At 46.8% G+C, this 144179-nt stretch overlaps 1 protein-coding gene across 1 annotated transcript; it reads left to right on the top strand.

The window, feature by feature from the left end:
- Positions 1-26738: 26738 nt before the first annotated feature.
- On the top strand, positions 26739-27628 carry LOC138844233 (large ribosomal subunit protein eL29-like). Its single transcript, XM_070051486.1, has one exon. It carries the CDS (start codon positions 26788-26790, stop codon positions 27523-27525), a length of 738 nt encoding a protein of 245 aa, XP_069907587.1. The 5' UTR covers positions 26739-26787; the 3' UTR covers positions 27526-27628.
- Positions 27629-144179: the final 116551 nt, after the last annotated feature.

Here is a 144179-nt window from a genome sequence, read left to right as displayed (position 1 = left end):
CAGTGCAGCTGGGGCAAAAGTTAAGCTGCAATAAGTCAAGGAAATGTCTTCTTTAAGTAGACATAGCAAGGGTGAGCTAATTATTTGGAAGACTGGCCATGATAATAAGGTGGGAGTATAAATTCATGACTGACTGGGGGAGGTGTTTTTGTTTGTAAGAGGGGAAGGCCTCGTGTGGATTTAAATACTGCTGGGAACTAGCGGGCTGGGACGGAGACAGTGAAGCTACAAGAGAGGAGGGGAGAGTGACTGAACAGAAGTCTTACAGTATCACATTGGTGTCTAAAGGAGAAAGGCGTGAGGATTTATTAAACAACTACCGTGTTGCATTTTTATGTGTCTTAATTCCTTAATGGCCAATCTACAATGGTTCCTTAGGCACAGCAAGTACGTATTCCAGTCTCAGAAAGTGGTACGTGTTGATCGTTGTCCTCAGCCTCTTTCCTCCCTATATCTCCATGAAAGCTCCCTCACTCTCTCACTTGCTTGGATCTATACACAAATATCACTTTCTTAGGCGTTCCCTGGCCAACTGCATGAAGTGACAGCTACACCTGCATTCCCTTCTTTTAGTTCCATTCTACTTTTCTCCATAGTACATATTAGCACTGGCTTATTGATTGAATATTTACTGTTTTCTCCCACACGCCCCTACTACCACCTTGTCATTTCAGCCCCGACTGTGAGGTCCAGCAGGAAACTGGTGCTGTTAGTTTTGCAGTTGTATCCCTAGTGCCTGCAGAAGATCCTAGCTTGTGGTATGAGGCTCACAGAGTTATGTGACATTCCCAAGTCACACAGCAATGGCGTAGTGGGATCCAGAACTTAGAATCAGTTCTCTTTGAACTTTCACTTTGACTATGGCCTTGTCTAAATAAGATCGGAGATGGCGAACTCCAGTGGCTTCCATAGCCTTGGCAGCTCATGACAATGGCCTCGGGTGATTACTGATGCCATAAGCAAGAGTGTCAATAGTGAAATCAACAACAGGAGTCACTGTGCACTTACTCCCCATGTGGGATCTCTGTCCTTAATGTGTTGTACAATGTGAATTAACAACATAACTAGTACTCAAACAGTACTTTCTACTTTGTGTTTCTGTGTGGGTGCAAACTGTTGAAATCTTTACTTAGTATATACTAAATTGATCTTCTGTATAGAAAGATAATTGAAAATGAATCTTGACGTGAATGGGATGGGAGAGGGAGCGGGAGATGGGATGGTAGCGGGTGGGAGGGAGGTTATGGGGGGAAAAGCCGCTATAATCCAAAAGTTGTATTTTGGAAATTTATAATTATTAAATAAAAGGTAAAAAAAAAAAAGAATCAGTTCTCTTTGATTCCAAAGTCCCCACTTGCACTAAAGCGAATCAGTCTCAAATTACGTTTCTCAAATTGGTAGATAGGACTTCTCAACAGCTGACATTTTCCAAACAGGAAGCTTGAGCTGTTTTCTCCCTTAACCTGCTTATCTGGGACATATCTGATTTTACACTATTTAATTGCACTTAAGGTTGCATTAATAACAGCCTTAAAAGTCATTTCTTCTTGATGCAAAAATACCAGATTCTGTAAAACAGATCTAGACTAAGAGAAAGTCTATCAAACTTTAGGATTATTTTTCTATTTCTATAAAAAAAGATATTGGAATTTTAATAGAAAATGCACTGCATCTGTAGATTGCTTTCAGCAGTACAAATATTCAAACAACATTAATTATTCTTGCAGCCGGCGCTGTGGTGAAGTGAGTGAGGCCACCGCCTGCAGTGCCGGCATCCCATATGAGCACCAGTTCCGTGCTGCTCCACTTCCAATCCAGCTCTCTGCCGTGGCCTGGGAAGATGTCCCAAGTCCTTGGGTCCCTGTACCCGTGTGGGAGACCCAGAGGAGGCTCCTGGCTCCTGGTTTTGGATTAGTAAAGCTCCAGCCGTTTTGGCCAACTGCAGAGTGAACCAGCGGATGTAGGAGGTCTTTCTTTCTGCGACTCTGACTTTCAAATAAACAAATAAATTTAAAAAAAGATTTTAAAATATTATTCTAATCCATGAAATGGGATCTTTTCATTTACTTGTAACTTTCTCATTTTTTTTTTTTTTTGACAGGCAGAGTTAATGAGAGAGAGACAGAGAGAAAGGTCTTCCTTTTCCATTGGTTCACCCTCTAAATGGCCACTACGGCTGGCACTGCGTTGATCTGAAGCCAGGAGCCAGATGTTTCCTCCTGGTCTCCCATGCGGGTGCAGGGCCCAAGTACTTGGGCAATCCTCCACTGCACTCCCTGGCCACAGCAGAGAGCTGGACTGGAAGAGGAGCAACCAGGACAGAATCCAGTGCCACAACCAGGACTAGAACCAGGGGTGCCGGCACTGCAGGGGGAGGATTAGCCAAGTGAGCCGTGGCACTGGCCATTTCTCAATTTCTTTCACCAATGTTTTATAGCTCTCAGTATACAGATCTTTCCTTTCCATGACTACATTTACACCTACATATCTTCTAGGCTATTGTAAATGGAATTGTTTTCTTCCTTTTTGTTTGCATGGCTAACCGTGGGTGCACATTGATTTTTCCATGTTAATTGTGTAACCTGCAACTTCACTGAATTTGTTTAACAGTTCTAACAGTTGCTTTGGCAAAGTCTTTACAGTTTTGTATATGTAAGAGCATGTTGTTTACAAACAAGGATGATTTCACTTCTTCCTTCCCTTAATAGATGACTTTTCTCCTTGTTCTTGCCCTACTGCTCTGGATATGACATCCAGCACTGTGTTAAATAGAAGTGGTCAAAGTGGGCATCCTTGTATTATCCTGATCTCAGAGGAAAAGCTGTTAACTTTGCACCACTGAGTATGATGTTAGCTGTGAGCTTCTAATATGTGGCCTTAATTGTATTTCCCTTTTCATACCTATTTTTTAGTCTTTTTATTGTGGACAGATGTTGAATTATATCAAATGCTTTTCCTGCGTCTATTCACATGATCATGCTATTTATGTACTACATTTGGTTACTGTGGTATATCACATTTACTAGTGACATACATTGAAATGTCTGCATCCCTGGGATAAATCCTACTTGATCATGGCAAATGATCATTTAATGTGCTGTTGGGTTCATTTTGCTAGCATTTTGTTGAGGATTTTTGTTTATTAGGTAGATTAGCTTGTAGTTTCCTTGTAGTATCTTGGTCTGGAAATTTACTAAGAAAGTATGTTAAGAAATTATTTCTTTGTTTACCAAAAGGAAATCAATGTGTATGGAGTCACATTTGTGTCAGAATGCACTAATGTGCACATCTATAAATAATGACTTTCTAGATAAAAACTGAGCCCCATGTCTAAGATATCACACATCAGAACACTAGGAGCAATGGGATAGATAACTGATATATATTCATGGAATTATACATTTTAATTCTCTGAAGTTTTTCCAATATGCATTATCTCATTTGCTCATCCAACACTTTTGAGGTGTGTGATATCAATCATTATCATTATTACATTAATCTTTAAAAGATAAAAATCTTGAGGATGTTTTTACTAATAAGTGCGGAGAGGTAAGATGTGCATATTTTAAACCTAAATTCTGTTCCCTTAGAGTCTGCAAAGTTCTTAAAGCAGTTACACACACACAGATAATGTAAAATATTTACTCTAAGACTAGAATGAGTAATTGAGCATCAGATGGGGGTAGGCAATACTATTGAATGTACATGTTTACATAAGGTAAGAGTGGATTAACCACACATGCAAACGTTGAGTGTGCATTTCATACACACATACTTATACATATTTTATATGTACACATACACAGATAAACATATGTGTGTATTATACTTGGGGATATACATGTGTGTGTACTTGGGGAAATCTTAAAATAATCATAAAAGAACCTAAGCTGATTGAATAGAGAAGAGTTGAGTATGAGGATCTGGGGAGAAGAATCAGACCAAGAAGCAAAGGTTAGAAGTAAGAAATGAGAGTGGTCCAACCAGTCCTCACCAGGGATGCAAATAACTTATCACCATACCCACGAAGCTCTCACTTGTGGATCCTAGCACGCCCCAACATTCTGGACACAGCCACAGTAGCCTTCTCAAAACTACTGCAAGCAGTCATTACTGATCAGAGACAGCCACAGAAAAGCCTGCCCTACACTGCCTCAGAATGAATGCACCCACTGACTTTCCTTTCGGTAGTATTTCCAACTGAAGTCAGTGGCCCACAGGCCCTCCAATTTGGATTTATTTAATCAACCATTAAGTGGGTAACATGGTCTTTCCTAAAGGTAACTCTTTCTCCTTCAAATCTCAGCTGCCACTTCAAGGAAACCTCACAACCTTATTTATGATATGTGAGCAGTAGCACTCCCTTTTATTTATTCTACACCTTGTTTTCTTCTGTTGTAGCAGTTATTTATTTATTATTGGTTATTATTTTTTCTGTTTCCCTTACTAGACTGTCACTGTCCCGCTGTCTCTTTAGTACACTGCCAGCTCTTAGCAATGTGTTAAGTACTGATTCAACAAATGAATGAGCAAATGCACAAAAGATTGAATGTTGAGTGCCTGACCTCCAATGGCTTACACTCTAAGGCAAGTGGCCCTCATGCAGACAGCTAAGCAACCCTACCCACACTGTCAACAAGCTCAGAGGGCACCCCAACCACAGTGCTAGGAGAGAACAATCAGAAAGCAGGTGGCTGCTTTCAAAAAAATATGATGCTGTATAGGTCCTTGACAAGAGTTACAAAAGAGATTCAAGTTCAAAGACAAATTTAAAATGATAGGATTGGGCCAGCGCCGCGGCTCAATAGGCTAATCCTCCACCTGCGGCGCCAGCACACCGGGTTCTAGTCCCGGTCGGGGCACCGGATTCTGTCCCGCTAGCCGCTCTTCCAGTCCAACTCTCTGCTGTGGCCCAGGAGGGCAGTGGAGGATGGCCCAAGTACTTGGGCCCTGCACCCCATGGGAGACCAGGAGAAGCACCTGGCTCCTGGCTTCAGATCAGCGCGGCGCGCCAGCCGAGGCGGCCATTGGAGGGTGAACCAACGGCAAAGGAAGATCTTTCTCTCTGTCTCTCTCTCTCACTGTCCACTCTGTCAAAAAAATAAAAATAAAATAAAATAAAATGATAGCATTGGGGTGGCACTGTCACACAGTCAATTAAGCAACCACGTGTGATGCTGACATCCCACATCAGATGACAGTTTGAGTCTTGGCTTCTTCACTTCTTTTTTTTTTTTTAAGATTTTATTTATTTATTTGAGAGGTAGAGTTACAGACAGAGGTAGAGACAGAGCGAAAGGTCTTCCTTCCATTGGTTCACTCCCCAAATGGCCACAATGGCCGGAGCTGCACCTATCCGAAGCCAGGAGCCAGGTGCTTCTTCCCGGTCTCCCACGTGGATGCAGGGGCCCAAGCATTTGGGCCATCCTCCACTGCTTTCCCAGGCCACAGCAGAGAGCTGGAATGGAAGAGGAACATCCAGGACTAGAACCGGAGCCCATATGGAATGCCAGCGCCACAGGTGGAGGATTAACCTACTGTGCCATGGCGCCAGCCCCACTTGGCTTCTTCACTTCTGATCTGGCTTCCTGCTGATGCACGTGGGAAAGTGATGGATGATGGGCGCCTGCCACCCATGTGGGAGACCAGGATGGAGTTCCTGGCTCTTGGCTTCGGCCATTTGGAGAGTGAACCAGCAGCCTCTTTCCCTCTTTCCCTCTCTCCCTCTCTCCCTCTCTCCCTCTCTCCCTCTCTCCCTCTCTCCCTCTCTCCCTCCCTCCTTCCCTCCTTCCCTCTTTCCCCACCCCCATCCCCCATTTCTCTCTGTCACTCTTTCAAATAAATGAGTAAATGAATACATCTTTTAAAAATAAAACAAACTGATGAGACTGGCCTGTCTCCGGGCCTGATTCAGTGGGGTGGGGCTGGATGAGCAGCCAGTGGGGGAGGGGCTACGGAGGTACAGGAAGGACCACCAGCTGCTTCCTCCGAACCCTCTTGCAAGTCCCCCCCCCCCCGAATGTCTGGCCAGAAATCCTATTCATTTTCACAATGAACTTGCTCCTCTTGGGTAGACAGTCTAAGCCCAGAAATGGACTAAGATTATCTGTGTTTATTTTAGTCTCACTTGAAGGATCTTATCTCTAACAAACCCCCATTATAGTTCACCATAGCAAGACATGCTACGAAGAGCCACTTTATAAAAAAAAGAGAGAGAGAGAGAGAGAGAGAGAGAGAGAGAGGAGGGGATTATTTTCCCCAACCCCATTAAACTGTCATGAAGTTATTCTTTATTTACAAATGCAGATTCATTGCCTATGAGCTGCGGGCCCCTGCGAGGGAGAGCAGAGATGAAATCCTGAGTTGCATGATCATTTTGGTGTCTGGACTTTGGGAAAAATTTTTCAGGGTTTTATGAAGAATTAGCTTTCATACTAAACTTTATTAAATTCTATCACTGAATTCTTTCCCCCTTCAGAAAGGACCTTACAGCCATTAAAGCTGGAGAACAGCCCACGTCGGATTAATTCCAAATGAAATGTAGTGGAGGGGCTGGAACGCTCGCTCGGAGCACAGACACATCCGTCTCATTAAATGCGCATAGACACTCAGAACAAAACCCAGCTCAATTATACCCCAGGAATGGCACTCGGAGCGACTGACAGGGCTGAGGGCTGCCCGGGGGTCTCCTGGGCACACACAAAGAAGGCTGCCCAGAGCCAGCCCGAGCCATTCTCACCCAGGAACTTTGCTTTGGCCAACTGTGAAGGGAAGACCGCTTGAAAATGCCTATTGGCCTCCTTTCTCTTGTCCGTTTTAATTTCTCTCTCCTTATCGAATCAGATCTGGGATGCCTTCACCCGAACTCAAACTTTGAACTGAGGCTGAAAGTGGTGAAAAAAAAGGAAACCCTAGCCGGGGACCCGTGCTGAGGATTGATTTATCATGGTGAAATAATTGCCGTGGTCATAATTTCAAAGAAAGAAAATTACTTTCTTGCATAGAAAGAATTGAAGCCTGGCAGAAATACTCACCACTGCCAGTGATACCGAACAAATATTCGGGGGTTCTTTTTGTTTGACAGGCTGTTTGTTCGTGGTCCCATTCTTGATAGCAATTTGTTCTTAAAACATATCAAAAATTACACATCTAATAGTATAATCACTTGCTCTCTTTGTGGGCCCAACAAGCCTGGATGAAGTATATTCCTGAGGCCCATGCAGTTTAATTTTGGCACAGGACAGCAATCCAGAAAGTCACATGGAGAGAGACAGGACTACAGGGTTAAGAGTTCCTTAGGGGCAGAATGAAGCAACAAAGATGCTTCAGTTAAATCATTAGTGGACCCTTTGTTGACACTTAACAAATGGTACCCATTAGCAAAGGTCTTTAATGCCCAGGCCTAGGATTTCTCCACATTTTAATGTTTGTGGCGTGACAGTGTGTCTGCTACTTAAAGTGTTCATTTACTTAGGGTATTCGTGTTTCTTTTTCTTTCCCTGAAAGGCTGTTATTAAACTGAGAGTGAATCTTGTAATAGATGACACATGAGCATTTTAAAAATCATGATTATTATTATTTAAAGGGAAGAAATGACACAGGGAGACATCCCGTGGGAAGGGGCTTTGACAGATTAACTATTACACAGACAATTAAATGACCAGACCAGAAGGACCCTTGAGTGTAATGTTTTGGAATTTGTAAATCTGTGGTCTGCAATGGTGGATGTTGGCTGAGCGAGAGAGTGGTATACTTAGAGACGTTTATAATAGTGATATGGTGGGCAGAAAAGAAGAATGATATGTTACAGGAAAGGAGAATAAGGCTATTGAAAATGGCCTCATGAACACTAAGAGATCTTGTGCTAAAATAATATCAGTGCCCAGAAGAAGAGAAGAGGCCAGATTGAAGGGATTTTAAGAGTCAGATGGTCACACTGGGATGACCCCCGGAAGTTCACAGCCTACCTGGATTTCCCATTGCACACAGATGTGGATGCTAAGCTTCCTCGAACAGCATGAAGACTAAATTCTCAACTCCAGCTATGTCTCCAGGCCATGGGTCTAGTACATACTTTGAAGCTTCTTGCTCTACAACTCACACTGAATCTCTCAACCATCCAACATGGGACCCAGAGGACACAGCAGATAAACCAACACAGGGGGCATCCTGGGAAACAGAGAAAAATGACTGCTTAATGGTAGCATTACAAGTGTCACAAGGAGGAGATGCACAGAACAGGGTCTAGGAACCACGACCAAAGCAAGGGCAAGATCATACCTGAAACTGAGGGAGACTTCCTGTTCTTGAGGAACTGATGATAGGAGAGGTCTTCAAAAAGTTCATGGAAATGCATATTATTGAAAAAAAACTATGCGTGCATCTCAGAATATATTTAACTTACCCTTTAATTCCATTTCATCACAAACTTTCTGAAGTAACCTCTTTCAGATCTAAACCATAGTAGAAAAAAAACTCCTCATGGGGTATGATTCATTTAAAGTAAAAATCTAATTTGTATTAACCCTATATCCAACCCACCTTTCTGTCTTTCACTATTTCATTCACATGCATCAATGATTATTAATAACAACTATCATTTACTGAGCATTCACCATGTGATCAGGCATTTCGGGAAGCACGTCACATTATCTCACTGAATCCTCGCTAGATAATCATGTAATCCAGTGTAACTTTATGTGATTCATCTCATGACTATCATGTCTACTTCATAGATGAGAATATGGAGGCTCTCAAAGATAGAGGAACTTGTCTAAGGTCAAGATGCTACAAAGGGGCAGACCTGAGAGTCAAGTCCAAGTCTAGCCTACTCTACCCAATTTGTTCTCATAGAAACAACCCTGAAAGAATGCAACTAAGTTTTAAAATACATATTGCTAGCCGGCGCCGCGCCTCACTAGGCTAATCCTCCGCCTTGCAGCGCCGGCACACTGGGTTCTACTCCCGATTGGGGCACCGGATTCTGTCCTGGTTGCCCCTCTTCCAGGCCAGCTCTCTGCTGTGGCCCGGGAGTGCAGTGGAGGATGGCCCAAGTGCTTGGGCCCTGCACCCCATGGGAGACCAGGAGAAGAACCTGGCTCCTGCCATCAGATCAGCACGGTGCACCGGCTACAGTGCGCTGGCCGCGGCAGCCACTGGAGGGTGAACCAACGGCAAAAGGAAGACCTTTCTCTCTGTCTCTCTCTCTCACTGTCCACTCTGTCTGTCAAAAAAAAAAAATACATATTGCTAGGAACTACAGAACAATTAGAGGCAAAAAGATCCTTGTAAGGTAGGGGAGATGACATTGAGTGCAAGCTAAAATTTCAACAGAAAACTCAATTTACTGGCTTAAAGAACTAAGTCAGAGAATATGAGAAAGCTGCAGCCACTGGAAACTGCAGATGACAATCCCAGGAGAAGAGACCCAGAAAGTGAGAGCCCTACATTCTGTGCAGGAGTTAGTCAAGCAAAGAGCAAAGGATTATTATATTCTGGAGTAGAGCAGGGAGGGTCCTGGGCCAGCGCTCGAAGGTTGAGGTTGCTGAAGGAAGCTCTGTGAGGCTGGGGCAGAGGGTGCTCTCGAGGGGGGACGAGAGACGCAGCTGGGGAGGCGGACAGCAGCCCAACCACGAGGGCCTTGGGAGCCACGTCCCCTTTGGGAAAACTGAGCTCTAAGGTGTCCCAGAGAAACTTGCCCAAGGTCACAGAGCGAAGTGAAGCAGGGAGCTGGCCTGCATTCTCACCTCTCCAGGCTCTAAGCCAAATTTTGCCCATTGATTTGCCACAGATAGGACTGAAGGTGGCTGTTCCCACGGAATGAGGATGACAGGCAGGAACCAGAGCCCCAGCCTATGTCACTGACTAAGCACAAACAGTAGGTGAGAACGCTGGGCCTTATTACCCACCTGGGACTGTCAGAGCTAATTCATCATAGTGACAGCTCCCTGGACACAGGTCAGAAGGATTCTAGTTTTCCCCCGAACGCTGCTCCTTGAACCTGCTTGCAGCAAAACTTCACTTCAGAACTCCAGGACAAAGCCTTGCTGAAAATGATGAATGCCTTTTGGAAAAGAATAACATTTTGATAAAGGCCCTACCAATCAGCCTTCAGGTTAAAAGAATGTGGTTTCGCTCGTGTGTTTTCACAGTCATCTTACGAAAATGCCAGCTCTATCTCCAGACTCCAAGTCAGCTAACCTAGAGAGGCCTTTCAGGATCACAAATCAAATAAATATCCTGCAATGTCTCAGCCCCTCCTGGGGAGGTAAGGCTGGGGCTGCCGCTTGGATGTCAACTTCCTCCCGAAACCGTGTGCGTATCTCACTGTTTGATTCTGCCTCCCCACAGCCCCTGAAGATCGTGGTGTGAGTTTAGGCAGTAATCGGGGCCTACCCAAGCCCAGAAAACATCTTAGGAGAGCTTTCGGTGGATGCTGTTATTTTACCTTCATTTTTGTCTTTTTGGTGTGGTATCTGACTTTTTTTTATTTAATTCACATAATTCTCCATTTTCTTATTTGGAAAATACTTCTGCATGAAGAGGAGGAAAACTAGAAAAAAAGGCAAAGATGGAGGGAAGAAGAAAGAAAAGAAGAAAAATGACCTCTGGAAGGCACTGGAAAGAATTTTCCCTTCTTTTCTAACAGGCAGGGGTGCTCCCCTCCCCAGATTTGTCATTTTCCAGTGACCCCTCCCCCAAGCATCCTAACTGGGGGTAGAATGAGAAGAGGGACCAGAAAGAAACCCTACTGGAAAGCTGCTTTTTGGTTAACTGATTCATCTCTTAATTTTCATTTCATTTGAGAGGTTGAGAGGGAGACAGATAGTGAGAGAGCTCCCGTCTGCTCATTCCCTCCCCAAATGCCTGTAGTAATTAGGGGTGGGCCAGGCAGAAAGCCGGAGCCTGGAACATACTCTGAGTCTTCCATGTGGGTGCCAGGCACCCCACTACTGGATTCATCACCTGTTGCCTCCCAAGGCACACATTAGCCAGAACTGGAATCAGAAGCAAAGCCATGACTTGAATCCAAGCAGCCTCATATGGGATGCAGGCAGCCCAAGCAGCATGTTGACGACTGCACCGAATGCCCGACCCTAGGCAGGTCCTTTGAGAGCCAAGACAGGCAGAGGGTGAGCCTCACCTCATCAGCTGTGAGTGGCCCCAACTTCAGGCATCCCCGTGGCTTCTACCTCCACTGTCTACCACTAGAAATACAGAGCCAAAAGCAGACATCAGAAGCCAGGATTTGGGTTAAGATTCTGCTAATCAGCCAGGAAAACGAAGGCAGCTTGGTACACTGAAACTAGGAAAGGAGCAAACTTCAAAGCAAGAACTGCTAGCTTCTGCCACAATGAGTGAATCAGCGGGATACATACATACAAGTTCATGTGCAGACACACATGCTACATATAACATGCATTCACATAGGCACGTGAATACACGCATAGTGCCTACAAACACAACCAGCTAATAGGTACATACCATTGTTAACTAGGGATTGGACTGAATTTGCTTTCTTTTTTTTACTTTTTAATTTAAGGTACACACATTTCATGTACTTCCTATATACAGATGTAGGAACACAGTGATTCTTGCCACCCTACCCTTCCTCCCACCCACACTCCCACTCTTCTTCCTCCTCCCCCTCCTATTCCCACTCTTAATTTTTACAGTGATCTCTTTTCAGTTTACTGTATACTCATAAGATTAACCCTACACTAAGTAAAGAGTTCAACAAACAGTATGAAGAAAAAAAAAAAAAAAAGCACTGTCCCTCTGTATCTGCCTCTGCTCCAGTTTGGACGCTGTTTGAGTTTCCCACCCCCTCAGAGGCTTCTGTGCTAGGAGTGTGGTGCCCTGCGCGGTGATGTTTAAAGGTGGTGGAATCATTCAGAGGAGGGACCTAGCGGGAAGTGGCTGGGTAACTGGGAACTCCACCTTAGAGACAAATGGGGTTCCTGCAGGGCCCCAGTTAGTACCCCCAAGAGTGAGCTGTTCTAGAAAGGGCAAGCCCGGACCTGAACCTCTCTGGCTTCCTGCTTTGCTTTGTGATCACTTCTGTGTGTGCTCCTTCCAATGTTATCTGTGTGTGCTCCTTCCAATGTTATCGCACCTACCACGAGGCTGAAGAGACGGAGCCGCAGTATCCCAGACTTTCAGCTTCCAAAACTTAGGTAAATAAACTTCTTTATTATGTACTAAGAATCAAGTATTATTATAACAACTGAAAATGGACAATATGGCTTCCTTTGCCACACCTGTTTACAAACAACTTGTTTCCAATACAGCCTATCACTCTTAGTTACTACTGTCACTACAAGATGTATTTTTAAAAAAATTTTTGAGGGGCCAGAGCTATGGTATAGTAGGTCAATCCTCTACTTGCAGTGCCAGCATCCCTTATGGGTACCAGTTCTAGTCCCGGCTGCTCCTCTTCCAATCTAGCTCTCTGCCATGGCCTGGGAAAGCAGTAGAAGATGGCCCAAGTGCTTGGGCCCCTGCACCCACATGGGAGACCCAGGAGAAGGCTCCTGGCTCCTGGCTTCAGATTGGTGCAGCTCTGGCCATTGTAGCCATCCGGGGAGTGAACCAGCAGTTGGAATACCACTCTCTCTCCCTCCCTCCCTCCCTCCCTCCCTCTCACTGTTTATAACTAACTCTGCCTCTCAAATAAATATTAAAAAATTTTTTTGAAATCAAGAAAGGAAATAAAGTCCTATAAAAGTCCATGTTCTTTATCCCAACAATTTCAATTTGAAGAACTGATATTAAGGATGGAATCAAGTATACCTACAAGAATGTGAATTACAAAGTGATTTATAATAGAAATATCCAAAATATCCAACCACACAGAATTGTTAAATCACAACATAACACAAAAATCAGATCTCATTGGGCTACCACAAATTATATTGCTGGAGAACATTCATTTAAGCAGTCAAAAAACATTAATTTGGTGTCAATGATGCATGAAATATGATAGGCAGAGTGGGAAGAAGTAATTTATAAAATTTCAGTCATAATATACTTGCACTTTTCTTATAAGTATGTATTAACATATTGACACCAAAATATTAGCCTGTGTTATATTTGTGGGGTTATAGGTCATTTTAGTATTTTATTTATAATGTACATATATAAATTATATGACCAGGCAACATAATATTTTTGTAATACAAAGTCAATTGCTTTGTTTACCCATACACAATGGACCTGATTTTTTTTTAAGATTTATTTATTTGAAAGTCGGAGTTGAGAGAGAGCGGGCAAGACAGAAAGGTCTATCTGTTTTACACCCCAAGTAGCCACAACAGCCAGGGCTGAGCCAGGCCAAAGTCAGAAGTCAGGAGCTTCTTCCGGGTCTCCCATACAGGTGGCAGGGGCCCAAGTACTTGCGCTATCTTCCACTGCTTTTCCTAGGCCACTAGCAGGGGGCTGGATTGGAAGCGGAGCAGACAGGACATAAATCAGTGCCCATATGAGATTCCAGCACTGCAGGCAATGGCTTTACCCACTACGCCACAATGCCAGCCCCAGTGGATCTGATTTTACCATAGAGGTAACCCTAATATTAGCATTCACTTTTAAATAACAAATGACTGAATTTAAAAGTTTTCATTAACCCCAAGGAAAAGCTAACAACTAATATTCCAACCACTGGCCAGCTAATGGATTTTGCTGAATGCCACATAACCACCAAACCTTCCCCAAATCTTCTATCAATAAGGCTCCAGTCAAGATCAAATACAAATTCAGGGAGCTCTTTGTTTTCTCCAGGCAGCAACTCAACATTTGGCAACCCAGGCTTAGGAACCTTGCAGGGAAAGCCCTGCTACATGATGTTACTAATGTCCCGGACAGTCCTGCCTCAGCTGATTCGGGTCAATAGAATCTCTGCCAGGTGTGGAATGCACCAGGTAAGGGCTTAGCTATTCTTGGAAATGGTTTGAATCCTCTACAATAGGAAATGCTCAGATAACTCATAGCCTGTAGATTCCATGGTCTTTTTCCTTAAACAAGAAATAATGTGGATCATTTGTCCCAGAGAAAAGAGAAGGAGAAATTTGCTAACACTAGGTATCTCACATGCTCCTAAGATCTGAAGGTATTAGGAAGTATATCAGATGTGACACCCTGAAACTCCCTAGCTGATGTTGAGTATGGATTGGATTCAAGTTCTTATCTCCCATACAAGAAGGAATTTAAGGACAAAACAGAGGTGAAGGTCAGCAGAGAAACCAGATTCATTTGCATGTAAAGCAAAGGATATGTTCAGGAAGCAGTATTTTTCACTCAAGAGAAAGCTGGCAGCTGGCACTATGGTGTATGGGTTAAGTCAGCATCCCATATGGTGCCAGCTGCTCCATTTCTGATCCAGCTCCCTGCTAATGCTCCTGGGGAAAGCAACAGAACTGCCCAAGTGTTTGGGCCCATGCCATCCAAAAGGAAGACCCAGATGAAGTCCTAGCTCCTGACTTTGGCCTGGCACAGTTCAAGCCATTGTGGACATCTGGGGAGTAAACCAGTGAACTGAAGATGTCTCTCTCCCTCTCTCTAATTCTTTCTAAATAAATAAATCTTTAAAACAAACAAAAAAGAACCTCACTCAACAAGATGCAAGGCATCCCTTCATATGATCTGGAAGCACTGGAGTGATTTAACCAGATACTCATAAACGGCAGGGTTGGGGGAAGGACTTGAGTACTGCCCACATTCTTGCCCTTTTTTGGCAATCTCACAAAATGTCACGGCATCAGGTGCATGATGGGAGTGGGAGTGTCAGTCATGGTGCTTTTATTATAATGACCTTGTAATGATCTAAAGGTCACCATGAGGATGCTGTGCTTGTTATTTGGGGCTGGCACAGGTTCTACACAGTGAATTCACAGAAGCTGTCATTTCCCACTGCACAGAAAAGGGGAGGGGACTTGGGAAGTGCAGGTAGGGCTGCAGTGCAAAGAGCTGGCAGCCTCAACTCCTCCTTGCTAGCTACCTCCTTAACTATTAGAATCACCCCTGCAACGTTGTATACATTTCAAACTCTCGCCTAGCCTAGAGGGTGAGGATAGGAGATGACTGCTTAACTGTTTGCAAAACTCTCCCAAAGCCATGAAGGTATGTTAATGACATAGTGCAGTGATTACAAGCCAGGCCTCTGAGGCTGAAATGCCATGCCTTTGAATCCGAGTTCTTCTACTAACCCACCCTGGGTAAATTCCTGGCCACACTGAGTTGCTTTGTTCCAGGAGTAAGTCCTATTTGTGTGTTAACCAGCAAACACAGAGCACAACCTCACTGAACTGCAATACACCTACCATAAACCCTCAGCTACTATGCTTATGTGCAATCCTCTAGGCAGAGGTGGGAAACCTTTATTCTGCCAAGGACTATTTGGATATATATAACGTCATTCATGGACCATACAAAAATCATCAACCTAAAAATGAGCCTGCTATACATTTATTGAATTTTGAGTCCCACCTGTGGCTGCCTTGGCAGAACCAGACCAAATGATTTTGTGGGCCAAACGTTCCCCACCCATACTCTAGGTGAAGCAGAAAAGGCAAAGCCTTTATGAAACAATCATCACTATTAAGGATTTCACCAAGACAACAAACAACTGAGCTAAAGGTACAACAAGGAGTCAAAGACAGCTGAGCTAAAAGACACTAGAAGTTGTTCTTGTCCAACTCCATTGTTTGAGGCAAAGAATTGCAGCACTGGGAAAGGAGGGGACTCGGCCAAGGTCACATGACTTCTTACTGGTCCAATCTGACTCAGTGCTGGTATATTCTGTGCACCACTCTACTCCAAATACGCATTTGACCAACAGTCCTAAAAATTAGCAAAAATATCTACTCCCCTATAAGTCCCAGAGGCACAAAATATGCTCACCATTGACTTTCTAAACTCTCCTAAGAGGTAGGAAGGTCAACAGAACAAGAGTGTACCCTCACTGTGTCATGACGGTGTTCACATGAGTTTGAGCCTAATGGATAGTGGTGGAATTAATAAAAACATCTCCCCCTTGCCCATTGCTGACTCTGTGCCGAGCCCTGGCAGCTGAGGGTGTGGCATGTGCTTTTTTTTCTCATCACTCTTCCCTCTGTGCCTTTGAGGTGGGCCTGTTGTCACCATCCTCTCCCAACTGTTGAAGCTGAGACTTGGAAACATTCTGAGACCAGCTAGGATAATAGTTCACACAAGCGCCAGGATTTAAGCTCAGAAGTTGGACTCCAGAACCTGCTTTCTTAATACAACTTGAGCATCCCTATTCCAAAAATTTAAAGTCCAAAATGTGAAACTTTTTGGGTGCTGCCATGACAGTAATTTGAAAATCCCACACCTGCTCTCATATGATGGGTTGTCAAAACACAGGTGCACTAACAATACTGTGTAAAGTTACCTTCAGGTTGTGTGTATGAAATTTAAATAAATTTTGTATTCAGCTTTGAAGCCTGTTCCCAAGATACCTCATTATAAATATGCAAATATTCCAAAATCAAAAATTCCAAAATTTGAAATGCATCTAGTCCCAAGTATTTCAGATAAGGGATCCTCAATCTGTACTCTTACCGTATAACTTCCCCCTACCCCTAGCTTTGGGCAAGCATACAAATGTCCGTTTCACAAATGAGAACCAGAGAATTGAAGACACTTGCCCACAGTCACACAGCAGTACAACCTGGAGCCAATCCTGTTCCAAGTCTAGTGTCACTCCTTCCACCTCTGGAAGTCTGCACGATGGCAGGTTCTCAGTGCAAAACTTGAATTATATATTGTAAAGGCGTCATGGCTTCTATAGATCATTCTATGATTCTATAGAAACACAGAATTACCTACTTCAGAAAGGGACATGCTAGGTACAGTGCAAAGAGCTCAGGGCCAAGACATGCCTAACTAATGCCTCAAACTAGGATGCCTGACTTTGAGACTTGAAACCTTCTTGCATTCGCCATTTGACCAGTGAAATAGGGACAGTATTATGTCTCTCAGACAATGTTGGCAGAATTTAGCATTTGTGGGACGCAGTGTATTAGGGTAGCTGATACCTGTGCTTCTCCACACACACCGAGTTAACTGACAGCACGTACCACGGTGTCTCCAGGCAGCCATGGAGTGCAGTGTTTATCAGCAAACACGGCACTCTGCTTCCTAGCTGGAGGACTTCCATCTTTCTGCCTTGGCTTGCTTTGTCTACAAATAGAGATCACAACAAGACCTGCGTCCCGGCGTTGTAGTGAAGACTGAATGAGTTGTTACAGGAGAAACAGGTAGGGCGATGGATGGCACGTGCGATGGACTCCTGTGCGTTAGCCATTGGGTACCCTCCATTCATACGGCGGAAGCTTTCATTTATAAAGGCGTAATGTTTCACATCATCGGTTTCACAAACACCCAGGGAAGGAATGAGGTGCCTGCCGGAAGTGGGGAGGGGACAGTGGCAAAGCCTGAAGCCTCCCTTCACTCTCCTGCTCCATTTGTCTGGCTGGGCACCCAGTGGAGAAAAACTAAGGTGTGGAAGCTGCTGGGGACTTAGAGCTGCTTTGGGGACCCAGAGCAAAGGGGGTGTAGAGTTGGCAAGGATGTCCTTCTCTTTGACTCCTTCTGGGGACAGCTAGAAACAGCCCTGATACAAACCAGGCTGATGCTAGCAAGGGGAGAAGGAGGAGACTATTTCTAAGAGCTGAGCAGGCCCTGGCTAAGGCAGAGTGTAGCTGAGTCAGGAGGCAGGTAGCAGAGCAGTGCCTTCTGTCTTGGGAGCTCCCAACGGCGACATCACACTCAAGGATGGAGCTCTGGGTTTCGGCCCCGCTGGTAGATGGGGGGTTGGAGGTGGGAGACAGACACTGAGATGCTACACTGATCATCCGCATGCCTGTCACAGCATAAGTGTCCCAATAAATAAGAGGAAGACCAAGAAAGCTTTCCACAAGCAGGACCAGAAGTATTTCTGATTAATCCTGAATCATGGACGTGGGGAAAGATGAAGATCATGGATTCTGGTTAACTGGGATTGTGCCATATACAAAATAGAGAGATGGTCTTGCATTCAGGGAAACCAAGGAAGCTATAACACTCTGTTTCCAAGGCCCAAGTCAAGACACTGATTATTTTCAGGCATGAGAAAAGTTGGAATTCAGCAAGGGCATTTTGACAGCGCTGAAATTTATGTCTGGCTGGAAGGAGATAGTACCCCACATTTTTAAACAGTTTTGGTCAGAGGAGAAAAATGTAGAATTGGTCCCTGGCTGATGAGGCCCTGATCCTCCTTTTATGGTGTTCTACTATGCAATTAAGCTTGGCTTCATGTAAACTGCCAGCACGCTCAGACTTTTAACAGCCTTATGCATGTCAGGAAGGAAAATAAATAGTGCCCTGTTTGTGCTTTCTACCGGGAAATTATTGAGATAAACAGCTCGGGCCTGGCAGGTGTGACTTCTTTCGGCTTAACATGATGGATTTGCCGATGGCAGCCGGAGCTGATAGCACCAAACTGTTGATGGAAGAAAAACATGGTGGGGATTTTGACAGTTATACAAGCGCCAGAGCCAGGCAGGGTCTGACTTTTGACTGTGAGGCCCTCAGACCTTCAATGATTGGGAGGATGGAAGAAGACAGAGACCGGGGAGGTTCATTCTTTAGAGCAGGTGGATTCTGTGAGCTCCAGAAGAACTTAGATGTAAGACAGTGAGACCAAGGAAGGTCTAATGGCCACCCAGCCACTCAGAATTGGACCCTAGGTTTCCAGGCTTCTAAGTTGCTTCTATGCATGCTACAAAGTCATTAGCAGGTAGATTCAGACTTGAACTCCAGTGTTTGGTCCAGGTTTGGCCACTGTGGTCACTGCCTTCTGTCACCACCACTATAATCTGTGTTCTTCATAGCTGAGCTTGTCTCACATCCTCTCTCTTGCTTAAAGTCATTCGATGAACCCCTCTGCTCCCAGGATAAATATCTTAACATGGCTTTGAAAGGACACTGCCCATGGTCCATGCTTACTGCTCTAGGCCCCACCCACCCAAACTCTACACCCCAGTCATTCTGAGCCATGGAATGCACTAAGATAAAATCCTGGATGCAGGCATACTGTAAATTTCAGACAGACAATGCATAATTTTTAATGCTAGTATATTCCATAGGGTATTTGAATTACACTTAGCCTAAAATGTTACTTACTGCTCTTCTGAAATTCCAATGGACTAGGAGGTATATATATATTTTGCTAAATATGGCATAAATCTGGCAAAGCTACTCAAAGCAGGCCCTGCTTCTGTCCACTTCTGGGCCTTTTTGAATGTGCCGTCCTTTAACTAAATTGCTGAGCTTCTCTCCCATTGCTTGGCTAGAAATTGAGTCAGGGACGCCAAGGCTTCATGTTCCACAGGGTTCAGTTGCAGCGGATGTGTGGCTACCAAGCCGGCAGCTCCATGGCTAAGCCCTCTGCATCTTGGTGGGACCGTGCAACTAGATGGTGCCTGTGCAGTGTGGGTATGAGTGTGCACACTGCTCCTGGATCAAAGCAGTTAAGAAGCAGGTGAGTCTTCTCTGTTTCCTCACATGCCAATGGAAGTAAAGACTCCACGGTCAGAGGACAGGATACAACTGCAAGGCCAATGGCCTTTGAGTCCCAAAATCACTGCAAAGAAGCCTACCCACTGACCAGTCACACATCAGTTACATGAATGAGAGGCACACTTGGATGGCATCACTCAGTGTGAGGCTCTGTTACAGCAGCTAGCACTACCTTAGCTAATCTACCCATTCTTTGGCTCTTAGCTTTGATATCTCTTCTTCATAGAGGGTCTCCAAATTGGGTGAGTTGTCCCTCATACTGCTCCCAAACACCTCATTTTATTCCTTCAGTAACACCTACCCATACTGTTGTAATTAATTCTTCTTCTCTATATCTCTTTCTTACTTGGGCAAAGTATCTCTCTGAGGTTGGGACTAGGACCATCTTGGCCACATTTAGAACTACAAAGTGTGAGGCCAGCGCCGCGGCTCAATAGGCTAATCCTCTGCCTAGCGGCGCCGACACACGGGGTTCTAGTCCCGGTCGGGGCGCTGGATTCTGTCCCGCTTGCCCCTCTTCCAGGTCAGCTCTCTGCTGTGGCCAGGGAGTGCAGTGGAGGATGGCCCAAGTGCTTGGGCCCTGCACCCCATGGGAGACCAGGAGAAGCACCTGGCTCCTGGCTTCGGATCAGTGCGGTGCACCAGCCACGGCGGCCATTGGAGGGTGAACCAATGGCAAAGGAAGACCCTTCTCTCTGTCTCTCTCACTGTCCACTCTGCCTGTCAAAAAAATTTTTAAAAATTTTTTTAAATTTTAAAAAAAGAACTACAAAGTGTGGCATTGTTGAATGAGTGGGTGAGTGGGAGTTTCTTTAGTGCTCTGGGTCTATTTCCTTGTCTTTAAAATGGAGAACACGAATGATCTCCAAGATCCATCACAAATCTGTGAATCAGGAGTATATAGGACATAAGAGGAACTGTAGTAGAATCGTGTAGGTTTGGTCTCCCCATAACCTCCTTTTTCTTGGGGGAATGATACTCCTTCCATTCCATGTGATTCTGATGACCTGAGAATCATTGTGGTTCATGCCATCTACCACCCTTAGCCCTAACCTTTCATCACCAGACAAGTGGGCAGGTGACCTAGGCTAGATTATAGGGTTCCACCCTTTCACAACAGTGATTGGTCAGGGACAGAAACAAGAGCAAATGCAAAATTTTTCCTAAAGTTTTTTTTTTTATATCTATATATGACTGACCGACAGACAGACAAAGAAAAACAGAAATCTTTGTCCACTAGGGTTCTTATGATAGAATGTTTAGTATATGGGTCTCTTGGTGGCAATCCGTTCATTAATAGAGACAGTATGTCTACAAAATAAAGATTACAAAGAAAATCAGAGCCAGGAGACAAAGAGAAAAAAATCCTAATGATATTTTCTGAGTTTCTAGATCTAGCTGTGCCTGCAGCCAGCTACTTCTCGGTTATAGATTTCTCAGTTATCTGAGTCAATAAACTTTAATTGGGACATATGCCAAATCTGTGTCCTGTCATTTATATTTATCAAAAACCCCACCTACTGTAAAAGCAAAAGTCTTTGTTGAGGGTAAAATAAGGACAGCCAGAACTATCCACTGTTCTTCACATACTCATGGTAGGTAGAAAATGGACTTTGTTGTACTGATATTGATGAGAAAATAGTAGATAAAATGGGTATCTTAGCCTTTAACACAAAACAAAGCCATGTGTATGCCTCACTGCCTACACACGCAAAGGAATCTAGAAATATTTTTTTAAATTTGGTTTGGCATTGCAAGAGCAAACCTAGAGACTAATTAAAAAACAAAACTACAAAGATTTGGAGAGCCCCTGTGAGTAGGCACTGTCCCCTTTCCCCATCTTCACAGAGCACAGAGCAAAGACAGTTTTGAGCATACTTCCGCCGATAACTTGCTGTTGAAAAACTAAGTTGGGGCAGCGGCCAGGTTCACAGAATCGCCCCACAGCCAGGCCTGTGACTCCCTCTGAACCACATAGCCAAGGGCAGGAGAAGAGCCTCGGCAAACCAAATCTGTCCTCCTGGAATTCGAGAGCTTAACAGACACTGGAAACCAGGGGCCACGTTAACAGCCTGTCCCAGGGAAGACAGAAAATGTCTCCGTGCCACTCCCTGGGCTTCTCTATTTCTGACTCTTAATGGTCCATTTATTCCTCCAATCCTGTGGGCCCTCCCTCCATAGTTTTCTACAATGTTTTTCTTCTGCTAGCCAGCACTGAGTTTTGTTGCTGACAAAGAAATTTCACTAATTCATGTAGGGAGAAAGAGGGCCTTTTAGAGGAGATATCAGATCACATGGCCCCCAGTGTCCATCAGCCATACCCACCTCTTTGTGTTCCCCCTCCTTTACCCTCCACCAACAGAGAGCCAGACCACCTCCCACCACCAGCAACTTCTTAAATCCAAGCCCCCAGCTCCTTCAGACTAGAATACTCCCTGGAATTGCAACTATTTGCATTTTTATGTAGACTAGCCCAGTTATTATGTGGAACTCCCTTCTTCCTCCAATTTATCCACTTCAGAATTTAATTCACTTCAGAGTGAATTAAGATGGCAGAATAGGGAGGGAGTTTACTACTCTAGGAGAAGATAGCTTTAAAAAAGTGGATAGAGTGCTGTGTCAGGGAAGAGTTAGGGAAAAAAAAAAACAGCAGAAAAAAATCCACACAAATTGCAGGGACACTGTGGAACTACATGGAAGGTGTGGACATGTACAACTTGACCCCAGCAGCCGAGAACCTTAGCACCAGCCCTGGAATGAGTTGAGACCAGTCTGTAGCAGCTCAAGCCACTGGCAATAAAGCTATAGGAAGAGCCTGGAGGAAATACAGCTTGGAGCCCAGTGTGGGATAGTGTACCTGCCAAACTAGAGGAGAAAAAAAGGTTGGGCGGGAGGGGGACATTTCTCTCTCCCTGATCACCCTGCAACAGCATCCTCTAACAAGCTGATAGAGGGTGGGCGCCATTTTGGACATATGTAACAGCTATACCAACTCATGTCCACACACCCAAAAACTAGCAGAGCAGAGACACCTGAGTCTGGCAGGGAAAACTGACAGGGGGCTGGGTGCTTGTGACTGTGGGGGGCTTGTGTGCCTGGACTGTGAAAATACTGGGGCTGCATGGGAGGGCTCAGGATGTGGCCAGGACTCTGAGCAGCCACTGTGGGAGGTTCCACACTCTCAGGTCTCCCTGATTCCCTGGTGGGGGTCATTGCTGTGGAATCTGTGCTTACACAGAGAACCACACAGATATTTTATGTGGTTTTTGTGGCAGCGTGGATAAATATTATACCTACTGGAGCTAGCGCCCAGGCACTAGTCTCCTTTGAGGAGAGGAAGTGAACTGACTATGCCAACAAAGCGGGACAAACCTCCCCTCTGATTAAAAAAGAGAGAGAGAGGATTTACCACGCCCAACCTGAGTGTCACCTTGGACACTCCCTTCACCCTGGAGCACTGAACAGAGCTCCCTGGCCACACTCACCCCACACCTCTAGGTATTCACTGACAAAGTAGACACTCCACTAATCCACAGAGGAATAGTCCAAAGATAAAAGCCACCACAGGGGAAAAACAAAGAAGAAACCAACAAGTATTTCCACAAATGCCAAATAATAAACACAGCAATTCAAGAACCAAGACTAAGGAAAACAACATGACACCCTCAAAAGAACACAATACCTCAATACTAAAATGTAAAGATGAAGACATGGTAGAAATGCCAGAAATGGAATGCAAAAAATTGATCATAGGATTACTTAGAAGTAATTAGAAGCAAATGCACAAACTATGAAATCTAAACATGACATGAAAGAAAATTTCACCCATGAAATTGAGATCTTAAAGAGAAATCAAAATTAAATCTTGGAAAAGAAATATTCAATAGAACAAATAAAAAATGCAGTGGAGAGCCTTAACAACAGAATCAGTGAAGCAGAAGAAAGAATATCCCACGTAGAAGACAAAGCATAGGAAATTATATAGTCAGACCAAAAACAACAAGAAGAAATTAGAAAACTACAAAACACTGTTGGGAATCTACAGGATACTATCAAACAACCCAACATACAGGTCCTAGGAGTTCCTGAAGGCATTGAAAGAAAGGATTAGAAGGTATTTTTAGTGAAATAGTAAAAGAAAATTTCTCTAATTTGGAGAAAGAAGAGAGCATCCAAGTACAGGAAGCACATAGAACTCCTAATAGACATGACCAGAAAAGATCTTCACCACGGCACATTGCAGTCAAATTCTCCACATAAAACATAAAGAAAAGATTCTAAAATGTGCACAAGAGAAACACCAGATTGCCTTCAGAGGATCTCCAATTAGACTCTCAGCCTACTTCTCATCAGAAACCCTACAGGTTAGGAGAGAATGGCGAGATACATTCCAAGTCTTGAGAAAAAAACTGTCAACTGGAATAATGTACCATGCAGAGCTCTCATTAATGAATGAAGGTGAAATAAAGACCTTCCATAACAAATAGAAATGGAAAGAATTTGTCACTACCCATCCAGCCTTACAAAAAATGCTTAAGGATGTGCTTCACACAGAAACATGGTAATCACTATAAAAGAAGGTAAATGCAGAAAATATCCAAGTAAAAGTACAAAGGAAATTCAAAGTAAAAAATAGGAATATTTATGGGAAAATGGCAGGGCAAAGTCGTTACTTATCAATGTCACCTTGAATGTAAATGGCCATAAATCTCCAGTTAAAAGACAAAGACTGGCTGACTGGATTAAAAAACAAAAACCACCATTAGCTGCCTACAAGAAACACAACTCACCAACAAAGATATATGCAGACTGAAAGTGAAAGGATAGAAAAAGATCCATGATAACAGAAACAAAAAAATAGCTGCTTTAGCCATCCTAATATCAGACAAAATAGACTTTAACACAAAAAATGTTAAGAGAGACAAAGAAGGGCACTCTATAAAGATTAAGGGATCAATTCAACAGGAAGATGTAACTACTATCAACATATATGCGCCTAATTACAGGGCACCTCTCTATTTAAAAGAAACATTAGGGGATCTAAAAGGAGACACAGACTCAAATAGAATAGTGACAGGGGATTTCAATACCCTACTTTCATCAATGGACAGATCAAACAGAAAATCAGCAAGGAAACAACAGACCAAATGGACCTAACAGATAGCTACAGAACTTTCCACCCTACAGCCACAGAATACACATTCTTCTTTCCAGTGCATGGAACTTTCTCTAGGATTGACCATATGCTAGGCCATAAAACAAGTCTCAGCAAATTTTAAAAATCAAAATCATACCAAGCATCTTCTTGGAAGACAATGCAATAAAGCTAGAAATAAGCAGCTCAGGAATCTCTAGAACATATGCAAGCACATGGAGACTGAATAACATGCTCCTGAATGAACAGTTGGCCACTGAAGAAACCAAAAGAGAAATAAAAAAAATTTCTGGAAACAAATGAAAACAATAACACAACATATCAAAACTTATGGGATACAGCAAAAGCAGTGTTAAGAAGAAAGTTTATAGCAACTGGTGCCCACATCAAGAAATTGGAAAGACACCAAATAAATGACTTATCTATGTACCTCAAGGAAAACAACAGGAAACCAAACGCAAAACTAGGAGAAAATAAATAATCAAATTAGTAAATAAACAAAATTGAAACAAAGGGAGCTGACACTATGGTGTAGCAGGTAAAGCTGCTGCCTGCAGTGCCAGCATCCCATATGAGTGCTGGTTCGAGTCCCAGCTGCTCCACTTCTGATCCAGCTCTCTGCTATTGCCTGGGAAAGCAGCAGAAGATGGCCCAAGTCCTTGGGCCCCTCCACCCACATGGGAGACCTAGAAGAAGCTCCTGGTTCCTGGCTTTGGATTGGCACAGCTCTGGCCATTGCAGCCAATTGGGGAGTGAACTAGCAGATGGAAGACCTTTCTCTCTCTCTCTCTCTCTCTCTCTCTCTCTCTGCCTCTCCTTCTCTCTCTGTGTAACTCTGACTTTCAAATAAATAAATACATCTTTTAAAATAATTGAAACAAAAAATATAAAAGATCAGCAAAACAAAAAGCTAGTTTTTTCAAAAAATAAACAAAATTGACACACCATTGTCCCAACTAACCAAAAAAAGGAGAAGACCCAAATCAATACAGTTAGAGATGAAAAAGGAAAAATAACAACAGACACCACAGAAATAAAAAATCATCAGAAATTACTACAAAGAGTTGTATGCCAACAAACCAGGAAACCCAGAAGAAATGGACAGATTACTGGACACATACAACCTATCTAAATTCAGTCAAGAAGACATAGAATACCTAAACAGACCCATAACCAAGATGGAAACTGAATCAGTAATAAAGAGCCTCCCAACAAAGAAAAGCCCAGGACCAGATGACTTCACTTCTAGATTCTACCAGACACTTAAAGAATTAACTGCATTTCTTCTCAAGCTATTCAAAACAACTGAAAAGGAGGGAATCCTCCCAAATTTTTTCTATGAAGTCAGCATCACCTTAATTCCTAAACCTGAAAAAGGCACAACAGAGAAAGAGAACTACAGACTAATCTCCCTAATGAACATAGATGCAAAAATCCTCAATAAGATTCTGGCCAATCAAATCCAACAACACATCAGAAAGATCATTCACCCAGACCAAGTGGGTGATAAATCCCTGGTATGCAGGGATGGTTCAAAATTTACAAATCAATCAATGTGATACATCACATTAACAAATTGAAGAACAAAAACCATCTAATTATCTCAATAGATGCAGAGAAGCATTTGATAAAATATAACACCCTTTCATGATGAAAACTCTAAGCAAATTGGATATAGAAGGAACATTCCTCAACACAATCAAGGCAATTTATGACAAACCCATGGCCAGTATCCTACTGAATAGAGAAAAGTTGGAAGCATTCTTGCTGAGATCTGGAACCAGACAGGGATGCCCACTCTCACCACTGCTATTCAATATAGTCCTGTAAGTTTTAGCCAGAGCCATTAGGCAAAAAAAAAGAATCAAAGGTATACAAATTGAGAAAGAGGAAGTCAAACTATCCCTATTTCTAGATGACATGCTGCTATATATTGGGAATCCAAAAGACTCCCCTAAGAGACTACTGGAACTCATAGAGAAGAGTTTATTAAAGTAGCAGGGTATAGCTTTCCGGTCCCAGGCGCTTCGGCAGCCGCGGGTTACGGTGCAGACATGGCCAAGTCCAAGAACCACACCACGCACAACCAGTCCCGAAAATGGCACAGAAATGGCATCAAGAAACCGCGATCACAAAGATACGAGTCTCTGAAAGGGGTGGACCCCAAGTTCCTGAGGAACATGCGTTTTGCCAAGAAGCACAACAAGAAGGGCCTGAAGAAGATGCAGGCCAACAACGCCAAGGCTATGGCTGCGCGTGCTGAAGCTATCAAGGCCCTGGTCAAGCCTAAGGAAGTAAAGCCCACGATCCCGAAGGGTGTCAGCCGGAAGCTCGATCGGCTTGCCTACATTGCCCACCCCAAGCTTGGAAGGCGTGCCCGTGCCCGCATTGCTAGGGGTCTCAGGCTGTCCCGGCCACAGACCAAGGCAAAGGCCAAGACTGAGCCCCAAATCAAGGGCAAGGTCAAGGCTCAAATCAAGGCCCAAGCTCAAGCTCAAATCAAGAGCAAGGGCAAAGGCAAGGCCCAGGCTGAAACCAAGCCCAAAGCCCAGGCCGAAACCAAGCCCAAGGCCCAGGCCCAAGCCAAACCCAAAGCTCAGGCCCAAGGCAAGCCCAAGGCCCAGGCCCAAGGCAAGCCCAAGGCTCAGGCCCAAGGCAAGCCCAAGGCCCAGGCCCAAGCCAAACCCAAGGCTCAGGCCCAAACCAAGCCCAAGGCCCAGGCCACACCTGCAGCCCCAGTTCCGGCTCAGGCTCCTCCCAAAGGTGCCCAGCCCCCCGCAAAGGCTCCCTAGTAACAGCCTTTGCCTGCCAATGCAAAGGCAGAAGGACTGGTGTGACCCCTGGGCTGCTGTCTGCGTGGGGCTAGCGTCCTCCTGTGCTGTTTGTACAAATAAACCCGAGACAGGGTCTCAAAAAAAAAAAAAAAAAAAGTAGCAGGGTATAAAATCAACACACAAAAATCAACAGCCTTTGTATACACAGATAATGCATGGCTGAGAAAGAACTTCTAAGATCAATCCCATTCACAATATCTATGAAAAAAATCAAATACTTTGGAATAAATTTAACCAAGATGTCAAAGATCTCTATGATGAGAATTACAAAACATTAAGGAACATTAAAGAAATAGACAAATACACAAAAAATGAAAAAATCTCCCATGTTCATGTATTGAAATAATCAATATCATCAAAATGTCCATTCTACTGAAAGTAATTTACAGATTCAATACAATACCAATCAAAATGCCAAAGGCATTCTTCTCAGATCTAGAAAAAATGATGCTGAAGTTAATATGGAAACACAGGAGGCCCTGAGTAGCTAACACAATCTTATATAACAGAAGCAAAGCTGGGGGCATCACAACACCAGATTTCAAGACATACAACAAGGCAGTTATAATCAAAACAGCCTGGTACTGGTACAAAAACAGATGGATAGACCAATGGAACAGAATAGAAACACCAGAAATCAATCCAAACATCTACAACCAATTTATCTTTGACAAAGGAGCTAAAATCAATCCCTGGAGCAAGGACAGTCTCTTCAACAAACGATGCTGGGAAAACCAGATTTCCACATGCAGAAGCATGAAGCAAGACCTCTACCTTACTCTTTACACAAAAATCCACTCAAAATGGATTAAAAATCTAAATCTACAATCTGATACCTTCAAATTATTAGAGAACCTTGGAGAAATCCGGCAAGACATTGGCCTAGGCAAGGAATTCTTTGAAAAGATCTAAGAGGCACAATCAAAGCATAGACAAATGGGATTACATCAAATCGAGACACTCCTGTACTGCAAAAGAACACTCAGCAAAGTGAAGAGGCAACCAATATAATGGAAGAGATTATTGCAAACTATGCAACTTTTCAAAAGAGGAAATTCAAATGGCCAAGAGACACATGAAAGAATGCTCAGGATCACTAGCCGTCAGGGAAATGCATATCAAAACCACAATGAAGTTTCACCTCACCCCAGTTGCAATTGTAATCTGTAGATGTGAAATTGACACTTCGAGAGCAATGACTTTGAACAGTCCTTGTCTTGACTATTGAAGAACAGTGTTTTTTTTTTTTCATACTATTTGTTAAACTCTTTACTTAACATAGAGATAATCATATGTGTATGAAGTTAATTGTAGATAGATCTTGGTAAAAAAAAATAAAAGCAGGAATAAAAGAAGGAGGAAGAGGAAGGGTGGGAGGGTGGGCACAGTGGGAAAAATCATCAAGTTCCTAAAGTTGAAATCAAGACATGCATGAAGTTTGTAACTGTAAAGATATATAGTTCTGCATACAGTCCTACAGACTTACTTCTAAGGGTACAGTTTAAAAACTTGCCAAGGAACCCCAAATCCACTAAAGCTGGGTGGTAAAAATATCATCTTATGTGTTAAAGTGATCATATAAATGGGATTAAGTGTCTGCAGCAGACTCACAGAATGACAATTGCTTTAAGTAGCATTCTGACCTCAAAATCAGCCCTTAAGGCATTCTGGTCTGACTGAAAAGCCCACAAGAGCATTTCAGGCATGGAAAACCAAGATACTGTGGTTAAAAAAAACGCTCTACATGAAAGACCTCTGTGGGTGAGTCCCAGTGGAAAGAAATGGCCATCAGAGAAGGAAGTACTTTTCTCTGAAGGGAGTAGAGAACTTCTACTTTGCTTATGGCCTTGTCTAAATATTAAAGGAATTTGTGGATTCAAAAAGCTTCCATAGCCTAGGAAGCTCATGTCAAGAGCCTCAGGTGATCACTGATCACTAATATGAGTGTTAATTGTTAAATTAACAAGAGTCACTGTGCACTAACTTCCCATGCAAGATCTCTGTCCTCAAAGAGTTGTATTATGAAAGTTAACAGTAAAGTTTGCTCTCAAAGATTGATTTCATTTGAGTGTATTAAGTGAAGGATATTCTATGTTTACAAGTTTTAGTTATGCCTTAGAGTCCAACTCTATTGCTTGTTAAGTGCTTCCTTAATTAATGATAAAACTTGTTCTCGGCCAGCGCCGTGGCTCACTAGGCTAATCCTCCGCCTAGCGGCGCCGGCACACCGGGTTCTAGTCCCGGTCGGGGCGCCGGATACTGTCCCAGTTGCCCCTCTTCCAGGCCACCCCTCTGCTGTGGCCAGGGAGTGCAGTGGAGGATGGCCCAGGTGCTTGGGCCCTGCACCCCATGGGAGACCAGGAAAAGCACCTGGCTCCTGGCTCCTGCCACCGGATCAGCGCGGTGCGCCGGTCGCAGCGCGCTGGCCGCGGCGGCCATTGGAGGGTGAACCAACGGCAAAAGGAAGACCTTTCTTTTAATGTATTAAATGGAGGCTATTCTTATGTCTCATAAGTTATAGTTATGTCTAAGTGCTCGCAAAAGATGTATCATTCTTGAGTGCTTCTTTAAAGTTAATTAAGTTTCTAAAAAAAAGTGAAATTAACTGAGAGATGCAATGACTTTGGAAAAAAAAGGAAAGAAAGAAAGGAATTTTTCACTTGGCTTTTGCACATGTTATCATTTTGTGTTTCTCCCAAAATACAGGACCAACTATACTCCAGGGATGAATTCTGCTTCTACTCTGACATGAAGACTGACCCTTGGCAGCTTTCAAATGTCAGTTTGTTCCTGCTTCTAGCCCTAAGGGCTCCAGACATAATGGTAATCAGACTCCCAGCATCGCCAGGCATAGAAGAACCCATTTGTGTTGCTTTCTGGGAACACTGTTTTGCACCAAGAATGGCACCTCCAGGATTCTAGCTTCTTCATTCTCTTCTTAAGTTGTTTCCTTCCCTTGAGAATTTGGAAGTGCCTTCAATGCTTCCGGCTTCTCCCCAAAGTCACAGGACACCATATGTTACCGTGGACTTCTGCTTCTGAGTGCTACAGAAATTCAGAACCCAGGGGAACAATACAGAGAAGACAGGCTTCTGTCTCCAGACTCCTTCCAGGCATCTGGTGTTGCTCAAGCAGCCGAGGTGGACAGGCCTCATGGCGACAGGCAAATGGGAACCAGGCCTGCATTTGGGTGGTCTGCTGCTTGCTGTCCATCATAGGCCAAGGAGCAAAACCGTTGGCAGAAGCAGCTGTGTCACCAAGGCCAAGACATCTCCAGGGAGGACAGTGGTGACACAGGCCTCCCCAGAGGGTTGCTGGCACAAAACGCCCCTCGGACAACACTGCCCCACACCATAGGAACTCTTTCATCACTGAGTCAGCCTCATTGAGTTGTCCAACAAAAGCCAATGGAAGGCAGTGTCACCACTTGTTGAATGATCATCACGGCTGAGGGTCCAACCAATCCACAAATGGGAAATCTCACTCGGGAATTCTGGGACTGGAGAAGAAGAGGAACCAAAGATGGTGAGTTGGCTGGCACAGGGTAGCCCAGAGCTCAAGGCAGCTGCTCCTCTATTGCACCAAATTGGAAATTACTTCATATTTTGGGACACTTTTCTGACAGTAAATTGAGATGGTTGGACTGGGTCTTAGAATCCTAGAATATTAGAGGTAAGTGGTCATATAAAGAAACTCCCTGATGCCACAGATGGGTAAACTGAGGTTGACTCATATCTTCAATGTGAGTTTACTGAGCTCTACTGTGTGTCAAGTACTAAGTGCTAGGGATAAAATGGTGGGTAAAAGTTTATACAATACCTCACCTCCAGGAGCTTGTAGTGCAGAAGAGAAGAGAAGGAGACGTTGATTGGATCATCACATACATGTATGCTTAACACAAACTCCAGGTCTATGAAGAGGGAACCAACATACTAAGAACATATTTCAGGCAGACCCACCCTGGAGACCGTCCTACAGGGAAGCCCTTTCAGAGCTAAGACCTGAACAATATAGGTTGTAAGCAGATGAAGGAAGTGGTGCCTGGGAACAGAGTATGTATACAAAGGCCCCAAGGCAGGAGAGGACAGAGGACCTTCAAGAAAGTGACAGCAGCCAAAGGGTAAGGGACCTGGAAAAGACAGAGATGGGCAGAGAGTGGAACAAGATGAGACCAGAGAGGGAGGCAAAGGCCCTGTGGGCTGCCCTGAAGGGTCAGTTTGGTAGGCAGAATTCTAAGATGGCAACAAGGATCCTACACTCTGCAGTCCTCCCTTTGAGCGTGGGTAGCTGGGAGCATGAATACAGCGGGTATCTCTCCCATGAGTAGACTTCATTTTAATGGCAGAAGGGTCTTGCAGATGTAATTAAGATACTAATCAGTGTCACTGACTTAATGAAAAGGAAGAATGTGCTAGCCAGGACTGAGCTGATCAGTTGAGCCCTAAAGGGATGCAAGAAGTAGCAGCTGACTCTTCCCTGCTGGACAGGAAGAAAGGAAGTGGCCACACGGCAGGCTGTCCATGGAGGGGCCCCTGTGGGCAGGTCCTGAGGGCAAGCCTATAGGAGCTGAGACAAACCCCCAGGTGGCAACCAGCCAGACAGCAGGATCCCTGCACTGCAGTCATGAGCCAAATGAATCCTGCCATCTGCCTGAATGGGTTGGAAGAGGCTCACAAGGCCCAGGTGAGACCACAGCTCCAGCCAACACCTTGTCTCCAGCCCTGTGACATGGTAAACAGAGAATCCAGCCACCTCACACATAGACTTCCAACCAGAAGAAACACTGGCATAGCAAACAGGTGCTGACCTACGTCCAGGACTCTGTGGTGATTGTTTTTGTGAGCACAAAATTATACAGCTTCTTAAAGATTTTCATCATTATTTGAGGGGGGGAGCATTAGACAATCACTGGAGAATTTTAGAGGGGGCCAGGAGGGAATCACATAATCACATTGGCTTTCTGAAGACATTCCTTGTGCTGCTGTACAGAGAACGAACTGGAAAAGTGCAAGGGAGGACGGCAGTGTCAGTAAGCAGCTAATAGATGATGGTGGTTCTGAAAGCAGGGCTTGACTTGACAATAGGGAGGCAGACAGAAAAGATATGTATACAGTAACCAAAGAAACCCTCTGCTTTAATCCTTTAGTAATATATATGAAAACATTGGCTTCAAAATAATACAGAGGGCTGGTGCCGCGGCTCAATAGGCTAATCCTCTGCCTGTGGCGCCGGCACACCAGGTTCTAGTCCCAGTCGGGGTGCTGGATTCTGTCCCTGTTGCCCCTCTTCCAGGCCAGCTCTCTGCTGTGGCCAGGGAGTGCAGTGGAGGATGGCCCAAGTGCTTGGGCCCTGCACCCCATGGGAGACCAGGAGAAGCACCTGGCTCCTGGCTTCAGATCAGTGCAGTGCGCCGGCCGCGGTGGCCATTGGAGGGTGAACCAACAGCAAAGGAAGACCTTTCTCTCTGTCTCTCTCTCTCTCTCACTGTCCACTCTGCCTGTCAAAATAATAATACTAATAATAAGAGTAGTTGGGAGTGCAGATGGAACAGAATGTCATTTTTTGAAAGTTATTTATTTATTTGAAAGAGCGAGAGAGAGAAATCTTCCATCTGTTGGTTCACTCCCCAAATGGTCACACCCCATGCACTTGGGCTCTTCTATTGCTTTCCCATGTGCATTAGCAGGGAACTGGATTGAAAGGAGAACAGCCAGGACTGAATCAGCACCCAAACTGGCATTGCAGGTGGTGGCTTAACCCACTCTGCCACAACACTAGCCCCAGAATTTGTCAAGTTTTAACAATCATTCAGATTGGGAAAAGGTACATCAGATTCATTATACTATTTTCTCTATTTTATTTATGTACAAGCACAATGACTATGAGGTAAAATGTATACACAGATCTTAAGAATATGGTTTTATGAATTTTGTCAAAAGCATATACGTACATTACCAACACCTCCTATCAAGGCAGATCAATGGAAAAGTCCCCTAGAAAGCTTCCTCCACTCCCCGCCCAGCTACTTCCAGAGTTGTTCAGCGAGGAAATTACAGAGATAAAAGGTTGTGATCACAGTTGAATTATTAACCTGTAAATTATAGATGATTCATGTAGCAACTAGATCAAGAATGTGAATGAGAGGTGACAGAATGGCAATAGGGTGGAAGGGAAAGTCAATGGCTTCCAGGAAGCTTAGACTTAAAACCAAGACTCCAATTGACCTCAGTTCTTGAAATGATTATTTCTCACCTAAGTAATTTCAAGCATCTCTTAATTAAAAGCAGTCCTAGGTTATATGAGTTTTAGCACTATCAGTCACACTTCAAATTCCTTTTAATAATAAATAAGACAAATTTCAAGAAATGATTAAGAATATACGAAGAGGTCTTAGAAATCAATCAGAATATATTGAACAAGAAAAATATGGCAAAGATAGTAATAGGCAATTCAAAAAGAAGAAAAACAAATGGCAGACATAAAAATATTCAACTTCAACAATAATAAAGGCTTAGAAGTTTAAAAATCATAGATAGCTTCATACATCCCACGGATCATAAAAGATTTACAGTATTGAGAAAACCCGATTTTAGTTAAGATGTTGGGAAAGGGCTATGTTTGTGAACAGAGGAACGGAGCGTGCACTGGAAGCACTTCCTGGAGAGTAGGTGTCAAGTATCAAAATCTTAAATGTACTTTTTCACATGAATTTCTCCATTTTAGAATTTTATCCTCTGGCGATCATTGCACCAGCATGGAAGGATGCCTCCTCATTACAGAATGTCTTGAAACAAGGAGAGTTATACACATTCTAAGCTCCATTCCCATAGCACAGTGGAAGAGCACGTGGTCATTGAAGTGTTCATGAAGTTCTGTGTTCACATACTAAAATACTCACATACTGTTGAATGAAGCAATAGCAATTACAGAGCACAATGTATAGTATGCCTCCACTTACATAAATTTATAGATCTCTATGTAGGAATATTTGCATTTTCAACAAACTTCTGAAATTCTAGGTAATAGGATTTGCGATTTCTTTTTATAATTTTCCATGACTTTTGTTTTTTAAAATAATGAGCAAGAATACAATCAGATGAAATCAGATGGAAAAATAAAGTGATTTTATCTTGGAGTGAGCCTGCACATCAGCGAACAAGAGGAATGGCCCATGCAGGAAACACAGCTGGAATGTGGTTCTCAGCCAGAATAACCCTACTGGGTAAGGCACGTGGGCTTTGTCATGCATGCCGATGAGAGACTGGCCAGATCTTGAACTTGCCTGCTCTTCACCTCTACTCACCTCTACTCCAGTTCAGCCTCTGACTCCTGATTTGCAAAACAGGATTTTTAGTAGCTGATCCCCTCTACAACCTTGACTGCCCAGGAAAGCCAACCATTCCACCTTGATTCTCTTGTTGAACCCCTTCTTCAGCTCTGAACTCTTTCTTGCAGTCTTTCTTTAGGATTAGCCATTCAATTTAGATCTGTGCTGTCCAGTATTGTCATTGATCACAAATGGCTATTAACACTGAAAACAACTAAAAATTAAGTAGAATGCATAAAGTGGTACAAGCCACTACTTAAAAGCACTTGGTAGCCACATGTAGATAGTATCTTCTGGATGAGACAACAGGGACAAAAAATACTAAATATTTTCATCATCACAGAAAGCTCAGAGCTCTTAGTGGCCAGGAATGGTCCCCAGCTCACCACTGAGATCTCAGCAGCACATTGAGTATCTGACACCCAACATGCCTTCATTGAATGAGTGAAGAATTAATGATCTAATCCAGCAAATTCAAACACTTTGGTGCGAGGTGGGAAAGGCATTCAGCAGAAGCTAACTTTTCAGCCAAGTCCGAGCTGGTAATTATACACATTGGGTGGGTCAAGAGGAGGGTAGAACATTCCGGATGGGGAAAAGACATTGATTTAGTGAGCAGTGAGAAGGGAGTTGGCACCATCAAGCTATTGTTCTCAAGCTCTTTGCTTGCTGCCAATTAGGAATCATCCCAGGGGTGCTTGCTTATCAGGCTTCCTCCAGTATGCACACAACCCGATTCGGTATTGTGAAGTCTGCCCTGACTAATTAGGTTCTTGGCAGTTCAACAGTCAGGCAATTTATTTATTTATTTTTTAATTCTGTCTCATTATTAATTTTGATTGGAGCTCAAAGTATCCACCCAGAGAATTTCATGAATTTTTTTTCCAAGACTTTCAATCCAAATGCCCACTTGTTCAAATGTTCATATAACCATTATCAAAATGAATGTGTCCTAAATGGCTCTGGGTATGGGAGAGACAGCTGAATTCTTAACAGGAGTTTCATTCCATCCCCAGGCAAGAGACTCGCAGCCAATTACCAATGGAGAGATGAAAATAGGTTGGTAGGTTGATCATGAACCAGTTTTAGGAATCTTTTCTTCTTTCTAGTTTGATAGTAACCCAGACTACATGGAACTGAAACATAGCTCCATCACCTCCCAGCTGTGTGATATTTCTGACCCTCAGTTTTCTTTTCCATAAAGTGGGATAAGAGAAGTATTAGGAGTATTAAATAAGCTAATAATAGTAGAGTGCTATGATCAAGAATTTCAAATGTCTACTTGACTGAATATTGGAGTGCCCAGATACTTGGTTACATATTTTTCTGGATGCCCTTATAAGGGAATTTCTGAATCAGATTAACATTTGATTAGGATATTGAGTAAAGCAGAGTTGTCTTACCAGCGTGAGTGGGCCTCACCCAATCCACTGAAGGTCTGAACAGAACCAAAAGGCTGAGTAATGGTGAAGTCAGAGAAGTCACTCTCTAGATTGTCTTTACACCATTATTTCTCTTGTTCTCAGGCCTTCATCCTTAGAGTGGAACAATACCATTGGCTCTCCTTGGGCTCCAGCTCGCTGACTGTAGCTTTTGGGATGTAGCCTCCATTATCATTTGAGCTGATTCATATATTTTCATTCATTATACATGGTATCAGGGAGGGGAAACTGCTTCCAGGATCCCCACAGATACCAAAACCTGGGGATGCTCAAGTCCTTTATATAAAATGGTGTAGTATCACCTTAAGTAGAACTCTGACCGCAGAATCAGCCCTTAAGGCACTCTGATCTGGCTGGAAACCCAGGGGGAGAATTTCAGACTTAGAAAGCCAAGACACTCTGGCAAAAAATGTCCTACATAAAGGACCCCTGTGGGTGAGACCCCAGTGAAAAGAAGGGGCCACCAAAGAAGGAAGTACTTTTCTCTGAAGGGAGGAGAGAACTTCCACTTTGCTTATGGCCTTGTCAAGCTAGTGGATCCAAAAGGCTTCCATAGCCAAGGCAGATCATGTCAAGAGTCTTGGGTGATCACTGATGTCATACATAAGAGTATTATTTGTCACATAAACAACAAGAGTCACTGTGCACTAACTTCCCATGCAGGACCTCTGTCCCCAAAGAGTGGTACCATGAAACTTAATAGTAAAACTTGTCCTCAAGAATCACTTCCTTTTAGTGTATTTAACAGAGGATATTACTATGACTCATAAGTTATAGTTATGTCTAAGAGCTCATAAAATATGTATCATCCATGGGTTCTTCTTGAAAGACAACAAAGTTTCTAAAAGGAAGGAGGAGGAGGAAGGAAGGGAAATAAGGAAGGTGAAAAAAGAAAAACCACCTTGGAGAAGCAATGACATAGGACAGCCCTTGTCTAGATGGCTGAGGAACAGTCCTCTGAGTTTCTTTATTCCATTCGTTCTTTTCTTTTCTTTTTTCTTTCTTGGATAAAACAGGACAAAGGAGCAGGAAGGAGGGGGAGAATGGGTAGAAGAACAGGTTCAGAGGGAACAATTACTGTGTTCATAATGTTGTATTTATGAGATACATACAAATTTTAAAAATAAAAATAAAATGGTGTAGTATTTGCAAAGAATCTATACACAATCCTCTTTTTTGAGCTGCAGATGGTTGAATCCAGATGTAGAACACACAGATATGAAGTACCAAGTGTATGTTGTTGTATAGACAGATACATACATAGATAAGTACTTCCTATTTGTTCCATTTCTCTGAAAAACTCTGGCAGATACAAATGCTTAATAGTGTCCCAAGTCATAGTAAACCTGATGTAGTAGTTTATTAAATACATAAACATGTAAGTAAAGTGTATATGTGTTTGCCAGGTTTCCCAAATGCCTTCCTATGAGTCACATCTACAGTGATAATTATTAAATTATCTATTACTTATTAAATTACTACTAAAACCAGGTTTTTTTCTTTAAAGATTTGTTTGCTTGAAGGACAGTGTTACAGAGAGAGGGGAAGAATTAGGGAAATATTCTATCCACTGATTCACTCCACAATGACTGCAACCACCAGGGTGGGCCAAACCACAGCCAGGAACTGGGGGCTTCTTCCAGGTCTCCCACGTGGGTGCAGGAGACCAAGCACTTGGGTCATCGGCTGCTGCTTTCCCAGATACACTAACCGGGAGCAGGGTCAGAAATGGAGCAGCCAGAATTCGAATCAGTGCCCATAAGGGATGCTAGCATCGCAGGCACTGGCGTAACCCCCTGTGCCATAACACCGTTCCCCCCTTTTATTTAAAGAGCAATTTTTACAACAACAGAGACAGCCCTCCATCACTCAACCCAACCTCCACCTCACTTCTACCTTGATCTAAACCATTACACTCCATGCCTGGCCTAGTGCAATAGTCACTTACGTGGTCTTCTGTGACCCACTCTGGCCCCCCATATGACATCAGGGCTATGTTTTCAAATAGCAAATAAGATCCCATAGCCTCCATATGTCAAAACTGCCAGTGCCTAATGGCCAACAGAGTGTCAGAGCTGGACTCGATAAGAAGTTGCAGATGTCACTACATTCAAAGCACCCCACGTCTTATACCGTCTGTCCTTCCTGCAGCATAGGACACTGAACTTCAGGGAGCATAAGAAACCCACCTAAGGATGTCTGGCAAGTCAGGGGTAGACCTGGGGTTTGATTCCCACTCACAACTCTTTTTGTTAATCACAGTGATGGATCACAACCTATGATCGCTGTATGGAGTACAAGGGCCTCATAACCACCTGCCCCATCCCCTTCCTAGCCGGCAAGACTTGGGAAGCATTCATGTGCATCTCCTGTGAAAACACTCTCACAGACATCAGGAGCGTTACGGAATGTTCTCTCTGCTCACGCTCTCCTGCTCATTGAGGCAGCAACGAGACGTAGTCCACACAGGGATCTCCTAAGGCTTCTCAACCTACTTCCCGCCGTCTCAACCGCACTTCCCCACTGGCCTGCCTTCGTGCTCCGTCCTCAGGGTGTTCTCAGTCTCGACATAAAGGAAACGCCCATGCCACTGTTAGATCTCATTGGAGAGATCTGACAGTCCACGTCCAGGGCTCCGCAGGAGGAACTGACACACAGGCGTGCTGCTGCCAATCTGTCTTGAGAATATCCTTGAGGACAAACCAATTTGGGAAGCAACCTCGTCCAAGCTCTAGATACTTTCTGCCATGTTGGTGTCAACTGAACAGTAATCATCAATCAGTGTTTCAGGCCAATATTACACCCTCCTCATTCCTAAATATCCTCAGTAACTTGGTCTTATACGCATGGTTATGCACATAGGTAGTTTTTTATCTAAGTATTTTAGGTTCATATATAGTACTGTGTATTGCATAGATCATATGCTTCAATGCCTCTGCCTGCAACTTCAGTTACCAGCTAAATGCTGACAACGCCCAAATTTATATCCCCATTCCAGACATCGCTCCTAAGTCCAGACTCATATATCCAGCGGCCCACTCAACATCGCCACGTCCATGTCTCTCTCAGATACACAAACTCATCAAGTCCAGAGCTAAACTCATGATCTTCCTTCCAGAGCACACTGGTCTTCCCACACTCAGGAAGCAGCGGCCACCCTCCAACCAGGCATGGAAGCCAAAAATCCAGAGGCCATCTCAACACCACCTCTCACTGCCTTCCCTACCAGACCCATTCATCCCCAAGTCCTGACAACTTTCTGTCTTAAACTCAAGCACATCTCAATCCACTCATTCATTTGTCAATTGCTTATTTTGCAGGACTGCATTAAAAGTGGATGTTAGGACATTAAAAAGGATAGATCAGCTCCTTGCCTCTCTGAGCACACAGTCATAAGCCACAGTAGTGCATTTTGCTGAATGAATGAATGAATGAATGATAAGCATAAATGAAGACAGTTTTATACATATTATAGACTTCATATAATTTCATTAATGTGTACTTACTACATATTGTGTGCTAGATCTTGTCAAGGACCACCTATACAAAGAGTGTACTGGCTATGGGCATGAACTTTAAAATCAGATCAAATCATCTGGTAAATTAGAGATAATATTATTGCACACCTACTATGTGCTAGGCAGTGTTCTATACATTGGAATTCAGCAGAAAACAAGCAGAACCTCTACCTCCCGACACCTTGGAGCACTTCCCCGTAACTGGAAGATTCCCACCTGGGTGGGAGAACAGAATCTCTTCCTTCACTAGAACCCAGACACTCACTTTCCTGAGCTCCTTGCAGCCGAGAGGCAGGCATGTCACCTTGCCCAGGCAGAGGCTTCTGGAAGCTAGTTGGTACCGGCAAGGTGGCACCAGACATTCTGTAACCCAGAGTCGTGGCAACTATACCAACTCCAAGAAACAGCAGTGAAAGAGGAGTCAGCAGGCAGAACCAAGCAGGACTGTTAGCAGTACAAGCACCTCAACAAATTCAGGGGTGGGATTCAGGATCTCATGCCTGCATGGTTCCCAGAGTCCCTCAGCATCTTTTACGAAACTGCATCTTTGTTTTGACTAACCAATACTGAGCTCTGTTGTTTGTAGGTAACACTCCGAGATGACAGGCTGGAGTTGAATCTCAAGCCCTGAAGGCATTGCTGGATGTCTCTGGGCAGTGATTTAACTTCATCAGCATCAGTCCCGGCCTACAACAGGAAAACCATGCGGGAAAGTTGGTTTCAACCTTGCTGGCTTCATCAGGATCCTCCTGCTGTGACGTCTCCTATGCTTATATGGAATAAGTATTTTAAGAATTCAAGGAATGGGTTTCCATCTTTTCCCATTCAACAGGTTTTTTTCTACCTCTTTTCTGGGCAAAAGCCTCTTTCCCATGCTCCTGGTCAATTTATCCAACTTCGAGAAAGAGAAGTAAGCCTGTTATAAAGAAAATACAGTTCAGAGCCCAACAGTCTGGGTAAATCCCATTACTGTCACCTAGCACTGTACGGCCTCGGGTGATTCACTTAGCATTACCTGTTCCTGTCAAACACCTTAGTTGCAGAATGAGACTTTTCCTGTCCCTACACACACCACCAAACTCCAGGAAATGAATAACCCATATTGTACATGCTAATTTTTTTTGCCTGTTTATCAGAAAATACAGGGAAGTATTCAGACCCCCTGGTCCTCAGATGCAGCACTTAGCGGACTTCTGTTTCTATATTATGACATTTGATCTTCACAACAACATTGAGAGAAGTGCACAGGAGAGTTACCTTAATTCACAGCAGAAGAAACTGAGGGTCAGAGTAGCTGAGTCCAAGCCAGTACTTTCTCAGCCATAGCTAACCTCTAGGGATGAGCAGGCATTTCAGTATCTATCGCTGGTCTGTGGGACTAAAAGTTGTTTTAAAAGGACAAGAAATCAAAGCTGCTCGTTCCCTAGCATGCAAGACATTGGTATTTTGATCACTTTCCTGCTTTTGGAGGAGTTCCCTATTACGTGACTTTACCATAAAAAACAAAAAAGGATTCTCTCTGTAATCTGGTACCTGGAACCCAGGAATATGACCTAAGAAAAAGCGATGGGATATTCCAGTTCAGACCTATGACTATTGAGCAAGCCACAGACCAATGAAACAGAAAAAGGCAAGGCTTTGCATCAAGTAGCAGCAAGAGTGGTGCACTGGCAGCAGGCTAGCAAACACATCCTGCTGATGGACTTGACCGACGGCCTACTTGCTCCCTGGAGTACACTCATTTCCCCAGTTTAATTCTCCAGTCTTCTGTGAGTTTTGAGAGCTACCCATTATCTTTTCAATACATGAATGTTCAGGTTTAAAAATCTGTGGCTTACACCCAGTAACCCCAAGTGTCATTCACATGACATCCTGAGGTGCTCTTCCTAACAGAGGTGGCCTCTGAGCCAGATTGATGGGTAGACGAGCCTGGCTCGGGCTCCATCCAAGCTCCACAGTCAGGAAGGACCAAGGTGCTTTGGGTCCCCTGCAGAGTAGGCTCCTAACAGAGGTCATCAGGACCACAGCCCCGCCAGCATCTTGTCTCCTGTGGATTTTGTGCACACTGTAAATTCTTTTGTGATGCACATGTAACCTTGATACGCAAACAGTTCGTCACAAGCCAGGACCAGCAAACGTCTGATAGGGCACCATGAGAGACTATTTGCAAACAATCCTTTATGAATAACTAACATGAAGAAGGAAAGAGACAGAGGCTCAGGGCTTAAAAAAAAAAAAAAAAAGACGAATTCATTAGACTGTTTAATTCATGAGGACTGCTTAAGGACTTCTTTATGCCGAGCAAACCCTTCATGACTTCTTTAACTTCAGGGTCTCTGGCTTAGACCTGCCATTTATCAAAAGGAAGAGGCTCATAAAACTCAGCAAACTAGACTACGATGGCATCTGGCCAAATGATCCAAGCCCACTCCCATGAGTCAGACAGGCACGTCTCATGTACCAGCTGGCTTCCTGTGCACTGGAGGTTCCCTAAGGCGGCTCCGATCATCTTGTGTTGTTTGTTTTGTAGATGAGGGAGACAAAACTCAAAGAGGTTAAGTGACTTGCCCAGGGTCACACAGGTATTAAGTGGCAGAACTGGGAGCTGAGCCCAGGTCTGTCTGGCTTCAGAAGCCACATTCTTTCCAAGAGCCCATGCTGCTGTTTTCCTTCCCAAAGCAATCGTCCAGACACTTTGCCAAGAAGTGCTAACGACTAATGTCTCTGACAGCAGCGTGAACAGGAAGTCTCTCAGTGGACCGGGTGACATGTGGGGGTGGCTGCCAGTGAGATATGGGTGTGCAGGGATGGGCTGGGCTGTCACAGAGGCGGCATGATTTCTGACTTGGTTGTTTGTCTCAGGAAGTCCTGGTGGGGTCATTAATCCAGGAAGGGCGAGGAAAAGAGAAAGGAGCAGGGGGTGGGGGTGGGAAGCAGAGGAGAGGGAAAGAGAAAGGAGGCTTCTCCCTCACTTGTGTCCTGACTCCTGGCCTGAATGGCGTTTGCAGGCCTCACATCCAGGGCGGCTCCTCACCGTGGCAGTCATGCCCCTCCAGCACTGCCCTCCCCACGCCAGCTCCCTCCTGGGCTGGCAGGTTCCCTTCCATGCCCACATCTATCCCTTCCTTGGAGAAGAACCTCTTCGAGATGTGTCAGGCAGCGTGGCTAGACATCATTCGCAGTAGGCAGCAGGAAATGGACTACGTTCCCGCCTTGAGCACGGTCATCAACATGTGACTGCTTCGGGTCAGAGCCTTCTGCGGGCAGTCTGCCCTGCAGCCCCCGCGGCCCCAGGAGAACACGCGGAAGAGCAGACGTTGTCCAGGAAGGGCCGCCCCTTGCAGAGGTCGGAACTTGTCCTGACAAAAGCCTGATTTCCCTATAGGGACTGTGGGTTGACTCCGACAAGAACACAGGCAAAATTCAGGCAACACAAGCCACAAGCTTGCCCATTCTAGATGTTCCCTACTAGAGGGGAGAGAGAGGCTGGAGCCGTGGCTCACTTGGTTAATCCTCCGCCTGCTGCGCCGGCATCCCATATGGGTGCCGGGTTCTAGTCCCGGTTGCTCCTCTTCCAGTCCAGCTCTTAGCTGTGGCCCAAGTGCTTGGGCACCTGCACCGGCATGGGAAACCAGGAGGAAGCACCTGGCTCCTGGCTTTGGATCGGCGTAGCTCCAGCCATAGCAGCCATTTCGGGGGTGAACCAACGGAAGGAAGGAAGACCTTTCTCTCTGTCTCTCTCTCTTACTATCCAACTCTATCTGTCAATTAAAAAAAATTAAAATGTTAAAGAGGGGAGGGAGATTTCCCCTAAACACACCTGGCCTCCTCTCCCACTTTCTACAGCTCCTAAAGAGAGAGAGGGAAGGGGTGACCTGGTCGGGAAGCATGAGTGAGCTGCCACGTTCCTCTAAGGGAGTGCCCATTCACCGAAGGTCCCAAGGAAGGGACCCGGCCTCTTCTTGTCCACCCTTTTCTATGGGGGATGTGTGTGGCTCTGCAGATTCGAAGCTGACCTCTGCTTAGTTGCTCTAAGGGCCAGTCTAGGGGCTGGGAAGTCAACAAGCCCCGGGGACTCCCATTCCAACTACTTGCTCCAGTCATCAAGATGACAACTGGGCTTATTGGCTTCCCTCCTCTGACTCAGTTCAGAATCAGAAGAGAAAGAGGAGACGGTGATGGAATCCCCCTCCAGAACCCCAGTTGTCAAATATGAGAGCTATTACTAATACCACCCCCATGACATTCTGAAGTAAATCTACTCATGGTGGAAACTTGGGATCTCTGTTCCCATCGGCTTAGTCAGAGATACTCCAATACCAAGGCAGAAGGCCCCTCGATCAACACCTTTTGGGGCTGATGCTGTGGCATAGCCGATAAAGCTGTAGCTTACAGCACCAGAATCCCATTTGGGCACCAATTTGAGTCCCAGCTGCTCCACTTCTGATCCAGCTCCCAGAAAATGGGCCTGGGAAAGCAGTGGAAGATGGCCCAAGTGCTTGGACCCCTGCACACATGTAGGAGACCCAGAAGAAGCTCCTGGCTTCAGACTGGCCCAGCCCTGGCTGTTGTGGTCATTTAGGGAGTGAACCAGCAGATGGAAGACCTCTATCCCTCTCCCTCTCCCTCTCTATAGCTCTTTCAAATGAATACATAAATATTTTAAAAAGATCATCTTTCCCTTCACCCTAACCCTTCCCCCACCCTCATCCCCCCCCCCCCAATATTCCCTCCAACATACTACATCCATGTGCCTTCCCTATCTCTTAGAATATAAACCTTCCCTTTGGAAGCATAGGCCAAGGTCACTTACAAAGAGAGGTGGTCATAAATAATGTTGAAATCTTCATTGTCTCACTGCCGGGTCAGGACCTTGTTAGCTCAGCTTTGCCAAAGCCTGCCAAGCATCTAGCAGGAGGAAGGGGCTTACCCCAGGCTTGCTCAATCCCTGGGGTATTTGCAGGCATTCTTATCCATTGAAGTAAGAACTGAGTGACAACACGGTGTCACGGGGTAGGCTACTATGCATCTGGGTGTGCACAGAAGAGTGTGTGTCTGCCTAAGTCCATGCATCTGCATGTCTGTGCCCAAGTCTGACAATCTCGTGTGGCACAGTTTCCAACTAAGGACCCACTGTCAGGATTTTATGAGTTAGCTGGGAACAAGTGACTATCACAGAATGCCATCAGCAACAAACGTGGGAGACAATCTCATGACAGAGATGGAGGCACCTGAGGTGTTTGCACAACACTTTACAAAGAATCAGGGGAGAGATTATTATACAATGAAATAACTATTACACAGTGAAGTAACTCCCTGCCCCCTAGTAGGGAACATCTGCAATGGGCAAACTAAAACTTGCCAATGCCACACTGACTGTGGCACTGCCCCAGAAGTGCCATGCTGTCACTCAGAACACCTGCCTGCATAAATGTAAACTCCTGTGCACCTGGCCTCTCACCCCACCTCTTATTACTCCCTGGGGGACAGAATCAGTCACCGCTGAGTGTGGTGTTGCTGTCTCTATCTATTCTCCCGTCTCTCAACTTCCAACATATCATTCATGTCATTCCTGTAGAACTTAAGGAGAGGTAAGATTGTCAATGGCAGCGTCGGGCTTTAAACAAGCTCTGTACCCCAGTATCTGCACAGCTGAGCACAAGGCAGCTGCTTGGGAAATGCATGGGGCTCTCCAGAGTGTGCAGATCCTCTCCTAGTGGGTGACACGTCATTTTGGACTCTCCCCATGGGGCTCCACAGTGAAGTAGGTGGCACACAATTCCCACTGAAAGCCTGGTTGATCTAGTGATGAGCCAGAGAGGGGAAAAACTTTGAACAAGGCTTCTCCAACATTCCCAGACTAACTAAAAGGAGAGGGGGGTGAAATTGTGTCCCATACAGGACTTTCCAGACATAGCCTAAAAGCAGTCCTTACCCCAGTACCCCATAGAACTACCACTTACAAAGCTGACATCTCATTTCACCCTTGGCTTTGCTGAGAGCCAGGAAAACAACCAGTTGTAAATGCATGGAATGTCTTTGTATTGAACGAAATTAGCGCTATTGTGGACCTCATCCATTATGGTGTCCAATGTCCCCTTTCTTTTGCTTGAGGCAAACTCATAAAGACATGAAGTGAATCCGCATGGCCTGGAAAGGATGGAACAGCTACGAGCTTAGCCTAGAAGAATCACTGAGGCTCCCGTGATGAACAAAGTCACTGTAGAAGCCAGGGAGAAGAGCAGGAAACAGGCCATGATGGGACACCTGTTAGAGGACCAGAGACCCAGACAAGGAAGCACGGCTCCCTAGAGAAAGTGACACGGAGTCCGTGGCACAGAGTCCATGGCAGGAAGCAGGTGGGGAGGGGGTGTTAAAAGTCCCCAGTAGAGGAAACTCCATGGGAAAAGGCAACAAAGAGCAAGATCAGTTTGGGGAGAAAAGAAAGGCATTCGTTAAGTCTGAAGTGTAATGTGTAAGGGGGTGGGGGAGGGTGAAAGATGAGACATACGTTTAGAAATTTGATCCAAGGGCAAAGGGGTGCCAGGGAAGGGCTTCAACTGGGAACTACTTACCCAGAGAGGCATCTCAACATAGTTCCCTGGCACCAACGTGGGTGATGGGGAACACGGGTTTCGGGGAGACCTAGAAAGACGCAGTTGCTGTTCTGCAGGTGAGGTTGTAATGGCTTGGACTTGGGGGCTTGGATGGAGGCAGAAAGACAGAGTGACAATGCCTGCAACACAGAAGCCAGAAACCAGGAAGTCCACCTGGGTCTCCCACATGGGTAGCAGGGACTCGAATACTTGAGCCAGCATCAGCTGTCTCCTAGGGTGCACATTAGCAAGAAGCTATATCAGAAGCAGAGGGAAGACTTAATCCCAGACACTGTGATATGGCTCATAGGCATCCCAAGCAGCAGAGACATCTCAGTGTGCCACAATGCCCACCGCAAAAGATATTTTAGGGGTGATGCTGATAATGTGTGGCAAACAGCTGGCCTTGGAATTGAAAGAGAGGAAGGAGTCAAGGCCAACATCCAGCTTGTGATCCTGGGTACAAGATACTCCCTGGGCCATGTTCTACCATGGGCCTGGGTTCTACCACCATGTTCTACCCTGTGCATGTTCAAGGGCAGGAATTACCCTTGGCATCTTCCTAGAAAGTAGGTTGAGCCTAATGCATTTCAGCTCTGTTCTAGCTCTGCCATAACTGCTGCAGGGTGGATAAACATGGGCACTTAAAAAAATATATCTATCTTAGCATTGAGGGGAAGAAATAGGAAACAAGCTTCCAGAACTGTCCAGTCTCCAGAAAGCTGTGCCGCAGTGACAGGGATGGGAGCGAGATGGAGAGAGAGGGGGAGGAGGATCCTTTCCTAATGATCCTGACAGCAGCTTTTGTTTCTTTTCAGTACTTGTCCCCGGGGACTTGTGATCGCCCCTTGAATTCAGGAGGCATCATCATTTATCTTTGTGACCTTAACACCGGCACACGGTCAACCTTAACACTAGCATAACCGCTGGAAGCCGCAGTGAAGACATCATGGAGTCACAGCCTCCCCCGATGGCCCACTCGGTCCTAGGAAGGCTCCTGCCCGGGGCTGCTTTGAGCAGAGCCCCTCCTGCAGGGTCGCAGAGAATTCCTGCAGCTGCAGTTCCCTGGCATCCGTCTCCAGGGCAGAATTCCTGATGAAACCCTGGGAGCACATTCCTTGGGCTCAACCCAAGCTGTTAGGGAGGCTGGCATTGGGTCCAACCACCGAAAACCAGGAAAGCAGAGAGGGAAGGGGTATGCCAAGAAGGAGCCCTGCTTAGGGAGCCGACCACCGTGCTGTACAACCCGCACTGTCTCCACTGTAGCAGAGCCATTTGGAGTTGTGCAGTCCTAGCAGCCCAGCTTGGGAGTCAAGAAACCTGTTCCCATTCTGGAACACTGGACTTGTCTACACCCTCCCCAAGCACTCCCACCCGCTCCCCCCAACACACCACAAAAGCCTGAGCCTTGAATGAGTGAGTCCAGGTCATTGGATTCCTTTCACAAGTCCCATACACCACCACTGTCCCATGCCTGAAACCAAGTGTTTCCCAAGGTTTGAATTGGCGGCACTTACTGGGAATGAGGGAAAGGGCCAAGAAGAAACAAAGAAGCAAACAAAACAAAACGAATGTCAGGACTAAAGAGCCCAGGCTGGACAAAGGAGCCAGAAAACCCAGCTCATTGGCCAAGGGGAAGGCATCCTGAGACACAAACGCTCCACCCCCTAGCATGTGGTGGTAAACTCTGCCAGACCCAGGACATGGATAGCTCACCCAACTCCTCCCATGGCTTAATGACTGCCCTGTGCCCAGCATGCCAGCCCCGACCCGCCCCCCCCCCCCACTCTCACCACCACCCTTAATGACAGGCCCAAGCATCCCAGGCCCCTTTCCAGCCGAGGGGGCGCTTTGTTGACATTTCTCTTTGGGCCACTCGATGACATGATTATAAGAGAAACAAAGGAAGCATATTTGTAATAAATCTGGAGCCAAAAAAAAGAGACATCGTTAAAAAGCTGGGTTTCTCCCCAGTAGCCTTGGCAGAAAGAAGCAATGAGAAGGAGCTGCTTGCTTACTGGTTTTAGCATCCCCCCCCCCTCCTCATTGCTGCAAACTGAGTCGTTTTTATGCCCTAGGCCCTGAAAAACTGAGTCCTTATGTTGAAGCCCTACCATCCGGTGTGATAGTATCTGTAGGTGGGGCCTTCAGTTGGTAATTAGGTCATGAAGGCAGAGCTCCATGAATGGGATTTGCATCCTCACAATAAGAGATGATAGCGAGATGATCTCTTTCTCCACTAATGCAGGACATGACCAGAAGACAGCATCTATCAACCAGGAAGAGGGCCTTCATCGGACAGCAAATCTTTGAGCACCTTTATCTTGGGCCACCCAGCCTCTAGAACTGTGGGAAATAAATGTCTGTTCTTGAAACCACCCCAACCACGATGTTCTGTTATAACAGTGTGACCTGACCAGGACACTCCGCAACTCAGCCTGCTGGCCCACGGGCCCAGGGACTGCCCCCCTCCCTGAGGTTCCCAGGAGTTGCCTCCAGTAGCCTCCATCTGAAGAACTCTAAGACAATGGAACTTTGAGATGAGTTTTAGTGAACCTGAATAATGAAGACAGTTCAAGAGGCAAGGCTGGAACAAAGACCTTGCATAGCCTCTAGGTGCCAGTTCACAAGGCTGAGCATCAGCAGACGTTATCATCTCAGGGCAGTGTCCAGCATGGACTCGTTGTCTCTTGAACAAAAGAGTGAATGAATCTCTTTCAGTCTGTATTGCAACCTGCTGGAGGCGTGTCACACAGATTTGACAGATGAGAAAACTGAGACTCTAGGAGGTCAAATAACCTACCCCAGGCAGAAGGCTGCAGATCCTGAACACAGATCTGACCCTGTAGACACGTGAAGAAGACACAGAGAGCTTTCAATTATAGAGACCTGAATGATCAGAGGTCTTTTTCAAAAAACTCTCTGAAGGACAATTAGAGTTTGTGTTGCTTAAACTTCAAATATCTACTCCATTATGTTTGTAGCAATGCAGATCTCTCACCTCTTCTTTGTCCCACCTTTACATATGGATGTCGCTTATTGGTTGCAATGGTTTTCTAGCATCCTATTAGATCCTGCATTCCTTGAAGTCATCTTATTTATCTCAGTACTTCTAGTACCCAGTAACGTCTTCACGAATGTTCACTGCATGAATGAACAGATGGTTAGACGAATTTGTACCCTACCCTGCACTTCAAGTCCACGTGGATATACATCATCTCGTCATCTTCATGTGACTTCACTTATTCAGTCTAAAAATTCCACTTGGAGGGGAAGTGATCTTTTGCTGAAAAATGCTCGAGATTCTTGAGATGGATGAGAACCATGTGGGCAGGAACAGTGACACAGAAAACAGAAGCGGAAGCATCACTACCTGGTGCAAGAGGCAAAGGCATGCATTGTCTGAGACTGGTTTAGAAAAGAGTCGAGGAGAGGGTGAGAGCACCCTCAGAGCAGGGCTTGAATTGGGGAAGGCGAGGAGGCAGGGAAGCCCTACAATGAGTGTTATGGATGGCAAAACACCTCTCACCCTCCTAATGCCGATCAGATGGCGCCACGTAAACCCTCCAAGTCTCTCCTGACAAAGCCAAAGCCAAAACAAAAAAAACAATAAACCAAGGCCCTCCAGTCAGTGCTACTCATTTTCACCTTGCTACGTTGTATGTGGCTCTTCTAGAAATCTCAGAAGGGACCATGCATCACACTGGGTGGACAGAGAGACTGCGTACGAGGAAGTTGGAGCCCAGATTCAGACATTTGGGAGATTTGCATGGGCTGTGAAAGAAGATGGGAAGAGATTTAAGCCTTCCTTTCTGTTGTCAGTGATAGGGATGCCCTACTGTCCACCTGTGCTGTGCTCTGTCACGTGACATCCAGAGAGGCTCTATGCACCTTGTCCAGGGCCACTCAGTTATCAACACATAGAAACAGAACCCAAGAAGAGCCTATGTTACGGTGCAGTGGGTGAAGCTGCTGCCTGCAACACCAGAATCCCATACTGGAGTGCGGATCTGAGTCCCACCTGCTGGGTTTCTGATTCACCTTCCTACCCTGTGACATAGCAGATGGCCCTCGTGCTTGGCCATTTGTGAAGTAAATCAATGGATGGAAGAGACCTCTGACTTTCAAATAAATAAATAAAACTTTAAAAACATAAGCAAACAAATAGAATCCAACTGAATCCAGCGTACTTGACCTTAAATCCCTTGCTTTTCTTGTACTTGAGGCTACTTTGCATGCATACGGTCACCATCACGTGGGTAGATGAAGCTGCAGCCCTTTGGGGGAGCTTAGGAGCCTGTGCTTTGGCTGGCATGAGCCAGGGCCCGGGATCTGTTCCCAGTCCTCTGAGTAGACACAGTCCCAGCTTGCATGGCTGTTGTTACCGCCTGACCCTGGAGCAGAGAATAAAATTCCAGACCCACAGTCCCCTGAAGCCAGGGATGCGTGTGTCCCCAGAGCCTTCTAATGCTAGCTCTAACCTGGAACAGACTGGAAGAAAGGGAAGCTAGAGGGTTTGTCCTGTGGCTTTGCAGAGGGCTCCCCCCGTGGGCCCAGAGCACAGCCAGATGAGCAGACTTGGCAAGCAGAGGCCCCTGACATCTGTCAGAGGCCCTCACACACGTGGGCTTTATTAGGAACAGGCCCAGGCGTGAGCAGGCCAGGACAGTGTGGTGGAGTGTTTACCCGCCTGTCTGCCCGTCCTCTCAACACCCGGAGCTCACACCAGGCAGGGCACAGGCCATGCTCCCGGAGCGGTCGGCCATGGCACGTCATCTACCTGCCATAGTGACAGACAGGCTGGCCAGGCCTTGGGAGGTGTGCACGGCCCGGCCCAAGCTCTGTTCAGGTTCCAGTGGGGCTTTCCCAAGGGTCCTCGGCTCCGACAGCACACACAGTAGGTGCAGTGCTCTTTGAAAGACTGCTGAATGAATGAGCCCCCCCAGTTCCCTTGTGGGGTGATTTGAAGAATTCTCCTCCATCTAATCCTATTTCCCCAGCAAATGTCAGAAATGCTGGGAGTCCTTGTGAAAATGTAAATACAGGGGCTGGCGTTGTGGTGCAGCAGGTTAGACCACTGCTTATGATGCCTGTATCACACATCCACGAGCTGGTTAGAGTCCCGGCTGCTCCACTTCTGAACCAGCTCCCAGCTAATGCGCTTGGGAAGGCAGCAGATAATGGACCCGAGTGCTTGGGTTCCTGCCACCCACACAGGAGTCCCAGATGGAGTTCTGAAATCCTGGTTTCAGCCTGGCCCAGATCATCACTAGAGGAGCAAACCAGCAGATCAAAGATCTTTCCCTCTGTTACTTTGCCTTTCAAATAAATAAATATTTTTTAAAAAGTAGGTATCTCTTAACTGGAGAAACTCTGAACAAAAACTTGCAGCAATAACTTACAGCTTGGAATAAATGGTATTTAGTCTATATAAAGCACCTACTGTGTGCCAGGCACTTTATATATGCCCTCTCTAATCCTCACTATAGTCCTCCAAAGCTTATGCTATAATTGTGGTCAATGAGGCTTGAATTAAAGTTGTGAAGTTAGTAAGTTGGGAGGGAGTATTCGAGCCCAGGGATCTTTTTGATTGAACACCTGACTTGGTGTCCAGCATGCCAAGAAGCCAAGAAGCCCTTCAGGGCAGGTCTGATGTGGGCTGAGAGAAGCAGAGCGGCCCAGGTTGCTGTGGGCTTGCAGGGTGGGAGGGAGTGACCAAGCACAGATGGGAGCTGGACTCTTGAGCTTCTTAATCTGAGGTCACCTTTGCAGAGTTCAGGGGACCATGGGCCTTGGGAGAAATTTCATTTTTATTTCAGATCATTGTAGTTGCAATCTGTTCAGTTAGCAATGTGGACCACAAACCACAGTAGCACAAACAGTCCTGGGATGTTGTATGAATGGAAATCAGATTTTTTTTAACACTTTATAGTTGTCAGTTTCTCAAAATATGATTTAGACTCATCATCACTTTGACAGTGATTATTAGACCCACTGCTAATGCTTGTTATGTTATAGGTTAATAAAGAACCACTTATCTATGATAACAACATGTTGAGGGGTTTTCATAGTTTTCTTGATGTATTTTGGTATAATTGGCTTCTCTGTAATCCTACACATTCCAGGAGCTATACTGTTTTCTCAGACAGGTCTATGGGTATCAACACATTGTCAGTTCTTCAGCAATCAATGGTTCAGAATCTCCCCAGTTTTAGAAAGTCAAAGTGAGGTTTGTCTCCCTTCAAATTTCACCTACCTCACCCCTTCCAGCTGGTGTCTCACTGATTGAAGTCTTTGGCAATCACCTAAGAGGTTTGTTAATGTGTGGATTTCCAGGACCTATACCCACATTTAAATGCCACCTTCCCTTCAACCAGCTCCCAATACATGGTGTCACCATGTTGTCGCTCCCCCTCTTCATGGAGGAACGACACTAAACCCTGCCTAGGCTTCATATCCGAGTCACGGCACCATTATGTCGCTCCCCGTCTTCGTGGAGGAACGACACAAGACCCTGTGCTGTTCTTTTGTCTGCTCGGCCCTCCCCGGGTTTGCTGCTGGTTCTTCCCATGTTGGCTACCGTCCCTTCCACCTCCGTGGAAGGGCGGTTCCCCCTGCCACTTTCCCCACTTCCGCGGGGGAGCGGCACACCGCCAGCCGGCTCTCTCGGGGGCTGCTCAGGTGTTCCTTCAGATAGATGTTCCTGGTGCATGTTGTCTCTCTCCTCCTTTATAGTCCTCTTCCACCAATCCCAACTCTGCTATCCACACGCCGAGTACGCTGCTCTCCTCCAATCAGGAGCAGGTCCTACAGTTTATTGGTTGAATTGGAGGCAGCTGTGTAGAAGCTGTTTCCTCCTCTCCCAGCGCCATATTGTGGGAGAGCAGATGCATAGAATAAGTCTTAATTTGAGTAACAGTCTAGTCTGAGTTGCTCCCCACACATGTATTCGTGGTTACTGAACCACATGGTGGGAAAGAGGTGTCCAGGGGCTCAGGGAAGAGACTGGGCTAGGACACTCAGAACTCTCAGGAGAAAGGGACACTCAGGGCCTCCAGCCCTCTGTGCCAGCATTCATGAAGTCTCAAACCCAGATCCAAGGGGTCCTGGCCTTGCGCACCTACTATTTGGAGGTCTTCTTGTTCAGGGCCACACCAAGACTTCCGGGCGCTCGGGGCTGTTGGGCCTTTGTGGACCCCTTCCTCTGTACACACATGTCAACATAATTTTTACCAGATTTTCAGAGGCTCTAGATAGTTCATTTTTTGTTTTCCTGATGTGAAATTTAAAAAAAAATTGTCCAAGCCTATAAATTCATTTGGTTTTCCTTTGGATTTTAAAGAAGTGAAAACGTGGCTGGCGCCGTGGCTTAATAGGCTAATGCTCCGCCTAGCGGTGCTGGCACATGGGGTTCTAGTCCCGGTTGGGGCGCCGGATTCTGTTCCAGTTGCCCCTCTTCCAGGCCAGCCTTCTGCTGTGGCCCAGGAGGGCAGTGGAGGATGGCCCAAGTGCTTGGGCCCTGCACCCCATGGAAGACCAGGAGAAGCACCTGGTTCCTGCCAGCGCGGTGCGCCAGCCGCAGTGTGCCAGCTGAGGTGGTCATTGGAGGGTGAACCAAAGGAAGACCTTTCTCTCTGTCTCTCTCACTGTCCACTCTGCCTGTCAAAAAAATTTAAAAAAAAAAAAAAGAAGTGAAAACGTTTCTGAGACCCCCTAAAAGTATGGGTGGTCCCTTAGCTCTGTGCCTATGCCCATAATGAAGTAAGCCCAATGCTCATAGATGAAGAAGAGATATTAAAAGTCCAGCCAGGGGTGGGCATTTAGCCTAATGGTTAAGATGCCCTTCTTCCATGTTAGAGTACCTGGGTTTGATTCCTCACCCTGGCTCCCAGTCCCAGTTTCCTGCTAATACAGACCCTCAGAGGCAGCAGATGATGGCTCAAGTAGTACTGAGCTCCTGCCACTCACGTGAGAGGCCTGGGTTGTGTTCCTAGTTACCGGCTTCAGTCCTGGCCCAGTACTGACCATTTTGGCATTTGGGGAGTAAACCAGCAGACGGAGCGTTTCTCTCCGAGTTCTCCTGGTTGAGTCTGAGTTGACAGTGAGTGACCCCATAGCACAGGCCAAGAGTCATCAGAGGGTCATCCCAGACTTGGCAGAGCCTGTGGGAGCTTCGGCCATGCAGCCCCAGCCCCGGCTCTCACACCTCCCACCGTCTACAGCTACAGTTTCCTTGTTCGACGTCCCTCCCCGCATTTGTTCACTGAACCTTTGCTGAATCATTTCTTCAGTCTCACGCTAAGTGAGCGCATCTCCAGGGAGACCTGCTTCCTGTAGGATGAACCAGGGGGAGTTTCCCTTTTTGTGGGTCACAAGTGGTCACTGACAAGTATGTGTGATTCCAGCTGATCCACTGTGTTAGCGCATGTCACGTGGTAATCTCACCATCGGAGAGTAAGCTCTAAGTGGGTGGAGACTGGGACTTGCACACGATTGCATCCCTAGCAGCTAGCGCACTGCCTTCTGATACCAAGGTTGTACGTCTTACCACCAAAGGGGAAACTGAGCCCCAGAGAGGCCAAGTAATTTGCTTAAAATTACACAGCTAGAGTGATGATAAACTCAACTCACAGAAAATCGGCTCAATCTTGATCTTGCTAGAGGAAGCCTGAAGAATTCAAGGAGCCCCTTTCTCCTTTTCTAAATAAATGTCCAAGGGAAATTTTTTTAAATAACACATTAAAAACTGTAAATATTTATGAGGAGACACATGGTGTTTCAATACGTGTATGCACTGTGTAATGTCCAAGCAGGATGAACCCACCTATCTCCTCACTTAACATTTCTCTAGGGTGAAAACATTCAAAATCCTATCTGGTAGGGCTTTCTAAGTAGAGAAATACACAGGAAATGAACATTATCTACGGTTCCCCTCCTGCACAACAGAAGCCCAGAACTTACTCACTCCCATCTAACTATAATTAGCACCTGTTAATCAACCTGTTCCCATCCCCTCCTCCCCCCATGCCTCCCCCAAGCCCCCAGCAGCCATCACCGTACCTTCACTGTGCTGACATCACTCAATTCTAGACGCCACATATGAATGAGATTACATGATTTTTATCTTTGTGTGCTCGGCTTATTTTACTTAACATAACGACTCCCAGTTCCATTCATGTTGTTGTAAAGGACAGAACTCCACCTTTTTGTGGCTGAGTAGTATTCCACCGTGTCTATGGACCACACTTTACCCGTTCATCAGCGGATGGATATTTAGGCTGTTTCTGCTTCTTGGTTATTGTGCCCAGTGCTGCAATAAGCGTGGAAGTGTAGATGCCTCTTTGACATCTGATCTCATGTCCACTGGAGATCTGCCCAGCAGTGGGACTGCCGGATCACATGGTCGTTCTGCCTTCAATTTTTAGGAGCCTCCATACGGTTTCCCATAATGGTGAACTCACTGACATCCCCACCAACAGGGTGCAACGTTCCCTTTGCTCCACATCCTGGCCAGCACTTGTGATCTTTTGGCTTTTGATAACCGCCAATGTAACTGGAGTCAGGTGCTGGCCCATTTTGGTTTTTGATTGACAGTTCTGGGACATTAGTGATGCTGGGCATTGTTTTCATGTACCTGGCAGTCATTTCTACATCATCCTTCAGAAATGTCTATTTAGATCTACTTCCCATTTTTGAATTGGTCTAATTGGCTTTTGCTATTCAGTTGTTTGAGAGTTCTCTATATATGTTGGTTATCAATCTCTTGTCTGATAACATAAATTGAAAATAGTTTCTCCCATTCTGTAGTTTGTTTCTTTAATCTGTTGATTGTTTCCTTCACTGGGTAGAATCTAGTTTGTAAAGGAAAATGTTTAACATAACTGATTCTTGTTTGTTTTAGTTCCTTCCTTCCTTCCCTCATCCCTCCCTCTTTCCTTCACCCCCCTCCTTTTTAAACAAGGCTTAAAGAGGAGACCCATTCTATGGACAGAAACACTGAGGACAGGTGACCCAAACTGAGATGTTATGTGCCTTCCCTGAGATGGGGGAAGGAACTCCAAGTGGTGACCTGCAGCACCAGATGGATTCTGAGTGCTGGGTCCCAGGAGAATATGAAGCCACCTGCTTCAGAAGCCTCCTCAAGACCCCCGGGCTAGGCCTGGGGTGGAGGAAGACAAGTAACTCCCTGCAAAACAGCATTAGCAGAGCACAAGCAAGTGTTTTTCCACGGTGGACGAAGGCCAGGAGCTCGCCCTAGATGTTGCTGAATTACCCGACTCCCAGGGCTTCCTTCTGTTCCCAAGGAAGAGAGAAGAGCCCCTCCCCTACGGCCTCCAAAAAGACATAACTAAGAGCGGGTTTCCTGCCAGCCCTGGCAGGTGGAGAACAAAGCCAGATTTATTTGCTTTAGAAAAATAAAGAAAACGTGACGCTGCTCACACCCAAGTGTCTCGGAGCGAATCTGCACAGGTTCCAGCTGGTGCTGGGAACTGAACGTGCCCCAGCCTCCCGCAAGAGAACCTGCGGCTGCCAGGGAGGGCCCCTGCCCCATTAAAGAACCAACTCTTTCCCGCTCAAACCAGCCCTTTGGCTCGGCGTTGATGAAGGCACAATGTGGCTGGCGAACGTGCAATAATTAACTCAAGTGTGCCTGCAAGATGATCATAGCCATTTATATTTCTCCACCGCCCTCCGTCCCCCTACGAGTTTTTCCAAATGTTACAGTCATGACTCACCTCCGCTACTGCTGTGGGGTAGCTCCGAGGGAGCCCAGCACACTGCAGTTTAGGCAGAATGTTTAAAAAAAAAAAAAAAAGACACTCAACTAATTACAAGTGAAATACTCCCTGTCATGCGCGGGCCAGCTGACATCATGCTGGGGCGGCAGAAATTCGATAAAACTCCCAAATTGGTCCTTATATTTTTTTTAAAGTCAGATTGCTCAGCCATGATCTCACAGCCTTGCACCCCAGTCAGTGGCCCTGAGCCAGTCTTTGAAATATGACCTAAGACGGGGCTGGTGACGGAATGGCCGTGTCTGGCAAGGTTCACCTTAAGTCAGTTTTCCTGCGAGGTCTCAACCTCCTCGGGCTGCCTTGGCGAGGCCGACAGCACCGCCACTCCACACACGCACACACACAGCACCACACTGTCTCTCCAAGGCCATGCCCTTCTCTCAACTCCGACAGCGTTAACCGTGCACTGAACACTTGGCTCCTAGCCTCACTCCTGTCTTGCCCTTCAACGTCTGCCTGCAGGCACGATAGCGCAGTGGCTGGGAACGCCGAGTTTAGATTGGGAAATCATATGGGCTTGGAATCCACGTCTCTCCATCACTAGCTGCGTGAACTTGGGCAAGTAATTTAATCTGAGCCCCATTTCCTCATTTGTAAAGAAGAGGAAATGATATATTCCCCCATGTGGGGCTGGATGCAGGGGTCAACACACAACCCCAGTAGTGAAAGCGACGCATTGTAGATGACGCAGCCCGATGACAAGAGCTGTGTTCTGGGTGGGGTGGGCGCCACGAAAGAGACTAGTGTACGCAAGTATGGTGGTCCAGGTAATTGATGGCTCCTGATGGGTCCAGACTTCGGGAATCCTGGAATTGCTTTGAAAGCCATTCTGGTGACCTGGCCATCTGTGCAGCCCTAAAACATTTCATGAAGATAATTATCAGGAGGAGGGTCTTGGTATCAGCTCAGAGTCTCAAAGTTTAAAATTTTCCTTTAGGAGTTAACAGAGAGAGCCCTACAATCCCCAGATTCTCCCAGTTCAGCCTGACGTGAGTTACAAGAACGCACAAAGGAGCCTGTTTGGACACTGATCAACCACTTGGCCTTGCAGCCTGAAATGCTAGGTTCAAGTCCCAGCTCTGCTGCTTTCTACTGTGTGATCTTCAAGAAGTCTCAGCCTTCTCTGAGTTCCATCTTCTTCATCTGTCTGCAAGTCTACCAACATCTGTCTCCCATAATCAGTGTGAAGATGAAAGGTGAAGATGGAAGAAAAGGCACATGATATTACAAGACACAAACTGGCCAGGAACACACACTGCCCTTCCAAGAAATCACCTCCTACTGCTGAGTATCTCGATCTCAACCAACGATTATTATGCCAGGTATTGAAATAATGGGATCAAAAGGAAGGACTTGAGGATGCTGCCCCACAACAATCTCTTGGACAGGAAAAAAAAAAAAAACATGGCATTGAACTAGATCAAAGTCTTCACCTTTCATGGAAAATAAACCCTCCCCACAATCCATGCAGGTAGCTTGTGGGTGAGCTCCTCATGCTTCCTGGCCCTCCCATTCCTAGGTCACCTGTGCTAGCGTGGATCTATGAACCAGAACCATTCCTGACTCCACCCAAGTCCCCCCTGCTTCAAGAACTTCAACTAAGGTCAGGCGTTTAATGCAGGGATCAAGACACTGCTTGCGACAACTGGACTTCCATCCTGTAGTACCAGGGTTCAAGTCCTGGCTCTGCTTCCAGTTCCAAGTCCCCACTAATATGCACCCTGAGTGTCAGTCATGGTAGCTAAAATAGTTGGTCCCTACCACCCACATGGGAGAACTAGAGTAAATCTCTGGCTCCCACCTTCGGCCTGGGTCAGCCCTGGCTATTGTGGGCATTGAGGAGTGAACCGGTAGGAGGAAGATCTCTCTTTGTCTCTGTGTATATCTCTGCCTTTCAAACACAAAAGAATTTCATTTTTACTGAAGATTTGGAGAATCTTAGGAAGAGGAAACCTTGCATGGGACAGACAGGATTCCACCTCCTCCTTGCTTTTCTCTCTACATTCCACACGGTACAGCCACAGTCACTCCTTTGTATTATGTCAAGTGTCCTACCCAGCTCAGCCCTGCCAGGCTCTGCACCTGCCCCTGAAGAGAACTCGCCAAAGCACATTCTGGATAAACATAGGCTTCACTCCATAGGAATCCTCACTGCAGAACCCAAGAAAATAAAGCTTCCATGATAATCCCACAGAAGTACACGGATCCTTGCAGCACCCAGCAGCATGTAAGTGTCATCTAAGAGGAACAAGATTCAGAAGGGATGCAAAACGCAGAGGAGGCATCAGAGCCTACGTCTGAACCAGGCCTTGCAGAGCAGGGTCAGTGTGGCCTCCTGGGCACAGGAATGGCCTGGGTGAGAGCCCAGAGGCAGGGACAGTGGGGGATGTTTGGGGCGCAGTGAGTGGGACAGTCTGGTTGCAACTGTGAAGACAGAAGGTGTGAAAGTAGCGTGGGCTGTGGAGCAGAGAGCTCCAAATGCCAGCAGGAGGCGGTAGGGACTATTTTTCTTGTAGGCAGCTGGAATTCCATGTGTGCCAGATGGCCCGGGAGGAGGAGAGACAGGAGCCAGAGATGCGGACGAGAAGTCTGCACCATTGCCCGGAAACACACGGAGAGGCCCTGGAGCTACAAGCAGGGCCAGAGCAAAGAAAACAAAACGAAACGATGGCAGCTGGAGAAGATGAAACACACAGGGCGGGGCAGACCTCGCCCCTGAGCAGAGATGCAGATGAGAGAAGGGAAAGCAAAGGTGAGACTGGGACTTCAGGCCTACAGTGGGGAAACAGACAGGAGGGCATCATGGGAAGAAGGAAGTGAGAAGTCTGGGTCTGTGGCAGTGGGAAGGCTGCTCCTTAGCTGTGTGGTTGATGACTGACGGTGATGGGTGTGGCCTGGATCAGGTTCCTGGGGGGAAAATGAGGCATAGCATAGGAGACGTTGGCCTTCAAGGACCTGGCAACTTCACAGGGCAACAGACACCCAGAAAACCACCACGATGACTAGCACAATCAGCACATGGTTTTTCTTTATCTTGAAAGTCAGGGTTAGAGAGACAGACAGACAGACAGACCTTCCAGCCACTGGATCACTCCCAGACAGCCACCATGGTTCAGCACTGGGCTAGCCAAATCCAGGAGCCAGGAGCTTCATCTGCATCTTTCACATAGGTGGCAGGGGTCCAAACACTTGGGCCATCTTCCACTACTCTTAGCAGGGAGCTGGATCGGAAGTGGAGCAGCCGGACACAAACCAGCACCATACAGGATGCCAGTATCACAGGTGGCGGCTTAATCCACTGTGCTGCAACGCCAGACCCTCACTGCTTTATTTTCTCGTGGCACTTACCACTAGTGAATCTACACTAGTCAGCTGTTTGCATGTTTGTCGTGCATCTTTTCCTATTGGCAAGATGTATTCGCTAATGAATCTCCAGTGTTTGAAAAAGCTCCTGGCCATGGCACAGTAGGCACACAAGCAAACACTTGTGGAATGAAGGCCAAGGATGAGAGAAGCAAGAGACAACTGGGGACCAAGACGTCCAGGGACGAAGAAAGGGGTTTCCAGCCAAGAACTAAGATGAAGTGGAGATGTGGATAGACAGAACCTCTGGGAGGAGAGCATCGCTTCTCTTCAGCTTCTCTACCCACCCCCTGCCATACCTACACCTAATCCTTCCTCCTCCCAACTCCTCTCCCCTTCTCAGCTGCCTGACCCCACCTGCACAGGAAAATGTGGGTGGTAGTCAGCGTGGTGGGAGGGGTCTCTGCAGCATCTCTCTCACTTCCTCCCATCTTTGCAGAGACCTACAGCACTTTGCTGCATCTGTCTGCTCTTGGTTCTTTTTAGGAATGGATGGAGCCCGACTCTCTTCAAAGAAGGTCAGCTTTATCCCCCTTGTCACTCTCCATCTCATTCCCAAACCTTTCTTGAGCCCGCCCATGGGAAGTGGCGCACCGCCTGCCAATCTCTCTACAGGTGCAGCTCCAGCAAGCCTAGGTCAAGTAATTGGACCGTTCCAGCCGTGGGACCAGCATCTGCTGCCACGGTGCCTCCCACTTCTCTTGGTACATTGTCATCTTCCTTCATCCTCATGTGATCAGACCCAAGAGTCAGGAATGGGCCTTGATGGGGTAGCTCTTTTCACAGATTCGGCAACAGGGGTCTGTTTCATTTTATGTATATATCATTTTTTATTGTAGAGAGACAGAGAGAGCTCCCTTCTACTGGTTCACTCTCCAAATGCCTACAACATCCAGGGCTGAAGCTGGGAGCAAGGAAGTCAATCCAGGTCTCCCATGTGTGTAGCAGAGACCCAACTACCTGAACCGTCGCCTGCTTCCTCCCCAAGGTACCCATGAGCAGGAAGCTGGAATCAGAAGTCAATCAAGGACTCAAACCCAGGCACTCTGATATGGGATGCGGTGTCTCATGCGGCATCTTGGTCGTTCAACGTCTGCTTTGTCAAAGTTCAGCTTTCCTGAGCAGAGCCTGAGACAAGTACTTGGGTACAAAAGCAGGATAGAAATCAAGGAATTAAGCCCAGACATTGTCTCAAATGAGGTCCTCCTTAGGCCTGAGCCCACAAGGAGCCCAGGAGCAGAAATTGTACCACATAGTTGACCCGACTTTGAAGCAGGGGTGTCCTCTGGTATCCCTTATTAGTGAGTCATCCCATGCAGGCTGCAGGGGAGGTAGGGTGTGTAACATCCTCCCCAGTGAGGTGACACCAGTGGGTGGGGGTCAATCTCCAGAGAAGGGGGCAGCTCGAGTCCTCAGCAGGCCACAGCCAGCGCAGCTGGGGCACCGGCACCCCTGCCTGCTAACAGGACCCAGGTGAGGACAGCAGCAGCCTTCTCTCAGGCTCCTTCAGAGCCACTGGGCTTCAGAAACGGAGATCTCCAGGAAGTGGAGCCTGGATCCACTGGGCTTTACACCAAGATGTGGAGTGAGGGTGTCAGCGGACAGTTCAAGGTCGCCCTGCCTTGTCCGGTTCCATGGACATCTGTCTCCACAGCGACCTCTTCTGGAGGGGTTCAAGAACCGGTAGACCCTTGACCTGACATTACTTAGTGTCATCTCCACCTGGGGCACCATCGGAAGCACCTCATTTTTACATCATTTGTTTGCAACAGGAGCCTGAAGAAGTCAAAAGGACACTATGTTCTCCATTCTCCATGAGATCAATTTTCCTAAGGCTCTTGCTGAATGGTCCACACGAGACAGGCATTTCTCCAGAAATCATCTCTGAAAGGAACTCAATGCACGGGGACACATGGAAACCCAGACCTCAATGAAAACAACCCCCCCCCCCAAAATCACGAGGAGACGTTGGTTTTTAAGTAAAAAATTCTTAACCTTTTAGCTACACTCTATAAATTGGTTGCAAATGCCCCATTGAAAACACACACGTGGAGAACTAACGCGTTTTTCTGTCCCGGCTGCAGCCACCCTGTCAGGTCACATCGAGCCAAATAAGGAGAAAAAGAAACACAACGTGTCTGAAAGGAAAGCTGAGACGTCAAAGGAGGCCTAGGAAAAAAGACTGGGGCTGAGGAAGGAAACGGGGAAAATCACAAGTGACAGGAGTTGCCAAAGAAAGATTAAGATAAGTCAATGCAGGGGCCGGCGGGACCAGGCAGGAGCAGGAAGCCGAGGTGGCAGGGCTGAGGGCTGCCCCCGAGGAGTCCCCAGTCTATCAGGTGCCTCTGTGTGAGGAGCAAGTGCACGTGGGAAATGAGCGTCAGGGGCTCTGTGTTCTGTTTCAGACCCCGCCGTGAGAGAGGCGTCAGGGGATGCGTCAGGCGCACGGCAGACTCCTGGCGTGGGCGGAGACGGGGTTCCCGGCACGCACCATGGGCAGAGGGTGGGGAGTTGTCCACACCCTCCTCTGCCTGCTGTGATTAGCTTACTGGCCAGCTGGACAGCCAGTCAGAGCCTCGAGGAAGGTCAGAGATCAGGCAAAGGGAGAGGCTGTGGCCAACTGCGCAAGCAGACACCTGGGCCTCTCACGCTGCGTGTGCCCCCTGAGCCCGGACTCCTGGAACAGCGAGATCCACTCCAGGATGCACCAGCTGGGGCACTTCCCAGTCCAGCCTTGCAGGACAGAACACCCCTGGGGGAGGTCCTCAAGGCCAGCCTGGGGCAGAGGGAAAGATGAGGCTGAATGCCAAACCCAGCAGCACCACACGGCTTTCCCCCATGCCACTCGGACTCCCAGACCATGTCTTCAATTCCATTTCATTCATACATTCAACTAACAAAGAGAGCCAGCTGCATGACCCAGGCTGTGGACTCAGGCACGGGTGTGTTTGCCCTGCAGCTCCGGCCCTGTGACCTTGGACAAGCTGCACAACTTCTCTCAGTGGTCTCATCATTTTTTAAAAAAAGATTTTTTTTTTTATTTGTATTTGAAAGGCAGAGTTACACAAAGAGGAGGAGAGACAAAGAGAGGTCGATCTTCCATCCACTGGTTCACTCTCCAAATGGCTGCAACGGCTGGGGCTGGGCCAGGCCAAAGCCCTGAGTTCAGAGTTTCTTCTGGGTCTCCCACGTGGGTGCAGGGGCCCAAACACTTGGACCATCCTCCGCTGTTTTCCCAGGTACATGAGCAAGGAGCTGGATGGGAAAGTGGAGCAGCCAGGTCTTGAACCAGTGCCCACATGGGATGCTGGTGCTACAGGTGCCAACTTTACCTGCTACACCACAGTGCCAGTCCCTGTGTTCTCATCTCTTGTGCACAGACAATAATTAAAATATCTACATGAGCCATGAAGGTTAAGTGCTATAGGATACTCTTCCCAGAACCGAACAGAGTCAACACTCAGTGAACTGTAACGCCCGTTCCTGTGATTACTGTCACTGCTATTATTAGCAGTATTTTAGTTTCCAAATGGTATGAGGGTAGAGGGTGCTTTTTCCTGAGGCATGGTGCTTCTTCCCAAGTGGGAGAGACCCCTTTCACTCCTGGTTTCTCCCTGCCTCTCACCAACACTCCCCAGAGGAGAAAGTGATTTCTGATAATACGTTAAAGTCTGGAAAGAAATCTGGCAGGTGCCGCCCAGCTCCTTTCTTTTCCTCCATCTCTAAACCCACCTACAAAGCACCTGCACCTCTGTCTGTTCATACAACATGTCTCACAAGCCCCTGCCCATGGCTGCTGTGACTGGAGGATGTCAAGCTTCTTAGATAGAGGGGGTTCCTTAGCAAGAAACCTACTGGGGCTGGTGCTGTGGTGTAGCAGGTAGAGCCGCCACCTGCAATGCCAACATCCTATACGGACATGGTTTGTATACCAGCCGCTCCACTTCTGATCCAGCTCCCTGTGAATGCTCCTGGGAAAGTAGCAGAAGATGGCCCAAGTGCTTAGGCCTAGAAGAAGCTCCTGGCTTCTGCCTTTGGCCTGGCCCAGCCCTGGCCATTGCAGCCATCTAGGGAGTGAACCAACATATGGAAGATTTTTTTCTTTCTCCCTCTCTCTCTGTAACTCTTTCAAATGAGAACAGAGAACAAAACCTACTAGCCCACAGCAATAAGCTACCTTTCCCAACACTCTATTTATCAGTAACAAAAATTATGCTGTTTCTCAGTTATCTCCACGTGCCTAGTCCTTTTTTATTTCCCCCAGTTCAGCACTCTGATGGGAAAGAGAGGTGCTACTGACAGCTGCACCTTAAATCCCCCCAAGTCAGACCCCCGCGCATCGGTACAGCTGACATCGCACTCCTAGGTTCAATGACACAGTTCAAAGGGAGAGCTGCCTTCAAACCACGGAATTTCTTTCTGCCCTGGAATCCCACCAGCTTCCTCATCAACATTCCACATACCTGATGATCCTGTGATTTTGAACAGAAATTTACAGTTTCAGTCTATAAGACAAAGCCAGGGCTGCCTTCCCACTGACTCTTCTTAACCCATTTCCCCCTGGAGCCAAGGTTAGCAGTTTTCATTACCACCACCCCCTGCTTTTTGTTTAGACCCTCCCTTCCCTGCTGAATTCCAGATCCTTATCCAGGAAAGCACTTCTTTTATGTGGTTTCTCTTTATGAGCTACCTTCGGTAAACCAAGAGCTTCTCTGGCTCCCTGGTGATCACGGACAGTTTCACTGGTGTGGGCTGACTCTTGTTTGGAAATGTGATTGCATGAAGCAGAGAGATGCTGAGATTAGAGGGGCCGGAGCATTCCAGCTCAATAAATCCATCTCCTTTTAATTGTGTCCCTGTCAGCCAACATTCTTCCCGAGCCAGGCGGCCGGGGTGCTTGTTAGTGGGGCTGATTCCCCGTCTCCCCTGTGTGTGCTGATCTGATTGTCAATTAGACTGAGCAATAGCCAAGCTGGGCAGGGGCTCCCAGGTCTGGCCCAGTCACAGAAAGAAGACAAAGGATCAGGGCTATGCTGGACTCCAGTGTGGGGCTTCTGAGAAACTTCAACCTGGGTGTTCATCTCTATGCAGACAGCCAAATTTGGATACCATTTGGTGAAACTGACTGATTTGCTTTGGGTATTTTTTAAAAATATTTATCTACTTTGAGAGAGGGAAGGGAAGGGGAGGGGAGGGGAGGGGAGGGGAGAAGCAGAGAGATCTATCTTCTATCTGCTGGTTTGCTCCCCAGATGGCCACAATAGCCAGGACTGAGCCAGGTTGAATTCAGGTTCCAAGAGCTTTGTCTAGGTTATTCACATGGGTGCGAGAGCCCAAGCACTTAGACCATCTACTTCTGCATTTCCAGGCCATTAGCAGAGAGCTGGAATGAGAAATGGAGCAACAAACAGGAGCCCATATAGGATACTGGCATTGCAGGCGGCAGCATTAATCCACTGTGCCACAATGCCAGCCCCCACTTTATGTACTTCTAATGCCTTTCAATTAAAGATCATGAAATTCATGGCTGTGTTTTCCAAGGAGCTTTCAGATGATTTTAGACAATGAGTTTTCCTTGGGCATCTAAATTTTCCTTCCTTGTAGGTGTTCCTGCCCCCCTTGTTCTTCTAGCAACAAGCTGACAGCAGGTTTACACCCACAGTGTGAATGAAAACCTTGGCCACATTATTCACAAAACTGGAACGTTGCTGGGTATTGAACAATGCAAACTTTTGAATGTGAATTACCTAGAGCTTCTGGTTTGCTTCTCAAATTTTATATGGGAACTACTGGAAATCCTGTGAAGATTCGGATTCTGGTTCAAGATTTCTGGGGAGGGGCACAAGAGTCTGTGTTCTCTTTTTTTGGGTGATTTATTTTTTATTTATTTGAAAGATAGATTCACAGAGAGAAAGGGAGAGGCACAGAAAGAGATCTTCCATCTGCTGATTCATTTCTCAAATGTCTGTAATGGCTAAGGCTGGGCCATGTGGAAGCCAGGAGCCTGGAATTCCAACCTGGATGGCAGAGATACTTGGGCCATCTTCTGCTGCTTTCCCAGGGCATTAGCAGGGAGCTGGATTATAAGTGGAGTTGCCAGGATTTGAGCTGGCACTCATATGGGATGCCAGCATTGCAGGTAGAGGTTTAACCTGCTGCACCACAATGCCAGGGCCTGAGTCTGCATTTCTAACAAGCTCTCAGGCAATGCAGATACTGCTAGTCCCTGGATCAGAGTCTGAGTAGTAAGGATATAGGGTTAACTTATCCTTTCACCTGGATAATGTTCAAAATACATAATCTTGTCTTCTTAGTTTGGGCTGTGTACTTTCACATCATGGACAAGTTATTCAAACCCAGTGAGCTTACGTAAGTCATGAGTGTGTGTCTTGAGATAACATATGCTAGTACCTTCCACAGAGTTTGCATCTCGTAGGTGGCATCATTTATCAACATCACTATCATCTGATCAAGGGTGGAGAAGCTACACCCCACAGGCACATCTGCCCTGCCACCTATTTTTAGCAATGGTTTTCGGAGAACACAGTTCCACTCATGTATCTCCAGGCTGTGGCTGCTTTTGCACTTCAACGGCAGACAGGAGAAGCTGGCACAGAGAACACAGGGAGCTCAAAGCCTAAATGCCTGCTACCCTCTGATCCATATCATTTATTCAACAATGAAAGTGGATGGAGCCTGGAGATAACAAAGTTTCTTCTCCCGGAAGACCTCAGCATCTAATTAACATTTAATTAATCCCTGTGAAATTCCTAACACTGACTTTAAAGTGGAGATTGTAACAGTACCTACTGCAACAGAGTGCTAGGTGGGCTGAGTTACCCATGTTCAATTTTTAGAACAATGCTAGAACCTATTAAGTGTTCAGCATGCGGCACTATTATCATTACAATGTTTTCAAATTTTATACCTACAAGAAAGGATTACTACTGTTATTTTATAGATGTAAAACAATTAGCAGCCAGGATCTTGATCTTATTCATCTAAAGCTGCCCTGTGTAGTCAAACCACAAGCACCTCCTCCTCATCCTCTCTCTGGGATGATCCTCAAGTTTGATACAATAAGACGATAGCTATATCACCAATACCTACCCCTTACTGACAGCTCGGTATGGGAACCATGTGGAATATGCAGTCATAATAAATCACAGCCAGGAGGTAGGCAGCTGCTGTTTTCTGTGCACACAGACATGGAAGGGGGGCTCAAGAGGTGTTGTCACACAGCGGAAAAGCGATGGAGCCAGAATCTCACCCCAGGACGGCAACACAGGCAGGCACTCTACTGCACTCATCAGAAAGTTAGCGGGTTTGCAACAAACATTTCCAATAGTCTTGCAGAGGGAAGACGCTATCCTAACACTGACCAACACACACCATACCTGCAGGAGTCAGCACAAACCCTCCCAGGCCTCGGGTTTACTGGCACCAGAGGAGGCTATCAGTTCCCTTGACATCTGCCTCCAGGAGAACGAACCAGAAACCAAACACGAAGGATGGCCAAAGAGCAAGGAAAGGACAAGAACTTGGTCTGCTCCAGGAACACCCAGATGTCCTGAGTGGCCCGAGCAGGAGGCGGGAGCAGCAGAGGAGATCAAGCTGGGGGGTGCCAAGGAGGGGGAGCTGGAGCTGTGGGAGCAGTGCGGACTTCATCCAAGGGTGGTGAGAAGCCACTTAAGGGTTTAAAGGAGGAGAGGGATGGAACCTGATTGTACACCTAGAGCAGTCTCTTTGACGGTATTTGGAGAATGGGCTGGAAGAGGCGAAGTGAAGGCAGGGAAACCATTAGTAGTCAAGCACCATGAGGCGAGATGCTGATGTGGACAAGGCAGGGAGAGGGCCAGCGGGTAGAGCTGGGATACAGGGGACAGACCCAGCTGACCTGCCTCATTAGATGAACGAGAGAAGGTGACTCTGTCACTAGCGCCAGGTCCTCACGTCTCCATCAATCTAGCTCTTGATCAAGACTTTGACCTACTCCACCATAGAGTCTGGCAATGCTGATCTTGACCCGAATTAACAGCCCTTGAAAAACCAGTTTCAACTGCACAGCAATCAGTTTCAGCAAGAGTGGCCTGAAATGCAAATTACCTCTGGAGACCTTCATAGACATCAGGACACAAAAATTCCTGGGTGGCACTCAGCACAGGTGTTGGTCAAGTCTCCTGGTCACATCTCCATCCAGGGAAACCCATCCTGCCTGCAGGTAAGTGTGATGCAGTACAAAGAGTCCTGGGGGACTTACATTCTCACCTGAGAGCTTCTCATTTAGCAGGGCAGGATCACGGTCAAGCTGCTTGATCTCACTGTGCCCCATAGCCCAATCTGCAAAGCATGCCCTGTCAAGTACATAATCATTGCAAAGTAAATGCTCACTGTCCAGCACTTGGATAACCAGTGCCTTGATTGTTTTCCTGAATTTACTCCCTGTGTTAGGTCTTACTCAATAATATAGGTGTCCTTAGCCACTAGATCCCTCTTACTTTACTTGCCATATGAGCCTAGGCTCTCCATAAGGCAAGAAGATAGAACTAAGTATGCAAGGCTTTGTTGTTGTTGTTGTTGTTGTTGTTGTTTCAGAAGCACAGAGAGAGAGCTTCCATGCCCTAGTTCACTCCTCAAATGTCTGGGCCAGGGCTGGAGCCAGGAGCCAAGAATGCAATCCAGGTCTCCCACATGGATGGTAGGAACCCAATTACTTAAACCATCAATGCTACTTCCCAGGATCTGCTTTGGCAAGAATCTGCAGTCAGGAGCCAGAGCTAGGAATAGAATCCAGCTGGGACTTGGATGTCTTCACCATTAGACCTTCACCCATTCACTGTGTAAGGATTTTACTGGGAGAGAGATCTACGAGAGAAAATGGGAAAGGAACCAGGTAACGCTGGGAAAGACATCAGACCACAATTCACGTCTGATCTCAAGGGAAGAAATGTTGGGTAGAGGCATCCGAGAAGGTTGATCTATCTGAAAGGATTTGGCAAGGCTGTCAGAGAGTCTCCAAGCCAAAATCAACCATCAGAGAAGTCCCATGTCTTATTATCACTTCTGCAATCAGTCACTGGCTGGCAGCCATCTTTGGCAGCCATGGTGCAAACACTGCAGTGGATTGCAGAGCCCTCTATCAATGACATTCCACATGGTCCGGAATCTGTGAGAGGCATTCTCATGTACGCCATGCTTGTAGGATCCAAAACCAAGGACCCAAGTCACTTTCTTTTTTAAGACTTTACTGGAAAAAATGAAAAGAAATAAAGCAGTAGATGATAATGATAGGGAGATACAAAATCCCAAAAAATCTTATAAAGTTCACATACTATAGACCTTACTCTTCAGGGACTGAATTCCTCTCTGCATTAAATTGTGACATCTCTCCTACCCTTTGAGGGCTGTAGGAAGAACTTTTATTCTTCTCTCCCTAAAGAACTTGATCCATAATATGGGAGTTTCCTCAAATGCTCCGTCTCTCAGAGGGCCATCTTCTTCAGCCCCTATCTTGTGCCTTCTCTCAGCATGGAGTGGAGCGTATCTCCTTGGTGATCTGGGCAGAACCTTTTGCCCACTGAGCTGCATTAGCCAGAGCTGGGAATCTGTGTGAAAAGGCAGGCCTGGATAACCACCACTCTTCTGTGATAGATGCATTATGGGGAAAGGCAGAGTCCCCCCAGGATGCAACTGATGGACCAAGAATGACTGTACAGATCAGATTCCCTGCACAGGTAGATACTAGGTTTGGTTGGGGTAAAATTAGAAAGTCAAATTTCAGTCCTGGTCTCAACAACCATCCCCAATCCAACTTCGAGTAATAAAACAAAAGTTATATCTGGGGTCCTGTGCTGTGGCTTAGCAGGTAAAGATGCCACCTGCAGCATAGCATCACATAAGGACATTGGTTCGAGTCCTGGCTGCTCTACTTCTGATCCAGCTTCCTGCTGATGTGCTTGGGAAAGCAGAGGAAAATTACCCACGTGCTTGAGCCTCTGCACCCATTTGGGAGACCCAGATGAAGCTCCTGGCTCCAGTCTGGCCCAGCACTGCCATTTGGGAAATGAACAAGCAGATGGAAGATTCTCATATTCATATTCTCTCCCTCTCCCTCTCTCTCTTTCTCTCTACATCTGCCTCTCCCTCTCTGTAAATCTTTCAAATAAATAAATTTATTTTTTAAATGATACCTGAATTCTTCTTTATCACTCATTTCTACTTCTCATCTTGATGAAAATCCACGGGAAGGAAGAGACCTCAAATCTCCAATGATGCCAGCCCCAAGATGCAGTTGACACCCTTGTTCATATGGTTGCATCCACGGATGCTTCAGAGTCTTCCTCCCTAATATCCACCCCAAGTGGTCTTCCAAAGAGGGTCCTCATTATCTGTGCTCTTGCAGCCTTTTGAACCACTCTACAGTAGCTTGCTTGCTTCAACCATCCCCTGACCTGGAACCTTAGGAATCCTAGAAGCAAAACGGTTCCAATAGATTCTTCTCTAGTTTTCAGCCACAAGCAGGCTCCTCATCCCTCACAGCTGTGCATTCATACCCAAGAACTGTAATTATTAGTTTGGGAATTCCCTACCCCAGCATGGAGATCATCAACACCCCTCAACTGACTCCATTTCTGAAAGAATTCAGCGCATGGTACTATGTACTTTCCCCTAGGCTCTCCCACCATTCTGGGTGACCAACACCTACACACAGACGGTCTACTGCATCCCTTGACCTTCGTCTTCACCTATCTCCAAATACTCCTGCTGCAGACACACATTTCTGTGGTGACACCTGGAGCCTAACTTCAGAAAGGACATTCCCACCTCTGAAATCTTCAAGTCAGACAACACGCTTTCTCCCCAAAGCCTCACACTTCAGAAAGGAGCCATGAGCAATGCACAGATCCCTTCAAAGAGAACTTGCTGCAGTGTTGGTTGGATTCCAGGCTCCACCCCAGAGCAACTGTTTGAGAATCACCAAGAGGGGTATTGAGGAGTGTGCATTTTCACAAGCTTCCTAGATCGGTCTTATGCCTGGCTGAGTTTGAGAACCATAACCTACTTGTCCTGCCCCGGCTTTGCAGTCACTATTCCTGTCCTTCCAATTCACAGAGGCCTCGAGACCTTGAGGCCTCTGCTTCCTGTCTACCAGGCTCTTCTGTCTTCACTTCTTTCCTATACAGCATCGACTCCATGGCTCACTGCTTCAACACTCTTAAAAATTTCTGTGTCCTTCCCCAGATGGGCTAGCTATGTCCAGCTAGTTCCTAGCCCTTGCACAGTCCAGCCGCCCGGTCTCACTGACTCATCTACCCTTTCAGTAAAATTGTGCTCAATGTCCAAAGTATTGCAGCCATGACCTAAAGTGATAGAATTGCTGTGGGGTTTTTGATAATTCATGATCATTTGTGTCTCAAGAGCTTGTGGCTGAGAAGAGGAGAGTACTAAGATGATGATTATGATATACTGTACTCGGTTAGGGAATAAAAGAAAGTTGGATGCACGCAGGAGGTGATCCCAAGCCGTACTGGGATAGAGCAAGATTAGGAAAACCTGCCCCGAGGAGATGTCTCCGATGAGTCTTACAGGATGATGAAAAGGAGATAGACAGACAAGGGGAGGGCCATGCATTCCAGGCAGACAGGTCAGCGTGTGTGAAGGGGAGAAGTGCGAACAGCATAGCAGGTGTGGGACATGAAAAGCAAAGTCAATGCTGCCAAAGCATGAAGCTCATAGCACGGAGGGGTGGAAATATTTTCCAAACAAAACTCAGGATATATGGCCCCAGCGAGGTGGAATGTTCCAAATCAGGAATGTCTCAGAAAATACCAGAGCTGATGTCACCAATATCTGGGTAGTGAGGGCTCAATGTGCTGTCTCTTCTACACTCTCCTGTTCCTACATGCCCTTCAACTCACTAATAAAGTACAGTGGAAAATAAACTCACTGAGCAAGAGTTTAGGAGACACTTCCCACGTCAAACATAGTATTATTTCTAACAGCAAAAAAACAAATATTAATCTAAATAGTCATCAATAGGAAAATCAACTAGGGTACATTCAAATATAGTCACCTGCCAGTATCTGTGATAAGTATATGTGATATGAGTTCCAGAACCTTCTATACCAAAATCCACTTATGCCCAAGTACCTTATACAAAATGGCACTGTGTTTGCATACAACCTATACACATCCTCCCATATTCTTTAAACTATCTCTAGCTTACTTATAATACCTAATATAATGTAAATGCTATGTAAATAGTGTTGTTTAGGGAATAACAAGGAAAAAACATGCATAGCAAGATAAATAGTTTAGTCATTTTTTTCCAGATATTATTGATCCACAATTGGTTGGATCCACTGATGTTGAAGCTGTACACTATGCCACGTCATCAGACTTCACTTAATAACACAATCAAATCATTATAACACAAAATGTTTTTCAATCATTTCAAATATTCTTATATTCAGAGTGACTGGCCATGTAGTACACTGTCATTGTGGAACACATAAATGGAAACAGAGGGTTAGGTTCTCATTTCTTTTGGTCCTACTCTCATCTCTTCTTCATGCCATAGCAGGTTGATATTTCTGAAACACAATTCCATCCTGCTTAAAACCCTTCAGACTCCTTTATCTGTCACAGAGCCCACGCCCAGTCCCATCCGGCCCCTTCCCCACGCCAGCTCCCGTCTGCCCTCCAAGCCTTTGCACATGCTGTTCCTTCCCCCTGGAGTGCCTTCCCCATTCTCCTCTCCCGCTTGACTAGCTCTGCTCATCCTACAAGATGAAACTTGGATGTCACCTACTGAAGGCGCCTCCCCTAATCACTGTCACCCTCAAACCACACCTGCTACCCCTCCTTGGAACTTCCCATAGTACCCCATACTTCCTCCATAGCACTTCTCACACATACTGGAGTTGTTGGCCGATTCATTTCTATATTCCACTAGAATTTATGCCCAAGGATGGCAGAATCCATGTTTGTCGTGTTCTTTAAAAAAACTGGGGTGGGTATTTGGCCAACAGGGATGACAAATCAAAGTGCCCAGGCTTGAGTTCCAGCTCCACTCTTCATCCAGCCTCCTACTGTTCTGTACTCCAGGAAACAGCAAATGATGGCTCAGGTCACTGGGTCCCCATCACCCTTGTGAGAGAACCAATTTGAGTTCTGAGCTTCTGGCTTCGGTCTAACCCAGCCATTATGGCATTTGGGGAGTGAACCAGCAAATGGAAATATTTGTATTTATTTGTTTCTCCCTCTTTGTCTCTTAAATATTTAAAAATCACTGTGTAATAGCTGAATAAATTACCCAACAGTTGATGGCTTACGATAGCAAACATTTATTGTCCCAAACTCTTCCTGAGAATCAGCAAAGCAAGAATGCCTGTAGTGTGTGATTCTGGCCCAGGGTCTATCATGAGGCTGCAGTGGGCTAGGGCTGTCATCACCTGCAGGCCTGGCTGCTGCCACCTCCGCGCTGGCTCACTTCCATGGCTGGTAGCACCAGGACTTTGACTTACATAGCATGCAGGTCAACATGACATGACAGCTAGCCTGCAAATGGAAAACCAACCAAGAAAGCAAGGATATAACAGAGACTCAATGTCTATCGCAATCCTTGTTTTATACACAGGAAGCACAGAGAAGCCAGGCTATGTGTCCAGGATCATACTGCTGGTTACGGTAAGAGCCAACCTCTCAACAAGCAGTCTGGCTCCAGAGCTGTAGCTCCTGACCTTACCTGTTCTCCAGGTAAATCACACAGAGCTGCTGGATCAAAGAAACCCTGTTTGCTAGGAGCCACGTATTAACATATATTTTCCTAAATCAGCTCATTATTGCTTCTTTCACGCGCCGTGCACCGTGCTCGACTCTTAGGAGTCGTTTCCGTCACACGCACATCTACAATCATATTGCCCTCGATGAAAACTCCACAATCCCAGGGCATTCATCACTCGGGAGTGGAAGGGGGACCAGAGTCCTTTGACTTGGGAAAGTTGGCTTCATGATCTAATAGCATGGGAGGAGCCAAGTTTCTCTGCTGGGGTAGGGGGTGAGCCTGCCTGAGCTAACCTCAGGGCTCTCAGGCTCACAGGCCCAGCGTCACCACTGCTGACTAAAGCGGCTGCTTGCCCCATCTGCACCTGCCTCCCAGGAAGTTAGGATGGGACCTGGGTGCGCAGGGTGATGCTGACAGCTGCGGTTTGGGAACGATGATTTCACTGGAGAGTCATTCTACAGCTGCTTTCTCTAGGCTGCAAGAAACCTTGGAGGGAGCCAACCCAGCCCTGCCCACCTGAGAGGCACCAGGTACAATGGCACTCTTGTAAGATGTAGCTGGTGATCTCATGGGTCCAGAAACAGGGACATGACTCCTGCCCCAGCCCAGCCCAGCCCCACCCAGGTGCAGCCCAGGGCAGCCTGAAATGTCCATGAGCTGATGATACTAGTCCTTCCTCTAAGCCAAGGCTTGCCATCAACTAGAAGAGACCCGTAATATTACCTGGAAATGAATTTTTCAACTCATTTCTCAGGTTTAAAGTCAGAAAAGGAGAACGTGAAGATCTTTCCACTGAAACACTTGTTCTAATTTGAATATAGGAGTTGTTTACCTTCCAGGGCACTACATTTATGAATGGGCATGACTTTATTCTTTTATAAAATATTTTTCCAACCTTATTCATAGATGATTAAGATTGAGGCCCCGGGGCTGGCGCCGTGGCTCACTTGACTAATTCTCCACCTGCGGCAATGGCATCCCATATGGGCACCGGGTTCTAGTCCCGGTTGCTCCTCTTCCAGTCCAGCTCTCTGCTGTGGCCGGGAAGGCAGTGGAGGATGGCCCAAGTGTCTAGGCCCTGCACCCACATGGGAGACCAGGAGGAAGCACCTGGCTCCTGGCTTCAGATCAGTGCAGCACCGGCCGTAGCGGCCATTTGGGTGGTGAACCAACAGAAGGAAGACCTTTCTCTCTCTCTCTCTCTCTCTCTCTGTGTGTGTGTGTGTATGTGTCTCTGTCTCTCTGTCTCTAACTCTGTCAAATAATTTTTAAAAAGTTTTAAAAAATATTGAGACCTACATAACACAGCAAGATCACATGAATTATGCTGGAGAGAACAGAGAGAAATCAAAACTAGAACACTGGGGCCAACATTGTAGAGCAGCAGATAAAGCCACTGCCTGCAACACCAGCATCCCATATGGGCGCCAGTTTGAGTCCCAGCTGCTCCACTTCCAATCCAGCTCCCTGCTAATGTGCCTGGGAAAGCAGTGAAGGATAGCCCAAGTCCTTGGGCCCCTACACCCTTGTGGGAGACCCAGAAGAAGCTCCTGGCTTTGGACCAGCCCAGCTCCAGTCATTGCAGCCATTTGGGGTTGCCTAGTCCCTGCCATGCCTAGACCCTGATCAACAGATACCATGATAACAAATGTGTGTTATTTAAAACTCCTACTTCCATGATAATGTGTTACTTAGCATAGAAAATGAAGATGCCATCTAGCTCATACAATCTAAAATATGGATGCCATAGTTTGAAGTTCCCCCAAAGTTAGTGTGGTGGAAACTTAATCCCCAATGCAACAGTATTGAGATGTAGCATCTCCAAGATGGGATTAGGGCATGAGGGCTGTGCCCTCAGGAAGGACTTTACTGTGGTTATTAGGAGTGATTTCTGCAAGAGTAGGTTTGTTGCGAAAATGTGTTTGGCCTTCTTCTCCTCCTCGTCCTCTCTCCTCTCCTCCTCCTCCTCCTCTCCCGCCCCGTCACATGCCTATGCACAAGCACACACACTGGCTCATGCCTTTCACCACGGAATGATGCAGCACGAAGATCCTCATCAGATATAAGCCCCTTGATCTTGAACTTCCCAGCCTTCACAACTGTACACATCAATCTGTTCTTTATAAAATAGTCTCAACATTCTGTTAGAGCAGCATGATTGGACTGATCCAGTGTACTTCTGACTCTTTACAGAAAAAAAGTTTACTAATCCCTGCAAACAGGAAAAAAAAAACTGACTCCATAAGGATTGTACGGAGTTGTCAGAACACCACATGGAGAGAAGCAGCGAGACTGTTTGGAGAAGCCCTACTCTGAGGAAGCAATTTCAGAGGCACTGACATGAACCTAGGGGAACATTGGATGCAGCTGAACATGGCCCATGAAGGCAACTGAGTGAATTAGACTTTTGAATGGCAAAATGAATAAACACTCAAATTTCTAAACCAATCCACCAAATCCTCATCCGCACAGTCCTCTTATTTTCCCATCACCACTCTCTACCTTTCCTCTCTCCTGCAGAAAGAGATGAGCTTTGCTTCTCCCTCTTCTTTCAACTGCTCTGGCCTCCCACCCTTTCCCCCAGCGGCAGCGGAGCCCAGCAGACTTGTTATCCCCACAACAGGCCCTGGCAAGTGGTGTTAGGAAAATAAATATCCATGATACAGATTTTGCTGTGTTCCCCTCCCTGTAAAACGGTGTATGAAATGCTATAAACATTCTTGCAACAGTTCTTTCTGCCTCAAATGGGGAGCAGTTTAAGGCTGTGGGAAGGAGGGATGGGAGAAGAGAGGAAGGGCTGTGATAAAGGGGGGTGTTCAGGGGCCCCAGCTCTTCCTGAGCCTCGACAGAGTCAGAGCCTAGCGTAATGAACGCTGAGAACTTGCCCAAGATTTATTGTTGTGCACATGTCTACAGTTCACCTGGGCATTCATGCTGCTTTCTGGGGGGCACAGTCATGTGTCTGTGGTCAGCTTTGCATAGAGCAGGCAGCTCTGCTGGTTCAAGTTGGACCTTCTCCCCTGTTGGGAATTGTCTGACTGTCTGCTGGTCTAGAATAGCTTCAGCGTGGACACATGAGCTCTCTTCCACGTGGACTCACATCCTCAAGCAGACGAGGCCAAGCTTGTCCACACAGCAGAGGCAGCTTCTAGCAAAGAGAAGCTAAGCATCAAGTCTCCTGAGGCCTGGGCTCTCTACTCTTAATTCAGCCTCACTTCCTTACTTTACATTGGCTAAAGCAAATGTATGAGTCCATTTTTCATTATTACAATTGAATGCCCAGGGCAGGCTACTTAACACAAAAAGAGATTTATGACTTTCTCAGTTTGGGAGGCTAAAAGTCCGAGAATGAATGGCCCCACTGGTGTGGCTCTGGGGCTCTGGCACAGGCTCAATGGCATCATGATGGAAACACATACGTGAATAAGACCTCACATCTCAAAACAGGAAGCCAGAGAGGGACAAACTCCCACAAAAATGCCTTTACCCTTTCTGAGGTCAGTGCCCCTAACTGACCGAAGGACCTCACACTACGCCTACCTCTTAAAGGATCCACCACCACTCTGGGAACCAGACGCCAACACAGGAACTCGGGAGAGCAACTGCCTCCAAACCACAAGGGCAACTCACAAGGGAGTCCAGATTCAAGGTGAGAAAGAGGCTCCACCTCTTGGTACAAGGAGTTGCACAGTCACTCTATAAAGGGCAGAGGCACCAAGAAGTCATTCACTGAGACCATGGAAGCCAGCAGTCAAGCAATCAGAGAGCTTCCTACGGCTCTTTGCTCTAGGCAAAGCCCACTCCTGCCAGGCCATCAGCCCATGAAGGCAGCGACTTTGCTGGGTCTGTCCTCTGCTCTCTGACACCCAGCACAGATCAGAGCTCTATTCATGAATGTGTCCATTCAGCTGTGGGGGAGAAGGCGTGTTCTCACCTCTGCAGGTGCAGAATTTGATAAAGACACAAGCTGCCTAGTCCCTCCCTTCAGACCAAGTCTCCACAAGTGCCACGCGCAAAGGGAGCTTAGCAGATGCACTGGGCAACGCTGATTTAAAAACATCCTGTAACTAACATCACCAGGTTTCCAGGATCGGAAGGAATCTTCCTCAACCCTCCAAGAGGAGAGAGTGTCTCGCCACAGGGCCCTCCTTTGTTAGTGGAAACACTTGAAGGGAGGAGGGCATAAAGATGGAGCACTTCAACCCCTCTCCATGACCTGGACTGTCTAAGAGCATGTGAAGGCCGGCGCCGTGGCTCAATAGGCTAATCCTCCGCCTTGCGGCACCGGCACACCGGGTTCTAGTTCTGGTCGGGGTGCCGGATTCTGTCCCAGTTGCCCCTCTTCCAGGCCAGCTCTCTGCTGTGGCCTGGGAGTGCAGTGGAGGATGGCCCAAGTGCTTGGGCCCTGCACCCCATGGGAGACCAGGAGAAGCACCTGGCTCCTGCCATCGGATCAGCGTGGTGCGCCGGCCACAGCGGCCATTGGAGGGTGAACCAACAGCAAAGGAAGACCTTTCTCTCTGTCTCTCTCTCTCTCACTGTCCACTCTGTCAAAAAAATAAATAAATAAAAAATAAAAGAGCATGTGACTGCTCCAGTGGGGGACTGTTGGTGAGCATGAAGCCGGGACGCCAGCCCCAAGCAGGTGCTGCTCAGCTGGGCCCCAGCATGGACTTGCTGGTGGGGCAGCAAGGGGGGCACAAGTGCACAGAGAAGAGCCACCAAGCTCCCCACCCAGCTGGAACGTGGACCAACGACAACGCCTCAAGATAGTCTCAAGTCTTGCCGAATACAAAGGTATTCACATAGGATCATACATACAAGGCTACTTCAGACATGGAATTAAAAGACAAGTTTATTTTGGTTCAAAAAAATTGAAATCCACGTATAACTTTTTTTTTTTTTTTTTGACAGGCAGAGTGGACAGTGAGAGAGAGAGACAAAGAGAAAGGTCTTACTTTTGCCGTTGGTTCACCCTCCAATGGCCGCTGCGGCTGGCGCGCTGCGGCTGGCGCACCACGCTGATCTGAAGGCAGGAGCCAGGTGCTTCTTCTGGTCTCCCATGGGGTGCAGGGCCCAAGCACTTGGGCCATCCTCCACTGCACTCCCGGGCCACAGCAGAGAGCTGGCCTGGAAGAGGGGCAACCGGGACAGAATCCGGCGCCCCGACTGGGACTAGAACCCGGTGTGCCGGCGCCACAAGGCGGAGGATTAGCCTAGTGAGCCGCGGTGCCAGCTCACGTATAACTTTTTAATAATGCAGGTTTTTCATGAATTTTTTGAGGACCACTCTCGTGCTCACAAGCACACTCATGAACATGCATATCTATGCATGGCAGGTGTGCTCACATGCACAGATACACACACCCACATACACACATGTATGTGCACACTCACACACATGTGCAACCTAAAATCAGTAAGTAGTCCGTGCCACCCAGACCATTTCCTTTTGTGCGCTGTTCCTTGAGCCCAGTTTATATTCTTCTAGCCAGGTAACACTGTAAGACTCACTAGGACTCGGCAGGAGGAACCCACTGGCCTTCATGTTAGATGCTGAGTTTCTGCATCTAGGTTTCTGGTTTTGCCCCTCCCTCCAACCCCCCTGACGACAGCTTCGGTTCGCTCCCAGGGCTTGAGGTTTCTTCCAGTTTCCTGTCCATACTCACGTCTCAAGCCCCCGACACTCCAGCTATAACCTCATCTCTGGGGCTAAGTTATATTAAGTGGCTGCCGTCCAATCTTCAGCTGTAGCCCCTAGGCCTACCACTTAGAATAAAGCGAGACCTCTCGCAGAGCCACCATTCCAGGCCGATCAGTATGGCCTTCTTGGGGGGCATTTGTGCTATAACGAGAGGACCCCCTGGGGGCTGGGGGGCGGCACTGATTGAGCTCAGGCCCCAGGACACTTTGTATGGAGATGGCAACATTCCGGATCTCAAGGATGGCGGTGGCCACACAACTATCTACATTTATCATCACTCATTGTCCTGTAGGTCCAAAAGCAGTGAATTGTACTGTGCATAAAACATACCTTGATAGACTTGACTTCAAAAATATTTTGATGTTCTTCTAACACAGAGGTCTCGGGTGCTGCTGCTTTGACTCTTCTACCTGCTAACCACATGTTATCTTACCATTTATAAAAGATAAATATATGACAATCAACTTGGGTTTCTTCTAATACATCGTTTGCTTTGCCATAAAATTAATCAACCCAACTCATTCACCACGTAATAAAGTAAACTAAAAATCATAAGGCCAGCTCAATAAACAAAGAACATTTATAAAGTCAACATCCACTTGTGATTTTTTAACAAGCTTCATAAAGCAGGCTAGGATGGAACTTTTTAAATCCTAAATGAGTATATTTTAAAAGCTACAGAAGGGTGGGCATGTTGCCTCGTGGTTAACGCCCATGGCTATAATGCAGACCTTGGCAGGCAGCCGGGATTCTGCTATCAGCATTCTAGTTAACCTTGTCCTGAGAGTCCTAGCCAGCGTAATAAGGAAAGAAAAAAAAATAAAGAGACCACACAAATTGAAAAGAAAAACAATGACCTTCTAACAGGTAACTACCTACCACCCAAAGAAAAAAAAGATTCTATTGACAAGTAATTAAGAAGAGTCTACTGGTAGGTGTACCCGTTCACTGTCTGTCTGCTCCTCAAACAAAATGGTTTTTTTTTTTTTTTTTTTTTGACAGGCAGAGTGGACAGTGAGAGAGAGAGACAGAGAGAAAGGTCTTCCTTTGCCGTTGGTTCACCCTCCAATGGCCGCCGCGGCCGGCGCATTGCGGCCGGTGCACCACGCTGATCCGATGGCAGGAGCCAGGAGCCAGGTGCTTTTCCTGGTCTCCCATGGGGTGCAGGGCCCAAGCACCTGGGCCATCCTCCACTGCACTCCCTGGCCACAGCAGAGGGCTGGCCTGGAAGAGGGGCAAGCGGGACAGAATCCGGCGCCCCGACCAGGACTAGAACCCGGTGTGGCAGCGCCGCAAGGCAGAGGATTAGCCTAGTGAGCCACGGCGCCGGCCAAACAAAATGTTTTTAAAAGAAGGGAGCTGGCAGGCGCTGCAGCTCAATAGGCTAATCCTCTGCCTGTGGCACCGGCACCCCGGGTTCTAGTCCCGGTCGGGGCACCGGATTCTGTCCTGGTCGCTCCTCTTCCAGTCCAGCTCTCTGCTATGGCCTGGAAAAGCAGTGGAGGATGGCCCAAGTCCTTGGGCCCCTGTTCCCACGTGGGAAACCTGGAAGAAGCTTCTGGCTCCTGGCTTTGAATCTGGCATAGCTCCAGCTATTGCAGCCAATTGGGGAGTGAACCAACAGATATAAGACCTCTCGCCCCCTCCCCCCACCCTCTTCCTCTCTCTCTCTGCCTCTCCTCTGTGTAACTCTGACTCTCAAATAAATAAATGAATCCTAAAAAAAAAGGTAGCTATCAGGGTTTAACAGACACAATGGCAATACATTTTTAAAACACTATTTTGGGCCGGCGCCGCGGCTCACTAGGCTAATCCTCTGCCTTGCAGCGCTGCCACACCGGGTTCTAATCCTGGTCGGGGCGCCGGATTCTGTCCCGGTTGCTCCTCTTCCAGGCCAGCTCTCTGCTGTGGCCCGGGAGTGCAGTGGAGGATGGCCCAAGTGCTTGGGCCCTGCACCCCATGGGAGACCAGGATAAGTACCTGGCTCCTGGCTTCGGATCAGCGCAGTGCGCCGGCCACAGTGCGCCGGCCGCAGCGGCCATTGGAGGGTGAACCAACGGCAAAGGAAGACCTTTCTCTCTGTCTCTCTCTCTCACTGTCCACTCTGCCTGTCAAAAAAAAAAAAAAAAAAAAAAAAAGACTTCTACATGAAAAACTGAAAAAGCAATATTGAGAGAAACTTAAAAACCTTAAAAGTATTATTGAGAAAATTTTTAAAGCCCTAACTAAAGTCATTTTCTATATTTTCATGGAGAAAAAGACAATAATTTACAGATGTCAGTACTTCCCAGAATGATCTATAGATTCAATAGAACCCCAGTGAAATTCTCAGTAGATAGAGTACGTGTGGGTGTGTACGGGAGAGAGAGAGAGAGAGAGAGATGGGGAGGGAAGATTGGCCCACTATTGCAATATTAATACACAAATGAAAAGGACCAAGAAGACCAAAATAGGGGACTGCGCTGTGGTATAGTGGGTAAAGCCTCTGCCTGCAGCACCTATATCCTGTGTGGGCGCTGGTTCATGTCCCAGCTGTTCCACTCCTGATCCAGCTCTCTGCTATGGCCTGGAAAAGCAGTAGAAGATGGCCCAAGTACTTGGGCCACTCCCCTCATGTGGGAGATCCAGAAGAAGCTTCTGGCTTCTGGCTTTGGGTCAGCGGAGCTCTGACCATTGCAGCCATCTGGGGAGAAAACCAGTGGATGGAAGACCTCTCTCTCTCTGCCTCTGCCTCTCTCTAACTTTTCCTTTCAAATAAATCTTTTAAAAAAAAGAATACCAAAATAATATTGAAGAAAAAGAGAGAACTTACACTACCAAATATTAAGACTATTATAGGGCCGGTGCTGTGGCACAGCAGGTTAACGCCCTGGCCTGTAGCGCCAGCATCCCATATGGCGCTGGTTCGAGATCCGGCTGCTCCACCTCTGATCCAGCTCTCTGCTGTGGCTTGGGAAAGCAGTACAAGATGGCCCAAGTCCTTGGGCCCCTACACCTGAGTGGGAGACCCGGAAGAAGTCCTGGCTCTGGCTTCAGATTGACGCAGCTCTGGCCGTTGCGGCCAATTGGGGAGTGAAACAGTGGATGGAAGACCTCCCTCTCTCCCTCTCTCTCTGCCTCTCCTTCTCTTTCTTTGTAACTCTAACTTTCAAATAAATAAAAAAAATTTTTAAAAAAAAGCACTGAAAGAGATCCCAATGAACAAAGGTGAAAAAAGCTTCAGCAACAAATAAATAGCGTAATAATGGATTGTACCCAAAGTATAATATAAATACACATGAATCCATACCAATATGAATGAATGAGATGAAGCAAACTTTCCTTGCTGAAGAATTCTAAATATTATGTGTAGAAATTCCCCCCTCTGTAAGGTGCCACTTAAATCTCCGTCTCTCCCACAATTTGAGGGTGGAATTTACTTAATGGTTCACCTCCAAACCACAGGGTAGGGGGGAAAGTAGAGACTTCGTAGTGAAAAACCCTGGTAAGCACTAGCTTAACCAAGTGCAGAAGATGAGCACCGTCAGTGATGTTATGTGACCTCGTGTGTTCTCTAATTACGACGTACTGGGAACAGCACTTCACTCCTCTTACATTCTCTCAAAAACACTTAACTCCATCGTAGTCATGAGAAAAACAGCAAGACAGAGCTAGATGTGGGGAGAATGCTGCAGGACGCCTTGCCAGTATTTCTCAAGACCATCAGGGTCATAAAGAAACAGGAAGACTTTGAAACCATCACAAACCAGGAGAGACTGGGGTGACATGACAACCAAATGCAGTGTGACAACCTAGAATGACCCCTGGAACAGAAAGAGACAATGCTTGAATCTCTGGAGAAATCTAAATGAAGCCTAGAGTTCATGTATAGTCAGGTACCAACGTCAGCTTCTCAGCTCTGAAAAATGCACTATGGTAATGTAAGATGTGAACAAATGAGAAACACAGCAGGAGCTACACAAGAACTCTCTGGAGGCGGCGTTGTGGAGTAGAGGGTAAAGCTGCCGCCTACTGTACCAGCATCACATATGGGCGCTGGTTCAAGTCCCAGCTGCTGCACTCTGATCCAGCTCTCTGCTATGGCCTGGGAAAGTAGTAGAAGATGGCCCAAGTGCTTAGGCCCCTGCACCTGCATGGGAAGACCTGGAGGAACCTCCTGGCTCCAGATCAGCACAGCTCAGGCCATTGTAGCAATTTGGGAGTGAACCAGTGGATGGAAGACCCGACCCCCCCCCCACTCCCCTCCCCTCCCCTTCCCTTCTTTCTCTCTCTCTCTCTCTCTTTCTCTCTCTCTCACTCTCTGACTCTCCTTCTGTGTGTAACTCTTTCAAATAAATTTATAAAAAATAAAAATAAAAACTCTCTGCACTATCTTTGTGACTTCCCTATAAATCTAAAGTTACTCCATAACAGAAGGCTTTTTAAAAATTAGACATCACTTTAACCCCCCACCCTCACCCCAAGAACAACTAAAATTAGAGCATCAGAAAGAACAACACAGATATTATCAAATACTGGCATGAATGTTGGGGCACCAGAACAATCATACTCTACACAAGTGGATACATAAGTTGATAAACCACTTTGGAAAACTCTTTGGAACTATCTACTAGATCTGAGTATATGTACATCTTAGGACTCAGTAACTTTCCTCTAGATACTCAAATGCATGCATATATTCATCTAAAATCTGCATCGCAATACTGACAGCAGCGCACTTTATGCCAGACATTGTAAACATATATCCTCCAATAGCAGGATGAATAGACAAACAGGGGTATTCGAAACTGCCAAGTTACCATTGGAACAGATGATGGACAGCTATCCAGGTACTCTCTTATTTTGCTAGACAGAACTCATATCTCTTTTTGGCAACCATCTATTAAGTGCTCACTGCATACCACTACACAGCTCATAAAAGACTACACAACGATGACATTGCAAAAATTATTGCTACACTAAACACAGATGGATTTCACAAACACAATGCCAATGCCAGTGCAAAAAGTCAAGCCCAAGACAGAAATGGGGAAAAAAAAAAAAAAAAAAAAAAAAAAAAAAAAAACAACTCTGCTTGATTTAATTGACTGAGTAGGCAAAAGTAGTCAATACTGATAGAGGTCAGAGTGGTGGTGACACTGGAGGTGGGAATGTGTGCTGATTGGAGCCAGGCCCATGGAAGGATTTTTGGGTACCAGGAAGGGTCGTCTTCTTGATCTGGTTGCTGGTGACACGAGGTGCTCACTTTGTAAAACCACGTCCCACTGTCATCTTCCTCTGTGCACTTTGCATATGTTATGTTTCAATAAAAATCTCCCTGAAAGCTAAAAAAATGATACATACATACTTGAAACCTGTTTAATTTTAACTGAAAACACATAAGTGCACGTTCATTCATCACCCTTCTGATGTGGAGCCAAGGGTTTTCTTTGAGAATGGGTCCGCTGCCTGCCACTCCTTGTCAGCCTTCTCACATAAACCACACCCATCATGCATCATCTCCAATTTCCAGCGTGAGTTTCTTTGAAGTAAAGAGAGACCTTGTAAAGCGGTCGGAGTGCAGAATCTCGCTAGAATTTTATGATTTTCCCAATCCTTTCATTGTCTCATCCACACCCAATTCCACAGCAATGTTTTTTAGCTGTTCTCTTCAGTCAGTCTTTGCAAAGCTTTCAGCTCAGCGTGTGCAAGAACTAAAAGAATTTCTTTCAGCTTTGTAAACCTTATTTTGTGGCTAATACTTGATTCAATAATTGATATCTTAGGCTGGCATAAGCAGATTTTGAACCAAACATAACTAATCTTTGACAGAGATGCAGTTCAACTGATGGGGGCCGACCTACACCTGTGTCCTAAGAACTAATCCACATTCAAAGGCCCTTCCAGGACTACCAGCACGCATTCATCAGCGTATTTTGAAGTGGAAATGAGTGTCAGTGGATCTCCTGTTTGTCAAGCGGAGGCGTCTCCCACACTGTTATGTATGCCTGTAAACTCCCAGCTGCTACCACTGGTTATTCTTGGGTCGTTTTTCCCCTAGCCCATGATGGAGGCCCCTTAATGATTTTCTGTACAGTACTCTTGTCTCCTGAAGGTATACATTATGCACCTGTTTCCTGCTGAAAACTCTTTAAATATAGACTGCTGGCATTAGTGGGTTCTCAACTAAATATGCACTAAATGAGTGAATGACAAAATAAGTAGATTAAGGGGCTGGCATTGTGAGAGTTGGTTAAGCCACCTGGCCTGCTATGATGCCAGCAACCCATCCAGGCACAAGTTCAAGACCTGGCTGCTCTACTTCCAATCCAGCTCCCTGCTGATGCACCTGAGAAAGCAGTGGAAGATGGCCCAAGTGCTTGGGTCCCTACACCCATGTGAGAGACCTGGAGGAAGCCAGGTTCCTGACTTCTGCTTGACACAGCTCTGGCTATTGTGGCCATTTGGAGAGTGAACCAGAAGATGTATAATATCTCTCTTTCTCTGCTTTTCAAATAAATGAAAATAAGTATTTTAAAATCAATGAATAGGGAGCCGGCGCTGTGGCATAGCAGGTAAAGCTGCCACCTGCAGTTGCCGGCATCCCATATGGGTGCTGGTTCAAGTCCCAGCTGCTCCACTTCTAATCCAGCTCTCTGCCATGGCCTGGGAAAGCAGTGAAAGATGGCCCAAGTGCTTGAGTCCCTGAACCCACATGAGAAGACCTGGAGGAAGCTGCTGGCTTCGGATCGGCACAGCTCCGGTCCTTGGTGGCCAATTCAGGAGTGAACCAGCGGATGGAAGAACTCTCTCTGTCTCTCCTTCTCTGTGTAACTCTGACTTTCAAATAAAATAAATCTTCAAAAAATTAATGAATGAATAAATAATGTGAGTTTTCAGGCCCTCCAAGATGAAGTTCAAGTTCTTTGTTCTGTCCTACAATACCTTCATGGTCAAATCTGCTCACCTCATCAGTGACTCCTGAGCCCCTCATGACTACCAATCATGTTCATGCCATGATACACGTTGGTCCCCTGCTTGAATTGCCCTGTGTCCAAATCCCTTCTAGGTAGGTCTAAGACTCAGCTGTTCCCTCCTCGTCAAAGCTGTCCCTGCCACATCCCAATGGAATTCTGCAGTAGCTCTGTTCTGCTTTACAAATCGTATTACCATCCTCTGTCACACGTCAGTCCCTCCCACACATGGCACAACACAAAGACTTGAGCACTGGAATTGGGTTCTTTCATTTGGCTTCACAGTCCCAATGTCTAGATCATATAATTGGTGCTCTATATATAGGTCTGAGTGAAGGCAGCAGTTAGTTGGCCTAAATTCAAATCCTGAACTTGACAGCTGTGGACTCCTGGGCAGATTTCTTCTCCAACACTCAGTTTCCTCTAAAATTGGAGCAACGATGCCCACTCACAGTGTTCCTGTGAAGACTGAATGAGATCTCCTATATAAAGAGTCTGGTGCACAAAAAAAAACACACAATCAACAGAACCTAAAAAGCCAGTATTGTGGTGCAATGGATTAAGCTGCTGCTTGCAATGCTGGCCTCCCATTATCAGAACACCAGTTCGAGTTCCAACTGCTCCACTTGCGATCCAGTTCCGTGCTAATGCACTTGGGAAAACAGCAAAAGATGACCCAAATGCTTGGGCCCCTGTCACCCGTACAGGAGACCTGGATGGAGTTCCAGGCTCTGGCTTCAGTCTGGACCAGCCCAGTTGTTGCAGCCATTTGGAGAGTAAGCCAGCAGAAGGTCAGTATCTCTGTCAATGTATATCTGTCTGTCTGTCTCTCTTACAAATAAATAAAATTTTACACCAACAAAAAAGGGGATACAGGCAAACTAATTCCACTTAAAAAAAAACTAAGCATTTAGAAGTACCCATGCTTGAGGTCTAGACAGGTAATTGTTCACCTGTGTCCACCAAGTTCAAATGGAAGTCCGGCTGTGGTGAGAACCCAACATCTGTATAGAGTTGACACCCAGGACACATTTGTTGAATGAACAGATGTTGCTCTTCTGTCCCTCTTCCCCATCCTTTGCCCTCCTCCTTTCTCTGCCCTTACCAACATTCTCCATATCCGGGCATCATCTCTGTGGGTAATTTGAAATTAAAATCCCGGAGTTATTTTTCATAAGCGAGAACAATCACTCTTGGGTCTGCTGGCACAGCATCCTGACAGGGGGCTGGCAACAGCCAGTTCACAGTGAGCCCTGCCAGGGGACTGTGCACATGCTTCTAAGAATAACTCAGTGTCCAAGAATTCCGCCTGTTCTATCACAAGCTGGGGCCAGCCCGCAGCTGGTTTGCATTAGCATCAAGGACGATGGTATTCCACTTTACTACAGTGAGGCTGATGTACCTCCCTTCCTCTGTTCCCACTCTGGGCTGCCATTGAGCAATCAGAGTCTTCGTTTACAGTCCTGAAAGCACCAGAAAGAGGTCTGGCTAGAGGTAAGCTGAAGAGTGGATGAAATCTGCCTTCTGGGTCCTTTCATCTCATGTCTGGGTCATCTATCACACTTCCATCTGGGTATCATCCTGAGTCCCAGTGATCTAAGTGCTCCAAGGCCATGCAATATCTCATCCAAACCTGCCCCTGGGATCAGTCCTGTTCTCCTCCATTCATGTATTTCTTTATTCATTCATTCATTCTTACACTGAATTAATACATACGAAAGCTAAAAGGGGACCTAGGAGATCACTTAAGGAAGCAACTTGGTCTATAGGGATTTTCAGGAAGAAAGGGATGTCTGTCCCAGGACATTTGGAAGTTACACTGCTGACATTTAATGGGAAAGAACTAAGGAGACAAAATATCCTGCAGTGTGCAAATATTCCCACAAGATACAGAATTGCCCAGCCCCCCAAAAAAAAAAAAAATCAAACAGTGAGTGTCTCGTTTGAGAGACACTGCAGGAAAGGAAGGCATGATCCTATACACACCATTTCCCCTCTTACTCCATGGCATATTGGTTCTAAGTACAGGACTCCTCTACATAGCTTTTCTTCAAGTAAAAGAACAAGATCATGGATTCAAAAGACCAGGGCAACTGTCCTGCTTCTACCACTCTAGCTATGGAAACGTGGGCAGCGTTAGGGCCTCTCAACCCCTCTGATCCCTCCTCTGTGCAATGGTACTCATACATCTACTTTACAGGATTGTTATGAGCATGGCGGTCGTATCACACAATTCCTGGAATTCAATACCATGCCCAGCAGTAAGAATTAAATGAGACTATTCACACAGAGCATTGGACGCACAGTAGGTGTTGAATATACTGTAGAAGCTACATGTGAAGTGCCTTGATTGGTGAGGTGGCATGAAGGATACTCATAAGACATGGTCCCTACACTCATAGAATTTGTAAATTGGAAGTTCTGCTAAGAACTTTACTTACCTACATGTATTTGCAGGTGAGTGTGCAGTGGGTATAGATACGTTAAACTATAAAATATTTCCAGTCTACCTCCTCTGCTCCCTACCTCCGTCTTTCCCCCTAAAGAATGACCTTTTGATCATTTGGCCCATCACTAGGTCTTTGCTGTGCTGAGAGACAGCAAACAGAATGACAGGAGAAGCCAATGTGCTCTAAAAAATGGGATAAGGCAGCAGGGGAGAGCCAGGAAGAAGCAGTCATCACATAAAATAAGAAAGAAAGAGGGAAGAAAAGTGAGAAAAAGCTTTTTGGCAAAGTGGGAGCTTGGGACAAAAGGTCCTGTACAAGTTCCTGGAAGACTTCACTCTGCAGAGACTTTTTAAAGAGGGGAGCTCCACTCCGGCTACAACTCTAGAATATTCTCCTCCAAGATCTCTGTGAAGTCTTGGTGCGGTCACTGAGCCCAGTCTCTTGCTGTCCTTTACCCATGCTTCAATTTTACATCAACCCAGCATTGGAACCCGGATCCTTAATTCCCTCAAAATGTGCCTGCTCAAACCATCTGTGAGAGGGTCAGACTTTCCCTTAAGTTCTGGGGGAAGCACAGAAAAATAACGAAGTTAAAAAAAAAAAAAACACACAAGGAACTTGACAATGAGCTTCAGACACTCCTCGTTAAGTGTTCTTCATCACAGGGCAATGGCACTTCACAGCTCGGGAACCCCTGCCAACTGATCTCACCGATTCCTCCCTCTCCTTCTCATCACCTCCTCCCCCAGGAGCCAACAACAAATAGTCAACTGAGCCAGCTTGTTTTGTTCTTCTGAACACCACAAATCCATGCCTTTTAGGTTTTCCTAGTCCCTGAATGGAAAAAGCAAGGTGTTTTTTGTCAAAGCTGTTCCCTCCCTAAAAGAATGAAGTTAGATAATGGACTTTTCACCTCATTTTTCCTATCTACAGCTTAAATAAGTCCAAATGGTTGCAAGAACAAAGCACTATGGAAATGCAGTGGGATTTCCTGAAGTTTGGCTTTCTGTAGGACCTTGAATGACAGATGGAATTCAGAGAGAATCAGAGAAGCAATCCAGTAGTATCACAACATAAATAAAAGTGTGGAGGCTGGGTTGGCAGAGAACATACAGGGAAGAGTGAAGAATTCATTCTAGTTGGAGCCAGCAATGTGTGGCCAGTAGTGGAGAATGAAAATATGAGACTCAAGGAAGGGGAGTGCGTGGATGACGCTGAATGTATCAGGTTAAAAATCTGACCAAAATCTGATTTCTTCTATGGAATAGGTAAGTCTGTTGGCGGCGAGTGAGGGGAAGGGGGTTATTTTATGAGAAAATCAGAACAAAAATTCTTTTTGATATGTGTGATGGCTAATTTTATGAGTCAATTTGATTAGGTCACAGGATACCCAGATATCTAGTTCAACATTGTTTGTGCTTGTGTCTGGAACAGGTTAGCATCTGCACTGGCAGACTGGGTGAAAAAGATCTACCTCCACCACGGCCAGGGGCACCATCTGACCCTCTGAGGTCCTGAATAGAACACAAAGGCAAGTGCACAGGCAGGGTGAATTCTCTCACTCTTGAGCTGAGTCATCCATTCTTTTCCTGCCCTTGACATCAGAGCTCTTAAGCCTTCAGACTCCAGACTGAATTACATCCTTAGCTTGCCTGGTTCTCCAGCTTCCAGACTGCAAATGGCAAGAATGCTCAGCCTCCATAATCAAGTGCGCAAATGCCAAGAATAAAAAATATATATAAATATATCCTATTGGTTCTGTTCCTCTGGAGAACCCTAACTGATACAATATGCACAAGTAAAGCAAAACATCTTGGAGAAAGACAGGAATCCAATAGATGTAAAACATCTCGTTGAGCCGAATATCTGTTTAGTTATGCTCAGAGCCTCCCAAAGTTAGGTTTCTGTGAACGCCAATGCTTTTCAGATAGAAAACTTTCTTTTCTATATGTATTTATATGTAGCTTAGTATTGGTCATTCTTTTTGAATTGGATATACGTTTCTTTAAATTGTTTGTGGGAGGATGGGATTCAAATAGACAAGTGCATAGGAGAAACTGGCAAAGGGACCCTGCTTTCCCCCTCCCAGAGGGCATGAGACAAAGAAAAGCAGCTGGATTGCATTTGGGGCAGCTCATCTTGAACCTGTTGCCAACATCCACTGTGTGCCATTCTTCAAGACTCAACAACCCACATTATGGGAAATGGACTGACATACAGACTACATGAATTAGTGATACTGGTCTATCAAAGACTAAAGGGCAAAGTCACAGCTAACAGTAGGAGGTGGGTCCTGAACGGGACAGAGACTCCTATCTCTAACCACACTGGGAAGCAAGGGCTGAGACAGGAAATGACAGCCTTAGCCTGAGATGAGGTGGGGGCAGCACGACATACTTTTCCATCTCGCCAAGCATGTGGTCACTGGGACCTGGAGCTAAGGAGGCAGAGTGCACGTCTGTTGGCAGCAGATGAGATGAATGGGCACAAGAAAGGAAGTCCCCTTCAGAGACACCCAGAGAATGAACTCTGGGCATAATCTTATCTAGTAACAAACCTAAGTGTCTCTTATCCTTATAGTCCTCTTCCATTATCTCCAAATAGCCAGTAGAACCCTGTCAAAAGACACAGCCCAACGTTCACCATTACTGTAGAGACCTGATGGAGTGTTCTGGATCCATACGTCTACACAGGAGGCACCATCCTCAAAGAGAGCTTTCCTGAGCCAGCTGAAAGGGAAACCCCTTACCAGTGGAGGCTCGTGGACAAAGCAGAAGCTAGGACGGATGCCTGTAACGGGCCAGAGTTTCCACAGGGTGCTAAGGTTATAGGGGGCAGGGGGCAGAGTGGGGAGACTTGCAAAGCTTGAGTCACTGTGACAGCTAATTCAGAGCAAGGATCATGTCCCAGGGGTGCCTTCTGAGACCCAGGCTTTCTCAGAGAAAAGGAGCTGTCACTGGGCACCTCAGTTTGCAGATTTGGGGTTCGTCAAAAACAGCTTCATTGTTCCCACAGCCAGATTCCACAGCGCTTCATGGAGTAACACTGAACTTCCAAAATGCATTCATCCTAGGTAAATCCTGCTTGAGCTCACTTTTTTATTGTATTCATTTATTTTAACACTTAAAGGCTCCTCACTAAAATTAGATTTAATAAAAGAATTCCTGAATTTACAACTATGGTTTTTCCCTACCTAGCATCCAACTGCAGTGTTCCCTGAGAAGGTAGTCCTCTACCTCTCTCTGGCACATGGTTTGGGTGGGAACATTCACCTGCCCCTGTGACACAGAGGGGCCATCCACTCCACCAATCCAAGTGAAAACCCAGTAACTTTTTTTTTTTTTTTGACAGGCAGAGTGGACAGTGAGAGAGAGAGGGAGACAGAGAGAAAGGTCTTCCTTTGCCGCTGGTTTACCCTCCAATGGCCGCCGTGGCTGGTGCACCACGCTGATCCGATGGCAGGAGCCAGGTACTTCTCCTGGTCTCCTATGGGGTGCAGGGCCCAAGCACTTGAGCCATCCTCCACTGCCCTCCCAGGCCACAGCAGAGAGCTGGCCTGGAAGAGGGGCAACTGGGAAAGAATCCGGCGCCACAACTGGGACTAGAACCCGGTGTGCTGGTGCCACAAGGCGGAGGATTAGCCTAGTGAGCCACAGCGCCGGCCCTCAGTAACTTTTAATCAGTCTCCTTATTTTGATTTTCTGCATACCACTTACAATTACCTGATTCTTAATGTAGTTCCCTTTTCTGGAATGAATTTGGATCTTATATGTCTTTTGAAAGCTGTAATCCCAGTAGCCTAAAACGTGACAGGAACACGGGAAGCAATCAATACATTTTGGTGGACTGGTTCAGCAGCGAACTCATGAAAGACTCATTAATAGAAATGTGACATGAGCATGTCCAGTGGGAATTAATCCTAGAAATGTCACCGGTGTGATCAAGAAATAGTTGTGAGGACACAAACCTAGTGCTTCCAGGGACCAACTCAAGACTAAAGCCCCATCTCCACCCCAAGAATGATTTGACACTAGGGAAGGCACAGACAGAGACAGCACGCAGCTTCCCGATAAAATCACGTGAGCATCTAGATCCAGCTATGCCAGAAGCCAACTCCTCTAGACTTTTTTACAATTGGGTATCTGTCATCAGGGCTAAGTGTCTGCTTGCTGACCTAGGAAGGATGGTCTGAATTTTTTCTCACTTTTCCTGAAAAGAGTACAGGAAAAGTTAGCACACACATTGTTTCCTGGGGGGCTGAGAAATAGACAAAAATCTCATGGAGGGGCCGGTGCTATAGCCTAGCGGGTAAAGACACTGCCTGCAGTGCTGGAATCCCTGTGGGGGCCAGTTCGAGTCGCGGAAGAAGCTCCTGGCTCCTGGCTTCAGATCGGCGCAGCTCCAGTCCTTGCAGCCATCTGGGGAGTGAACCAGCAGATGGAAAACCTCTCTCTCTCTCTCTCTCTGCCTCTGCCTCTCTGTAACTCTGCCTTTCAAATAAATAAATAACTCTTTTTTAAAAGATCACATATCTGAAAAGGGACTTGAATTCAAAAGACATTTTTAAAATTATAACTCAGCAATAGAATGACTACTTGATTTAAAAATGGGCAAAGAATTTGAAGAGGTATGGCTGGGCCAATTAGTACATGAAAGATGCTCAAAAATCATTAGTCATTAGGGAAATGCAAAACAAAATGAGTCAGCAATTCCCACACATTTAGGAGGGTTAGAATTTAAAAGGACATTAACAAATCTTGACCAAAAAAAAAAAAAAAAGTAGAGAAATCAAAACTTTCCTCTATTACTGGTGAATACACCAAATTGTTCAACCACTTTGAAAATCATTTTGGCAATTCCTCAAAAAGTTAAATGTAGAGTTATTCTGTAACCTACAACTGCTCTCCTAGCTATGTGTCTAAGAGAATTGAAAACATATCTAGGTATGTTCACAGAATTATTCATAATAGCCCAAAAGTGTGAGGAAACCAAATATCTGTCAACTGAGGATGGGTACACAAAATGTGGTATGTGCATATATCGTAATGTTACTCACCATAACAAGGAATGAAGGGCTGTTGGCCAGCCTCCTGCGGCAGCTGCTCAGAGAAAAGCTTCATTTACTTGTAACAAGTAAAGGAGACAGTGAGGAGGTAGAGTCCCAGAAAGAAACTGCTTGCCTGACAGGCAATTTGCCAGGGCTTTTACAGCAAGAGTTACGGGGCTGGTGATGTGGTACAGTGAGTTCATCTGCCACCTGCAGCACCGGCATCCCAGGTCAGAGTGCCAGCTCAAGTCCCAGCTGCTCTGCTTCTGATCCAGCTCCCTGCTAATGCTCCTGGGAAAGCAGCAGAGGTCCTGCGTCCCACGTGGGAGCAGCAAATAGTGTTCCAGACTCCTGACTTCAGCCTGGACTAGCCCAAGCCACTGCAGCCACTTAGGGAGTGAACCAGTGGATGGAAGATCTGTCTCTGTCTTTCTCTATCACTCTTTCTTTCAAATAAATACATCTTTCTTTGAATACAGAGTCAAGAGAGTGTCTAGGATTTCATGCCTTGCTTGTGTGTTCAAAACTCTGCTGTGGGCTGGCTTCTCACAATGTTCTCTGTGGCGCTCTGCCCCCTTCAGTACAATGTGGGGAGATGAGCCCCCCCCCCCCCCCCGGGACATCCTTTGGAAAACAACGGCAAGGGATCAAACTGTTTCAGAGTCTCACGGATAAACCTTGAAAACATCATGCTAAGTGAAAGAAGTCAGTCACAGAAGACCACATACTGTATGATTCCATGTACATGGAATGTTCACAACAGGTAACTCTATAGGGACATAAAATAAAGTAGTGGCTGTCTCTCTAGGAAGGAGGGAAAGAGGGGATGGAGAATGATTGTCAGTGGGCACAGGGTTTCTATTTGGGTTGATGACCTGGAATTAGACCATGGCGATACATGCCCAACTCTATGCATAGGCTAAGAACCGCTGAAGCATATACAGAGTGACCTTCATGACATGTGTGCTGCATCCAAACTGCTTTTATTTATATTCACTTACTTGAAAGTCAGAGGGACAGACAGATATCTTCCATCTACTGGTTTACTCCTCAAATGCCTATAACATCCAGGGTTGGACTGGGCCAAAACCAAGAGCCTAAAATTAATCGAGGTCTCCAATGTGGGTGGCAGAGATGCGAGTACTTGAGTTATCATCTGCTGCCTCCCAAAGTATGCATTAGCAGAAAGCTGGAATTGGAAGCAGAACCAAGACTTGAAACTAAGAACGCCAATATAGGATGCAGGCAACTCAAGCTAGCTCGCTCGCTCTCTCTCTCTCTCTCCCTGCCTCTGCCTTTAACTCTGCTTTTCAAATAAATAAGTATTTTTTTAAAAAAAGACACCCTAACATCTATCCTGATAGGGAAAATAAGTTTATTATAATAAACGAATGAATTCTCAATTTAAGTTTACAAAACACTGAAATTGAGTATAAGGGAAACCGTAAAAATTAATACAAAGATACTTCAAAAAGCTTATGGATAATGGAATTAAAAGGCAAGTCTGGGGGCCAATTTTTGGCTCAGCAGTTAACATGCCACTTACTTGGGATACCCAGCTTCCTGTAATGTGCATTCTAGGAAGCAGCAGGTGATAGTTCAAGTACTTGGGTCCCTGACACCCATGTATGTAGAAGACACAGACTGAGTTATAGGCTCATGGCTTTGGCTTGGCCCAGCCCTGCCTGTTGTAAGTATTTGGGGAGTAAACCAGTAAATGGAAGGCCTTTCTCTCTTTCTCTCTCTTTCTCTCTCTCTCTCTCTCTCTCTCTTTCCTTACCTTTCAAGGAAAGTGAAAATAAGGACTTAAAAAAAAAAAAAGATGCTTGCTTTGGTACAAAAAAATTGAAATCCATGAATATTTCGTATATAATAAGCATTTTCTGTAATTTGAAGAACCCTGAAATGTACCAGCTCGTTGGGAACACAGCTGCAGGAAATAAGAAAATATATATAATTCAGTATCTGCTAAGCTCCTTCTATATTAGGCTCTGCTTTTACCTATATAACATATTTTCACTTAAATCTCACAATATCCTCATTTTTGAAAATGAAGACCATGAAACTTGGGAAGGTTCACTGAATTGCCAAAGACTACTCACTCCTAGATAAAACAACTAGAGCTTGAGTCAAGATCTGCCACAACACAGAGCCACACGTAGGACGTCAGGTCTCTTGAGTCTTGGGTGATCAACTTCAAGGTTCCCCGTGTCTGACTGCAGCCTGCACCTGGTACCTGACACCCTAGATGTCTCTTCCCTGGACATGGGGTGGGCCATTGCAGGGACCCAACTGCACCAGTGGCCTTCAATAAAAGCAGTCCGACCCATTCCAGAACATGAGGTATCAACCCTTTTCTTCCTAACACAAGAACAGACTCGGCACTACCCCTGTACACATGGCTTATTTCTTCTCGGATATAATGGCTTCCTCTGGCATAGCTGCACGCCTTGGGTTTCCAGCCGAGACATCATGCCTTCGGATTCCCATCCCGTTGCAGTTGTGAACCAAGGGATCCTGGTAGGTGTTCAGTACACTAAGCAGTAACCAAAATACACATCCTGGGAGCCAGAACCCTCAGGTTGTCTCCCCCGCAGGAGACGGCGAGGTTTCCGTTGTCAGTGTGTGTTTCCCTTTCAAGACAAGGCGAGCTATGTGTGTGCGAGGTAGGAATGTTACACGACCCACCCCCCACCGGTGCTAAAAGGAAAATACAAGGACAGGTCGGATATGAGAGAAAAAGCGGTGCCAGAAAGAAAGAAGAGCCAAACTAAATTTGGCATTTCACCTTTCACTCCCTGCTAAATGCTGCTCAGCCGCAACCTCAACTCAGCGTCAGATGTTTCAAATGTTTGCATTGTTCCTGCCTTGTAGCCCTGCTCCAGATCCCAGAATCAATGCCATACAGATGTGTTTATCCCCTCTTGCCTGGATAAAAGACTTCTTTCAAGTAGTGTGCATATCTTCCAGGCTGAATCCTGCACGCTCAGGAATGCCACATGGCATAGGTCAGGGCTGCTCCTTGCTCTCCTTTTCATGTCAAACTCAGGCTTTTGTTCTCTGATGCTAAGGTTGACAGATGTGTTCTGGGCAGCCGCACACTGAAAACACATGGCAGACGGGAGCCCTGGGGCTCCTGGGCCAACACACAGCCAGTGGCACTGGGGAGCTGGTGCCACCATTTCCATTACCAGGGCGTCACATGGTAGAGGTAAGGTGGGGTGAGGGTGACATAGGGTAGCACCACACTCAGGAGCCAGGGAAGGCAGGAGCCACCATGGGGGCACCTCATCGGGTCTGTCTGGGGGTCCTGGGTTACATTCATTTGTAGCACGCACTTGTCACGCCTTGTATTACTCAGCTCTCTGTTTCTTGTGTGCACACGCAGGTAAACACGCCCGTCCCCACCTCCCTCCCTCCTCCTTCCTTCCATAAATTCTGCTTTCTCTCCTTCCTCATTTCCTTTCTCCCTTTTTTCTTCCTTCTTCCGCTGTGTCTTTCTTTTCTCTCCTCTCTCAAACCCCCTTTTTCTTCCTTTCTTGATACTTGCTTCTCACACCTAATTTTCCATCTTCATCTCCACTTTCCTTCCCCGCATCTGTCTCTCCCTTTTCCCCCACTGTCTTGGTCTGTTTTGTCTTGCTATCACAAAATACCTGAGATGGGAGCTTTACAAAGAAAAGTGATCGATTATCCCACAGTTCTGGAGATCCAAGCACAAGGCAAAGGCAGCAGCTTCTCATGGGGGCTACACACTGCACAGCATCCACATGGCCGGAGCAGGTGCAAAAGAGAGGACACACCAAGAGTTAGAACCAAACAACACGGTGAGAAGTCCACATTCACAATGTAACAACCTGCTTTCGTGGTAACAAACCCAGTCCTGCAAGATCTAACCTGCTCCCATGAGATGGGCATTAATCCATCCAGTGTCCTAAGTACCTCTCACTAAGCCCCACCTCTTAAAGGTTCTGCCACTCAATGTTCTTTCACTGAGGACCAAGCCTCCATCTGTGAAAGAAACCATAGCTAACCACCACACTCATCTTTCTCCCTCTCCCTCCCTCTCTCCCTCCCCCCCCTCCCTCCCTCCCTCCCTCTCCCTCTCTCCCCCTCTCCCTCCCTCTCCCTCTCTCTCTCCCCTTCCCTCCCCCTCTCTTCCTCCCTCTCCCTCTCTCCCTCTCTCCCTCCCTCCCTCTCTCTCCCTCTCTCTCCCTCTCCCTCCCTCTCCCTCCCCCTCCCTCTCTCTCCCTCGTCCTTATCAAGTCTCAGAGATTGAGACATACTGAAGACTCCACAGCTCTCTCCCTTGCTAATTCTAGGTCCAGGCTCTTATCCAGTGGTTGTCTTGCATGCTGTTTTGGTGACTGGCACTGCTCTGTCTACTGGAGTTTGGGCGCCTCACCTCCCTCTCCAGCAATGCCTTCACATTCCCAGATACGATGGGATTTTTTCCAAGGCTCTGATTTTCCCAGAAACCCTTGTCCTTTTCTCCAGCTCCATCTCACCTCTCCTCGTGGCCACAGTCTTGGGAAATGTGGTCCCTCTGCCTACACGGGCAGTCACAGCTCTATTCCACATGACCTGTCCCCATCTGACAGAGGCCCTGGTGCTCCCCTCACCCAGCTGCTGCCCTGTGCCTGCCGATTTGTCTGAGTCTAGAACTTGCCAGATGCCACCCTTGTGACCAGAACTGCTCAGGACATTTTATGAAGAACCGGAACGAAGTGTAGTCTAAACTTGCAAGGCTGTGGAAAGAGTTCAGATGGAGAGGGAAGCCATGGCACCTGGATTGTCCAGCGATGCAGCCACGTCACCCTGTGTGGCAGAGCCTGCTGGTCATCCCCATGAGGAATTCTCCTTTTACTCCTCGAGAACAGAACTCTGGATACCGGCTGGGCTCACAGCCACCAGGATAAACACTACACTCCCAAGTTCCTTGCAGCTGGATACACACGTAGGACTATGCTTGACCAATGGGATGTAAATGCTTGCATAATCCTTAGGTGTATAAATCCTCATGGATGTATGCTACAGCTTGTCTAACTCCCACGATGTAGCCATTCTCTACTTTTCCTCCTTCCTGTGAGTTGGACTGGAGTTGTGACGACTGGAGCTGGAGCAGCCATCCCGGCCCACAAAGTGCAAGTCATTTATTGAGGATGACAGAGAAACAATGTTATGAATGCATTTGTAGAGCTCAGACTTCTGAGAACAGCTTCAAATTTATAGTGTAAGTTAGAAACACTGGCATGGTGCAGAGGAAATCCATGGCTCCCATTCCTTTCCTCCTCATCACTCTGCTTAATGGCCAAGAAGCCCAGTGACAGGCAGAGCTGAGCCAAAAGGAAAGCTTAGAACAGTTACCATTTACACGGAGCCCTTGCCTTCTGCCCAGCCTCATTCAACCCTCACCACAGGCCTGGGAGGCAGGAACTCTCATGACCTCCTGTTACAGTTGAAGTAACTGAGAGAAAGTCTGAACCAGGCAGGATCCAATCATGATGTGCCTGACATCAGAGCTGGCTACCTCCCAGGACGGCATGTCAGCACGGAGAATCCCCAGAACACTCACAGGAACAGCCATTGTCCACGTCTGTATGTGGCAGGTGGAATGGGCAGGAGCAAAGGGGCCACTCGATATGAGGCCGAAGAAGGAACCCAGTCCATTGCAGATCCCTCCACACCCAGAGGAGCCATGTGCCCTGTGCCTCTGCTTGACCACGATCCAGCTGTTCCAGTGGGAGACGGCAGTGTCCCCAGGGGGCATCTTCTCAGCTGGGGCAAAACCCAGGCTACAGGGAGGTGTTGGCGCTGGGAGATGTGCCCCTGCCACCTCAAACAAAGACAGATGCATCCTGAGTACCCAGGAAAAATCAGCCTTGCCTTTTTCTCCCCCTTAAAGCCCGTTTAACCCCAACTCGGGCCCACGCCTCGCAGAAAACAAATAAGGCACAATGCAGTCCTCAAGAAGGCCACACCTATGGGCTCAGCCTTGACCTCGACGTGCTCACGGGTCCTGCGTGAGCTTTATTACCTTATGCCTACAAACCAGGAAACTGAGGGCTCAGATAAAGTCACTTGCTGAAAACTCATAACAGAGCCAGGATCTGAACTCTTACCCAATAAATTCAAAGCCCAGACAAACCCATGATGAACATCGGCATCCTAACTGCGACGAGAGGCCTCATCTCGAAGCCGCAGATCAAGGTTCTTACAAGGAAAGATAATAATTTCTTCCAGCTCTTCATCAACTTCGCTCTGGAATCGCCTGACCGTCACATAGAGAAGGTCCCTGGAGAATGTAGAGACCAACAGTGTCGACTCATAGTGGCAGAATTCAATGCAGAGAGACGGAACCCTGACCGAAGGCCCCACAGGTTTCTACAGCAGAGCCCCCCTCCAACCCTGGGCTCTGCCTTCTGTGTGCACCAACCTGCTCTTTCTGTCTTGAGAGGAGGCCACACAAAGCCGCGGTTCAGCCTATGAATTCAATCTCGCCACACTACAGCTACACTGTAAGACATCACCCGGTTTGTTTGTTTTTTTTTTTTTTTTGGCTTCCTAAGCACGCTTCTCATACATATTTCCTCCATCTTACTTCTCTCTGTGCACGCTGGGCATAACCATAAACCCTGTCACAGCAAGTAAAGGAGGTTTTTGTGCTTTGTCCCCTACCACAGCCCATGTTGACATTTGTCTGCCAAACTAGTAGTATGGGTTGGGGGGCCCAATAACAGGGGCTCATGGTTTCCTTTAGAGCTTGGATGAGTTCTCCCAGCTCTGCACGAGGTCTCCGGAGAAGAAGATGTTGTTAGGTGGATCAGCCCCGCCTTGTCCCGCCATGTCTTCTGCACACACCGCCTGCCCTTCTGTCTTTCCTGTAAGAACCAGCGTAGCACGTGGTCCTCACAGATGCCAAGCGGATGCTGGCACCATGCCCTGGAACCTCCAAGGCCATGAGTCAAATAAACCTCTTTCCTTTATAAATTACCTCGGGCATTCTGTGAGAGCAACAGCAAACAGAATAAGGCAGAGGCGATACACAAAAGCTGTCGGCATAGTGCCTGGCACATGGAAACTCCCCAGACCCACAGTTGCTGTACTGATAACCAAGCACGAGCCACTCACCTCTCAGTCAGCAGGTGCTCAGCACTGGGGACCAGGACATCCGGGAAGAGACATGAAATCAAATCAGCACATCAAGCGCAGGCAGTTTTCGATGAATAGGAGCTGGGGCTCACACCGTCTCTCGGAGAAAGAATTCTGAACAAGGAGACATAGCGCCCGGAGCACTGGAGTCTCCGGCCTGGGCAGCTCACCTTCACGTCTGCCAACACGTCATCCAGCCTGTGCCAGCACACATCCCCAGGAGGGTAAGAACCAGCTTCCTGTCCTCACTCCAGCGTGAGGAATTCCTCATCCCACTAGTGAGTTTCCAATGATTAACAACGTCCCTCGAAATGGAGAGACAGGTCCCATTCATTCCCCCACTCGGGCCCCTTCTCCCTCTCCCAGGGCTTCAATCGCCCCCGCCCATCCCCGCACACCTGCCCTGCCCTGAGCATTCTCCAGCAGCTAAGTCGCGGGCAGCTCACTGCATGGGGAGAGGCAAAGGCTAGCACAGGTCCCATGGACGGTGCTCACCCCTAAGCCCCAAAGCATCCTCAGCCCAGGATGCTTTTGAGACCCAGATCACTGGCAAGAGAGAGAGAGAGAGAGAGAGAGAGAGAGAGAGAGAGAGATACCCACTTTGCTTCTGTGTTCCCAGAGCTTAGGAAGAGAAGTGTGAGGTGGTAGACAAGCTCAGATGCTGAGTGTGGCTCAGTGTGGCTCCGAGTTGCAGGCAGGCTCCCCCGTCGGTGGGAAGGAGGCTTTAGGTAACCTGCAGGACTCCTGATCTACCCAACAACCAGTCTGCCTTTCTCTCAAGGAAGCCGACTTGTGTCAATGACCAAGCTCTCCTTTATAAAGTGACTGCTAGAGGGGCTGGCATTGTGGCACAGCAGGTAAAGCTGCTGCCTGCAACACCAGCATCCCATCTGGGCGCCAGTTCGTGTCATAGCTGCTCCACTTCCAATCCAGCTCCCTGTTAATGACCTTGGAAAAGCAACAGGAGATGGCCCAAGGGATTAGGTCCCTGTCCCCACTTGGGAGATTCAAATGAAGATCCTGGCTCCTGTCTTTGGCCTGGCCCAGCCCTGACTGTTGTGACCATTTGGGGAGTGAACTACAGAATGGAAGATCACTTTCTCTCTTTCTGTCTCTCCCTTAGTGTAACTCTTTAAAATACATAAATTAATCTTCAAAAAAGAAATGACTGCTAGAAAGTGCATGCCTCGGAAGTAAGAGGAGGTCACTGTCATCAGGTTGGTCCTCTCCGCCTTTTGCGGGCACCACTGGAGCCTACATTACTGTTTTGTTTCATTTTGTTCTTTCTTAACACCATGTTAAGTATTTTAGATGTACTCCTAAGCCTGTAAAGCCCTTCTGAACTAGATAAAGATAAGTCAACACCACAACGCAATGCCTGCTGGGCTGTTTTTGGAAATATCAATACAGTATAAGTAGATGTCCCATCACCAGTACCAACATCAACACCATCATTGCAGCTACCAACCACAACATCACCACCACCCACACAACCACCTCAGCTACCACTACCAGTGTCACCACCCCTGTCACCATCACTCTGACCTTGCCCCACTCCCCACTTGATGCCTATGATATTAAAGTTCAGCCTTGAAATACAAATAAAGTAAAAGTAGGACTTTAGGTAAAGCAGAGGAAGAAGACACAGTAACTCTCTTACTTAACATCAGGATAAGTGCTCTCAATGCCTGGCACATGAACACGTATCTGAACATCTAAAGGCAAGGGGGGAAGGACAGAGAAGAGTGTCCTAAGGACAAAGATATTCCCATTGCCTCGTCTCCATGAGAAGGGAGTCCACCAGACAGGCGAGAGAAAGGGATCCATATACATGAGAAACGGGCGGATGGGTTAAAAGGAGAGGCAAGCCACTCCCGAATCTTCCCACGCCACACAGATTCTGTGAGTGCGGAAGAGGCTGCCCCAACTGAAAATAAAAGATTCTATGGTACATTGCTGTGGATTCTCTGAGTACACCTGGCTGACTAACAGTGAGAGATTTTAATAACAAACTCTGCCAGATCTACCCTCCATCAACAGAGCTGTAGAACTGGAGTTGTATCTGGGGGTCTGCCTAGGGGAAACGCTTGTTTTGATCTTGTAAGTGAAGTATTTTCTAGAGAAAGGAAACTTTTCACACCGCCGAGATGGACCTGTTCTATGGCCTGGGATTGAGTCTCTTCCCCAAAGAGGCCCTTTATTTTGTCCTGGTTTCTGAAGGGGGCAGCAAAGAGGGAGAAAATCCCCTGCCCACACTGGCAGATCCTCGCTAACTAGAGCTCGCAGATTCACAAGATGCCACACTGGAACAGCTAAGTACAGAGCGTTTACCTTAGGGAACGCTCTGTCACACAGGTGCTGGATGCATGACCTTGACTGAGCAACTAAACCTTGCTCAGATCCCTGAGCAACCATAAAACGGGAGAATTGGCCTAAGTCATCAGGAAAGCCCTCCCTAACCCTGTTCTTCCCAAACGCTTCCTTCTGTACACTTGCTCTCACCTCCTGCTGTTGTCAACTCACCTGGGCAAGTCACTTCATCACTCTCGGCTCAGCTTTCTCATTTCAAGTTAGAAGCACATTCTGGGATCCTGTCAGATGCCAACCGCTGGGAGACACAGAGGTTAATGTGGTAGATTGCATTGGGTCCAAATTCATCTCCTCTCCACGAAGCCCCATGCTTTGCACTTCTTTCCACTCAAGGGACAGGACAGATTTTCCTATTCATTAAATTTGGGCTTGGCCACGTGACTTGTTTTGACCCATGGAATACAGGCAAAGGGATGGAGTGCTAGTTGCAGGCCTGGGCCTTGCCTTTTTCTATTTTCCCCCTATCCCTTTTCCCATTGCTGTAAGAAGAGCATCATAAGGCAATTCTTCAGGTTCAAGGAGAAGGGTCAGAGACACACACATCACAGTAGGATCCTATCAGGGAGCTCAGGCTCCACCAGCAATCCTTGGCCACCATCCAGTTATGATCAAGCTAAATAAGAGTTCATTGTGGTATGCCACTGAGGCTGTACACTCACTTATTATGTGGCATGTTTGTAGCAACAACTAACTAGTCTAGTGAATGAGGGATAGTCCCTTGCATTCAGTCAGCTCACACTCAAGAAAAGACAGACAAAACAGGAGGCAAAAAGATGCACTCAAGTATCATGGGAGGTAGCCGCTGACAGAAATGTTCCGAATGTTCTAGAAACACAGCAAAAGAGTCTATAATTCTTCTCCTAATGCATCAAGAATGCTTCCCCACAGGCAAATGATGGAAGCAGCTGTCTTACTCTTCTCCAGATCGCTGGTGCTTAGCAGAAGACCTCAGGAAGGACGAGCACTCGAGCTGGTTATTCTACCTTCACTCCACACCCCAGACCCATTCTCTTTCTTGATCTTTGCTGCAGAAGACCAAGTCCTGTGGACCTCCTCCCTAGCGCTCCCTAAACTGCTGGGTTAGAGTCACAGCAATACCAGAGAGGAAGGGAAGAGAACCTGGTCATTCTTTTCTCTCTCTTTCCCTACTTCAGTACGGCAGGTTTCTCAAAAGTTGCTTCATTCCAACCATCTGAGGGTAGTTCTGTTTCTTGCTACCATCCCAACTGGTACAACAAGTAAAAATATTTGTTAAATGATTCATCAACTAACATTAAATAAATATATACCAAGTCTCGAGGGTTTTTCTAGGCACTTTTTAAAAAAAAATTTTTTTAATTTTTTGCCAGGCAGAGTTAGACAGTGAGAGAGAGAGAGAGTTATAGACAGTGAGAGAGGGAGAGAAAGGTCTTCCTTCTGTTGGTTCACTCCCCCAATGGCCACCACGGCCAGCGCGCTGCGCCGATCTGAAGCCAGGAGCCAGGTGCTTCATCCCGGTCTCCCATGCAGGTGCAGGGCCCAAGCACTAGGGCCAACCTCCGCTGCCCTCCCAGGCCACAGCAGAGAGCTGGCCTGGAAGAGGCGCAACCGGGACTAGAACTCAGGGTGCCGGCACCGCAGGTGGAGGATTAGCCAAGTGAGCCACGGTGCCGGCCCTTTCTAGGCACTTTTGATACGACCGTGGACCATGCTGATGATATCTTGCCTTCTAGAAGTATAAGTTCTATTAAAAACACAGTTAGCACAAATACATCAAATAATCCATGTATAGATGAGTGTATGAAAAACAAAGGAGAAGTGAAATACCAGAGAATTACCAGGGGAGAGGAGGCAGTTTAGACAGAGAGAGAAGGTAACTGTGTGATGACAGCATTTGAGGCAAGGCTTGAATGACGTGACACAGATCATGGCATCACAGATCTCATCAGGGACAAGCTCTTTGACCTTGGCAAGGACTTTGGATCTGACCTTAAGAGCAACTTACCATCTAAAAAGGATCCCATTAAAGAAAAGTTGTCCTGACAATCGTTAAAATGGTAAGGGGGATTTTACTCCAAGACCCTTACAGTAGAGAGATCATTGCAATTATGAAGTAAGATTGAACTCAACTCTGAATATGCAGGGACAAGAAGGGGTTTTTAGCCATAAGGCAGAGCGAAGGGCTTAGTGGATGGGAAGTTAAGAGGAGGTACCCAGGGTAGGGAGATTCCTTTGAAATTGGCCCAACTGGATTCTGCTAAAAGCAGACCACAAACTTAAACATCAAAGATGGGGGCCAGTGTTGTGGCACAGTGGGTTAAAGCCCTGGCCTGAAGCTCTGGCATCCCGTATGGGCGCCGGTTCTAGTCCCTGCTGCTCCTCTTCCAATCCAGCTCTCTGCTATAGCCTGGGAAAGCAATAGAAGATGGCCCAAGTGCTTGGGCCCCTGCACCCTCGTGGGAGTCCTGGAAGAAGCTCCTGGCTCCTGGCTTTGTATCGGCACAGCTCCGGCCGCTGCAGCCATTTGGGGAGTGAACCAGTAGATGGAAGACCTCTCTCTGCCTCTGCCTCTCCTTCTCTCTCTGTGTAACTCTTTCAAATAAATAAATCTTTAAAAAAAAATCAAGGATGGAGAAAAAGGAATTTATCTGATATCAAAGGCTGGGGTGGGGATGACTAGTGCTGGCACAGTGAGATTATTCACTAAAACTGGGCTCAGCAGGTAGAAGGTGTAGCAGCAGCCTGAGGTCTTGGCCTAGTTCAGAGGAGAACTCCAAGGAACCTACAGTTTGCTCTAGAGGAGAATCTTTGTCCATCCCTTAGGCCACAGAGGACAGGAGAGGAAGTGGGGGGCCGGTTAAGAGGCTGTTGCAGGTAGGCGCCGTGGCTCACTAGGCTAATCCTCCACCTAGCGGTGCCGGCACACCGGGTTCTAGTCCTAGTCGGGGCACCGGATTCTGTCCCGGTTGCCCCTCTTCCAGGCCAGCTCTCTGCTGTGGCCCGGGAGTGCAGTGGAGGATGGCCCAGGTGCTTGGGCCCTGCACCCCACGGGAGACCAGGAGAAGCACCTGGCTCCTGCCATCGGATCAGCGCGGTGCGCCGGCCGCAGTGCACCGGCCGTGGCGGCCACTGGAGGGTGAACCAACGGCAAAGGAAGACCTTTCTCTCTGTCTCTCTCTCTCACTGTCCACTCTGCCTGTCAAAACAAAACAACAAAAAAAGAGGCTGTTGCAGGCCGTGAGGACGCCCCAGCAGGAGATGGTGGTGCCACAGTGAAGGCGATGCGTTAGGGAACCACAGGACATTTGAACTGAGTCTGGAAAGTCAAGTACGCCTGAGACAAGGAGGCATTATGGACAGACAGAATGGAGTGAGCTAAGGCAGAAGGTCAAAGAGCAAGGTCAGGCTGAGGAAGGACCACAGCCCCAAGATGAGTCCAGAGACTGCCCGGGACGGCGGGGACCAGAACTTGAGAGAACCATGACGGGCACTTCCAGCTACACCATTCCCCGTGCTGAGACTGTGCTGGCTGCGTTCAGCGTGAGGCCCTGGCGTGGAGCTTCGTGCACGTCCACCACCAAAAGCCTTTCGGTCTGCTCCGCTTGTCGGAAGGAAGCTCTGCTGCTTGTCCGGGGGCCTTGCTGCCGGGGCCAAGCCCCATGCAGGGGACTGTGTGGCTCCCTCCTCCTCCGTAGAGTTCCACGCTGGCCAGCTGGACCCCTCCCGGGGCAGGTGCCGCAGTTCATCCAGGCTCCAGGTTAGGATAACAAAATATCCCAGACTGGGCGGCTTCCAAACAGCAGAAATTAAGTCCAAGATCAAGGTGCCAGCGGATTCGGGGCCTGCTGAAGCCTGCTTCCTGGCTCAGAGAAGCCGGTGCTGTAACAGCCCACGGCAGAAGCAAGGGAGGGCTCTGGAGCCTGTGTGTGTGCGTGTGTGTGTGTGTGTGTGTGTGTCAGAGAGATGTATTTATTTATTTGAGAGGCAGAGTTAGAGAGAGAGAGAGAGGGACAGACAGACAGAAAGGTCTTCCATCCACTGGTTCATTCCTCAAATGGCCACAACCGCTAGAGCTGGGTTGATCCAAAGCCAGGAGCTTCTTCCAGGTCTCCCATGTGGGTACAGAGACCCAAGCACTGTGTCGCTCCCCCTTTTCATGGAGGAACGACACTAAACCCTGCCTAGGCTTCATATCCGAGTCACGGCACCATTATGTCGCTCCCCGTCTTCGTGGAGGAACGACACAGGACCCTGCGTTGTTCTTTCGTCTGCTCGGCCCTCCCCGGGTTTGCTGCTGGTTCTTCCCGGGTTGGCTACCGTCCCTTCCACCTCCGTGGAAGGGCGGTTCCCCCTAGCCACTTTCCCCACTTCCGCGGGGGAGCGGCACACCGCCGGCCGGCTCTCTCGGGGGCTGCTCAGGTGTTCCTCTTAGATAGATGTTCCCCTTAGATGTTCCTGGTGCATGTTGTCTCTCTCCTCCTTTATAGTCCTCTTCCACCAATCCCAACTCTGCTACCCACAACACCGAGTACGCTGCTCTCCTCCAATCAGGAGCAGGATCAGCTCCTGGAGGTCATCACTCAAGTTGGCAAGAGGCAGCTGCGTAGAAGCTGTTTCCTCCTCTCCCAGCGCCATATTGTGGGAGAGCAGATGCATAGAATAAGTCTTAATTCCAGTAACTTAGTCTAGTCCGAGTTGCTCCCCACACACTGAGGCCATCTTCCACTGCTATCCCAAGCCAATAGCAGGGAGCTGGATCAGAAGAGGAGCAGCCAGGACACAACCCAGCGCCCATATGGGATACTGGCACCACAGGCGGAGGTTTAGCCTACTACACCACAGCGCCGGCCCCTGGTGTCTCTTTTACCGGGGGGAGGCAACCTTCGTGATCTAATCACTTCTCCAAAGCACCACCTCCAAATACCATCTCATCATGTGTCAGGCGTGAATGCATGCGCTTGGGTTTGGGACACAACCCGTTGCTAACAGACAGGCCTGGCGCGTGGCGGATACAGAATCCCACATGGAGATTCGGTCACTTCAGCAACCAGCAACAATTCAGAGTTGCTCTCCTCAGGGCAGGACAGATCCTGGAGTCAAACAGCCTGAGGCTCAGCTACTTAGAATCTGTGAAGACTTGGGCAAGTGACTGACCCTCTGTGAGCCTATTTCCTCATCTATAAATGGAGACAATAATGGTCTCATAAAGATTCAATAATTCAGACTCAGACCTTGTTCCCTTCTCGGAGCTGTTCACTCTTTATCTATCTATCTATCTATCTATCTATCTATCTACCTACCTACCTACCTACCTTTCTATCTACCTACCTACCTACCTACCTATATATCTAAAATCACCCAAAACATCTTTATTGATCGACTCCATGCAGGTACTGCACTGGGCGCTGGGAACTTCGGACCTAGTCCTAGCACTCAAAAGTCACACAAACTGCGAAAGAGGTGGCACCACCAAGTGGGATGCAAGCAGAGATGGGGAGCACAGGGCTTCTGGGGACTCTGGGGAAGAACCCGCTTACAGACTGAGCTCACGGAAGACACCACCCCTCTGAAATACAAACCTGTCCTTGCTCCCGCTGCTTCATATTCCTTGGTGGCTCCCAGCTGCCCTCAGGTTCATCCAAACTCCTCGAACTGGTGTCAACAGCCCTGTATGACTGGGCCGCCCCCCCACCCCGCCCTGGGCCTCAGATGGCTGGGGTCCCCACTTCTGAACTCTGCTTTCACCTCTCGGAGCAGGTCCCACCAGGTCCCACTTCCGGGTGTTTGCACAGGCGCCCGGGCTGTCTCATTTGTTGTCCGGAGCGCATTCTCCACCCCACCCCCACCTCACAGGTCTCTGCAGGTGTTCGGAACGCACAGATTCCTTCCTTGTGGCCAGTCCTTCCCCGTTTCATAATTGCCAATTTACTGGCTTATTTTCCCCAGTAACCTTCAGCCCCTGGACCGCAGGAATCACATCCAGCTCACCCTCTCCTGTAGTCAAAGCCCCTAGAACATGCCAAGCCTGCACTGCAGCAGAACCCCACTGGCATCTGTAGAAATGAACTTGGTGGGCCGGCGCCGTGGCTCAATAGGCTAATCCTCTGCCTGCGGCACCAGCACACGGGGTTCTAGTCCCTGTCGGGGTGCTGGATTCTGTCCCAGTTGCTCCTCTTCCAGGCCAGCTCTCTGCTGTGGCCCGGGAGTGCAGTGGAGGATGGCCCAAGTGCTTGGGCCCTGCACCCCATGGGAGATCAGGAAAAGCACCTGGCTCCTGCCTTCGGATCAGCGCAGCGCACCGGCCACGGCGGCCATTGGAGGGTGAACCAACGGCAAAGGAAGACCTTTCTCTCTGTCTCTCTCACTGTCCACTCTGCCTGTCAAAAAAAAAAAAAAAAAAAAAAAAAGAAAGAAAAGAAAAGAAAAAAGAAATGAACTTGGTGGGCCCAAAGCTCCCATGGAAAACAGCTTCTGACCCAGGCCTGGGTTTTCAACATTGTCTTCCCTGCTCCTTAAATAGACTAAATTTTTATTTCCTTTCTTAAAGATCAAAAATAATAATAATACAACCCAGAATACAGTGTGACAGTATGGGTTCTTATGTGGCAGAAACAGTCTTTCCAGAGAAATCCGTGTGAGCCAGTTGATCCTGTAATGTCCTGAGATGTCACTTGTCATGTTTGCAGCTGGAACATGGAAGAGCCGAGAACAGCCCACGTCACCGGTGCAAACCATGGCCCAGAATTCGGACTCCCTACGCCCCTGTCTGGGGCAAATGGTCATGCCCACAAGGTACCCTCGCCTGGTGGAGGGAGATCTCGGGGAGAAACCCCTCCTTGTCTGGCCTTTTCAAACAGTCTTGAGACCGCTGCCTTCCAGAGTTTCTACAAAGAAGGGAGAAGCACACAGCAGACGGGAGAGTGGCGGGGGCTCTAAGAGTCAAATTTCTGCCATTCCTGCTTTGGGGTCTGTGAAATCCCTGACGACCGGGAGCGGAGCCCATGCATTCCAGAGAGTGTGTAATGAAAACAGCCTGGTCTTTCTGTGCGGGTCTGCGACAGTGCAGGGCTCCCCTCGCGAGTCCAGAGCCCTGTTATTTCTCAGCCCCTCGAAGAAAGTCCCATCAGGCCGTCTCCGGAAAAAGTGTGGGGCCACCACGGAGGGCGCCCTTCCTTTGGGCCAGATTCCCATCCCACGGAACTCGATGTGAGATGCCCTTGGGAATCACTCATTGTTTGGAATTTAAACATCTCATACTTTTCCTAGACGCAGAGAAAGTATTTTTTAGGTATGCCAAGAATTAACCAGCGTGGGCATCCACTTAATTGTGTTAGAAACAGAAGCTAACGCTGTTAGCACACCAGCCATGTCTGCAGAGAGTATGAGAAGAGCCCTTGTTGGGGTGGGGGTGGGGGGTCGGTTATAAAAATATGGGAGAAGAGAAGCCACTTGCTCGGAGCAGACCTACCTGGGGGACAGAACTGCTGAAATGGGCATTGTTAGACGGTATTCATCTTTTGCTAATAGGCAAGAACCCTAACTTTGTCTACATTCATTGTGTTGTTGAGACATCTTTGATCTCCCAAACCAGCAAGAATCCCAAAGGGAAGCTGGCAGTGTTTTTGATTATTATCTTTAAAGTCTAAAATTCCTTAGGTGAAATTCAGTATGAAACGCATCCATGCGATGGGGAAGGCAAGCGGCTGTGTCAACATCTGGGCCTTATTAAGGACCAGCTATTTTCACTAGGCAGTGAACTGGAGAAACCAAATTCCTTGATAAAGCTAGAAATTTCCAGGAACTGCATTGTAAAAGGCGTTTCTCCTGTCTGGTTATTTTGCATAACACACAGCGCTGGGAGCGCCTGCTCAGCCAAGCCAGGGGATAAAAGGCATTATCTGTTTGTCGAATTGTCTCTGAAGCTCTATTGCTCCGGTTCACTGTTTGGCTTTGACCTTTGTAGCACACTGTGCAATTCACAACACCTTCCCACATACCTCCCGCCTTCTGGTCTCCATGGCAGTCCTGAGGGGGGACAGATGCAGACGGCTTCTTCATTTTACCATCAGAGAAACTGAGGCCACAAAGAATCCGTGATTTGCCCAAAGTTGCTAAGATGGGGCTTCTCAACCTTCAAGGAGCAGGCACATCATCTAGGGATCTGGTCCAATACGGCCAGCGTGGAGCAGTTTCCTACAGTGTCTGCATCTCCAACTGTTCCATGGTGATGCTGATGCCGCTGGTCCATGGACCACTCGCCAAGTACCGAGGAGATCAGAGACAGATTAAGGATTCACATTTGTGTCTTGGGTTTCCAAGTCCAAGGCTAGGGTACTGAATTGTGTTGTTTCTGTAAAGGGAATCTGCTCTGTGGACACTGACTCTGGTTCAAGCCCCACCTCTGGCACTTGTTAACCTCACACCACACTATTGTCTTGATGTCTCCAGGCCTCATTTTATGTTATCTGCACAATGGGAACAAAATGACAACAACCCTCAGGACTTTGAGAATTAAAGACAATAATCCATTAAAACAGGACAGTATTTGACACGGGATTACAATGTTCCTCCCAGAGCCTCAGGCTGCTCATCTGCAGTATCAGAACAATAAAACTACTCCTAGCTTCCTCAGAAAACTAACAATAGAAGTATCACATCTAGGCTGGCACTGTGACAAAGAGGGTAAAGTCGCTGCCTGCAGTGCTGGCATCCTTTATGAGCGCTGGTTCGAGTCCCGGCTGCTCCACTTCCAATCCAGCTCTCTGCTGTGGCCTAGGAAAGCAGTAAAACTTGGCCCAAGTCCTTGGGCCCCTGCACCCACGTGGGAGACCTGGAAGAAGACCCTGGCTCCTGGCTTTGGATCGGCTAAGCTCCAGCCATTCAACCAACTGGGGAGTGAACCAGCAGATTGTGTGTGTGTGTGTGTGTGTGTGTAACTCTGACTTTCAAATAAATAAATAAATCTTTAAAAAAGAAGTAGCACATCATGTACCACTGGTACATTCCAAAGGAACTGAAATCAGTACATAGAAGAGCTACCTGCATTCACATGTCCACTGCAGCACTAGCCAAGACAGCTAAGATAGAGAAGCAACCTGGGTCCATCAAGGAGCAATGGAGGCTGGCGCCGCGGCTCACTAGGCTAATCCTCCGCCTAGCGGTGCCGGCACACCGGGTTCTAGTCCCGGTCGGGGCGCCGGATTCTGTCCCGGTTGCCCCTCTTCCAGTCCAGCTCTCTGCTGTGGCCAGGGAGTGCAGTGGAGGATGGCCCAGGTGCTTGGGCCCTGCACCCCATGGGAGACCAGGAAAAGCACCTGGCTCCTGGCTCCTGCCATCGGATCAGCGCGGTGCACCGGCCGCAGCGCGCCGGCCACGGCAGCCATTGGAGGGTGAACCAACAGCAAAGGAAGACCTTTCTCTCTGTCTCTCTCTCTCTCACTGTCCACTCTGCCTGTCAAAAAAAAAAAAAAAAAAAAAAAAAAAAAGAGAAAGAAAAAAAAAGGAGCAATGGAGAAAGAAAACATGTAGTATATTCACAACGGCATACTACTCAGTCAAAATCAACCAGGAAATTCTGTCATTAGCAACAACACGGATGAACTAACTCAAAGGACATTACGCTATATGAAATAAGCCAGACACAGAAAGCAAAATATGGATTGATGTCACTTACATGTTGAACCTAAAAAAGTTGAACTCCCAAAAGTAGAGGGCGCAGTGCTGGCTACCCGAGGCTGAGGGAGCAGAGGATGAACAAGAAAATGGCTCACTGTTGGTCCAAGGGTACGAAATTTCAGTTAGACAAGAGGAGTGCTAGGGATACACTGCACAAAACGGTGACCATCATGACTAACACAGTAAATATTTCAGAATTACTAGGAGTAGATTTTAAATGTTTTCAGCACAAAAAAAGTAAGTATATGTAGTGCTGGATTTGTTAAATTGCTTAATTTAATCTTTCACAATGTAAACATATAAGGGTTTATGGAAAAATTGAATTAAAAAGTAAGTTTATTTTGGTGTAAAAAAGTTTTAAATCCATGTGTATGTTTTTCATAATATGCACTTTCCATGAACTTTTTTGGAATTCTCTCTATATCAAAGCCTCATAGTGTAACCCATAAATATATACTATACACAATCATGATGTCAATTAAAAATAAAAGTTTAAAAATGAATTCTCAAGCCTACTGTAAAGAACAAAAGATACAATGAATACAGAGTTGTTAACAATGAGCTATCACACACACACACACACACACACACTTTGTGGTTGAGCCAGCTCAGGCTCTTGCAGCCCAGGGAACCCCTGGGGCAGGCTGGTGACGTTCATGGACCTTGCTGCTAACTGTACCCGACTGCTTGCTCCCTGAAGACCTGCAGTTCTGTGAGGACCTCTGCCTCTGTGCAAGCCTCATACTTCGTATAATCCCCGGTGCACAGAAAGTGCTCAATAAAAGTGTTTTGATTGACAGATTTGAAATAGCTGCCCAAATTGCAGTTTGCAAAACTATAATAGGGCCTGAAGGACAAAGGAACTTCCAGCCAATCCTCTTTATGACAAAATGGCTTTAAGGCTCTACTTTTCTAGAGCTAAACGTCTTTTGAAATCTTGCGAAGCAAGGCTATGACACTATAGACACTTTCTCCAGACAAAATGGGAAAGGGGTCTTCCATTAGCCTTGGTGGGTTCACTCTCTCGTCCTTCATCAGAACTTCGTAACTCGAAGGAAGGAAACACCCTAATGACTTCATGTTTTCTCCGAACTGAAATCTCAAAAATTTAATAAAAAAAAAAAAATGAGGGATAGGAATAGCAATGGAACAGGCACCTAAAAAATCCTGTAATAATCAGGATTCCTCTCCAGATGAGCCCCTCGTAAAATGGGGATAGTCACTAAACAGATATAAATATGTGGAATCTTCCTTCTGAGACGGGCGTTACAAGCCTGCATGTATTCAGGACTTGGCAACAAACGAGATCCTGCTATCTATGTGTGATGCAGCCTTAATCATTTGCTGCATCAGAAGGTCTGGGGATCCACTCATTTGGAAATTATTACGTGAGCACTGTGCCGGATGAAAGAGACAGATTTGTTGTCTGGACTTCCAGCACTTACAGCCTATAGGAGATACAGGCATATAATCATACAATTACAATAATATACTGTGTATTGTTTAACTATGTCTATGCCACAACACTAATCTTGTATATTTTTAATAAAATAACCTCAAATCATAGAGGTCAAAAATTGACAGAACTTTTTAGAGAAATTGACAAAACCATGGTCTCAATAATTCTTTGGCCAAGTTAATTAAAAAGTTAAAATGCAAAAGATCTGAACAACCCATTGGCAAGCTTGATTTAAGGGCATACTTAGAATTCTACTTCCAGCAATTAGAAAATGTGTGTCTCAAACACATATGGAATATTTAAAGTTACCATGCAATATGTTATCATACTGTATTTCGAAGGATGAGTGTGATGCAGTAGATATTCTCTAATTAAAATGCAATTGTGGTGCACATCAACAACTAAAAGAAATTTTTAAAAACGCAGGGAATATTTTAAATACATTTGTAAACTACTTGTGGTAAAATTAGAAACCAAAATGAAATTTTAAAAGACACAGAACTCAATCATGGTAATTGTAAGGAAAAGAGGGCAGAATGGTACCACCTCATACAGCCCCAAATGTAAGAAAGAACTCACAGCCAGACCAAACTGACTCAGAGAAAATAAACTCACAGAGGTGGACCAACTGCCGTCAGGCTCAGAGACCACGCACGGGCAGAACATGGGCCCCAGCAGGCTGGGCCCTTTTGTATCTCACATGGGGTAGGGCTGAGGGTGGGGGGCAGTAGGCAGAGGTGAGCTTCCTCATACAGGTTCTTCAGGTTTGACCCACCAGCTTCCAAACCTGGGGAAGAATGCAGGGGTGGGGTAGGGGACAACAGCGTGTGAGACTGAACCGGTCTCTTGGAAGAAGGCAGGGGTACCAAGAACCTAAAATGGCTGAGGCTTATGTCCTTGTTCCATCAGTACAACATACCAAAACTTGTGGGGTACAATAACAGCAATACTTCAAGGAAAGCGTAAACCTTTAAACACTTGTACTAGGAAAGAAGGCTTAAAATTTATGAGTTGATCAACCAGCCAAAAAGTTTATAAAGAGGAGGGTAATATCAACATTGTATAAAATTAAAAGAAAAAAGGTCAACAAAGCTGAAAATTTGATTCTTGGGAAGACTGAAGACATAGATAAGCAATCGCGACACTGAGGGAAAAAAAGCACACACACAACACACAACATACAATACACACACACATAGCAATTACTAGGAATGAAAGGGAGATAGAAAACCACGCAGAGACTGGAATTAATAAGTCAGTGTTTAATATTAACAACCTTAACTTTACATCGGGTTTAGAATTAATGTTAACAATTTGAAAATACAGATTAAAATATATAAGTACCCAGGAAAAGGTATATAACCAAACCAACTCAAGGAGAAATTGAAACCCTGTATAATCTTAAAACCATTAAGGAAATTTAACCAGCAACATAAATCCTTCTGAAAAGAAACACAAGGCCCAAATGATTTTATGGGCGCATTTTACAAACTTCCAAAGAACAGACCATTCAACTCTTCAAATTCAAATACTCTTTCCTGGGAATAGAAAAGAGAATACTCCACAACTCATTTTATGAGGCTAATATACCACTAACACCACAAGTAGACAGAGACAGTTTTAGAAAGAAAAGTTATACACCAATCTTACCCGTGAACACAGATGTGAAATTTCCAGTAATTTCCAAACCAAATAGTAGTAAATTGTTTCCAGCAGTGTGTTTTTTGGTTGTTTTAATTTTTTAAGTCACACTTTGTGGCCAGGCAGATCTACCCAAGGAAATACAAGGGTAATTTAACATTAGAAACTTTATGAATGTAATTCAACACATTAATAGACTAGAGGAGGGAAACCCATACTCTAAACCCAAGTGCCCCGGAAACCAAGGCTACAGTGTGAGCACTGGGATACGTAGGGCAGCAGTGAGGGCCAAGAAGCAAGGGGAGCCAGAACGGAGGGAAAACCAGCAGAAGCCGAGCTACTGAGCTGGCTGCCCCAGGGGGACCCAATACTACAGGGCCAAATCCGTTTTCTCCACGAATGAATTCTGGAGAGTGCCGAGTGGTTCCCATAGTCTCTCCCACTGTGGCATCAACAGAGGAGGGACATGCAGTGGGACCAGGGGTCAATGACTGTCAAAGCGCCACCTGTGTGAGGCCGATCAGAGCTCATGTCCAAGTGGCCACTGCAGTAATGGCTGGGATAACCAATGTTCAGAGTGAGTGGCTCTCAAGTGAACAGAAGTGTCCAAAGCATTTCAGAACAAACGAAAAGGGCCTTTACTCAAACTCAACAAACATTCAAACAACAAAGCTCTTGGCAAAGCAGGATAACAACTAAACAGTCTCATATCCGCATATAGGATACTTATTGCACCTCTAACAAGCATCATTCTTCACGTACAATACTAGAATTCATTATCTCATTAAAATCAGGGGAAAATGGGACCTGATATTGTGGCACAGCAAGTCAAGCTGCCTCTCCATAACAGAGAGCCTGGTTCAACTTCTGATGCAGCTTCCAGCTAATACACGTGGTAGGCAGCAGAGGATGGCCCGAGTACTCGGGTCCCTGCCACCCACACTGGGAGGTCTGGATGGAGTTCTTGGCTCCTGGCTTCAGCCTGGCCCAGCATTGGCTTTTGCAGCCATTTGGGGAATGAACCAGCAGATGGAAGATCTCTGTCTTTCCCTCTCTCCCTGTACTCTGGACTTTCAAAAAATAAGTCTTTAAAAATATATATAAATAAAATCAGGAAAAATGTGAGGATATCACTACCACCACCTACCTTCCACACAAAACTGGGAGGACACTGCGTGGTCCTCCAGAAAGATAAATAAAGGCACAAATTGTAGAAACAAACAAAAGTATATTTGCTGATGACATGATTGTCAGTGTAAAGACCCAATTAAATCTATAGATAAATCATTATAATGAATAAGAAAGATCTGTACATTTACTAGATCTTAGGTCAATTTTCAAAAACCATTAATATGCCTACAAACTAGCAACCAACAGTAAGAAAATGCTAATTCAAAGACAAGTTCTCCTGGGGCCAGCACCGAGACATGGTAGGCCAAGGCTCCGCCTGCATTACCAGCATCCTATGGGTACTGGTTCAAGTCCCAGCTGCTCCACTTCCAACCCAGCTCCCTGCTAATGGCCTGGGAAATCAGTAGAAAAGGGCCCAAGAGCTAGGACCCCTGCACCCACGTGGGAGACCCAGAAGAGGCTCCTGGCTTTGGACTGGCCCAGCTCTGGCCATGGAGGCTATTTGGGGAGTGAACCGGTGGATAGAAGACTCCTCTGTATCTGTGCCTCACAAATAAATATTTTTTAAAAATATATGTGTTCCATCTGCAGCTGAAACAATATCATGTTTGGGTTTTCTTTTTTAAAAAAATCCTGACGTGGAGGGGAAGAGGAGGTAAGGTTGTAGATGAATAATAGAGTGATCATGTATCCATAATTACTAATGCTGAATGACAGGTGCCTAGAATTTATTTTACTACTTATCTACTTTTGCTTATTTGTAAATTCCATAATAGAGTCCTAAAAATGTATATACCATATGCTTACATATATACAGCATATAGTATATACATTTATATACACAGTTGTGTATATGCACATGTATATAAATTATATTCATATATACTTGTTCACTCACTATTGCAAGAAAAACCTGAAGTATAAGGTAAATCTAACAATTATGCATAGGTGTACTGAAAGAAAAAAATTTTAACTTTGTTTATAATAGGCCTAAATGTATGGGAGAGGTAAATACATTTATGGAATAAAGACTCATGTTCTTTAAATGTCAATTTATTACAAACCTAAATATTTTAATCCTAACCAAAACCCGTAAAAGTGTTTTTAAAACCTTTGATATGCTAATTCAAAATATTTACATGGAAGAGCAGTGAACCAAGAATAGATTAGAAAAATAAGGTGGGAAAGTTTTCTAAACTAGTTTCACTATTTATTTAGTTATCTAATCTCACATCATATCTAACACTGTAGTGATTAGAATACTGGCACAAAATAAGCACATTGACCACCAGGACACTGCGGAGGGCCCAGAAGCAGACACGCACCCACATGGAAGACAGGTGGCATTGCAGAGAAAGGGGCAGGAGCGTCCCATTCAAACAGTTCTGTGGACTGAAGACTCACATGCAAAAGGGAAGACTGAAATTTTCATCAAAACAAAATTTTACCAAAACAAACATATTGATGTTAGACCCTCGGAGTGAGGATGCTAACACGTCGAGAGGCACACCGCAGAGACTCAGACTCCAGACCAGCTGATGCAAAAGCAAGAGGATTTATTCGGAGTCTGTGCAGATGGGCCTCCTGAACTTGGGAGTCCAGAGAGCACCCCCAGCACAGAGCCACACGGTTTATATACCCGCAGCGACCAATCAAAAGCACTATAGAGTCCATGCACACAGCAGTCCAGTCCGCGAGCTGATTATGTGAAAGGCATGCGTCTTCTATCCAATCAGCTACGGGATCACATGGGAGGCAGGCACCTCATCGCCATTTTGTTGTTTACTTCTTTAGTAGTTCCTTTCCCTGCCAGCGCCATCTTGTTCACCCTGAGGGGGGACGACTTTTCACTCCCTTTGTTCCCCTGGCGGGAGAGCGGCGTCCGCTTCCCACACCATTATTTGAGTATTAGGAGGCATACAAACTGGGTTAGGTCTTAGCACAGCCAGGCACAAGTGTCGCAGCTAGCTAAGCATAGGGTCCCTTATTTTATAGCTGCACCTAATTTTAGCTTTGGGGGGAAAAGTTCAGGGCTGTAATTTTAAACTTTAATTTTTATTTGGGGCAAAGGTGACTTCTTGTTTTTAATGGTATTGGCTTAGGTCACTCCCTCTTGGTTTGATTTTTAAGGTTCTTCATTGATATTTGACTATTTTTCTTACCAGAATTAGGGAAGGACATCCAAAACATCATGTGAGAGATCTTCAGGAAACTCACAGAAAACGGGTAACAGTGAACTGGCACTGTGGCAGCACAGGCTAAGCTGCAGCCTGGGAAGTCAGCACTCGGGAGGATGAACCAGCAGACGAACGGGTCTTCTCTTCCTCTCTCGTCCATCATTCCGCTTCTCAAGTAGGTACAAGTAAATAAACATCTTTAAGTATTTATTTACTTACTTGAAAATCAGGGTGACAAAGAAGGAAGAAGGAGAGAGAGAAATCTTTCATCCTCTGGTTCATTCCCCCAAATGCCCGCAACAGCCAGGTTAGAGCCAACCCAAAGCCAGGAGCCAAGCACTTCATCCTGGTCTCCCACATGGGTGGCAGCAACCAAGTACTCGGACCATCCTCTGCTGCCTTCCCAGGCACACTGACAGGGAGTTGGCTGGGAAGCAAAGCAGCCAGGACTCAGGCACACACTCTGATAGAGGACGCTGGCATCGTAAGTGACAGCTTAACCTATTAACCTAGATTAATTAGCTGTGCTGCTAGCTGTCCCCAATAAACAGTTTAATTAACCATTACAAAAACCTTTCTCATCTTAGTAAATGACATCTGCATTCTACCAGTTGCTATGACTATCCATCAACAGAACGACAGCTCAATGAATTACAGAATAGTCACTCCATAGAATATTTACAAAACAGCCTATAGCTTCCTTCATCACCTGGTATGCCTCAGCAGGTGATGCATAATGCCAACAAGACTAAACAACGAATCATTTGGGTGTATATTTAATAAAAGTATAAATATAAGCAAGGCTGTGATTAAAAAAATAATTTCTGGATCCTGTGTATCTCCAGTAAGCAAGCAGGGAGCTGTGCTTACAGCATGCGTGTAGCTTCAGTAGAATCAGTTAGGAGTTGAATAATGGACCCACAGGAGACCATCTGATCCTGTCACACCATCACTTACAGTGTAGAGGTGATAAGGTTCACCAAACTATTCCGTTGTGCTCCTAGGACGGCTCACCGAACTACATTTCCCAGCCATTTGATGGTGTTCTGGCCAATAGCATGTGAGCCAACCTTCACATCTTTCTTCCCCTTCTCCTGTAATCTTCCAGGGCATGTATTCAAGAAAGCTGCAATGAAGGTGGAAGGAGTCTGGGTCCCTGAATGGCTGCCTGGGGTCTAGATCCTTCCAAGCTTGCTCCTGGCTCATCACATTTGTCTGGACATGAGACAGCAATATATCCTGCCTGTTAAGATGCTGGTATCTGAGAGCTTACACGTCACTGCGGCATAGCCAAACTTAGCCAACAGTGAACTCAGAAATAAGTTACTATTCATATGTTCTTTTGTGAATATGTAATAATACACATGCGATTATTTTTAAGAATCAATGAGAGGTAAGAAAATGAAGGTAGCAAGTAAAGACCCCTTGAAAGAAACAGTTTTACAAAAGCGAACAGAAGAGGTCAAGGTCAAAAGGAGTCTTCATATTTTATTTTCATAAACATTTATTTACTTATTTGAAAGGCAGAGTGACAGAGAGAGGGGGAGAGACAGAGATCTTCCATTTACTGGTTCAGTCCCCAAATGGCACTGATGGCCAGGATTGGACCAGGCCAAAGCTAGGTGCCCAGAACTCCATTTGAATCTCCCACATGGGTGGAGGGGACCAAGCACTTCAGCCATCTTCCACTGTTTTCCCAGGCACACCAGCAGGGAGTCAATCAGAAGCTGAGCAGCCAGGACTCGAACCATCTCTCTAATATGGACTGCTGGAGGCTCAAACAACAGCCGACTCACTGTACCACAATCCCAGCCCCCAGCAGTGTCTCTTTAAAGCCAGGAGACAGTAGAGCACGGTGGGTCCTGAGAAGAGTGATGAGAGAAAAACAGAGACTGAATGAAAACGCAGGAAAGAACAAACCTGCAGAATGAAGACTGTTGGGAGCCAGAGTGGAAGTAACCTGGGGATGGAACTGCCTCGTCTCTGAGCACACCTGGAATACACCAAGCCCTGTGCTAGGCAATTTCTGTGCCCTCTGCCCTCAGAGCAACCTTGCAGGAGGGGAGATGGAGCTGCAGTGGGGAAAGAGCCGTCTGTGCCTCTTGGAAGCACAATGCTATTATCTGCACCCACTGTGAGGTGCACCTGCTCAGGCCTTTGATGCTTTCCAGTTTCAGGCTCAAGTTCAGTGCAAGGATTTCTTTACACCAGAACACCACTGAGGCTGAGCCGACACAGGCCATTCTTGGAAACTGTGGATCATAACCCTGCCCACTTGCTTAACTGGGACATCCGCCTGCCTCCCCTGGCTGTGGCAGATAACCAAGGTGTTAGCTGATAACTACCTTGCTCTCGGATAAGATGTAAGCCAGGAAAGGATGACCCTAGATCAGACAGGGAAAGGAAGAGAAGGCAACTGGAGCTCAAGGCAGCCTGATCCGACCCTGCCCCCCACAACAGCCCACTTAACTGTTTTATTATTAATGGAGACAAAGCTACTATCATGTAATGCAATCAATGATCTAACACACATCACATGTCCTACAAATGTTCATCCCTTCCCTCTTGCTTGGCTTTCTTCTAACACAAGGGGACTTCAAAAGTTTGTAGAAAATGAAATAAAAAATATGTTTATTATGCTGCAAAAACTCCTTTTCATGATCCATGGAAAGCATGTTAAAAAAAAAACCTATAAATGGATTTCAAAATTGTTTGGCAGCAAAATAAACTTAAAAAAAAATTATTTGATTTGAAAGGCAGAGATATAAGGAGAGGCAGAAAGAGGTCTTCCATCTTCTGGTTTACTCCCCAAATGCCCACAACAACCAGGCCGAGGCCAGGAGCAGGTTCTTCATCTGGGTCTCCCACATGAGTGACAAGAGTCCAAGCACTTGGACCATCATCCACCGCTTTCCCAGGCACATTAGCAGGGAGCTGGATCAGAACTGGAGCAGCCAGAACTCAAACCAGCACCCACATGGGCTGCCAATGTACCAGGCAGCAGGTTAACCAACAGCACTATGACACTGGCCTGAACTCAGACTTTTTAATTCCATTTTTCCATAAATCTTCCGAAGCTCCCTGTAGGACTACTTCAGAAAGTCTCAAGGACACAACGGAATAAACAAAGACAGACACCGGGAAGCTGGAATGCGGACAGGGAGCAGGGCTATTTGAGAGCCGTGGATTTATCACACGGTGCCACTTGGAAAATCCGCACTTCCTGCCTCCACCCAAAACTGACTTTAAGAGCAGGAATAAGAGGGAGACAATGAGATGAAGTTTCTTCCCATGCATCTCTCAGCACTCTGCGTATGAATGGCAGGGGGCCCAGGCAGGCTCTGTGTCAGATTCCTGAGGGTGTTAGAACCGTAACAACCATCAGGTAGCAACTATTAATTAGAAGGCAGGCACTGGACTGCATTTAACATGTGTTTATTCCATGTAACTCTCACAACAGCCTCCATAAGGTAAGCATTATTATTAACCCTCTTAAGCTTAAGTAAATTGACAAAATCATCCAGCTACGAAGCGATGGAATCAAACAGATCCCATCCCCCGACATGGGGGTGCTCCCCACATCCCCATGCTAAAGTCATTTGTAATCCATAACACAGCAAACCTTCCCTGAAGTGACTGCTACCAATTTTATTAAGTCCTTCCGTGGTCTGAAATATCCAAATATCTCTGCTGTAGGAATCCTAGACCATGACCTAAATAGCATGAACTCGAGTGACAAAAAAGTGCAGCTGACTGCCTTCTAGATGTCTCCATTTGTCTCCCTCAGATTCAATGTACCTCACCTAACCTGCTTTTGTCTCCTTCTATTTCTCACCTCCATCCACTTGCAGCCCTCAATCCAAGCCCCAAGAACAACTTTCCAATTCCCATCACCTCGCCCTCCTGCCTCTGGTCCTAGGCATGTTGCTCCTGCAGCCTCAAACATTCATCCAATCTCCGTGTCCCAGTTCTTCCAAGAAGCCCTCCAAGATGCCAGTCACACCCCAGACTCATTAAGAGCCCCTCTTCTCTGCTCCCAGAGGGCCCTGGACTTTCTCAGCTCATTTATCTCACCATATGCTGGTCTCTGCCCTTGCAAGATGGGCTAGTCAGGAATGGCATCTGCCTGGATCACCAGCTCTGTATTCAACCTTCAAGCCTCAGCCGAAGGTTTCCAACCAGTAGGCAGACCTTCCTGAAGGCCCCTCCACTCCAACCCCCCAGGGTCAGGCACAGCAGCACCACTACCACCCTCACGGAAAATCACCATCACCTCCACCCAGCATAACCGACATCACCACCATCATACCATCACCACCCTATCACAGTCATTGCTACCCCCACCACTATCACACTGTGACCACCACTAGTACCACTTCTATTATATCATTACACAAAACATTAGTACCACCGTCACCATCACAGCCAAATCACTACAACCAGGCTGACCACAATCCTCACTACTGACATCCTGACTACAGTTGTTACAGCCATCACCACCACTGGCAGCAACACAGCCACTGCCACCATCTTCACAGTAAATCATTACCACCACCACCACCACCACCACCGTGATCACCAAGATCGTCAACCTCACTGCCATCGCCTTCCCCACTGCCAAGTCATTACCACACCCTTTCTGCAGTCACTACTGCCACTACCATTATCCCCATCACACGGTCACCATCAACAGCACCTTCATCATCATGACCGCTATCCTTACATGCAAACCACTGCCAACATGACCATCATCATCGCCATCGTTGGTACCATCCTGAATGGGCTTGTACTGTCACCACCATCACCACTAGCATTAGGTGTTCCTCCACTGTGCTCCCAAAGCCTGTCACATGCACTTTTCATACTGTTGTTACAGCAACTTATCGTGACTCCCTCAAGAGCAGGGGTCAGGACTCATTCCTTCCATGTATCTCCCAAGGCCCACACAGCACCTGGCACACAGAAAACACTAACTCAGTAGCAGTTGGGTGAGTGAATGAATGCTACTATACGCTACAGTTAAGAATCATGTACATTATGTCATCTAAGCCTCACTCTAATCCTGTGAGGTGCGTATTACTACCATGATTTGAAAGGTAAAGAACCGGAGGGGAACAGCATTGTGGCACAGTGGGTTAAGCTTCCACCTGCAATGCCAGTATTTCATATGAGTGCTGATTTGAGACCTGCTGGCTCCGCTTCTGATCCGGCTCCCTGCTAATGCACCCGGGAAAGCCACAGAAGATGACTCAAGTAAACTTGGATCCCTGCCAGCCATGTAACAGACCCAGACAGAGCTCCAGGCTCCTGCTTCAACCTGGCCCAGCTCTGCCATTTGGGGAGTTAACCAGAAGAAAGAAGATTCACTCTCTCACTCACACTCACACACTCTCACTCACACTCACACCTCCTCCCCCCACCTTTGACTTTCAAATAAATAAATACATATTTTTTAAAAATGATTAGGAACCCAAGCTGAAGGAACGTACCCGGGGTCACATGATCAGTAAGTGGATGAGCCAGCCCACAAGCCTGTGTGTGTGTGTGGAGCCACTGTAGCTCATTCCCTCTCTACCTTGCCCCAGCTTTTGCTGGTTTTCCTGGCTGGGAGAGGGCATCCCAGAGGGAAAGCACACATCTCCCAGGCACCTTAAAATTCTAGGAATGTGAACTGCCCAGGGCCCACTTGGTAGCTTAGCTACTAGAAGCTGGGCTGCGCCTCTGGACAGCCCTGCTTACAAAGTGCAGTTCTCAGGGGACATTTAAAACTCGGGCTTAAAGGTTAATCGTGCTTGTTTCTAATGAGCTTCCTGTCTTAGAAGGGGAAAACAAAGTCTATCTAATAAACACAGCCGATCTGCAGGGCCTGAAATACTCCACACTCTAAGAGAGGAAAGCCAAGTGTGAGGGTGTGTAAACTCACAAGGGGCAGGATAATTGAAGGAAGCGCTCAAGGAGTCGGAACACTTCAGAGAAATGCATCATCCGATGTCGCAAGGCTGGGCTCCCTGGCAGTGGCCTTGGTGGAGCAGCTGGAGGGACACCACCCCAGGACAGCACGTAACAGTCAGTGGTCATACGCTCAGCATTCAAAACATCCGTTCACCTTCCAGGCACTGCTGGGGGATGGGGCGGTATCTACAAAAAACACCTGCTTTAATAAGACCTCTCTATTCCCTCAAGACAAGAAATGTCACCAAAGCTTCCCCATGGCCTGGATTGGCAACCCAGCTTCGCTTCCTGAGCAGAACTCCTAGGGGACCATGCTCGTGCGTGCCTTCCTTACTCAGACTGGACGGCGGCTCAGCAGGCTGTAGACGCCACAGCCACCAGCAGCAGCTTTATTTATTAGCATTTATTGTTTATTATGTGAAATGCACAATGCCAAGCATCTCTCTGAATTGTCGCCAATGATCCTCATGACAAGCCAATTGACCGGGTTGTGTTTCTACCCCTTCCTGCAGACAAAGTGACTAAGGCTAGAAAATTCTGACTCCCCAGGGGTCACAGGTCATTGGTGAGAAAGCCCAGATTTCAACATAGGACTTCAGACTCCAACCGCTGTGGTCTTTTTTTAAAGATTCATTTATTTGAAAGTCAAAGTTACACAGATAGAGGAGAGGCAGAGAGAGAGAGTGTGTGTGTGTGTGTGAGAGAGAGAGGTCTTCCATCCGCTGGTTCACTCCCCAGTTGGCCGCAACAGCCAGAGCTGTGCCAATCCAAAGCCAGGAGCCAGGAGCTTCCTCTGGGTCTCCCATGTGGGTGCAGGGGCCCAAGGACTTGGGCCATCTTCTACTGCTTTCCCAGGCCATAGCAGGGAGCTAGATCGGAAGTGGAGCAGCTGGGTCTCCAACCAGCGCCCACGTGGGATCCGGAGCTTCAGGGCAGGGCGTTAACCTGCTGCGCCACAGCACCAGCCCCATGTGTGGGGCCTCCCTAAAGATTATAGGGCCCCTCAAAGGGGAGCTCCAAGGGCACGTGAAAGTGGAAGAAACTTTTGGAGGCATCGGCTGTTCTGATCTGGGCAAGAAAGCAGGTACTCAGTAAAGGGAGGTGCAGACTTTCCAACGGCTCCAACGCCAGTGGTGAAAGGCTGCTGTGTGCCTGGTATTTCTAGGCAGGAATTGAATGCGACCTGTTGTGCGTCTCCTCTACCAGACCAAGCGCTTGGTGCAGGGCGGCGGGCTGGAATTGTGTTTTTAAAGTGAGGCTCACAGCTAGAAAGAAATAACGCCCCACCCTGATTCTAGGTCTTTCCAACCTGCTGCCCACAGTCCTCCTTCAAGCATTCTACGCTCCAGCCACACTGACGCACTCCCGGTTTCATATCCCGGTGCTTTTGCCCATCATGTGACCTGCCCTTTGGACACTGTCGCTTGTTCACCAATGCTTCCACAAGGTCATCTCAAATGCCATTCTCTTTTTAATATTTTTTTAAATTTACTTGACAGGTAGAGTTATAGACAGTGAGAGAGAGAGACAGAGAGAAAGGTCTTCCTTCCATTGGTTCACTCCCCAAATGGCCGCTATGGCCAGCGCTGCGCAAATCCGAAGCCAGGAGCCAGGTGCTTCCTCCTGGTCTCCCATGCGGGTGCATCCTCCACTGCCCTCCCAGGCCACAGCAGAGAGCTGGACTGGAAGAGGAGCAGCCAGGACTAGAACCGGCTCCCATATGGGATGCCGGTGCCACAGGTGGAGGACTAACCAAGTGAGCCACGGTGCCAGCCCATCAAATGCCATTCTCAGTGAGACCTCCTCGGGTCCCTTCCTCACTCTGAATCCCCACAGTTCCTGCCCCCATCCTCTCACCTCCATCTCGGAGGCACTGCAACACTGAAGCAAGGTAATGTTCAAGAAAGCACTTTGTGAACCAGGAGGTGCTAGCTGAACACGAGGGGTTAGGAGGGCTTACGGTTCATCTACAAAAACTTAGGTTGGCCGGCGCCGCGGCTCACTAGGCTAATCCTCCGCCTGCGGCGTCGGCACCCCGAGTTCTAGTCCTGGTTGGGGCACCGGTTCTGTCCCGGTTGCCCCTCTTCCAGGCCAGCTCTCTGCTGTGGCCCAGGAAGGCAGTGGAGGATGGCCCAAGTGCTTGGGCCCTGTACCCGTATGGGAGACCAGGAAGAAGCACCTGGCTCCTGGCTTCGGATCAGTGCAGCGCGCTGGCCATGGCGGCCATCTGGGAGGTGAACCAACAGAAGGAAGACCTCTCTCTCTAACTATGCCTGTCAAAAAAAAAAAAAAAAAAAAAAAACACAAGGTCAGCGGCAGCGACAGGTCCTTTGCTGCTCAGTACAGCACGTCCCACAGCACGGACAGCAGGCGCTACCACCCGGGCTGGAGACTTCTCTTCCCGTTTCCTTAAAGTCTGATTTATGCTCACTCAGATCAAGCTGAGGTGACCTTCATCGGGTCGAAGTAAAGTTCTATTAGGAATGGCCTGGAAAACCATGGCAAAGAAGAAAATGGGAATGTCCCCCGAGCACCTCCCAAGGGTTATCACAATGGTTCTCAACCCTATCACATTAAACGTCCCCTCTACCATCCTCAATGAAATTCGTAGACAAATGTACATGATGGCGACTACCCAACTGCTTGTCAAACCCGGGTCCTCCTCTTCCTGGGTGCGCCAAACGGGATTTCCCAGCCTCCCTTGCAGTGAAAGATTGCCAATGAACGGGAGCCTAACTTACAGGCCAGGGCCTGTGAAAATCCTACTGTAACAGATCTAGCGCTGTCCAGATGACCTTGGAAGTTGGTTTTAAATAGGACAGGGGAGCTGCTGGTTGGCACGGCAGTTAGGCAGCAGTTTGGAATGCCCGCATCCCACGTCAAAGCACCTGGGTTCGAGTCCTGGCTCTGCTCCCAATCCCAGCTTCCTGCTAACGCACACCCTGGAGGGCAGCAGGCGATGGCCCAAGCAGTTGTGTCCCTGCCATTCGGGTGGGAGACCTGCACCGAGTTCTCAGCTTCCAGTTTCTATCTGGTTCAGCCCAGGTAATGGTGGGCATCTGGGGAACGAACCAGCAAACTAGAGCTCATGCTCACTCTCTTCTATGTATATGTACATATACACACACATATACACCTGTATATACACATAGATTTGTATTAACTCTCTCTAAGGCAAACAGGACAGAATCTGGATTCCAGCTGTTGAAAGGATTTTACATAAGGGACAGATCAATGTCTACTTCATAAGCCAGCAAAATATAGCAACTCATTTTCTACCGTCACTAGCACTGCCCTGACTAAAATAATAGAACAGACCCCATGTATCCATGGTTCTGATTCTACACGGACATTGCACTTTAACAACAGTGAGGACTATGTGAGTGGAAGGAGGGCCAGGTCCAGAATCCAGAGGCCTGGGCTCTGGGAGCTGAGCGATATGAGTTCAGTTCATTTTCTCTCTCTTTGGGGCTCAGTCCCTAAGACCCTCAAGTAAAGGGTTGAAGAGATGATCTTTAAGATCTCGTCTGGCTCCAGTGTTCAGGGACTCCACGATTAGCTCCATGGGGACAGAGGCCAGGTCTGCCCCATACTCTGGAGTCTTGTGGAAGTGGGGTGTGTGTGTGTGTGTGTGTGTGTGTACGCGCGTGCTGGTTGAAGAGGTGAATGCTGAACAAGAAGAGGCAGAGGGAGGTGGGTGGTATAAAGGCCAGCAGGCTACCATCACTGTCCCTTGTCATACATTACACATTTTTTGATAGTTCTTAGGCCTTGTTAATATGCAGCAATTGTAAATGAGCACGCTATGAAGTCATGCGTTTCATGGACTACAGTATTATTCTCTCACTCAAGAAGTGCCATACAGGTGCTCACAAGACACTTCTTGAATCGAAGGAAGAGGAGGAACCCAGTTTGGTGAGGAGTCAATCACTCCCTTCTCTCCACCTCTCCCTAAATAGCATCTCCCTCCTACATGTCTGTGTGTGCACGCACAGGCACATACACACACACCTCTCACTAAAGAGACCCCAAGCTCCAGGGCCTTCCACAAACTTCTCCAGCCCCACTATACTATTTCTCTCCCCAAGTACTAAAACGCTAAGCATTTATTTTATGATGGAAGAAAATTACAGCCTGCAATTAGCACATTTTCCAACATATTCCTTAAGCCATTAGTATGCAATGGAGCCAAGAACAAGCACTAGTGAAATGAACACTACTTATTCAACAGAAAAAGCAGAGACATCCAGGGCTGAGCTGATGAGGTAACCACATGGAAGGCCCACCCCTTCCTGAAGCTGCTCTGTCAATCATCTCCCCAGAATGAACGGCATTGCCTTCTACAAATCAAATCCGTATCACAAACCAAGAGTTAGGAAAGACAGCTGGTTTCCTAACCCAGCTCTAAGATCTAGGAGCTGTGTGGCCTGGAGCGAGTCAGATAACCTTTCTAGAAGCCGACTATACTTCACAGAGCTGGTAGGATCACAGTCACACACACGTAAGATCTGATGTGCTAATACACCTCAAAGCGCTTTCTAAATCAGAAAAAAATTCAGGTTGTTATTTGACATTTTTCCCTCTCCATACTTTGTCCTTTTTTTTCTTTCTCTTTCTCCCTTCTCTCTTTGCTTGTCTTCGTTTACCCTGTGGAAGACGCTGCCCTGTCCTTGTCCCTGGGAGTCAATAGGCAAATAGGACCTGGATCTTCTCTCACACCGCCCAGCACCCAGCTGTGCAGACGATGTGAGGTGTCCTGTGCACAGCGCTCCACGGAGGGGAAGGTACCTGAGGCACAGATCTCACCAAGTTGTTGGTGCAGGACCCTGTCGGTCAAGCAGGAGGGCCACCCTTCTCTCATCTGAACAAAGTGACCTATGGGTGGGCCAGTGGCATACTGGTCCTTGGCTAGGATCCACAAAGAGCACCAAGAACTCAGGAAACACTAACATCACCCGAGGCGCGTGAGAGAATCCTCTCACAAAAGGTGCGTTTGCATTGCCTTTGGGAGAAGCTATTTGTCAGGCAGAGAAGATGGGACAAGACTTCCCAGAAAAGCAAAATGGGAAAACATCACTGTGACAGCTAACGGCCTGTGTGGGCGATGCTAAGTTGGTTCTTCCGGCTGATGCCCCAGAAAGGTTGAACAATGCTGAGTGCTAGAGGTTATGAGATGTGTCGTCATTCATTCCACGGATATCTCTGAACACCTACCACGTGCCAGGCCCTGGGTGCTAGACCCTAAAGAGTGGGGCAAAAGTTGTTGAGAGATTCCCCAGGAAGAAGGTCAACTTCCTTCTCACTGTGCACTTGCAAGAATCTTCCTTCTCAATGCAGCATCCAGTCCCGCCCACTGAGTCCGGGATGCAGGCTGTGGCATGAGGCCAGCAATGAGGTTCCCCCAAACAAGAGAGAGGTCAGATTTTTCTCCGAGATTTCAACCTGTGCAACTTACATACACAATGGATGTGGCAGCCAGTAACTGTATATGGGAAAAAGTCAGGAATATGCTTCAACACAGGTAGGCTGAGTATAACCTTAGGAAGGCAGACAGAAACAGCTGAACACAAGGAAACTGACTATAATATGTTGTACCCAGTCAGAGAAAGACACTTCAAAGAGCAGAGGAAGATCAGATCAGAACAGAGCATATTTTAGGGGAGCCAAAGGTTGGCATGGCTATCCAAGAACCACTCATTGGAAAAAAGAGTTCTCTGAGCCTTGTCACTCCAACACCTTGGGTTTCACAAGGGAGCTGGTTAGAAGAGCAGCATTTCAGGCTATTCCCCTGAAACTACATGAGTATCTGCCTTTTAGGAAGATTCCTGGAAGATCTGTATCTTTCTGACATTTTTTTAAAGATGTATTTATTTATTTGAAAGGCGGAGTTATAGAGAAGCAGAGGCAGAGATAGAGAGAGGTCTTCTGTCCGCTGGTTCACTTCCCAGATGGCCTTAACAGCTGGAGCTAGGTCAATCCAAAGCCAGAAGCCAGGAGCTTCTTCTAGGTCTTCCACGTGGGTGCAGGGGCCCAAGGACTTGGGCCACTTCCTCTGCTTTCCCAGGCACATTAGCAGGGAGCCGGATCAGAAGTGGAGCAGCCAGGACTCGAACTGGCGCCCATATGGGATGCTGGCACTACAGGCGGCAGCTTTACCTACTACGCCACAGCGCTGGCCCCTGTGCCTGACATTTTAGGAATCATCACACTAGGCTTTTTTCTGGAAAGGGTCAGAGAGTAAATAGCTTCGCTGAGCAGGCCTGATGGCATCTCTCCCACCTGCTCCATAGGCTGCTGGAACAAGAAAAAAGCCCTCAACAAACTGTAAATGAATGGGTGTGGCTGTGATGTGGGCAACAAATATATTAATTTCCAATCCAGGTTCTTGCCTGCCGCTGAGGTAACAGTGAGGGAATAAACATATGTTCATACATGAGTGTGGAAATGTACATCACGAGTGGCCAAAGAGTTGCCCGCAAATGAAAAGAAAAACTGAAAATTGTACCATTCAGCAAAAGTGGGAGAGGTCCCTCCGAGACCAGTCCTCAGACAAAGAACTCCCTAATCAGAGACGGACCTGGGATGGGATCTGAGCACACATCCTGGTCCAGTGTATCCTGGGAAGGTGAGCATATAAAACCAACAATTAAAGAGACAGCATTACATTGCAGGGGTACAAGAATTCCAGTTTGCCTAAACTTTAATTGTCTAGCTATCAATGTCAGCTGTGTTTGAAAAAAAAAAAAACTTTACACATGAGGGTGGCATTGTGGTGTAGCAGGTCAAGCTGCCGCCTGCAACACTGGCATCCCTTATGGGTACCACTTCATGTCCCAGCTGCTCCGCTTTCAATCCAGGTCCCAGATGATGGCCTGGAAAAAGCAGCAGATGACCCAGGGGCTTGGGCCCCTACCACACATGCAGGAGACCCAGATGAAGCTCTTGGCCAGCCATCTGGGGAGCAAACCAGCAGATGGAAGACCTTTCTCTCTTCCTGTCTCTCTGTAACTCTGAAATAAACAAATCTTTTTTTATTTAGTAAATATAAATTTCCAAAGATCAGTTTATGGATTACAATGGCTTCCCACCCCCCATAATTTCCCTACCACTCGCACCCCTCCCATCTCCCACTCCCTCTCCCATTCCATTCACATCAAGATTCATTTTCAATTATCTTTATAAACAGAAGATCGATTTAGTATATATTAAGTAAAGATTTCATCAGTTTGCACCCACACAGAAACCCAAAGTGTAAAATACTGTTTCAGTACTAGTTATAGCATTACTTCACATTGGACAACACACTAAGGACAGATCCCACATGAGAAGTAAGTACACCGTGACTCCTGTTGTTGACTTAACAATTTGACACTCTTGTTTATGGCGTCAATAATCTCCCTAGGCTCTAGTCATGAGTTGCCAAGGCTATGGAAGCCTTTTGGGTTCGCTGACTTTGATCTTATTCCGACAGGGTCATAGTCAAAGTGGAAGTTCTCTCCTCCCTTCAGAGAAAGGTACCTCCTTCTTTGATGGCCCCGTTCTTCCCACTGGGATCTCACTCGCAGAGATCTTTCATTTAGGTCTTCTTTTTTTTTTCCCCCAGAGTGTCTTGGCTTTCCATGCCTGAAATACTCTCATGGGCTCTTCAGCCATATCTGAATGCCTTAAGGGCTGATTCTGAGGCCAGAGTGCTATTTAGGACATCTGCCATTCTATGAGTCTGCTGTGTATCCCGCTTCCCATGATGAATCGTTCTCTCCCTTTTTAATTCTATCAGTTAGTATTAGCAGACACTAGTCTTGTTTGTGTGATCCCTTTGACTCTTAGTCCTGTCATTATGATCAATTGTGAACTGAAATTGATCACTTGGACTAGTGAGATGGCATTGGTACATGCCACCTTGATGGGATTGAATTGGAATCCTCTGGCACATTTCTAACTCCACCATTTGGGGCAAGTCCGATTGAGCAAGTCCCAAATTGTACATTTCCTCCCTCTCTTATTCCCACTCTTATATTTAACAGGGATTACTTTTCAGTTAAAATTTAAACACCTAAGAATAATTGTGTGCTAATTACAGAGTTCAACCAATAGTACTAGAACAAAACAAAATACTAAAATGGATAAAGTATTACATTGTACATCAACAGTCAGGACAAGAGCTGATCAAGTCACTGTTTCTCATAGTGTCCAAAAAAAAAAAAAAACTTTAAGGGCCACTGTTGTGGCATAGCAGATAAGCCACCATCTGTCATGCCAATATTCCATATGGACATCGGTTCATGTCCCAGCTACTCCATTTCCTATCCTACTCCCTTATAATGGCCTAGGAAAAATAGCAGAAGATGTCCCAAGTGCTTAGGCCCCTGCCACCTACATGGGAGACCCAATGAAACTCCAGGCTTTGGCTTGGCCATGTGACCATCTGTAGAGTGACCAGCAGATGGAAGATCTCTCTCCCTCTCTGCCTATAACTGCCTTTCAAATACAGAAATAAATTTTTAAAAAAGAAAAAACCCTCTACCTATGGACACTGAAATTTGAGTTCCTTATCATTTTTAGCTTTCAAAAAATAGTATTTTTTCACTCATTTAAAAATACATAAACCATTCTTATCTCATACGCCATATTTATCCAACAGTTTCTCATTTACCAACTCCTGTTCTCAACCAGACTTGAGTTGTTCCATCAAGTCAGTTTCCCAAGCAACTTCTCCAGCTCCGATGCCCTTCTAGGTCTCTCTGTGCAACTCCTTAAACCTAACGCCACGTCGTACATCCGTCTCCTCAGCACAGTTAATGTAAGTCAACCCTTGAAAGTCACACCTGCTGTGTTGCTAAATCAGGTCTGCGAACTCGTACAGCTGAAGACCAGGTAGAAGGACGTGCTGACTCCCCACAGGCAATGGCCTCCCTAGAAATCCTGCAAGCAGAGACATAGCTGCCTCTCTGGCAAAGCCCTTCACGTCCAAACACCTGGTGTTGAAGTAGACAAGGACACCTGAGCTGCCTCACATGTCAACTCCCTCCAAAGCGGAAATTATGAGTGTTCTTTCCTGATATCCAAATAAGTGATAAAAACAAAAGAAGCAGCTTTTAGCCAAAATTTATCCTTAAAAATAGTAGTTTTGTGACTGCTTTTTGTTCATATTGCTATTCTTTATAAATTACTTGGGGGAAAACTGGTTTAGCTATCCATATGAAAAAGCACCAGAAACCTCTGCTGTTGGATAATCCACCTCAGTCACTTCAGATCTTGTCTTCAAGTACTATGACGCTACCAGCTCGATAAAACCCTGTTCCTAGGTGACTGTGACCCTCTCTGGGGCCCTCTTCTTCCCTTTAGCCAAGCATATCACAGAACAAGCAGCACTCCAGGGCAATGGTTTTATAAGCTAATAAGTCAGCTTGTCGCTCTTTTCATGAATAGCACCACAAAGGACAAGGATCTTCGGTCCAAGGCACAGGAGGTTAGGACTCAGGCTAGCAAGCAGCGCCAGCAGCAGTGTGCTTGTATCAGGTCCCCTGGGCCCCAAGTTCCCTGGTGGCAGCCCAGATGGAGCCTTCTCATACAGCAAGTCTGCACCACGGCTGAGGAGCACCGAGCACAGGGAATCTACCCCTTTTATAGCAAACAGTAAGCCAGCCTGCTCTCGGTCCTGGAGAGAGCCATTACTTCCTCCCTCAGACTGCTCACCATAAACACAAGGCTGCGATTTGGCCTAGTAAGGAGAGGTCAAGGCCTTGTATCCTTACTGTGGGGAGCAACCCGGACTAGACTAAGTTACTGGAATTAAGACTTATTCTCTGCATCTGCTCTCCCACAATATGGCGCTGAGAAGGGAGAAACAGCTTCTACGTAGCTGCCTCTTGCCAACTTGAGTGATGACCTCCAGGAGCTGATCTTGGCTCCTGATTGGAGGAGAGCAGCGTACTCGGCGTGTGGGCAGCCGAGTTGGGATTGGCGGAAGAGGACTATAAAGGAGGAGAGAGACAACATGCACCAGGAACATCTATCTGAAGGAACACCTGTGCAGCCCCCGAGAGAGCCGGCCGGCGGTGTGCCGCTCCCCTGCGGAAGTGGGGAAAGTGGCAGGGGGAACCGCCCTTCCACGGAGGTGGAAGGGACGGTAGCCAACCCGGGAAGAACCAGCAGCAAACCCGGGAAGGGCCGAGCAGACAAAAGAACAGCGCAGGGTCCTGTGTCGTTCTCCCACGAAGAGGGGGAGCGACACTTACCATACCCAAAAGGCACGAGGAGTGCGGTGATTTCGAGATTCATTTTTTTCCCAGAGAAACAAACAGCATGGAGTCTAGAAGACACATGAAAGGCAGCTCTTCTGATGCAGAACTCGACCTCTCCTGGACACCACCCCAGACCTCCCAACCTGGTTAGAGTCTGCCTTCTCAGAGAACAGAACACTTTGCCTCTGTCCCACATTTTAGCCACTACACTGTAACAGTCACTTTACTCACCCCTTGAATGTGGGGCCATGGCTTTGAATCTACTGCTTCAGAGAGCCTAACACAGTACCTGGGCTACACCACGTGCACAGTGACTGTTGGAGGAATTAGAGATTTCGTGTATATTACGGGACCAGGAGTTTGTGAACCTAGGCAAACCTTACTCCCTTGGTGACATCAGAGTTTGTCAATCCCCTCCGGTACCCCCTGCATCTCTGTAAAGACACCAGAGCTGGAAAGACCCAGCAAGTATTGGGAGAACGCCTGGGGGCTTCCTCACCCTCTCCCAAAAGTCACCCATTGATCAAGAGCACACCACTGGCCAGTGCACACCACCTGTTCTGCTGATCTCTGCTAGTTAGAAAGGAAATGGGAAACAGAGAGGCCTCCTGTGTGGGAAAAGAAACCCATTACCGAACGCTTGTCGGCAACCCTGGCCATTTTCAAGAGACCTGGGAGTTTCAGGAAAACTTACTTGGAGTATCTGCTTCTTTATGCCTAAAAAAAGAATATCTGGGTTATCTTTCCAGAAAAATCAGGGGGGTTGGGGGGAAGCAAAGGACCTCATTCCCAGCAGCAGTCTTTTTCGTGGAACTGCACTTCACCCTTGAGACGCTGTCGTAGGAAACGCCCCCACCCCCCACCCCCGTGTCACATTGCAGACAAAGATGGTGTAAAGGCAGCCCTCGGAGCCGTTCTCCCAGGACCCAGGACGTCACCCAGCGCCCTTGTTCCCTGCAGCGGTATCTGGCCCCCTAATCACACTAGGAAATCCGGGCCAGCTGGTGAATGCAAGCTCCTTTATCTACCGTGATAACGAGTATCCCAGCATGCCACGGGGCCTGATTCTGCCAGCTCCCAGGTTGTAATGCCAAGTGGAACAATGAAGAGTTGCCACGAGGGGCAGTCCCAACGCTCACGGAAAGGAAGAGCAAACACAATGGCTTGCAAACAACACTCACGCGCCCCAACTTGACATTCCTCATTCCCAGGCCAGGCTCCCTGTCGCACACAATTCCCACTCATTTCAAGAAAGGTGACGTTAGGTGAATGGTCTTTCAGGCCAGGCCCTTAATTGTTTCTTTGAAGCCAGTATTTTATTTTTATAAATCTCATCAATCTAGTGTCGACTCATTGTGATAGAAGGGGACCTACTCACTACAGAAGAAAAAGCATGGACTATTTTTTTTTAACTACAAAGATATGAATTTTAAAATTTTTATTTATTTGTATTTTATCTGAAAGGCAATGAGACAGAGATCTTCCATCCACTGGCTCACTCCCCTTAACACCTGCAACAGCTAGCGCTGGGCCAGGCCAAAACCAGAATCCTGGAATTCCATCCTGGTCTCCCATGTGGGTGGCAAGGACCTAAGTACTTGGGCCATCACCAGCTGTCTCCTAGGAAGCTGGATCAGAAGCAGAGGAGCCAGGACTCCAACCTGGCACTCCAATACGAATGCAGGCATCCCGAGCAGCATCTCAGCCACTGAGCCAAACGCCTGCCCTAAGGCCATGACTTTCAACCTCCTTTTCCATTCTTACCAGTCAGGAGACTGCCCAGAGTGCCCTAAATGTCTGTGAGCCTCAGTTTTATCACTGTCGAACTGTACTGACCATGTGTGCATAGATGTGCTGTGGGGATCAAAGTGAATAGCTTACACAGGTACTTCACAAATTTTTGTTCCTTTTTCTAACATTCCATGACATGGCAATGGCCAATGTTCCAATGACCTATAAAGGTCAGTAACAGAGCTGAATTAGGGGAGTGAAAAGACAGCCCACAGCATGGGAGACAAAATTTGCAAATCACAGTGAGGGATTAATATCCGGAATATATAAGCCATGCTTGTAACAATAGGAGCACAACCCAATTTTAAAAATGGGCAAGGTCATGAGAGTATTTCAGGCATGGAAAGCCAAGACACTCTGGCAAAAAGATCTCTGTGAGTGAGATCCCAGTGGAAAGAACAGGTCTTCAAAGAGGGAGGTGCCTTTCTCTGAAGGGAGGAGAGAACCTCCACTTTGACTATGACCGTGTCTAAACAAGATAAGAGTCGGAGAACTCGAGGGGCTTCCATAGCCTTGGAAACTCATAACTGGTGCATAGGGAGATTACTGATGCCATAAACAGGAGTGTCAATTGGTAAAGTCAACAACAGGAGTCACTGTGCACTTACTCCTCATGTAGGATCTCGGTCCTTAACGTGCTGTACACTGAGGCTTAATGCTATAACGAGTACTCAAACAGTATATTTCACTTTGTGTTTCTATGGGGGTGCAAACGACTGAAATCTTTACTTAATGTACACTAAACTGATCTTCTGTAAAAAAAAAAAAAAAAAAAAAAAGAAGAAGAAAGAAATTTTCAATTCCCAACTTGACTCTCACTGGGATTAAACATGACAATAGGTCTGATCTGATTTCATCATCATTTTAAAAAAATCATCTATTATTTTTCACTTTATGTTTCTGTGTGGGAGCAAACTGTTGAAATCCTTACTTAAGGTATACTAAGCTGATCTTCTGTATATTAAGATAATCGAAAATGAATCTTGATGTGAATGGAAGGGGAGAGGGAGTGGGAAAGGGGAGGGTTGTTGGTGGGAGGGACGGTATGGGGGGGGAAGCCATTGTAACCCATGAGTCGTACTTTGGAAATTTATATTCATTAAATAAAAGATTAAAAAAAAAAAAAATGGGCAAGGAACACAAAAAGACATTTCTCCAAAGATATGTATATGGTAAATAAGCACATGAAAAAATGTTCAACATCATTATTCATCAGGGAAATACAAATCAAAAAATTGAGACACCACTATACAATCACTAAGAAGTAATAACCAAAAACATGACATGGGGACCAGCATTGTGGTGCAATGGGTGAAGCCAGCGCCTGAAACACCAGCATCCCCCAGTTCCAGCCCCAGCTGCTCCACTACCAGTCCAGATCCCTGCTAATGTGCCTAACGGGAAAGCAGCAGCAGTTGTCCCATATCCCTGGGTCCCTGCATCCATGTGTGTGGGGAGCAATCCGGACTGGACTAAGTTACTGGAATTAAGACTTATTCTATGCATCTGCTCTCCCACAATATGGCGCTGGGAGAGGAGAAAACAGCTTCTACACAGCTGCCTCTAGTTCAGCCAATAAACTGTAGGACTTGCTCCTGATTGGAGGAGAGCAGCGTACTCGGCGTGTGGGCAGCCGAGTTGGGATTGGTGGAAGAGGACTATAAAGGAGGAGAGAGACGGCATGCACCAGGAACATCTAAGGGGAACATCTAAGGGGAACACCTGTGCAGCCCCCGAGAGAGCCGGCCAGCGGTGTGCCGCTCCCCTGCGGAAGTGGGGAATGTGGCAGGGGGAACCGCCCTTCCACGGAGGTGGAAGGGACAGTAGCCAACCCGGGAAGAACCAGCAGCAAACCCGGGGAGGGCCGAGCAGACAGAAGAACAGCGCAGGGTCCAGTGTCGTTCCTCCACGAAGAGGGGGAGCGACAATGTGGGAGACCCAGATGGAGTTTCTGGCTCCTGATTTCAGTCTGGCCCAGCCACAGCCACTGCAGCCATTTGGGGAGTGAACCAGTGGATGGGAAATCAATCAATCAACCAATCAATCCATCAATCTCTCTGCCTTTCAAGTAAAATAAGTAAATCTTTAAAAAAAGATAACAAGTATTGGTAAGGATATACAGGGACTGGAACCTTCACATATTGCTGGTGGGAGTGGAAAATGGTGTAGCTGCCATTTTGCTGGCAATGTCACTTCTAGTTTTATGGACTATCCATTCATTCAGAAACATGTTCACCAGTGATGACAGCAGCACAATTCACAATAACCACAAGTATAAGTAACCCAGATTCCACCAACTGATGGGATAATAAAATGTGGTATATCCCCCAGAAAGGACTATTATTCAGTCATAAAAAGGGAAAAGATTCTGGCACTTGCTATACCATGAATGAATCTTGAGAACTCGGTGCAGAAGTGAAAGGAGCCAGACACCAAGGCACCAAGGACCACATATTGCATGATTCCATTTCTATGAAATGTCCACAAGGGGCAAAGCTAGAGAGACACAAAACAGAATAGTAGTTGCCCAGGGCTGGGGGGGGGGGGGGGGGGGCAGAAGAATGGACAGTGCTCTCCAATGGCTAAAGGATTTTTTTAGGGGGGAGGGGGTGATAAAAATGTTCAAAAACTAGATAGTCATGATGGATGTCTAACTCTGAATACACTAAATAAAAATCACTGAAATGTATAATTTAAATAAATCAGTTTTATGAAATATAAGTTATATCTCAATAAAGTTTCTTGAAAAAAAAAGAACTCACTCAATGGAGCCAGGCCTGCTTCTCCACACCAAGAGACCAGATACATTGTCCAGAAAAAGATTTGCCGTTCCTGAAACCTGGGGAGGTAACCTTAGCTCTCTGACTCAGACCCCAGAGGACAGACAGGTCCTGGACCCAAACCCACAATCAGGAAACGAGAGAGGGGTCTACAAACTGTAGATGTGGAGGAAGGGACAGGTGTTATGCAGTGGCTGCCTGCGAGGGTAGATCCCCACACTCCTGAGCAGCTCATGGCCAAGGTGGGGGCAGAACCCCTAACGGGGATCCTCAGTCACCTAGTGGTTATAGGGAAACAAGAGCATACCTTAATCTTAACTTCTTATCTTTTCATTTTGGACAGTATCTGTCAAAGCAAGGAGAAAGAAGCTATTTTGGGGGTGGTGCGGTGGCATAGTGGGTAAAGCTGCAACCTGCAATGCCACCATCCCATACAGGCACCAGTTCGAGTCCTGGCTGCTCCACTTCCATTTCAGCTTCCTGCTAATGCACCTGCACTCACGTGGGAGACCCTTGAAGAAGCTTCTGGCTCCTGGCTTTGGTCTGGCCCAGTCTTGTGGCAATTTGAGTAATGAACCAGCAGATGGAAGATAATTCATTCTCTCTCTCTCTTTCTCTCTCTCTTTCTCTCTCTCTTTCTCTCTCTCTCTTTCTCTTTTTCTCTCTCTTTCTCTCTCTTTCTCTCTCTCTTTCTCTTTCTCTCTTTCTCTCTTTAACTCTGCTTTTCAAATAAATAAAATAAACCCTTAAAATAATTTTTTTAAAAAAAGAAGCTATTTTATTTAAAAGCCTGTTAACTTTAAACTTTTAAATGTTTGCATACTTGTCCTGATTTCTCAAAGCATTAGGGCAGACCTGCCCACGATGCAAACTGGTGGCTGAGCTGACCTCTAATTCAGGGGATGTGAATCCCAGGCCAGTACATCTGTCCCCACACCATGTGAGCCACCGTCCTACATCAAGTCACCTAGGTCTGGCACCTCCATTTCAGCCATGACCTCCCAATTACTCTATTTCCTCTTTATCTGTCTTCAGTCTCTTCTGCCCCAGCACTGGAAGGGATCCTTTTAAAATCAGATAGGACTCCAAGCAGGGTCCTTGCTGTGTGTCCAGCCTCCCAGGAGCACCCCAGCAGCACCCCCCAACCTGCTCATCACAAGCACCACCTTGGTCTTCCTGGCTGTCCTTAACACCTGGGAATGCTCTACCTCATGACCTTGGCACTTGCCGCTCCCCCTGGTATCTGCAGGAGCACACCTGCTCACTGAGTCCAAGTCTACAAAACACCTTCTGTGTGAGAACTCCCCTGATCATCTACTTAGAATCAAAGCCACTCCCAGCACTAGCCCCACTTCCACCCCACTTCTCACCATCTGTCCCCCTGTGTGTTTTCCAGGTTTATTCTGTTGACTCGCTGTCTCCCCAATCTTTTCTTTTTCTTAAGGTTTATTTATTTATTTGAAAGACACAGTTTACGTTCACTCCCCAAGTGGATAGTGCTGTGCTGGTCCGAAGCCAGGAGCCAACAGCTTCTTCCAGATCGCCCATGTGGGTGCCGGGACCCAAGGACTCGGGCCATCTTCCACTGCTTTACCAGGCTGTAGCAGAGAGTTGGAGCGAAAGCGGAGCAGCAAGGACTCGAACTGGCGCCAATATGGGATGCCAGCATCGCAGGCAGTGGCTTTACCCACTGCACTACAATGCCAGCCCCCTCCCTGGCTTTTACAATGGAAATTCCACCAGGACAGGCAGTTTTCTCTGGTCCCCATCTAGACATGCACCTGGTAGATCAAACGTGATCAGTAATCTTTGCTACATGAACAAATGATGCTTGGCCTCAAAGACAGTAGCTGTATCACTGACAGGCTGGGCTGAGGTTAAAGAGCCAGACCACTTGAGAAGATTCATTTCAGAGGCAAACCAGGGGACATCCTGGAAGGCAAGGGGAGCAGGGGGCATGCCCTCCTGTTTCAAATGCCGCAGAGGAGGGGAGCAAGACAAAGATGGAAAAGTGAAGACTAAAGAGATAGACAGAGGCAGCTTGTGGGGGCGGGGGAGGATTTCCTTATGAAAACATGCTGAAAAATAGTAAGTGATATTTTGAATAACCACACTGTTATTCTCTTTTCCGAGAGGTGATCTGAGCACCCTTACAGCAGCAATGGCAATGGGGATCTCCCCACCTCCTGATGAGGACTTGCAGAGAGAGCAGCTGAGTGAAGCAGCTCAGATCCCGGGATGCACAGGTGCGCGCACACACATGAGGACGCCCAGGATGCTGCTGGCCCTTCCTGGCCCTCTCCCCTCCCTGCTGCAATGCGGACGTCCTGTCTTGGCTTCCCCAGGGCCTGCTGGTGGAGTCCAGCTAATCTGCTAATGTGATAATGGAAATGCATGTGTTTCTCCCTACCCAAGATAACATATTTGTATTTTCTTTTCACTCAGACACAGACAAGCAGGGAGACTGAAGAAACAGGGCCAAGGCTTTTCGATAGCATCAAAGTCACTACAGTTCAGCCTTCTTGTTATTGTTTGTGTTGTACAAAAAGCAAAGAACAAGCCAACCCACCAACAAAGCAGAAACAGCCTTGCAGACTGAGGTCCAACATATGGCTCATGATGGCTCTCTTTTTTCTTTTTTCCTGGCTGGGCTGTTACATAGCCAAGGCCTTTTCCAGTTTGTATGTTGTATATCATGTGTTTGGGGATGTCTGCCTAAATAAGAAATACGAGTTAAAAATATTGCCCGTACCTACTGCCAACAATGCAGGTAAGAACCCATTTCTCCCCATCTCCTTTTCTGCAGTTGGAACCTTCCTCAGGGATGGCATTAAGACAGGGGAGAGACAAGAATCACAGTTCCCCCTCTCAGCCCCCGGCCCATCCTTGTTAGGACTCCAGATCTGCCTGGGCGAAAGCTAAGTGTGGCCAAGCAAGTTGTTTTTAGCCAGAATGTTAGCTCCTGTCCTTTAGTTTCCTTCTGACCAGATGGTTGGGGTGTGAGTCTGGCTTATTTACCCAGAGCCACTCATGCCCTGTCTTCTACCTCCTCCTCTCTTTGTCTTTTAAGATGTGGGATGCCCCTGGCCGGGATGTTTGTCCCATTTCCTCAGTTAGGAGAGAGCAAAGAGAAGAGAGCCCATCATCCCACATCTCTACTTCGACCTCCCACGAGGAGCTACACCACCCAGTTCTGCGGCCCCAATGTTGAGTACCATGGGCTTGATCTCTGTGACAATTCTTCCTCTTAATGGGCAGGCTTGGTTTTCCCCTACAGAT

This window comes from Oryctolagus cuniculus, chromosome 11, assembly GCF_964237555.1.
Source record: "Oryctolagus cuniculus chromosome 11, mOryCun1.1, whole genome shotgun sequence".
NCBI lineage: Eukaryota > Metazoa > Chordata > Mammalia > Lagomorpha > Leporidae > Oryctolagus > Oryctolagus cuniculus.
The sequence above is the reverse complement of the archived record's forward strand: the minus strand, read 5'-3'. Positions and strand labels throughout refer to the sequence as shown.

Bases quoted from the DNA above. Each gene is read 5' to 3' on its own strand.
- LOC138844233 (XM_070051486.1), top strand. From the start codon at position 26,788: ATGGCCAAGTCCAAGAACCACACCACGCACAACCAGTCCCGAAAATGG.